General features: G+C 39.5%; 7 protein-coding genes across 16 annotated transcripts in view; 6 read left to right on the forward strand and 1 right to left on the reverse strand.

The window, feature by feature from the left end:
• Positions 1-1,571: 1,571 nt before the first annotated feature.
• adamts10 (ADAM metallopeptidase with thrombospondin type 1 motif, 10) lies at positions 1,572-38,768 on the reverse strand. The gene is made up of 26 exons (XM_026322919.1): positions 38,665-38,768; positions 33,442-33,843; positions 28,535-28,671; positions 28,199-28,408; positions 26,664-26,832; positions 26,036-26,238; positions 24,694-24,777; positions 22,684-22,829; positions 21,009-21,052; positions 20,337-20,442; positions 18,542-18,688; positions 18,165-18,306; positions 17,676-17,783; positions 17,177-17,322; positions 15,883-15,946; positions 15,608-15,710; positions 12,720-12,853; positions 10,489-10,612; positions 7,801-7,881; positions 6,342-6,505; positions 6,117-6,243; positions 4,763-4,892; positions 4,291-4,495; positions 3,354-3,530; positions 3,078-3,243; positions 1,572-2,705 (listed from the first exon to the last, which is right to left on the reverse strand). Exons 2-26 carry the CDS (start codon positions 33,542-33,544, stop codon positions 2,596-2,598), a joined length of 3,330 nt encoding a protein of 1,109 aa, XP_026178704.1. The 5' UTR covers positions 33,545-33,843; positions 38,665-38,768; the 3' UTR covers positions 1,572-2,595.
• A 1,978-nt stretch (positions 38,769-40,746) lies between these two features.
• zap70 (zeta chain of T cell receptor associated protein kinase 70) lies at positions 40,747-53,392 on the forward strand. 3 transcript variants are annotated; one of them, XM_026323614.2, is made up of 13 exons: positions 40,747-40,941; positions 46,165-46,627; positions 48,380-48,540; positions 48,685-48,823; positions 48,912-48,993; positions 49,128-49,150; positions 49,229-49,268; positions 49,565-49,769; positions 49,958-50,164; positions 50,416-50,608; positions 51,022-51,162; positions 51,291-51,403; positions 52,095-53,392. In XM_026323614.2, exons 2-13 carry the CDS (start codon positions 46,223-46,225, stop codon positions 52,210-52,212), a joined length of 1,827 nt encoding a protein of 608 aa, XP_026179399.1. In that variant the 5' UTR covers positions 40,747-40,941; positions 46,165-46,222; the 3' UTR covers positions 52,213-53,392. The 3 variants fall into 3 exon arrangements, with proteins under 3 accessions (XP_026179399.1, XP_026179396.1, XP_026179397.1); XM_026323611.1 differs by having other exon boundaries at positions 40,747-40,937; XM_026323612.2 differs by lacking the exon at positions 40,747-40,941 and adding an exon at positions 45,739-45,886.
• A 404-nt stretch (positions 53,393-53,796) lies between these two features.
• Positions 53,797-58,638, forward strand: mob3a (MOB kinase activator 3A). 2 transcript variants are annotated; one of them, XM_026323608.2, is made up of 4 exons: positions 53,797-54,028; positions 55,302-55,875; positions 57,113-57,315; positions 58,213-58,638. In XM_026323608.2, exons 2-4 carry the CDS (start codon positions 55,458-55,460, stop codon positions 58,240-58,242), a joined length of 651 nt encoding a protein of 216 aa, XP_026179393.1. In that variant the 5' UTR covers positions 53,797-54,028; positions 55,302-55,457; the 3' UTR covers positions 58,243-58,638. The 2 variants fall into 2 exon arrangements, with proteins under 2 accessions (XP_026179393.1, XP_026179394.1); XM_026323609.2 differs by having other exon boundaries at positions 53,797-53,975.
• Positions 58,639-64,557: 5,919 nt separating this feature from the next.
• mknk2b (MAPK interacting serine/threonine kinase 2b) lies at positions 64,558-75,502 on the forward strand. Its single transcript, XM_026323731.2, has 14 exons — positions 64,558-64,699; positions 65,352-65,554; positions 66,002-66,092; positions 66,245-66,346; positions 66,441-66,538; positions 68,809-68,888; positions 69,078-69,151; positions 69,319-69,423; positions 69,770-69,825; positions 70,032-70,127; positions 73,167-73,361; positions 73,500-73,664; positions 73,780-73,820; positions 73,942-75,502. Exons 2-14 carry the CDS (start codon positions 65,504-65,506, stop codon positions 74,213-74,215), a joined length of 1,428 nt encoding a protein of 475 aa, XP_026179516.1. The 5' UTR covers positions 64,558-64,699; positions 65,352-65,503; the 3' UTR covers positions 74,216-75,502.
• A 5,276-nt stretch (positions 75,503-80,778) lies between these two features.
• On the forward strand, positions 80,779-91,995 carry rexo1 (REX1, RNA exonuclease 1 homolog). 2 transcript variants are annotated; one of them, XM_026323603.1, is made up of 16 exons: positions 80,779-81,098; positions 81,979-83,825; positions 83,963-84,064; positions 84,868-85,072; positions 85,358-85,506; positions 85,689-85,826; positions 86,047-86,170; positions 86,266-86,391; positions 87,152-87,292; positions 87,428-87,541; positions 87,733-87,806; positions 88,444-88,554; positions 88,897-89,012; positions 89,196-89,334; positions 90,060-90,180; positions 90,856-91,995. In XM_026323603.1, the coding sequence occupies exons 1-16, from the start codon at positions 80,909-80,911 to the stop codon at positions 90,942-90,944; spliced, it is 3,786 nt and encodes a 1,261-aa protein (XP_026179388.1). In that variant the 5' UTR covers positions 80,779-80,908; the 3' UTR covers positions 90,945-91,995. The 2 variants fall into 2 exon arrangements, with proteins under 2 accessions (XP_026179388.1, XP_026179390.1); XM_026323605.1 differs by lacking the exon at positions 90,856-91,995 and having other exon boundaries at positions 89,204-89,334.
• Positions 91,996-98,344: 6,349 nt separating this feature from the next.
• dmbx2 (diencephalon/mesencephalon homeobox 2) lies at positions 98,345-101,199 on the forward strand. The gene is made up of 4 exons (XM_026322899.1): positions 98,345-98,372; positions 98,891-99,063; positions 99,912-100,087; positions 100,711-101,199. The coding sequence occupies exons 2-4, from the start codon at positions 98,898-98,900 to the stop codon at positions 101,197-101,199; spliced, it is 831 nt and encodes a 276-aa protein (XP_026178684.1). The 5' UTR covers positions 98,345-98,372; positions 98,891-98,897.
• Positions 101,200-103,740: 2,541 nt separating this feature from the next.
• The window catches only part of csnk1g2b (casein kinase 1, gamma 2b), a 31,211-nt gene continuing 19,750 nt past the window's right edge, over positions 103,741-115,201 (forward strand). For all 6 annotated transcript variants that reach the window (XM_026323084.1, XM_026323086.1, XM_026323085.1 and 3 more), the window contains exons 1-2: positions 103,741-103,873; positions 107,048-107,856. In XM_026323084.1, the coding sequence (XP_026178869.1) occupies positions 107,632-107,856 (225 nt within the window). In that variant the 5' untranslated portion in view covers positions 103,741-103,873; positions 107,048-107,631. The remainder of the gene's footprint in view (positions 103,874-107,047; positions 107,857-115,201) is intronic.

Genomic DNA, 115,201 nt, shown 5'->3' on the forward strand with positions numbered 1-115,201 from the left:
TATAGAACATACAGTACATCTCATGTTAAAAATAGCATAAAAAAAAAAAAAAAAAGTTTACCAATACTGTCCCGCTTATTTACTTAGAAAAAACAAGTTCAGTGCGAACCTTTATTATAAGCCCAGGCAGCAACAGAGAGAAAAAAAACCTTTGAGACACTAAAACTGGATTATCTCTGGCAATTATCCTTTGACTAGAATAGAACCAACAAATTGAATAACAAATCTGTAACATCGACATTATATTCAAAATTTAAGGCATTTAGAAAGAAATTTTGTACAATGAGCCCAAAGATTTTTTTTTTTTTTAGTGAATTTGTCATTAGATAATCCGAAAATTTGAATTGCTTTTTGGGGCACTCACCAAAGGTCTATTGACCCCGATTCATTTCATAAAAATTAACGACAGAACTGTAAAAATGATTACAATGATAACAAAAAAGGTCAATTAATAGCACCAATCCAAACCAAAGCACCACAGGAAGAAAAGGAACACTGCAGCTAATCCCCCCAATGACAACAGACCACATGCAAAGATTACAGCTTTCTTTCTTTACAGTGAAAATATGTGAGACAGAGCTTCTTTCAGCTGTGTGAGTGTGATAAGTCCATCCACAGCAGACTATAGAGCACAGTGGACGTTACAGTCATGCCATCAGACAGAGTGACCTAAGGCAGCATTTCTAAAAATATTCTCTGCAGGAAGAAGAAATAGCTGAACCCGCATCTTTAAAAATGTGTCAATAATACTCTTGAATGAAATTGGGAATGCACAAATTTAGGTGAGTTGATGTGTTTCTGATTGAGCAGTAGGGAAGTAGGCTGTGTCACATAATTATATCACTACCTTTAAAGGAAAAAAGCTGATATGGACTCAACCTTCTGCACAGACGTTTGCATTAGAAGACTGCCCTGATGAGCATTTTTAAATTCTTTTTCTGAGAATGCAGCAGCGCTATTTGTTCATTCAAGCACCTATAATCAGTATGTTTAGAATAATATAAATGACGATATGAAAACCAGATAAGCTCAGTGAGTTTCAGGCCCTGCCACTCTGTAGAAACTGTTTTCACTAAAAACAAAAACAAAAAATAAAAAAAATCAGGCAGACACAAACACAAATGCAAATAAATGCTGCTCTGCTGGACATGTAGATACGCAACTGCTTCCTAACTGGTATTAACTTAAAATCATATATGACAGTGTTTGTTCAGAACTTGTTTCTGTCGCTCCCAAAAATGAGTTCTCACTAATAGTACTACTAGAATGAATACATCAGTGTTTTTAATTCCTCAGATTAGCACTCTAACTATAAAATGCTCTTTGAATGCAGTGCGATCATCACTCCTCCTCATTGGGCCTGTTCCTGGCAGAACTGACTCATTGTCTCACACTGTGCTTTTAATTTCCACTCAGCAAAAGTTAATAGTTCTGTCAATTGAGTGGAAACATGAGGCAAAAATAGCCCCCTGCCAAAAAAAAAAAAAAAAAAAAAAAATACAGCAAGGCCCACGCTTGGATTTATAGATAATTACACTGAGCCGAGCTGTTCATGTTCCATTTTTACGCACACAAGTCTGCAGCAACAACACAAATAACATCCTATAATATCAAAATGTACTGGTGAGTCAGCGCTGGCTGCTGGTTGCTCACACTGTTAAAGGCGGTGTCCCCGTGTGTCCTGTGCAGCATGAAGCACTTTTACTGTAGAAGTGATAACGTGTAAGCAAACTAACCAAAAAAAAAAAAAAAAACAAGACTATCTGGCAAGACTATGGCAGGTTCTCTGCAGTGAGTCATTTACAGTATAGCTTTCACGGAAACATCAAGTCAAGTCACATCAAAACAACGTAAAATACACAAGACCTCCGACTGCTGACACCGTGCAAATCAATCTCTGCTCATCCTTCAGCTGAAGAACAGCAAGGACTTGATGAAAACTTTGACATGGAACAAAGCAATAGCAATAGCAGGTCAAGTAACAACTACTATCAGATAACATAGAAACAAAATCATTCATCTCACAATATAAGATATTCCTTTTCATGAACAATGATATCAAGGAAAATCATTTTCTTTACAAAGTGGGTTTAAAAAAAAAAAATAAAAAAAAACTAAACAAATACCACCTGTTAACATACAGGTCCGAGAAATTTATGTCACTGAAGCAAAGAGTACTTCGGAGTACTGCGACCAGTCCTGCGGTCAAAATGAAATAAAGTAGCACCAAAGTATAAAGTATTATGACAGAGGGAGTGTGTTGAGGGACAGAGAGAGAGAGGGTTCTACAAAAACAAGATGAAGGAAAGTCACTCGCTCCCTCTCTGTCTCTCCAGGTTTCAGCAGCCCTCCCTCCAGTGGAATGTATAAATACAACTCAGGCTGTTTTAGTCTAGCTTGGCACAGAGAGATGTCTGATCTGGATTCACGCATCCCTTATGGGCAGTTGTTTGTCTGGCAGCGTCACAGGTAGGTCTCACACTCTGACAAAGGTAAGCATGAGGGCTGCTGTTGCAGGGCTCAGTGGGAGTGTTTCAGGTTTACTGTGTGAGTGTGTACAGCACCCAAACGATAGATGCTGTGAGTTTCATGGTGTCAGTGTCCCTGGCAGGTCTTGCAACACATTTGCCTGAAATATGGCCGGCTGCAGAACTTAAACCTGAGCACCAGGGGGCAGTAGGCCACAGTGTTCACATCTTTGCACTCTGCAGGGGAGATACACATCAAACAGCTTAATTACTGCAATAAAATGACATTTGTTTTAACAGCAGATCTTTTAAAAGCAGTACAGGATTTCAATCAAAATGTTGCCAATATGTTACTATGACTGTTCATTAAAATGGAATCACACAGACTGTTTGGTTAAATAAATACATTAACTTCTTGATGCTTGAGAAAACCAGATGAACCAGATTTTGTACAAATGAACATTTTTGAATAAAAATGTTTTGACAAATCATTTAAAATCTAAATTTTAATCTGATGTGTTTTGTTGAACTGCACTTCTAAGTGAAAATTCTCCCTCTAGTACTTTCTATAAAATGTGAGACTACAAGCACTGAACTTTGACCTCTGACCTTCGGGGTTGTCTGTACTGATGGGCAGACCGAGGTCACATTTGCTCTTGCACTGCTGCATGGCTGCTGGCCGCTGATGATCCAGACACTCAGTGGACGGCTGGCCAGTGTGGGTCAGACATTGTACCGAGCGCATCTCCTGACCCAGACCACACTTGGCAGAGCACTGACACACACAGTAGTTACAAAAATTTGAAGTGGGTATTGTATTTGAGCAAAAAACAGTCTGAGGTTTTTATGAAAAAAAGTCCAAGAACAAGTCAAAAGTCGTCTTACCTCTCCCCAGGGACCCATCACCCACTGTGGGGGAGGACAGCGCTGCAGGTTACAGCGTACCCTGGAGGTAGGCCGGCCCTGTTTGGGGCACTTGGACTCTGGCAATGTGTCACCACTTTCCCCACTCTTACACAAGACCACACGGTGCCTGTAGCCAGGACCACAGCTGGGCGTGCACTGCAGACAAAGTGGGGCATGAAGAAAGAGGGAGAGAAAAGGAAACCATAAGGCAGGAAGGCAGGGAGATAAAAAGGGAAGGAAGGATGCAACACAGGGTCAATGCAGTCAGAAATATGAAAAAAGAAATCCACTCAGTAGAGGGCAGCATCAGTGTTAGAAACACAGCTAAGAGCTGCTTGATTCCTGTAAATCAGCTGGACACAAATTCCACGTGTGCTATATCTACATTTGCAGGACGTCAGAGGAAACCTAAACACTATAGCACTTCTGACACCATTTAGCTGGGTTTCAATTCATCCTGAAAACAAAGTGGGATATAAGGACAACAACTTCAGACTTGTGCAGTTTAAAACACTCACGAGAGTCAACAAGTAAAATGTAGTAGTAGTTGATGTAGTTTACAAGTTTTACAGATAAAAAAGGAAAAACCTCTCTAGACTGTCCAACTTGAGGTTCATGATTAAAAATACTATCGGTCAGGAAAATTGTAACAATATATATTTATAACTTCACTGTGATGTACTGTATTTGCCAGCTCTGTGTCTGTGTTGTGTATTCCATGGTTAAGGTGCTCTTACTTTCTCCTGGCAGACTTTTAGATTTGTAATGGTTATCTGGAAAAGAAACTATTGCTTCATCTGACAGGAATTTTGCAGAAAACTTAAGTATTGCTTAAGATTGATCCATGAGTTGACTAAAAATGTTGCGTGCGTGCAGAACACATATGCGGTGATGGGTGCCTCTGATGTCTGCCTACCTCTGACCAGTCCAAAGCCAGCCATTCAGGGGGACAGCTGTGATTGCTGCAGGGCTCAGTGAGTGAGGGGCGTGGGCCGGGGCAGGCTGAGTCATCCAGGACTTTCTCCTCTGCCACTGAGATCCTCCTTTTACATAAAACTTCCCGAGTCCGCAGTCCGCCATTACAGCTGCGGCTGCACTCGGACCAGTCTCCTGTCCGCCAGCTAAAGGCAGAGAGGAGGCCCTGGTTTATTTTTAATGCGCTGTGTTTTAAACTGTCACCACACTGTAATATAAGATTATACTATACAAGAAAAATTCACAAGTAGGAACATTGTGCATACATAAAAGCAGGCATGTTGCAAAATTTGTAAAGGTTGTGCACCTACATAGACAAAAACCCCACATAAGCAGCAGGAAACGTATGAAATCATTAAGACAGACATTTATGTCCAACATGAGGAAAATCTTGTCAACAAGAGACAACTCACGTTGGGGAGCAAGGCTCAGTATTGCAGGATCTTCTCTTCTCTTTGGGTTTGTGCTTCTTGTCACAGAAATGGTTGGAGATGACCGAATTATCGGCCAACTTCTTACACACAACCTGCTGGATCTGTATACCTGACAGGACAGACAACACACGCCAGACATAGGGAAGACCACAGAGACAAATACATTCTCCTTATTAGAAGCACTGAACCCTGTCCCATTTCAAGAAGTAAGAAGACTGTGGGAGGATTGTAGCTGCTTAACTTGCACATGAAATGAACTAGGACTTCCATTTGGTGAGTCCTTGTTTCAGTGTGATGCCAGATTATAAAACACAACAAAACACTATGTCCACTCAAAAAAATGTAAAAGTACTTAATTCTCAGAGGGGAATGAGGACTCTTATCAGGTGCAGCAACACGGATCATTAACTCACAAAGGCCATAGCAGAAAAAGGAGGTTGTGTAATATCTCCAAAGGCCCAGAGCCTGTGAACACTAGACTCAACACAGACTCCACAAACGCTCTCATGGCAGCTTCTTTGGGTCAGTGCTCATCTACAGGAGGGATTTATAACGTGTGTTTTTATGGGCCGCACTACAGGTGTTAGTGCTTCTGTGTGTTTATACATGCATAGAGAGAAAGGGCGACAAAAAAAAAGAATAGGAAAGCACTCCTCTATTGTGTTTTCTTTCATTTCATTGATAATAAATACTTAAGCCTCTTCTAATGTTGTACTTTTTCAAAAATGAAAGGATGTTATTTTGTAAAATGTAATCAAACATCTGGAGGTTGTTGCTTCAGGGAAAAATTATTGTTATAACAATGAATGAAAATAAGCTTATATTTGTTAGATGAGAAAACTGACACCGCTCTTAGGTCGGTGCAAAAAATATGAGACTGCTGTACAGCTGGCAGCCAGTGAGCTCTCCAATTAACTCTTACATCTTGTTTGTTTAAACTGTTGAAAAATAAAGTGTAACTATGACAAGCTGCCGTTTTGTAATAGACTGCTTTTATTGTCAGAACCTTTTCCATCAGCTTTCTCTGCTCTCAAAAAATACCCAAACCTGACAATCCTGAAATCTCCTTTGACCAAACTAAATAACTAATATCTAAATAAGTCTAAAACTTAAATTACTTTTTTTCTTTTTTTTTTTTAAGAAAAAAAAAAAATTTAAACCAAATCTATTTGCACAATCACACATTTTTGGAAGCAAATGCCCACGAGGTAAGCCATTCAATTTGGCACTTGGTTTTTGCTTAAAGTTAGGGTTACAGTTGTGAATAGGCATGAAGTGGGTCAGGTTAGAGTGTGACAGCATGACAGCAGTGTATTGCTTTGTGTGTGTCTACCTCCAGCACAGAGAGCTGAACAGCGAGACCAAGAGGTGTAGTGCCAGGAAAACCCACTCAGAGGATCTTTACTGAGTGGGGGGTTGAAACGATAGTGGATTCCCGGGTTCTCCTCCCTCACCAGCACCTGCACATATACATGACCAAACAATTAACAATGCACAGTGTTTGAAGACCTGTTCCTAATCTAGTTCCTAATCCTAATCTAGCACTGACCATTCTTACCATGACAACAAGAGAAATGTTCGTTGGCCCCAGGGCCTCAAGAGTTTCTGGTCCATCGGTGGGCCGCCTGTAGTGGAAGGTGGTCCCAGCAATCTCAAATCTGCGGGGTGTGTCAATGGTCAGCTTCCCATTGATAAAGTACTGGTCACTTTTACTCTTCAGAACTGGGACAAACAGAAAAGGGGGGGGAAACTTTACAGGAAGACAGTAACAGGAATAAAAAAATGTCATAATGCATCAGCAGCACCCTCGACTGTATCCTGAGAGCTGATGAATGAAGGAAAGATGCATATGGCTGGCATCTTATCTTATCAGATGCAGCAACATGGATCATTAACTCACAAAGGCGACAGAGGAACAAGGAGATTGTGTAATATCTCCAAATCCCCAGAGTGAACTGCTCAAATGCCTCCGGACTCAACATGGACTCCACAAACACTCCAGTCCCATGTTGGCCTCTCTGTAGCATCACTAACCTACAGCAGGGATTTAAACTGTGTTTTTTTTTTTTTTATACCAACATCTGGACAAATCTGCATTTTTGTCCTCATGACAGAGCTAGATGAGAGGATCAATATCAGTTTTGTTTCAGCTAGTTTGAAACAGAGATACCAGTAGGTCCACTGAGATGTTAAACATCATTTGATTTTCCTTTAAAACCTTCATCAGGAGTTGGTGCAGGCTAATGAACACCAGGTGTGCATCATTTAAGCTGGAAGCACGTGAAACGGTTATCTTACATCTGAATCAACTGGATTTTATTTGAATGTAACTGCCTGTGATGGAGGCTTCGCAGCCATATTGCCACCAGACTGTGAACATTTCTGCAGTGAGCAGGAAATATCACAGCTGTCAGAAATTCCTTACATCTCAGAGCCATAACTGCAATAAGGACAGTGAGGTAAACTGTATTCTAACTTGGCTGCTCATAATATACTTTTTTTCCCTCAGTTGACATTTTGACTTGTCATAGGCAAGAAAAGCCCAAGTGAAACAAATTTCCTTCCATCATGTGTCCCTGTGAGACAGCACGCACAACAACAGGAGTCTGAAAGTGGTTGACCTAATTGAAATGCATTGTTTTTCACGTTATTAATTTCATCTGTGCTTTTTAGTGATGACAAGCCAAAATGTCTGTTGTCATAGTAAGAAAAGCACAGGTGTTAGCAATAATAACGTCAGCATTTCGGTGAAACTGAAAACAGTGTCATGGTATTCATTTGGCATCAGTGATACCTTTACGTGCAATAAAGTCAAGGTGTGAAAAAAGGCCCATGAATGCAAACTGAAAATTTCTGTAAATGTTGGCTCATTCCTGAAGAGTGGCAGACATTTAAAGGAGCAAACTTACTGCTAAAATAAAACTCATTGTAATCTAACATAATACAATAACAGCTTTGTCGTTCCTGTCATTAGTTGCAGAAAATTATACTCAAAATTAGCTTGAATATCATCTTACCAAGATAGTTGAGGGAGATGTTTAGTTCTTGTACGTGGATGAACACTGATCCTTTAGGAATTCTGACCACCTCTTCATAACCTGCGACACACAGATCCACATAAACTCAAAAAATAAACGCAAGGTGAAAGAGGTTTATTCGGTGGGGACCAGGGGAGCAACTCATAAGTAGCGTTTAGCTCTGTGGGACGCTGATGGCCTGAGCAGAGACTTCAGATTCCAGCTGCATTCCTGGGCAGCCGGCCTCAGCTGCTCGGCTCGGCTCTTTGCTAGAGAGCAAGAGCTGTGCCAAGAGTTGGCTTCTCCTCTCCCCTTTTCCTCTTCATTCCATTTCTTTTGGTCTCATTCCCTTTCTTTTTTCTGTTCTGGTGTCCAACCACTGCAACCCTGTAAATATCATAGGCCTCACTAGAAAAAGGAGGAATAAAACATGAAGGAATAAATAATTACTTCCAGTGCTTTGACCACAAGAGGAAAGGAGAGGCTTGACCTCTCCATGCAGCTCTGAGACACAAGGCTGACCCGGCTCTGGGTTTCTAGATGGAGTTGTGGAAGAAGACAGAGTTTGAGGCTTTCATCCCCAGAGACAAACACACACATAGAGAGCAAAAGGTTCTTTTCTTGACAACCAGAGAAGGTGTGTGGTAGGCAGAAAGCTAAGCAGCTGCATACCTCTGGCTCTGGACTTCTAAGTAACCCATCATTGCCTACCAGAGCTACAGCCTAGATAGATAGAAAGAAACTCACTTCACTTTTCTCTTTCCTGGGATGGATATCCAGTTTACAGTGTATGTTCTGGGATTTGGCTTAATCATAACACACTGCATATTGTAAGAATACACTCATTATTGTGATGGTAATAGAATATCAAAGCAGATATTCTTGTTATGTGGTAGAATTTCCTGCTTTTCTTGTTCTTTTATTATAGTAAATCGAATATTAAGATATTCTGGACTGAGAGTCTGACAAACATATTTAGTGTCAGCATTTGTTTGTTTTATAGACAAAATGATTAATCAATCATGAAAATGGTCTGCCCTCACCAACGTGCTTGTGGCTAAATAGGAGAAAACCTCTGCAGTCAGGCACTAAAATCTTTTTTTAAGACTTTTTTGGCTTGCTTGCCTTTATTTGACAATACTAGAAGAGATAAAGATAAAATAAAAAAAAATAGAGACAGAAGGAGAGTTATGACATACAACAAAGGCCACCCAGTCAGGATTCAAACAGTAGTTATAGCCGTCATACCAGGGTGGCCCCAGAATCCATAATCATGTGAAAAGTCTGAGCTGTTATAACAGCATATTAACTTGCCTGGTTTTGGTGTTTGACCATCACATATGGAGTCGGTGTTTGGTGTCTCCTGACATTTGGCTACTTTTGACAATACAGTGTTCATTTTGGTAACAAAACCGAACAGAGGAATATGTCTGTTGGTATGTTTTTATAAAAAGCAGCAACTGGAGCACCACTTTAAGCATAGCACTGACCATGGATTCCATTCCTAAATCAGGAAACACATGACCAAACAACCTACACTTCAACTTCAACCTTGCTAACACATTTTTCTTGACTAGTGATGCTGTCAGATATTTTGAGGGTGTCTGAGACCTCAGCTGTGGTCGACAGACTGGCCTGGTCACTGTGGTCCGAAGCATGGCTGTCTGCTCAGGGTGTGTCTTCTCTGAGGAATCCTGAAAAGGGGTGGGTGGTGTTGACAGCTGGGTGGGAGACTCTGGAATTGGTGTTGTGGCGAGAAATGTAACCCAGAATAGCTACAACGGCAACCCGACCTCAGGCCGCACTGGTCAGACCTCACCTAAATCTGTCTGCCACGTGTCCCTGGGATGCTGGTGGATAAATATATGTAAGCATATACAGTTTGTGGTATGTACATGTATGTGTGCTTCATGATGTGCTGGGGTTTTTTCAAGGATTATTGTATGTCTTTGTCTTTTTAGAGATCTTAGGTTTGCTGTGTAACTGCAGATGTTGTGTATTTGTATGTGACATTGAGCTAACTTCTATATATATATATATATATATATATATATATATATATATATATATATATATATATATATATATATATATATATATATATATACACATATATTATGTGTGTGTGTGTGTGTGTGTGAACCATTCTGTACATCTTCCTTACAACCCTATACAGTGCAGTACACAGCCTATATTGATGGACTGATGCCTTTCCAAGGCCTTCCAAAGGGATATAAAGGTCTATCAGAGATTATGCTGAAAGTTTAACTTGTCCCTAATAGTCACGAAAAAACTGCTTGATGTAGACACAGTGATGGATAATACTAGTGACTGTTACTATCTGCAATGCCAAATTCAAATCTGGGCTGTATGAACTCTGAGCAGCTGAAAATATACACATCATTTATCTCTGGGCATTCATCAGAAAAACCCAGAGTAAAACAGGTGCAGCAATAAATGGCTGTTCTGCAGGTATGTGTTGTATTGGCTTTAGCAAATAAATAATTGGAACAGCATGCTGCCATGAAGAGACTTTGCATGTGAATGACTGCAAAATACGTTCTGAATATCTGGTATAACCCACAGTAGCGTACTTTGTGAGGCAGCTTTCCAAGAAGCATTTGCAATCCAAAGTATCAGAATCTAAAGGTTGTACAAAAAGTCTACTTGAGTGTTTTACTTCTGTACCTCCTTCGGGTAGCGAGTCATTGAAGACTCCCTCCACAGACACACAGCTGCTCCCATCACCACCGCAGATCCGGCAGCGGTCCTCGCGGACGTCCGAGCCGAGGATCCGATCACAGCCTACATGCTGAAAAAAAAAAAAAAATGGGGAAATGAGAGAGCTGCAAGGACATTCAAGGTCATGGGTGAAGGGGCACAGTCCGTAAGTCAAGAGGTGTCAGAGGCTGGGTTGAGGGATTAGTCTAATGTCTTCCAGACGACTTTTTCAAAACACAGGAACATGAAATGGTAAGTCCAGATGTGTTTTCTGGTCCTGTGCAGACCTAATGCTCTTAGGTTGCTAAACTCATAGCAGTCGACACAAATAAGCTTTGTGATGAGTGATGCAGGTGGTTTTACTCAAACACTTTAACAGTGAACCAAATCTAAACAAAAGTGTAGAAAATGGATGGCAACTGCTCTTACTCTCATATATTCACATGACAGTTGCTTATTGCAGACTGCAATAATGAGACTTAAGTTTATTATTACTTTTGCACTGATTAGATCCAATGCTGAAACTAAATCCAAAGTAGAAACTGATCCTTGCTGTGGTTATCTGGTGTTTTTATAATGTGGGTAGTGGTGAGTTATTAAGGTTTAAATTGTGAAGGTCCAAACTAGCAGGAGGCCCATTGTTTATCTTTAAAAACTCCACCCCCAATCTGTGTATCATTGATTCAGTTATTTCATCCAATCTAAACGAAAAACAAATCAACATATAATATTAATTAGTTATAATATAACAGACTGAACTGACCTTCATGTTAAAGACATTTTTAAGACACACTAGTAGATACTGAAGGCTGACAGGGAAAAAATCTACTCCTGTATTTGATTTAAAATTGGATTAATGGGTGTCCCAGGATGGGCTAAGGAAGCAGAGATTTGGGTTAATATTTGGTCCAAGAACATGGAAGACCAGACTTAAAAATCCACTGATAACTTACAAAAACATAGAGTGGGAAATCCATCAGACACACTACAAAAGACATCTATACTGACGTTTTCTTCTAAGTGTGTCCTTGACTTACTGTGCCTTAGAGAAACTTAAGCTCAACAACAAGCAAAGATGAACTAACTGCCCTAGCAGACATGCTTTTCATCTGCAGCGGCATGTTCAACTGGACCATCTGTTTCGAGGTCTCTTATTGTCAGACCCACTACTCCTGAACCAAAGCATGAAGCTGCAAACAAGCAACAGAGATTTTATCCACAGCATGTTTAAAGTTTTATGTATGAAATATGTATATGAGAGAGGAAGGGAGCTCAAAAGGGGGAGGGGACGACGACTGGATAGCAGGCAGAAAAATAGGGAAAGTAACAAGGGACAGGTTAAAAAATGTGAGGAATGGAGAGATGCACATAAGACTGCAGCGAATGTAACCCAGTCTGCAGTGAACAAAGACTAACAGATGAGCTGGAGGGTCACTGAGTTCATACACATCACAGAGCAGACTATGGTGGAAAAGACAGGGGCGTTGGAAAGAATAGACAGTGGATGTTGATAAACAAAATTCTCTTTTTGGAGCAGCCCAGGATCTTCAGGCTCCCTCAGCTCCCTAGTCCACCTAAAACAATTCAAATAAAAATTAAACTCTTATAGCGCTCTACACAATGACAGACAGCCACAGAACAAGCTGGCTGTAATGAAGTTGTCTCTCCGTTTTCTGTCCTCACCTCATTTTTGTCTTTGTACTTACTTTTTGGACTGTAAATGCATCCAAAAACAACAGATTGGGAACCAGCAGCAACCATTAAGATTTTTTTTCCTCTACATCCCTTAACAAATGAGCCATGTAGGTGTTGAAATGGGTTCCAGGGACCTGTTGGAGCACCAGGTGGTCTCCACTTCATCATAATGAATAGCAGTTAGATGATCTGCTTTCATTAGCAGTCGGGATTAAGAGAGCACAGAAGTAATGAGAATCAAAAACTGCTGCCAAATTCGAGACAGTTTTTTAGTTCAGCAGCTGATCGTGATGACCGTCAGCATTCGATGTGTAAACTAGACGATGCTGGCTGTCCAGAATCCAGAGACTGAGTGTAAACAATACTATCTTAGTTGAAGACAGACTTGTGGTGATTCTCTATTCTGCAGCTTTTGGCTTAAACTTTCTGCACAGATGTGAACATACAGGCTAACAGCATGTATTTCAACTAGATCATATACATATAAAACCGTACTATCTCACCTTACACTCTCCGTTTACACAAACATCCAGTGAATCATCTCTGCAAAGTGTGCCGTCCACCACAGCAGCAGCCCGTTCCGTGTAGAAGTTGTAGCCCTCAGCCAGACAGTTGAGAGAGCAGGGCTTCACCCCACCTGGACACACAGACGCAGTTCAGTGAAGTTGTATGTTGTACAAAACGGCATGTGTTGTAGTGTTTCTGCTCCGCTAAATGCATCACATCCTAATGATGGGTGCACATAGAGAATTCAAAGTAAGTAAGAAGAGTCAGCAGGAAAGTAGGAAAACGTGTTTCAGTGTTGACAACCATAGAACAAGAATAGATCATCACTAATCTACTGTACCTTTAAAACCTAGCTCAGTGATGTTTGCCAGTAGGTACAGGTCAAAAACCACTTTCCTGCTGCCGTCATCCAAAAAGACGACATCATGGGCGATGGAGATGTTACATGTTAGGGGAGACATTAAACCATCCATTTCTGCACAATTACACCTGCCTGACATTAGCAACAACTGATTCTAGTTATTGATCAGAGTTGATCATACCCATAATAGTCATGTATAAATATCTGCAAATGCATGACTATACTCTTTTCACCCACCACCATTTACCCCTTATTTTTGATCACATACAGCTACTAGAAGGGTTCTACAGCTGAGTGGTATATATTCTTCATTTGGCTGTGCAGCTCTCCAACAGTAACATTTCAGTGGCTGGTTACATGAGTCTGGGCTGTGTTTGTTTGTGCTGGCAGTGCTGAAGCAAGCACAGTATGTACTGGGAAGGAGAAAGAGAAACAGAAGTATGTACTGGCAGAGCCTGCAGATGATAAAGTGGTCAGACCACTGAAAACTACAATTCCCATGGTGGTTCCCATGGTAAATATGGCTTGCAGCAGGGTATGCGTGTGTGTATTCTGTCTTGCAGAGTGTGCTGTATGGAGTGTGAAGGTTGAATGTGAAGGCTGTTGGAGTGCTACAGCTAGTTTGAAAGAAAGCTGCCTAAAACACAGCCCTTTTTTAATGAACTGTCCTTGGCTCACTTCTCAGTGTCTCAGAACAGAAACGAGAAAGAGCGAGATAGCATAATGGTAAATTAAATTAAGTGAGAGATGCGTTGAGGTTCACAGGGTCTTTCAGAGCATAGAGGAAGGAGAAAAAAAAGCAAGGGAAAAAGAAGAAGCTGCTCTACCCTGAGTGAGAAATGAGAGTGAATGAGAATTTGATGAGAGTGAGAGGGCTGCAGAGGACAGAAAAGGGGCTAGGCAGTGTTATCTGGCCTTAACACAGGGCAGAGTCTGTGGCACTTTTCCATTTTTAACAGCTGCAAGGGATTTCCATTGTAAAATCAGCTGACTTGATGAAAGGAGCACTTGTTGCCTGAAGTTGGAACTGGCTGGCAGGCAATCTCTGTAAGCCATTATGTTACTGAAGGGCTAGATTAAAGGCAGTTATGTCGTTGAAACTATTTATCTTTCATGTCCAGTGTAGTGCTCATCAGAAGTGAGGAATTCTTGCAAGGCATTGTGGGATGCATGGCTCTCTGCAGCCAGCATCTGCAAACCAGACAGGAGAGACTTCACAGTTTCCATTCACTTTTTCCTCACCTCTTATGTTCACTTATAATCTTCTCATCTTTCTTCCTGCTTTCACTAATATACTCTCTTTTTCTAAATTTAACTTCTGGTCTTTTTTTTTTTTTCTTTCAAGGAAACCTTGGCAAACAAGTGGAAGAGCACTGGTATATTAAATTATCACAGTGTCACAGAGAACTTCATTTGTCTTTGTCAATACCACAGTGTTCCATTACCAGTACAAGTCCTAAGTTTCAAAAGTAAATAGGCTAAAGGGGTAAAACAAATAAAACAAGTACACATTATACAGAATGGCCTATTTTAAAAAGTTATGTTATTAATTATTATATGAATGGATTTGTATTAATTTAAGTGTAAGCAGCATTATAAAAGTGCAGCCAGTCCTGGTACAACTAATTTGAAGTAGTTTATATTTTGTATTTTTATGTAGTTAAATTAAAAGATATAATACATGCATGTAGTATATAAGATGACCAACATTCGATATTATAATTCTTTTTGTTGATTTATTGTTTTTATACCAAGGACCTAGCACAAGCTGGATGGAAACTCATTTTGATAAAATGAGCATGATAAAAATAAATAATTGTCATCCTGAGAAATTTGGGTTTAGTTTCTGTCTGTGCCAATTTGTTAATCTATACTAGCTGAACCAACATCTAGAACAGACGTTAGAGGAGGATCACATGCTCGACCATTCAGGTGAGTGTGTGGCCCGTGGAGGAACGACTGGAGCAATGGTGGAAAGGTAGCTCAGCTCGCTGGGGTTTAGGCACTTAGCATGTGCTCTGTTAATACCTGGCAATTAAATCCCTAAGATGATTTTACCAGTACTACTTTTGCTGTGACACTGCAACGTCAGGTGCTAATACAAGGTGTAAACAATCCTCCAGTTTGGAGAAACTCATAGGAAGGAGAAAACAAAGGCAAACAGTATATGTACAACCCAAAATGTCAATTGTAAATTTCCATCACAGTTGGCTGTCAGACTTCCTGTTTGAACCCCTGATTTACAGTACTTGCCATGGTTGTACACGCACACAGGTTTCCTGAGCTGTGAGTGGTAATTGGTCACACTGGGGGCGTGCTCACTTGTGGTTTTACTTCCATATAAATTGATTTTGACAAACAGGTGCAAAGCTTGTTCAAACTTGTTTATAGTAGTCCCCTGTCAGATGCATTTAGAGATCCACCAAATTAATTTCACCCTCAAGCAGCCCTTTAAAGGTGTGTCAGGAAGTGAGGACCAGCACACAGGCACACAACCCACACAGAGAAGGCTTACTCACTCACCCCCTCTGTATGGCTTCCATGTGTAAAATTTTCCCCGGAAAGGAACACTGTCAAAGTCAGAGCATTGAATCTCTCGGAAGTCCCGAGAGCCTGCAGGACACTCCTGTAACACACACACACACACACACGCACACGCACACACGCACACACACACAGTACACATATGCTTCCATGAGATCCACGCAATGTCTACACACAGAAGAAATCAAAATAATTGCCTAATATTCAATATGATTTGATTATTTATGATCATGATGAAGACCAATGACACTCACATCAATATTGCAGGATCTGAAGCGCTTTCTCTCTCCAAGACAATACTTTCCACCAATGGTCGGCCTACAAGCAAACACAAAAAGTCTGAAAGTCTGTCACATCTGATTACAATTTAATGAGGTCTGTCACGTCACCACATAGCACTGGCTGCTAATCTCAGCTTTATCTGCCTTTATCAGTGTGCTTTCAGTCTCACTGTGTGTCTCTTTTTTTATTGTCTATCAGAGATCATCATGACAACTGCTCTGTATTTTACAAAAGCAGCAGAGAAGGAAGCCAGTGTCAGATAGCTGTTTCTGCTAAACTTTCAACAAATTTATACATAAAGGAACCAAAGCACATGTGAAAAACAATGCTGAAAAATGATACAAGAGAACACCGTTGGCCTTAGATTTGGGTCAGTTCATTCTCAGTTTAACTAACTCAAGATGCAAGATCTGGTGACTGTGATTCCAAAAGTCTGCTAGTCATTTCGTGATGACTCAGACTCTAATCTGAATAATTTCATACATGATAAAAAGGCAGTATTGCTGCAAGTAGGACCTGGACATAAATGTCAGCCCTGGTACAGTCTTAGTGAAAGAGTCATAGTTGTTTATTCATGTTTATTCACTCCACAGTGGTAGAGAAGTGATACCTTGAATGGGGGACTCAGAAATCTTCTGAGCAACATGCATTCAAAAGTTCAGGTGAAGATAATACGAGGCTTCAGCAGTATGAGTTAACTACATTCTGCAAATGTTGCATTTCCTTGCTAAGCCGTGGCAAAGGAAGCTTTTTGGATGTTGGCCAGTTTCTGGCAGGAAACACTGGTAATAAACCTACACACAACTGCCAGGAATCAGAAAATTAAAAAAAAACAAAAAACACTAGATTCGATCATTCTTGAATCTCAGACCACTGAAACCTCATATAAACTCCAGCTGAATTTTGACAAGCATTGTGGCACAGAACATAGAGTTTGGTCATTGGACTGGAGGATTAATTAGAGCAACCAGTTAATTCCTTCAGTGAACCAATAGGTAGATAGCCTAATGATTCCATTAAGATAAAAAAAAAAAACCCAACCCTAATCTGAAACAATATATTATATTTGGCACACCTGTAATCAATTGCATGCACCTACATAGAAAGAAACTTGGATAACTTTATTAAATGAAAAAAACAATTCTTTGATTTCTTTCAGTCATTTTGCAGTTACCAAACTTTAGATTTTAGATGAAGTAATGTTTGTTTTGAGTAACTCCAGTTCCAGCAGTTTCCCACCACCTGAAGTTAAGCCAAAATCCGTACCTGGGGCTGTCACAGTGTCTGACCGAAGAGGAGACTCCACCTCCACACGTCCTGCTGCACTCCTCCCATGGTGACCACAACCCCCAGCCACCGTCCACGCCTTGTGGACGAGTCCCATATGCCACACACACCCTCTTGTAGCACCACTGCAGCACACACACATAGATTTGGATACTGTTGGACATGCAATTACAGTAAATCCTGCTCAGATATCTGTTTCAAGTTTCATGGCAGCCTAAGTAGTTGAATGGAGCAGAAATAGAGGTGGCCAACAGGTGTAGGAAGCACATATCATAATAACATACTGTATTCTCAAAGGGCAAACCAAACTAAGAATACAAGATAGCTCACAAGCCTGACAGCTCCTTCTTCAAACTTTGTTTCCTACTAGCATCATTTTATGCCACTATACCTTAACCCTATAGAGAATAATGCAGAATTAGGTATTGTGTAGAACTGCTGTATGTGGAATGAAGTTTGAGTGTTCATGTTTATTTACCCCTTTCTCTATGGTGTTGGTCTGACAAATGGTCCCCTCTGCAGCAGGAATACTGGTGGTGATGCAGCGGTTGCTCTTACTCATGCACCAAAGTTCACTGCAGACTTCCTGTGTGTGTGAGTAAAAATATAGAAGAGAGAGAGAGAAAATAACAAAAAAAAGAGGAAGAAAGTAATGAGTGTGACACCTGCCAGAGTGTTTTTATAAAAGGGTATTATAGATACAAGGTGGATTTGTTGACTCCTCTCGTCTCTGTCTGCAGGGCTTTTATTATGTAAATATGCCCTGACCACATAGTACTGATAGTAATTAGTCTATAAACCCGTATGCTCGTCCAGATGTCCATTCACTCTGAGCCTGGTACTGCAAGATGTTTCACATCATCACAGAGGCGCTGACTTGGAAGAACACAGTTCAAAAGCGAGCTATAAGATATTTATGTGACCAGTGATACATACCGATGAGGAAAATTGTAAAATTAAGACTTACGGCATATTTACATTGTCGAGATCTGATGCCATACTGGAAGCGGCACTGTTCGTCTGCATCATAGGCCTGACCAGGGGCCGTAGTGGGGTACACAAACTCTTGCTTGGGAGGGACGTTGTTCAGACAGGAGCCCATACCTGAGCTAAAGCACACCAATCAGTATTCAATTACTTGTTTTGATGCAAGTTAAACAGTTTTATCGAAACGGTGAACAGGTAAGAGATAAAAGTGGATTTGCCTACTCCCAAGACCCATCTGGTATGTGAATGTTTCTCTGACCATGAAAAATCTTACACCAACAACGTAAATTTTTCCTTCTGAAACCTCTAACTGCAAAATGATTTGTGGTGTAGCAGATATCTGACAGGCTGACTCACTCCAGAAAGCTGGTGATGTAATCCCGACTACAGGCGGACCAGATGAACGGGTTTGTCTTCATGGTAATATGGTCAGCCATCAGCTTGGCGGTCTCCTGGCTGCGGGGACCACAGGCATTCCCCATACCATCATGGTTCATCCCAAACCTACGGCAATGACAACACTTAAAGGCTGTGTGGATGGGTAATTGTCCAGCAGCAGGGACGTGGATATTGGAAAAAAGGTCACTGGAGAGTGAGAGAACAAGAGTTCTAAAGAACAGACATAAGACGGAGTACAACCCGCGGGCTGTTACAAGCATTGCCCTTCATAACAATATATCAGCAGATGTTTCATCATCAGACCCATAGGCCAGGGGAGAGTGGTCTGCAGTAAACTGAAATTCTATTCACTGGGACTTGGCTTTTCTATTGATAGGTTCTGATGTACACCCAGTGGTACCTTTTTAAACTGTGCAACAGCATAGGACCTCAATGTCCTGCCTCATGTTTATGTTCAAATATTATTCATGATTTTTACTATTTTAATTAATTACATAATTTTTGTAATCAAAAACAACAAATTTGAGTCTTTGCTGAATTGCATTGTATTTCATATCACTGGAAATTAAATATGTTTAAGTTTTGGACTGTTGCTGAGACAAAACATGACATTTACTCGTGTCCTCAGAGCAGAACAGAACCCCAGTGACAGTGGATGAAAACTCTAGTCCAGAGGATAATTAGCTCTTACCATATGAACCATATTCAACATGATATGATAAAACCAATACAGCAAGGACGTGACATCTTTATAGCTTACCGAACAGTGTTAAGGGCCCTTTTGGTGTTTTTTTTTAATCATTATTAAAATGCACGACAGGCACTCACAGTACTGTAGTTTAGTTTGAGCCTGAAATACAAATGCTTTAAAAGTTTTTCATCTATATATCATTTCTGTCTTGGTCTGTTGTGCGTCTTCATGACCACACACAGGCCTGCATTTAATCTAGTGTCAGAACAATTTAATTTACAATAACAATACTTGATGATTGTACTGAAGCTGGAAGAAATCTTGTATATACACACACATGCACATATCAGCACACTAAGTCCTGTCATGCTGTCATGTTGGCTAGGCAGTGGCAGAGTCTGAATACTCGAAAACTACCTGTGTTAATAATTAGGGAGGCAAGACCACATTGGATCCAGCATCTGTCATTAAACATCACAGTGCTGTGTGCTGACACAATGTAATCTGACACTCGGTCACTTTGAGCAAAAAGAATATGCCCAAAAAAATAAACCAACTAGATGTTCTTCTCAGATAAATCAGTGAATTTGTTGATTTAATGTTTTCATAACAGAAATGAGGCTGACAGGTAGATACAATTACTTCTTACTAAACGATGTAGATCAGCTATATCAGAATAATGAGTAAAACACAATTTCCAAGTCACCTGGGACATCCAGATATAAAACACAGAGACATCTCAAGGTGCTGTACCAACCTCACATGTAACTAATTCCACTTGGATATAAACAGTATGACTGAAAGAAAATATACAGCTATCAACACATTATCAAGTGATGGAAATCTCATGGTACTGAAGAATACAGCTGTCTAATACAGATTCTGTATTTTTCCTCAACACAAAACAGATGAACTTCTTGTGTTCAGCCTGGACTGGAATCACTCATGGCATTCAGAAATCAATATGATTATTTATATAGAATTATTGTATTATTTTATATATACATATATATAATACAATATATTTTATTACATGGGTGTTTGTGCATGTGTTTCACTCACGTGTGTCCTATCTCATGGGCTATAGTAAAGGCTGTTCCCAGGCCGATGTCTTCATTGATGCTGCAGCTCCTCTCTGGCTCACACATCCCTCCTACAGGAGCCAGGCCTGTTACACATACATATTTGTTTTCATTCCTTTTGGGACACAAGGGGCCACATTGACATTTATTTACTTGCTTAATCCTAACCCCCGAACTCTAACCCTCACCATGACCCCATCTTAATCTTAAACTAAGATTTTCTGAATTTCGATAATTTGCATGGTAACCAGCATCCGATCCCCTACAGAGAGAGAGTCCCCACAATGTCAGTATGTAATTAGGCGTAGGTTCCCAGTGTGACTAATACCAGGCACAGAAGCACACACATACAGTATATGTATATACTATATAAGTTGTTTGTTTATATGCACTTTTTCAATGAGAAACATTTGACAGTGATAATGATGCACCTAAATGAAAATCTAACTATGTATAATGTATGCTTGCATGTATTGCAAATTTATGGGGGAGGTCCCTATAGTTTTGTTTTGAAAGTGTGGATGTTTTGGCTGGTCCTCACATCACAGACTGAACCAAAACTTGGTTACATTTTGGGGTTATGGTTCAGGGGTAATGAGAGTTTTCATAAATAGACAAGTAGAATGTGTTGGTGTGCCTGAGCGTGTGTTACCTAAGGTTTCACATGGCTTGTTTTTTTGGATGCAGATGTCGTACCTGCAGGTGGGAAAGAACATAAAGCAAGATGTGTAAAACTAATCCTTAAAACTGCACACAAACAGAAGCAGCACCATTCAACACATGAAGTCCAGTATGATGTAATCACACTTGAATATGCTTACAGGCATATACGTACAGTGCTAGAAATGGATATGTGATTTATTCACAGATGGTAATATTCATACACTCCCAGACAGACAGTGTGGACAGAGAGTGGACAGCAGTTATGGCAGACCAATAGTTTTAAAAGAACAATAGCAGGAAATCGTGGACATTAACAGTGGTGTCATCTGTCTGGACTGCTTCCATCCTCTTCTTGATAAATGCTGTTGACAATCTAAATGTTCTCAGGAAGCTACAATCTTAGTCTATACAGTGTGTTGTAGTTTTCTTACACCTCCTCTAACCTGAGCAGAGAGCACACCCATTAGAAAGAATAGGGAAGTACTGTATTCAAAGCAGCTCTGACTAGGATCACATTTAGATGACTCTGACCTGTGGTTGTATTGTGTGCTGTTCCACATTCCTCAGACAATAGCATCAGTGTTTTATCTGTTTAACATGCGACTACGACTGTTGTCTCTGTTTTCCTCTAGCAGTAGCACCAACAGAATGGAGTCCGATAAATAAAAAGAAAATGTAGAGTTTCAGGGCAGCTTTTCTTTCATTTCTGCTCTATTTTTCCATTCTCTTTACTGTCTACCCAAAATTTCTTTAGGCTTCAATTTTCAATAACAACAACAACAACAAAAAGAATAAATCTGCCATTGTGTCTCACTCCCTCCTCATATCTCTCTGTTTTTTCCAGATGCTGAACTGGGCAGAGCAGCCCCAGCTATCGTCACACCAGACAGGACAAGATACAGCCCAACTCTCTTGGACTTGGCTTAATGAAAGCCTATGAGGACAGGGGCTGGGAATGTAAGAGTTCAGCTAAGAGGAAACACAGTTTTAACATTTAAATGTACAGGGAAAACAGACTTAACATATTCTTATTTGCAACAGCGACCTAGAGAAGTTGCCATAGGAGGTTGTAGTTGTAACCTTATTACAGGGCTACAATACCTGCCATAACCAAACTTCGATGTTTGCCACTGTCATAAATGGTAACATTTTTATTTTAAGCCTGCAATTTCCTAATAATTTCCTGGAGGGTTTGAAGGAAGGGAGTGGCTAATTTGGTGCTATTACAGAAAAAATAGAGGCAAAGTTCTGAGAGAGATTTTTTGAGTTCAGTTACTTGTGTTGAGTTTATAAGCAGATGCTGCTCCTGTTCCAGAACTGTTCCATTGAAAGCCATATATGTATAAATTCCACATTTTTTAACTGACTTTAAGTTGTGCTATAAAGTAATGGTCATGATTAACTGTAATTATACCAGTGGAGCACTATGTATATTTTATACAGCATATAATTAGTACCACATTACTTAGTTCTTGCCAAAATCCTTCCAATATAGTTACTGTCACATATGGTGAACTGTGGGGCTGGTAAGATAAATGGTTATGATATAAATGTAAAACTAAAAAAAAGACAAATCTCATTTTTGTTTTGGCCTTCAAACCAAATTTTTATTCTACAGTAACTTTTGTTCCTCTCAGAAAAGTTTACTAGTTTGGTGTCCGAACCTGGTAATGAGCACAGCAGTGTCGTGGTGAGCAATCCCATTGTCCGGTATGGCGTTCCCATAGCTGCTCCGGTGCTGGATGGTTCTCTGCCATTTACAGAAGCTGTCTAAAGACTTCCCTGCATGGTGGTTGATCTCTAGTGTTGGCTGGAAAAGAGACAAGGAAAGAAATGCAGGATGGGGATTAGAGCCACAGTAGTTTTCCTAAATTATTTCATGCAATAATAATCCAATGTCAGCACGAGGAGATTTCAATAAGCAGATGATCAACAATGCAATAACAACCAAGCCCCAATCTTCCTGTAATGCAGTGTAAATGAGTTATAACAAGTTATAAATGGCAACACTTTTGTCAGGTCATATTGGAACACTTAATTCTGTAAGCTTATCTTGAAAATGAACAATCAAAGAAATTCAAGGTTTTCATTTTCATTAGACATTATGCCATACATGATGAGACCACATTACTAGAATTTGGCATAAAAATCTAAAAAAAAAAACAAAACAAACAAACAAAAAAACTTCCATCCACTGAATCACGCAAGTTAATGTGCAGACAGGATTAAAAGGAAGGCACTTCTAGTATCATGAGAGTGCAGACAGGAGAAGGAGAGGAGGGAGTGCACCGCTGGCCACAGCTGGCGAGAACTCGTAACCCAGGAATGCATGTGGTGACATAACTAGTAATTGTCTCATCCCACAGTCCCTCATTTCTGGGCCTACTGCTGGCCTGCTTTCTCTTTCCAGGGGCAGCTTGCCGCTTTCAGACCTGGAAACCAGCAAGAGAACCACTCACTGAGACTACTTTCAATTCTGTCCCAACCTCAGCCTCCATGGTCCATGGAGTAAGAATAACAACACTAATGGTGCACACCGCTAATGATCCTAACATTTACCTCTGTATTCTGTCAGACGACGAACACATCCTAGAAATTATGGGGCTAAATTTGAGCCAGGATGAACAGTATGAATCATAAATGTTCCCTAATAAGACAGCAATGTATGAAGCCTCAAAGCCACACTGTAATGCCCCTTCAATTCAATATGAGTCATCTGTCATAACACTATATGATCAACATTACGTTGGAGCCATCCTGTATCGTCTTACCACATGCTGTTGATGGCAAACTAATAAGGTCATTTATGAGGTAGTCAGATATCTCTGTCATCTCTGAGCTGTGCGGGTAAGGTCATGAACTTTTTATGAACTGAACTCTCGCCGTGTGGTTAAGTGTGGATTCTCACTCTGTGTCCATTCATTCACTCAAGCCATCATACAAAAATAGGAATGAGACTAAGAGTATACAGTCATGCTGGTAGCTCTTGATGCTAAATTCAGCATGCTCACAGTGCTAATGTAGATATTTAAGAGGTATACTGTTCACCTCCTTAGTTTAATATATTACCATAATAATGTTTACTAATTAGCAACAAACACAAAGCACAGTTAAGAGTAATTGGACTGACAATAGTTTTGCAGGTATGAAATCATAAACTGGACAAAGACTAAAACTGAAATATTGGCCTGAAGTCAGTCCTAGATGAAAAGTTACCAGGGAACATGATGTGTTTTATGGCAATTCATTCAGTAGTTGTAGAGACATTTCACTTAGAACCATTGTTTTACCTCACTGTTGATGTAATTCTATACTGGTGCCTAAATCGAACTTTGAGATATTTTTTACATCTTAAACGTGTGTCACAGCAATGGTCAGAGAGATCCCTGTTCACAGCCACAAAGCAGCTCTGTCTGACAGGTACAAAACTCCCCTCATTCCATGACTCCTCCTCACATCCTCCCGTCCCTTTCATTACAGCTGCCATTCACAGAGTCACACTCTACTGGGAGTCTACTGGGAGGGGTGGAGGAAAAGACACTCAGGCCAATGCTGTGACACAAAGAAGGATTCTCATGTACACTCGGGTTTTGTGCAGTCTGGACCGAAACGCAATGAGGACGTGCAAAGAGGGACATACAGAGAGCAGAGCAGAGGGCTGTAACTTCATTTACCTGGTCTTCCATGAGCAGGATAAGCCGTGTCACCACAATGTTGACTGCATTCCCCAGGCTAGAATCCTGGAACAGTTTGGCAACCTGACCTCCAGAGAAACAAGAAAAAAACAGTCTTAAAAACAGCTGATAGACCAGTGAAACATATCACACTAGAGCTGAGACATGAAAAGAAAGAAAAAAAAAAAAGAAAAAAAAAAAAAACACAGGGTCATAGAAAAGAAAAGCCCTCTGCTCAGTTAAGAGACCAGCACTAATGCATACTTTAATCACCCTTGTCAACCCAATTATGAGCTTCCAAAAAGTCTGGATTAATTTGTCTAACAATGGATAGCAAGGGCAAATGAAAGTGAACTAAGAGGGAATCCCAGCTTGTTCTGTTTCAGCATTTGCTGTAGTTAAGCCATAAGCGAACACTGTATGAGACAGAGAGTCTTAAACAAGCTGTAAAGTCACTGCAATGATTGTGGCCATGGTTATTAAAAGGGTTAAAGCACCAACAGTAATAAAAAAGATCAGAGCTAAAACCACTACTACCACTAAAGCTGCACTGAGACACTTGTCATTACTGGTGTCTCGTGTAATTCGGCCCACTTTGTTTCACTAACACTAAAGAGACACAGTTGATTTCTGGGATTTTGCAACTCTCTGGATGTAGCCTGCTTGCAGCAATTCCAGCTGACTAACCTTTTATAAAACACATTCCTAACCTATATGAAGGTTTAAACTCATTAGCTCTGTGTGTAGAGATCCCCACTAACAGAACAAGGGCAGATGGTGTCGTACAACATAAGCTTGGGTGACTGAAACATATGGCATTCACAAGGAGAAATAAAAAAGTCTACACATTTGTTTTTCTTTCTGTTTCTAAATGTTATTCTTTTCATGCAAATAAATAGCCCTAAATCTAATTCAATTTGGGTTTTTTGCCACATAAATGTATAAATGAGTTTATGTCTGACTAATCCTTGGCATTAGAGACCCACTAAAAATGTATTTCTGTCACTGCAGACATTTGTTTTTTCCATCTGTCTTCTCTCTTCAAAAATGTTTCTTAGTTGACTCCAAGCTGTTTGTTTTGCACAGTGCCAAGTAACCAAACCATCACTGGCTGATGGATTGCTGCTGAAAGCTTAAAAAAAAAAACTAAATGGTACAAAAACAAAACATCCTCACCACATTTTCTCGGTCTGATTCTGTTTCAGTGGAAAATTTGGCATGACTTTTCTAATAATTCTGCCATACTTGAATAATGAAACAAAGAATAAATGATTCCAATGGCACTGGGAAAGAGACTTTTAAAGTCAGTATTTATGTAAATGCTTTGCGTTGTGAAACTTACAATATTCATGACAGCCAGGATATACTGCTCGATGTCCCTGCGGCCATGGTAACCCACCATCATCTTGTCGGCTACCACCAGCGTCTCCACGTAGCGCTCCCGACTAACTGATCGCTTCAGAGGTAGCTGCCCGCGACCCACATGATGAGGAGGCGTCTTCAGTGTCCGCTGCCACCATGACATGCCCTTCATCGGCTTCTCATCTGAGGAAGATCACACACATTGACATTTCAAACACATGCAGTAAGAAAAAAAAAAAAAAAAAAAAAAACTAAATCATCTATACACTTTACATTTGCTGTTCCTTGCCAAGAAATTGATGATGATCATCTGGAAGACTTTACTGAGCAACCAGAAGAATGCCTGGATGCACTTCACTATGCTTCACATAACTGAAGTGCAACATTACAAAGTTGTTTTTTTTTTTTTTACTTTTATTTGTCAAATGATTCCTGAGCATGCTTTTGCTTTTTCAGCAACGCCCTACAACACAGACTCTGTCACACCCAACTGGAAGGTCAGACACAACCACAAGCTGGCTGCCACAAAAATCAGCCTGGGACAGTTTACTACTCCAGCCTGGACATTACTGCTGCTACTAAAAAGACCAGAATATCTCCCCTCTCACCAATGACTCCACAGGTCTGGCCCTTGTACTGATGATGGAGTGATGACCGTTTGTAAACCACATGAGGGCGCCCCTCTGCTCTCTCCCCCCTCTCTGTTCTGGTCTGGTTTTCTGGTGAGACAAGGGGTTCAATCAAGTACTCCTCTCCCCCAGCAACAATCACCCCCTGCTGCAGAGAGACAGACAGGAGAATACAATGGAACAGATTAACCCAGCATAGAATAAAACAGACATCATGACACAAATATTATAAACCTATACTGTCCATGACAGTTCAATCTTACCATACAAGTTCTAAATGTGGATTATAAAACACAGAGTTAAGAACCATTACTTACAGATCAACCCGTCAATGAAAGCACTAGAACTAATTTTCAATCACATATGCTCTTAATACTGACAGAGAAGAACAAACAAATGTACGATCACATGATATTTGGAGAGGCAGCACTTGTCAGTCTTGATCAGAGTGCAGAGCATGTTCCCACTGTCCCACTACAATGACTGACCCTCTTATAGGGTTCTCTGACGATGAACTGTAGACCCATCTGAGAAAAGCCTCAGGAACAAACCGAACAAACACACATACAGACGTGAGAGCATGAAAGAGTGAATGAGAGCGAGAAAAATCAGAGAGTGAGCGATATACTAACACATCCTTTGATCTAGTTCAGATGTGTTGGCCCCAGTCAGAGCAACTCACGGCGGCAGCTTTCAAAGTGCCTTTAATCCCGTAATAAGGTTAGTGATGCTCCTCTGGACATACAGCCCACTTACTGGCAAATGTGCTCATGCTGGTTTGACCAACAGTAATTACGTGTGCTGCTTATTAACACTTTGTGAACACATCTAATCCGAGCTGTGTACACAAATGTTACTGTTGGGCTGGCTTTTTGCAGTGTGAGGATAAACGGGAGCAAGAAAATGATGTGTCCATGAAACGATGCATCAGAATTCAGAAGACCCAGTCAAGCCACTTCTCTGTTGTGCTGTGCTGTGATGACTTCATGAGAATGCAAAGTAAATTAAAGAAATAAACAAGCTGAGTCTGAAGAGCTGTTAATATTTCCAGAAGGTTATAACCAGATCCTCAGTTCATACTGGTCTTATTAATCACGGCTCCTACATTTCCCCAGAGGGCCCTTGGACCCACCTCAAGACAACATGCAGGAACATGATTGCACTGTGTGTTATAGGCACGCCAAAGGAAGTGATTGTTGGGTTTCCTAAGAGTGCCTGGATCACCCCATCCACCCACACCTTTATGTCAGGTCACTGGCCCATACATCATGCCTTTCACCCCCAGACCAATAACTACTGATAGAAATAACCATGAGAGGAGAAATAAAGTGCCACTTTCAGGGTGAATCCTTCCTTTGAGATTAGGTAGAAGCATCCTTGAAATGTCATTCATTTGATTTTGAGAGGAACATGCTGGTTGGTTTGGCCCAAGATTAAGACTGGCTTTAGGACATGCTTTGTTGTTGACCTCGGCCATTTCACTAACTGCTGAGACAGAGAGGTTTTAGTCTTACCAGGCCATTACAGTTGCTCAGGGCCACTTTGCTAGAGTATGGCTGGTCTTGGAGGTGTCCTATGTAGTGGCAATGGGGAGAGTAAGGGTGACTCCAGGCTAACCGGCCCCTCTTCCAGTACTCCACCCTGAACTGTCGAGATAGCAAGCCTTCCTGCAGCGTCAGGTTCAGCAGGAAGTTGTTACGTGGCGTGGACAGCTGGTAGAAGAGCTTAGAGAGGAAAAGAGACTGGTTTGAAATGCTACGTATATCAAATATTTAAAGCTGTGGATAAATCTAAGACAAACAGAAAGAAGAATGAAAAATAAAGGCAAATAATGTCAAAAAGAATAATACAGAGTCTGGCAGCGTGTCTTCAGTGCTACGTCTTCTTCGGTGCTGTTGAGGTGTCTCTATGTCCAGTGTCTCTCCATTAGGTCCTACACGTACTGGGAATGCAATCTCATAATGGCCTAGACTGGACAGGAAGGCAGCTAGAGGCAGAGGGAAATAAAGAAAGCATAATAAAACCACAACTAGAGTTAGTCTTAATAAAACCAATATTCATCTTAATTTAACCGACTAATTAACAACAGACAAGGATTTATGAGAAGCTTATTTTGAATAATTCTATAAGCCCTATTAATGAGAGTAACCCAGTTGGCAAAAAACATCTGCAGACATCTTGGCCCATTGCTGACAAGGCCCCTCCACTCCAAGTACACCCCCCTGCCCCCCAATACAAACACACACACCTTCATGAGGCCAGTGGGATGTTGCCATGGTTACCTTGAAACACTATACTTCCTGTCTGTGCCAGTGCCTGGTGGAGATTTATTGTCCAAACACACAGCTCCAGCCATCATCAGCTAACTAGCTCACAAGAAAACGAGCCCAGTTTTCATCACACCTGAAGCCTCAGTTGGTGGAAAACAAGCCCATTCCCAGCCCGAGTAAAGATCAGAGTTCCCTGGCAGTGCAGGCCTACAGACAGCAAGCATAACTCTACATAAGGAATGATGTGCTGTATTTTTCATATGGGAAGTTCAGTGTAAAATATTGAAGTGGTTTATGTCATGAGAACATAAATGGACTGTGTTCCCGTTTCAAAAATGGTGTAGGAGTCAGCATTTATTGCATTTTAATTTCATGCTTAATTTTCTTTTCTCGCTATGTGCACTGCCATGCACCGAGCTAAACACACTTCCCGTAAGGGTGCAAGAAGGTGGGAAAGCCTGTGTAATTTTTATTGGAAGAAACACAGTTTTTCCAAACTGTGAAAACAGTACTGGATAAACTTTTCTAATTCTACAATAAAAAGGAATACATTTAAACAAGCATTTCATAGCATCATTTAGGAACCTTCCTTTCCCTCATTGTCCAGCAGCATGTTCCCATTGGCCTGCAGCAATAATTATTGTTAATTACCATTTAATCAAGTAACAACAGTTCAAAAATAAGATAAACTTTTTTAATCCCTAAAGGGGAATTGAAAAAAAAAAACTTATGTTTGATTAATAAAGTCTTTTCTTATCTTAAAATCCCAAAGTATTCAATACACTATAATGCAGGACAAGAAAAAGCAAGAATTTGCCATTATTAGAGAAGCAAATGTTGGACATGTTTCCTTAAGCAATTGATTGACTGATTATGAAAATAACTATTCATTTTCTGTTATCTATTCATCACCGCTGCCCTAGTTCCCACTTTTCATGGTCACTTGCTTCTTACACAATTGTTCAAATTCCTAAGTCGAAGAGCTGTGGCACAATCTGTGAACCGTAGCCATAAGAAAAAAAAAAAAGGGAAAATCAATTTGAAAAATAAATGCAAATACACACTCGAAGGCGCTGAAGCACCATCGGCTCTATTCGTCAAATTTCCTCAAAAGCATATGACCTTCCCAAGAGCTCTGAGCTGTTCCCACAACACAGCCATCCTGCTCTCACAAACCACAGCAAGTAATCAGGCAGGTGGTATTACCATTACCTTTGAAGCACAGCAAAAGCCCCTGGAGTGAAAATGAAGGGAGGGTGTTAATAAAGTAGATATAACTCACCTCCATGGAGGAAATGAATGAGACCTCACACAGAATACACTGTACACTAATGAAAACCAGCAAAACTAATTAGTCTCCTGTTGGAACAAAAGCCTTGACAGGAAGTGCTTTTTAAAAAGCCACTAAAGACTCCTCACCGCAGGATTTCCAACCAGATCCTTTCGCTCCCACAGAAAATCTGGCTGTTAGAGCAGCAGCATTAATGCCGTTGCTTACAGAATGAAACTTTGTTAGTATATAAACTGGTGTGTAATTCAGATTTGGATGTAATGGAAGACATGATACATACATACATGGACAGTGAAGTTATAATAGGGTCTCATGTTATTTTCACAAGTTAAATCTAATCAGACTAAACTCATAACACTTTTGCAGCCATATAGTTACATGACTCTTAGTCAGACAAATAAGGAATATGTTTAGAGTTTTACATCTGCTTTCTATCAAAATACCTGTTTCTTGCAATTATGTCTAGGAGTATTCCTGTTCGTGTACATGTAAATAAATTACTGTCTACTACTCTGCTTGGGGCCACCTGATAAAACTGCTGTACTGCTTTACAGGAAAAAACTAATCATGACATATCACAACATCACATGCTTTACATATCACCTCCTGCAGGCAATTATTCCTGCCCTCTCTTAGCTACTCATCCCTGACAGTATAAACTAGTACACATATCAGATTTGACCTCAAACTGAAACCACAGCAACACTGCAGAAGTGAGCAATGCAGTAAACATGTTCATCAGCTGATTCAACATTTTACAAATGTTGAGCAGACTTGAAAGTAAAAGGAAACACAGACTGAGAATGGAAACACATTTGTTAAATTTAACAGAAGCCCCTCCCTAGACAACATGGTCACATACAGAAGCTGCCAAATACACCCATGCAACAATGAGCAGGGCATCACCCTTGTTCTCTTATCATCAAATAAAAATAATGGAGGGAAATACTCTGAATGGAAAAGTGGTCCTCCCTCCATCCTAGACACACCTCCATGGTACCATAAGCAATCAGCTACCAAGCTGAGGACTCAGCTACACAAAATCTAAATAATGGAAATCTTAGCACTGCATCATAGAATGAGATTTTAAACAATAGTGTACTTCCAGCTTTGTGGCAGCAGTTTGGGTAAGGCCCTTTCCTGTTTAAAAACATGTAAAAGCCAGGTCCATCCTCTGGGTTTGAGTTTAACTGGCCTGTGACCTCAATCACATTACCTTTTAGATGGACCAAATCCAGGCCTTATTTCCCAAATCTGTAGCCAAACTCAATTGTTTTGTGGCAGAATGGGAACAAATCCCTGCAGACATGTGCCAAAATCTTGTTCAAAGCCTTTCAAAGCCTTGGTTTTATCATAGTGTTAAGCTTTAGCCAAAATTTGAGCAAGAGTCAAATCCATATGGGAGAGAAAGCAGAAGGAAAAATATCAAAAATAAAACAATTCATTCCTATGATTTTCCTTGTGTTGTAAATACTGCATTATGGGTATGTTGTTCACAGCAGTGACACGTAAAAAAGCTTGATATACAGTACACAATACATCCTCTGGGTTTGACCAGTCTATTTGACCTTTAATGGCACATCTTGTAAATCCTGTGTGAAAACAAGGACGATCTATCTCAGTGTGATGACCTTTTTTATGGCCACTTGTGGACTGAGATAACATTTAAATATTACCCCCTTATGCAATGAACTTATTAGAAAGCAGGTGCCTATTTACACACACTAACATTAGTTTTAACTTGAAGTAGTGTCTCATTCCACCTTGTTGACCTTAGTGTGCTTTCAGCTCTGATTTTGGCCTCCATCAACTCTGGAAAAACATATCTGGCTCTTTAGTTGCTGTACTATGTTTATCAGCTAGTTACTAACTGTGTCTGTCATTTGCTGCTTGGCAGGTAATGCACGAGGGGTTTTTAGATCCTTTTCACTGGAAAAAGCTGCTGCTGCTGCTGGAAATAAGGTTGATGAGAGCAGAGTTGGGGGCCAGAAAATCAAAACAATGACCTAAAAATGCTAAAATGCACTGCAGATCTGAGATGAACTGCAAAGTTAAGTGATAATTCTGTGTAGCATCATCACTATGAGCAACCTCTTTACACTACATGGAATATTTCTATCCAGTTTTATTATAAAAATATTGCATTAAACACCAAAATGCCTGTGAGGCATTTCACAGTTTGAGGGTTATGTTATTTAAAGGAAGCAGTGTGGCGGACTATTGGAGACAGATAGCTGTGAGGGGTCAGAGTTTAACTTTAGGAAATACACAATCACAGCCTTGTTCTGGGTGATGAGACACGGACACTCTGGGAAATTATGTCTTTGCCTTCAGGGGATTTCAGTTGTTTCTGCTACAGTGTGTACGTGAAAGAATGAGACACTGTGTGGTGAGAGGTGAGGGGGGCAGGCACGTGGCCGTGCCACAGCAGCATGTTTTCTGGAAGCGCAGCTGAACTCCAGCAGCCCAGACCTGGAGGCCTGGAGTGTGTTTCAGTCAATAAGACATCCAGACCAGATCTGAAACATTTCGACAACTCATTTCACCAAACTTTTTCTCATCTGAGCACTTTGCATGTGACTGAAAAACAAAAACAATTACAGTAACTATGGAACACACTGTGGCCTGTAAAATAAAATTAAACCATAACCCCCATGTCCAAATTAAATATAAATTTAAAAGGGTATTTATTTGAATTTCTAAACATGGGTAGTATGGTTAGAAGCTTTTTTTCTTAGCAAATAAAAAGCAGATTTCAGCCTGGGCACCTCAACCATAAAATACATTAAAGTACTCTTTCTTGCAACAACGGAAAATAATTAAAGCAACCCACATTATAAAGCCACTCTTTATACAGACCTGAAAGAATAAGGGCTGTGCTGGTAATACAGAGTTTAATTCAAATCTGGAAATTAGAAACTCTTGTCATAATGATTGTGTTGACTGGTTGGAAAAGTTAAACCTGCGTTATGCAACGATATTATTCCAATAAAGCCTGTTGATTGATTGATTGATCAGCAACCATTTAATAACCTAATAATAGTTTGAATAACTTTTCAAAGAAATGCAAAATGTTGATTCAAAGCTCTCAAATATGCGACTTTCTGGGTCTTATATTTCTATACATTGAATATTTGGGGGTTCTCGACTGTCAACTGGACAAAATATATTTCAGGACCCAATTGTCACCTCTCACCTTGTGATTGAACAAACTCAGCTCTCTGACCTCCTGCGACCTCGGTGGCAACCATGACGACAATGACAGTGCAGACCAGACCAGTCCTCCGTAGCGTTTCCATGGTTACTACAGTAGTTGCTATAGTAACAGATTTCAGTGCAGTTATCCTCGGGCCTCTGTCCCAACATGTCTCCTGCCCTCTCAGATGCCCTGTCGCCTAGCAGTGGGACAGCTCAGCGCTCTGCTGGGCCATGGCTGCAGGAAGAGCTGAGGGATCAGACACACATAGCAGACTCTACAGTGCCTCGGTCAGCAAGTGGCGACGAAACCCAGAGAAGTCCTCATAGAGGTAGGAAAAGCCTGGATGGATTTCCTAACAGGCTCAGCAGCAATGGCAGGTTTAGACTCCTCTCTGCGGCCCTGTAGAAGAGAGACTGCTCAGTGACCACAAGAGGAAGGCCAGGAAAGGGAGTGAAAGGGAGGGGAGAGACAGATTTAGGCTCAAAGAGGAGGGAAGAACAAGGGAGACATAGTGAAACACAGACAGCAAGAGAGCATGAGATCCCACTGACCCATGCAGTTCCCAGTCTAACAAGACAAATCTATCCAGTTCATATTCAGCATCCAGTGAAGGACCGCCCCAGTCCTTCATTGTTCACTCAGCTAATCAATCTTTGCTTTGGCAAAGGGCAAACACTCTTGTCTTTCACTCTGATAACCAGAGACAACAGCGGGTCCCAACCTGGGGGCCCTGAGGCCCCATTCTTTAAGGTGCTTGCCCACCGGAAAGGGTTCAAACACAACACAAAGGAAGCCATTTATCTGGTGAAAGGCTGCGCTTGCCCAAACAGGGCATGAAGTGGGTATTATGTCAGAGGCTCTGGGGACAGAATGAGCCAATTTAAGAAGAGCAGCAGGTTGCCATCACTGCTACGCTGCCTGACTGTGGTGGCTGGTTGTATGGCTGAGTGATTTGCTGGCTGGCTGCCTAACTGTACAGCTTACTAATTGGCTGGTGCTCTGGCTGACTGGTGCTATGTGGGCCTATAAGATGACTGTTTACATCTGAGACAAAGGCAAAAGCAGTAATGGGTTTTTGAGTACAGTTTTTGGAAACAACCAAGATATAATATAGTTATAATAACCCTTTCACGGCCAAGATTATCTTCAAATCTTGAAATTAGACTTTTGAACATTTAAATTCCTAATTTCTTCAAGGCAAGACATAATACAGGATGATATTAGGACAGACATTGGTGGTACCCAGTTTTTTTGGGATGAACAGTTGCATATTGTCTATATTATCAGCACTGAACAATGCCAGTGCAGTTAAAAGATTTCTCTGTCAGCAGACGTTAATTACTAACCCAGGGCCAGAAATAACAGAGAAAATGTTTTACTTGTTTTTTTAAAGGCTGAACAGAAAGTGAATTTGTGTGACAGCACCCAGATGATAATTTAGAGGTAACAGCTCAGCCAGCCAGAAATCACAGAATTCAATCTTGGGAGTCTTGTTCATTTTCCACATCACTAATTGAACTATCCTGGGCTGTAAATAACCCCAAGTTTCTTTTTAATTGAGCATATTCAACTTTGAGTTCATTTTTTCACTTAGAGGCCAACGTAGAGCAAGTCTGCTGTGTAATAGCAATGGAAAATGACTTCCTCAGACCAGCTTATCCATTATAAAAACAGACCAGAGCCAGGATCAGGAGTCACATTTTCATGGGTGCTCTTCTCTTTGACTTGAGTTCTCTGGCTTTGAATTGCAGTGTCAGCTAAAACCCAACCTTTGCTATCCTGCCCACCCAGTTCACTCATGTCCTTGCCTCCCCTCCATCCCTCCCTCAGAGGTGTCTGGGGAGAGAAGAGCGAACGGAGACGCCACACTGGCCCAGATGGCTGGCGGCTAACCAACTGCAGCCAAAGGTAATCGGAAGCAGATGGGAAACCTTTTGGTGACGAGAGCAAGGGGAACAAGTTGCCTCCTGAAGAGAAGAGGGGGAAAAAAAGTGAGTGCAAAACCCAAGGGGAATGAAAGAGAGACAGCAAGAGTCTAAGCTGTTTGAGCCAGCTGGGAGAGCCATTCCTGAGTGTTAATACCCTGAACTGAGTGTGTAGGAAAGAGCCTTAATGTACCTTTCATTTACTTTCAAACAGCAAAGAGTAGGTACAGTACAGGGCGAACACGCTTAAAGACACTGAGGGGTCTTTGTCGTGTTGCAGTTTCCCTCATATGTGGAACAACTGAAAGTCTTTCTCTCTTCCCCTCCCTTAGGGTTTCTCCCAGTCATTTCCTGCACAAGCCAAACTCCCCTACATTTTCATTACTTCTTCTGCTCCCGCTCTCAATTTATTGTGGGGTTCCTAAACTTGCAGCTTCTTATCAAGTGCTTTTCATTACCACTAACTCTCTCCTTGTTTATTTAAACAAGAAAACAAGAGAAAGACTGCACCCCCCACGCACCCTCACCCCCCACAACGCTGTCCCTTGGCACTTTTTAAGAAAAGCTGCTTAAAAAGATTTGTGGACAGCCTTCAAAAGATCCCCACAACAACATGCATGCACTGCCTTGCTCGTAAATTATTGCTCCATTATAAACCACACAGAAATGCAGCTAAATTAAGAGTAAGCTGTCTCGCAGAGGTGACGGTGTCGTACATCTTCCTCGGTCTGTTGTGCAAAACTTTCCCTCTGGGCTCTATCACTTTTGTAAAATTAAAAACACATGTCTGTCAAGAGGCCAAGTGAGAACATATACCGACCTCTAGTGAGTATTTTGTTTGGATGAACTAGGAATATCGAGCTTATAGCTGGCAATCGCAGCCAGAAAGTGGTCTGAGCTGAAGATAATCCACACAATTTCCAAAGCAATCACAATTAGCGAAAGAGAAAAGGAGAGAAGAAGAAAGGGGCGGTTGTTATAAAAAGAGAGGAAAAACTGGAAAGCTCACTTAGGTGGGAATATGAGAGTGGGTCAAATTTGCAATGTAATCGAGCATTTTGACACGTAGTTTTTTGTTTTGTTTTTTTTTAAATCTTGTCATATACTAGTGAGCACATGTGGTGTAGATGATGTACAGTAAGTTTCTCTTAAGACTGGAGCTAACTATGCTGTCCTTGTCTTTAACTGTTGCCAGGGAGAGTGGAGTTATCCGAAAACTAGCACACTAATCAAAGCCATATGACCGGCTCAAAGTAAAGTCTGTGTGGAGCGAACAGATGCAAAGTGTCCCTCAGCTTAGCTTCAAGTGCTGCACTTCCCCAATGTCTCTCTCTCTCGCTCTCTCTCTCTCTCACACACACACACACACACTCCCTCGCTCTCTCTCTCTCTCTCTCTCACACACACACACACACACACACACACACTCCCTCGCTCTCTCTCTCTCTCTCTCTCACACACACACACACACACACACACACACACACACACACACACACACACACACACACACACACACACACACACACACACACACACAGAGTCCCACTTTGATCAGGGACTAGCTTATGAATCAGCTTTAGGTTTGGTTTAATATTTCATTAAACCAACATCTCCTTTTCTCCTTTCTAATAAGGCCATGAGTCAGAGGCAGGATTTCAGTTTGCCTCTGCAGCAGTTGCTCCATCACTGGAAAATAATTGAGTCACACAGATATCTACATGAAACCCCGAACAGGTGATAGATATAATATTTTTAAAAAACTGGTGAATATATCTCAGACTGAACTCTGTGAGAAAGGCAGACATTCCTTTCTCAATTATTCCCCAAATAAACAATGTGCAGATGAAAAGTGGGAACATAAACAGGCCAGAGAACCTCGGATGTACTCCCCTGACTTTGAAAATGTGCCTCTCAAGTCTGAAACAATATTTAGCGAGAGAGAGCGCTGACTCGACACAAAGTGAGTTAGGCAGCAGCACAGGGAACAGAGCACAGATGGTAATGGAAGATTTTCTCTTTCTGTCTTTTATGATATCCATTTCTGCACAGTTTTATCTCCTACACTGCTGCCAACAAAACAAAACACTAAAAATACCCCTTTTTATTATCACAGCACTCAAAGAAAAGTAGCAAATACTTTTCAAGATAGTTGCCAATTAACATTCTGTCAGCTTTAATGATCTTAATCTATCCATCCTTTTCTTTATAGCTGACCTGCAACTGCAAAGGAACAAGCTAAATGAGTGTAGGATGGGAAAAAGTGCAACGATGGAGCTGATTTAGTGAAAACAGTATCAACCTGGTTACTGGCCTTATTAGGGTACCTAATAAAAATGATCTCAATGAGCTCCACATGGTGAGGAGTTCACTGGTATCTGCAGATACATTGGATCTAAGTATAAGAGTCAACATTGGTAAAGAAAAGTGTTTTTTTTGAGTGTGTGTGCTTTAATTGACAGTTAAAATCCAAATGCATGAGAAACTAAACTAATGATACCAGCAGTATGCAAACTACAAATACATTACACAAATATTGTATTGTCAAATGATGAGGTGATGTAATTATATGGAATTAGGTCTTCCCCAAACATAGACAGAATGAAGAATGACACTGCACAAACACCAGAAGTCCAAGACATAAACCTGCAGACTTCTTCCTGCAAATGAAATGACTCATCTATCATTTCTGCTGTGCAGTGAGGGACCACAGGCTTGCATTCATGTGCATACAGGTCATACAGCAAATTACAGCACACGAGTGTGTGAGTCTAAAAAGTGGGATTTAACATTTGCTATGTATCATTTATCCTGATCCCTTATCTCTGGCATCTCATGGGTACCTAAGGTGTTTCTGCATTACAAATTAGAGATTTGTTCACACAGTGACAACCCGTAATTATGCATCTGATGTCTGCACGCGCGCGCGCACACACACGCACACACACACACACACACACACACACACACACACACACTGACTGCCCTGTCATCAGACAGTGTGGAGATCCCAGCCATAAGAGGAGAATGGAGTAGTAGAATAACGTCAGATTGTAGAAGGAAATACCAAAACTATAACAATACAACTTTAAGTGCATGTCATGACTCAGTGATATCACAGTGAAGAACCTAGTACACTGAACATGGGCGACACTCAAAGTCTCTGCAGGAATATTTCTGGAGAAATGAGCATACAAGCGTTGAGAACAGCGTCTTGCCAGCATCACGTCAGGACCGTTTTCTTCCAGAGCTGTGCATGTGAAAGCGGAGTGTGCAGCCGGGCTCGGTGACCTACCGTCCCGTGTCCCCTTGCAGAAGTTTCCGCTGTGAGTCTGTCCCGAGTCCTCAGCGGCGGAGCGGAGAGGAGGAGGCACCGGTTGGTGACTGAAGAAACTTTACTTCTTCCACTTCCAGAAGCAAAAGCAAAGCCTGGAGTCAAGTTACCTAAACTACAGACATGAGACCTCCGGTCACAGCTTTCAAAATAAAAGTCGCACAAGAGAAGAAAATGGCTAGAGCTCTTTACTTATTACATTGAACATCATTCGCGTTTTCATTATTGTTTATAGAGTATTGATGTTTTTCCAAATATTTTTACTAAATAAGTGAAACTGCCAGACAGTAATACTGATTTGTCGTTTCATATCAGAAATCCCATTTCTACAAATGGAGTTAAGACAATGGGCATTAGGCAAATGGACTTTTCTTACTGTGCATTTAAAGTTTTACTAACTAAAAAGCCCTTCTGTGAATTTGTGAACAGTGAGGTTTAGATGGAAAAGGAAGCTGTTTTGCTGTTTGAGCTGGCAATATTATTTAAGCCAATCAAGATCACTAAGGACTTGACTAAACCTTTGAAAACCCCCAGTAATGTTAGAAATGTGTGTTTATTTTGAAGGCACACATCTTCCGCTGTGATTTTGTTTTGTCTGACTTCATTCACCAGGATCCTGCTGATTGGCTGCCTGATTTTGACTCCTAGGAAGCAGCTGCAGCTGATGAGGTGGGGGTAGTGTGTGTGTGTGTGTGTGTGTGTGTGTGTGTGTGTGTGTGTGTGTGTGTGTGTGTGTGTGTGTGTGTGTGTGTGTGTGTGTGTGTGTGAGAAAGAGAGAGAGAGACAGTTGTGGGTTTGGGGGAATGGAGGGGATGTCACCGGTTTGATGCTTGGATATTGCACATTTGTATGGAATATGTCTGTACTGTGGTTGTTCTACACATTCATGAGCTAAAATGTATTTTTATATCACTGTAAGTTTCTATAGCAAGTCTATGAGTTAGTAAACAATATACCAAGACATATCTATCTGGATCTTGTCTTTTATCAAATTTTCACAGTTTTCTGATGTTTTACAGACCAAACAACAAATGATCAAATGACAAATGAATCAAGAAACAAAATAATCATTAGCTCGGCCCCCCTTGTACCTTTAATGTACATAAATATCCTAAGTCATAGTATTAAAGAATAAATCATAAAAGCTTAGTAAAGGCAAATACTGTAAACTACTGGATCTTGATATGTAATCAAAAGATATTTTGAGATTCATTCATTTTCTTACTGAAGGTCATATGAGAAGGTTGTTGCCATGCTCATAAAAAGCTACAGCTGATTATTTTAGCTTTGCTCAAAGTCTGGAAAGAGCTCACCTGGCTCTGTCCAAAGGAACAAAAAACCCACCTACTGGCAGCGTCTCCAAGAAATACCACAGCGTATCTCACACATAACTCCCCGTAAAACCACATCATGTCATTTTAGATTTCTCTCATTTTGCCGTTTCCAGTTTAATCAGCTGCTGGCTCCAACCACATATTTAACTGACAGCTATGACAGTGGTATCAGTTAGATCTCCCGATCAAACTACCAAAAAGTGAATAAACGTATTTCCTTAAATGTCAAACAATCTCTTTAAATATGAAGCTACAGTCAGGAGACAGCTTAGCTTTGAACAAACACTGGAAATAGAGAGAAACAGCTAGACTAGTCTTGTCCAAAGGTAAGAAAGTCCACCTGTCAGCACTTTTAGCTCACTAATTAACACTTTACATATGTGTAATCCATACAAAACCATCTGTAGAGATGATGGACCTTTTTTGATGTGCATTTAAGTTAATTTGATTTACCTTTGGATAGAGTTAGACTAGCTGTTTGTCTGAGTTACTCTGTGTCTTTATGCTAACCTAAGCCGACCTGCTGTTAACTTCAGCTTTCATGCATAACATGCAGACCTCGTGTACGGAGTGGAACCTTTTTTCTCATCAAACTCAGAGAAAAACACACAAGGGTATTTCCCAAAATGTTGAACTGCTCCTTTAATGTTGAGTCAATCATTGTTATGTTGCAGTTTGCAACAGGCTTTGGAAGGATTTAAAGAACGTGACAGGTGGCAGTGAAGTTCGATTCATGGTATTTCCCTTTGTACATGTGAAGGTGGCTTTGTCTGTTCGTACGCATGTTTTGTTGTCTCTGACACCCACTTGTTCACAACACCCTACACTGCTGTCAGATCAACAGATAGATCTTTTCCCCCCACAGCAACATCGCTCTACTTGACAGTGAAGAAGAGGAACGTAAGTACGTTTTCTAATTATATCTGATGTAGCAGTTTTTTATTAGTAATTGTGGGTGTTAATAATAAGATGAGAAAAGGTTGCATAGATCACAAAAATACATTGTAATACCATACTAGTTAATAATCGGTTTTCTCCTCTTAAAGGCTGCAGTCCAGGAGTTAGTGTACATTAGTTTAATAGCAGTAGTTGACCATCAAAAAATGTTTTCGTTCAAATTTAATAAATTTACACACACAACCTTTAGATGAAAACTAAAACTCTATCACAGTTTTAAAATGATTCAGATATTAACTGACTTAACTGTAAAATGTTTTGCAACCGCCCAAAACTTTTCAGTTTTTATTTCCACAGCCTCGTCTGAGCTGTAAAAGCGTTGTCACCATAGCTGGGTGCTGCCTCACAGAGGTCGAGATTACATGCACAAAATAAAAATAGCTGTTTTATTGTGCGTTTGAATAGAAATCCAAAGATGGGGAGGTTTTTACCACACCCAGGAGGTCAGTGCATGTGTGCCTTCTATCGCTCGTAATGTTTCTTTAAATTACTTAATGTGTTTTTGGGAGTGAAGCATATCTGCAAAATGTTCCTGCCACGGTCTGAGGATATCAGTTGAGACGAAAGAGAGAGAGTTTTAATTCATAAAATGTGCTGGTTCATTTATAGTGTAATATTCAGAGTGTTTACTGACAATTTGAACATTACATCTGATACAAAAACCTTCATATTGTTGAGGTTTCACTAACATGTTGTGGTGTTTTAACACAGAGCTGCTTGTGTTATTTTGAGGTCGGTATGCTACTGTATTTAGGCCTTAAAATGTTTATGAAAATAACACTTCATTTTTTTCAAGTGCAGATTTAAATCTCTACAGATTCACACAGCGTGAATAGAGATAATAGAGATAAACCGGCAAACTGTTTGTTTGAATGTCAGTTGTTTCCATCAATGCAGGAAATTATGGCCCAGTTTGGTGCGTTCAGGGCCCTGATCTGATATGCAGATCAGTCACTTATCCAAGTCCTCCTACATCTTTTGTTGCTTTCAAATCACAGTTAAAACAAAAGACAGTTTGGGGAAAAGTCATTTCATGAATGAGGATTAAAGGACATAATCTGTTGGTGGATGTCTACACAGATTCAAATGTTGATGTATGTATGGAGGAATGCTTTGAGTTACATAACCTTGAGCTAGCTCCATACCACAACTAAAATAATCATGACCTAAAATAACTCTAATAGCTGGATAGATATCGCTGGAATGTTCTTTCTTTAATCTACAGAAATCTACAGAAAACACAGCTTGTATTCATCAGAGAAACGAGTGAAATCAGTGACCTCAAGCTGGCATTTAGTTGCATGATTCTAAAAGTAAAGCAGCTGAAACATGTCTGTGTGAATGAGGTGTTTAATCTAAAAGATGCTGAACACATTTTCATTTTAATGATTTTTACTCTGTCAAAGTAAATCTAGTGTTTACATGACACCTACTACTAGAGTCTCCCTGGTCAGGGGCAGATTGACCTTTTTTGGGAGCCAGAGGGCAAAGTTTGTTTTTAGGCACCTTTTGACCCCTAATATTTATGACAGCTTCTCAGAAACTGACCAGTGCTGGACAGCAGAAATAATGAATCAATTACTTTGTTGAACGATTGCCAAATACAAAGTGGCTGGTTAATTTTGACTGATCATGTCATTTTTAAGTAAAAATGCTAAATGCTAAGAATTCACTGGCATTGGCTTCTCAAATGTGGACATTTCTTAGAACAAAAAAATGTTTGTTTTCTGATATTTTCTACACTGAAGAATTAATCCATTATCATAGAAAAGTATTGTCAGATGTACTGATTAACCCTTTTAAACCGATGTCTATGTTTAAATGCCTGTAGAATTGCAACAAAATAAGATAGAGCAATAAATCTCTGCGCATATAAAAACAGAGGAGTTACATTTTCATATTATATATTCAACATGTCCCAGAGTACTATTTCCTACTGCAAATGAGTTTGCACACATCTGTGCACAGCACTTCCTACGTTCCATATACGTCATCACGTTACCAAAAAATGGCACTACAGCATGTAAAAATGGAAAATATGCTCTGGCGGACTTGTTCTATGGTGGGTCATAAACGTTTAATGAAAAGTCTAGTCATACACATGTCTGACACTGACATACAATTAAAAAAATTGCACATGTTGGTTTCGTTGGCAGCCTCTGACACTTTTAACCACACAAGCCAGGTGGCTGTAGGGGGTACCACTTTCAGACTTCAGCTCAAAAATTCTTTACCATTTTTTAGTGTGATGTTTCATCAGCTACTGGATAGGTTACTATTCAAGCAACAAACATGTTCCTCTCGGAGTGAATTCTAAAGACTTTAGAGTTGTTTCATCTTAAAATGTGGCAGCCTTTAAACTGAATCATCTTAAGCATATGAAGAAAGAGTTTACAGAAAATTTAAGTTATTAAATGAAGAAATACAGCGAAGACTCGGGCAGCGGTGATGGTTTCACTCAGTTCATCCTGCTTGACAAATCCTTTTCATCATTTGATAACCAAGAACATTTGTCTCCCCAGTAGAAAAGTCTGACCAGATGACAGATGCAATCAAGTTTTTGGATGCCCAGAAGCCCTAAAACATGACAGAAAAAAAAAAAAAACACGCACTTGGCCTGTAGAGTTTGGTATTTGTCACGAATGTACTCCTCCACTTGTTGAAAACAGTGACTCAGAGGACTTTTTCCACTCTTCACTGGGTCAATATCTGCTTCCTTTGCAACACATTTGCAAAGGAAAGTTTTCATACACATATCAAGGATTTATACACTGCATTAAGACAGTTTCTTCTCATATTCAGTGTGAAAGATACCACACAACATTGTGGGTTCAAAGCTGGCTCAGGAACTGTGTCATGTGTCACCTCATCTCTCCTCACTCTTTGCATTTGGGGCCCATGATATACAAGCAAAGCAGCACTGCCATAAAAATCATATTTTGAAAAGAACACAAGCACAACACAACACAAGTCAGACTTGGCTGCTGTTATAACTGGAGATCTGTCAGTATTTTGGTTAGTTTGGCTATGTCGTAAATTACAGCAGCATGATTACTATTCAGCCATTCGTGCGTTAGGAAGGTTTGGTAATTAGAGTCAGTTTCTCTTTCAGCACAAGCCTCTTTTTAAGCAACATCACAGACCGTGGTGATAAATTTAGCATCAATAGTGCTATAGCGTTTACGTGTATGTTATCTCAACTGAAGAGTTGCCATCTCAACAGAAAAGCTGTGGTTAGGAAAAAAAAAGGAGGGTGGCAACTCAAGATCATTTTCATTATGTATTTATCTGTTGATATTCTTTTCGATCGACGAATTACTTTCCCTGTAACATAGTTAAACGACCTATCACTGTGTGTGAGGGGTCAATTCTTCAAATGACAGTCTCAAATTCTGAGATAGAGACGATTCAAACTGATAATCCCATAAAAGAGAAATTCCAATTTTTATGTTTCAGAACACAGAACAAGCAAGTATTGATCACATAAATGACCGTAAACCACACGAATGAAGAAAATAGTTTCCAGTAAAAACAGTCACTGACTGGAAGTCAATAAAAAAACACACACACAAGCATTTGAACTAACTAACATTAATCTTATTGAGAAGCTACATGCTTCTTTCCAGGTTTCATGAAGAAATGAATAGCAAATAACCTGTCAACTAAAGCTTTACTGACATAAGTTGCATTTATGTCTCCAGCGGTAACTGTGCACTGCATCAACAGGCTCTTTGTTAGGTCAGATGACTTCAGGCTTGATTAAGAAACAATCTCAGTCTGTGGAAACAGAAAACAGTAAAGTTAAGTGCATCACTAAATAGTCAAACATTTATAAAATATAATAGGATGGCAGTCTAACATGTGACATAACTGACATGACATGTCATACTGACAAAAACCCAAGAAGAGTCAATTGGGATATGCAGTTTATGAAGCACTCATGCAGCAGAGATCAACACTTGTGCTTGGATATGTGGATATGTCCACGCCGTATGGCCTGGAGGTCTCTGTTGTGGTGTTAAGGGGTCAGGCCACAGTGGAAATCTTATTTTTTGTGGCAACTGTGTGTCTTTTCTTGGTTGTCCACTGTGGATGTGGGCAACAACACATATATGTAGCCAGGAAACTGAGGTTTTACACTTTGCACTTTGATTTTACATTAAGGGAGAAGCTAAGGAGAGAAAATAAAAACACATATGAAACCTTGACTGTCAAAACGTCATAATGTTGGAAGTAAAAATGATTTTCAAAATGCTGTGGTTGAAATTATTATGGTTTTCCTTTGTTATGAATTTGATTCTTCATATTCAGATGATTCTCTTTGTTGTGAGTTGACATGAGGTTGTCATTTAGTGAACACTGCCAATTTCTGTTTTTATCTCCAACAGAAATGTTCCACCTACTATCACCTAATCATTTCACACTGCAGTCACAACCTGCATGATATTATCTTGATGTCTTTACTTAGCACAGACCACTCTACCGAAGTCTTAGGTTCGTAATAGGTAATAAAAGGTTCGTCCCGTTGTGCATAGTAGTAACAGTTGTTTTAACGTTGTAGCTGGTTAAATTCTCCACAAAGGATTTTTGTCCTTTAAAGGAAAAATTCACAAACTCTGTTTCAGTAGCAGAGGGAATGATCTAAAATCAAAAAGCACCTGTTTAACGGAAGAGCAAGATGCTGGAGAAAGGAGGCTGTGAGGGCGGACTGTAACTTCCTGTTGTGGCTTTTGTCACCAGTTTGTTCATCTGCAAACTTGATGCAGTCTCAAAGCGTGAGTGTTTCTTGCTAAATATCTTATCCAGACTTATGGAAAGTCACAGCTTGTCTGTGTAGAGCTGACAGTCCTGGTCGTGGTCACTTTGTCCTGGCGTAACATAGAAGAACAGAGGTGAGGTCATGATATGACTTTTTTTTGTTGTTGTTATTGTTTAGGAAAGATTTAAGACTGAATAACGTGTTGTCCATTTTGAAACCAGATTTCTCTAATGATATTTTAATTTCGTAAATGAGAAATTAATATTTAATAAACACGAGGGCTAGAATGATGAAAGGTCAGAGGTCACAGACTGAATTTGACACACTGGCCTGCTGAATCAGCTTTTTCTTAAAACCGTCACCCATTTTCAAACGCTGATGGTTTCCATCTTTCACTTTCTCTTTCTCTAGTTCCTGTCCACAATCTACATCCAGGACACCAAGCCAAAGTGCAGCTTGCGGTCTCACCATGTCCACTGACCCTGCGATCGAGCTGCCTTTTTTCTACGGCAGCATCAGTCGCTCTGAGGCCGAGCAGCACCTGAAGCTGGCCGGGATGGCCGATGGCCTGTTCTTGTTGCGACAGTGTCTCCGCAGTCTGGGAGGCTACGTCCTCTCTGTTGTGTGGAACCTAGAGTTTCACCATTACTCCATAGAGAAACAGCTTAACGGGACTTACTGTATCACAGGAGGGAAGCCTCACTGTGGGCCTGCAGAGCTCTGTGAGTTTTACAGCAAAGATGCTGATGGGCTAGTGTGCACCCTAAGGAAACCCTGTCTGCGTTCCCCGGATACACCAATACGGCCCGGCGTGTTTGACAGCCTGAGAGAAAACATGCTGAGGGAGTACGTGAAGCAGACCTGGAACCTGGAGGTGAGCCTGTTGGACACTGTCCAGCATTTTTTTTTTACAGGTCACAGCTTTTAAGACCAGTGAATTCCTATTTTTCAACAGTGGTGGAAAGTAATTTTACTAAAGTACTGTAGTTAAGTACAAATTTGGCCTACTTATGCTTTACTTGTATGTTTAATTTATGGTTAAGCTATTTATTCTCTATTCACATCACAGAGAGAAAGGTGTGCATTTCTTTTAGAGCTATAGTTATTTTTTAAATTTAAACAATCATATAAAAAAGATATCAGCATTTGAAAAATGAAACAACCCAACAGTATAAGAAGTAGTTAAAATCTTCACCGTCTCCACCCACTACAACAATAAAGTGTCACATATTAATATATCAGTAATAATATAATAATGTGACACTAGCAAAAGGAAGTGAGGATAATGGATACTTTAACTTGTAAGGGAATGTTTTAATAATGCAGTATGCAAATTATTTAAATACTTACCACCATTACACTCTATGTCTTCAGTGCAGGTGCAGTGTGTTTTACTAAAAACACATAAAGGTCCATACAGGTCCAGTGCAACAGGTTCAACCACCCAAATGACAGAAACGATTATTTTCTCATTACCCTGTAGTGGTATCTACACATGTATATGTTTTTAGTTCATACATGTATGAATTCTGCCTCCTTCCCGACACAATAAGTGTGAACTGAGTTCAGTTTTGTTTATAGTGCTCACAGGCTTAAAACAAATATTTAAGAAGTAGCAACTTCTCTTTTCAGAATAAGTGTCCATATCTTTCTGGATAACCCACAATACAAACTGGCACTAAGAAAAAAGAAAAATACATTTGCTGAAAGCTGCTGTCAAAAACACTAACAGTCTTACACCTGAGATCAATGAACGAGTATAAACACACACACACACAAATAAAAACACACCATACAGAAAAAGCAGAATATCCAGGTGCATTTGAATGTATTGAATGTGATCTAGTAAATATTTTATTTGTCTAGTGTCTTAGTAGTCACCAAAAATACAAACCTACTGTAATTCATTTTTTCTGACGTTCCCTTTCAGTGTAGAATCCCATCTGTTTCCTGCTGCATACAGCAACCCACTGAGACCAGTAACCTTTTCATCACTGGTGGGCTTGAGTTAAACATCCAAACTAGCTCCAGGTGTATGTGGCCTAAAGTTCACAGCAGGCGCCCCCTAAACTTCTCAGACTATTTCACTGAAGTGAAAAGATGCAAAGAGAGGTTAAATTGTCCAATTTTCACAAAATACCAAATATTAAGGGAATGTTTTTGTAGCAGAACTTTGTTTTTCCTTCGTTTCATTAATCATCCAACTCTCTTAGATTTAGATTGTGACCCAGTGGAGGGGACTAAACTACCAAACTGTATGAAGTACTGCATGCTGTGATGCTGCTTGGCGTATCAGTATTAGTAGTCTAATGATTTAATTTAACATGATATCTTATTCAAAGTGGCCATTCTTCTCAGAACGTTTGCTTCTGATAGATACATTTAAGTATATTTCGCTAATTGTTTTATGTTTTTTTTTTCACCAAAACAAAAGAACAAGTATAATTTTCAATGAATGGCTTTTGCAATTTTAAGGCACTTTAAACAATTGGAGTGTTTGGAGTGAATCTTCCTCTCGGCTCCACTGCTCTTTGTGCAGACAGACAGCTTTGCTAAATTAATATATTTGTATGGAGGTAAAACTGCACCTGCAATGATTTGTTTCTTTGTCCTGGCTATTTTTCAGGGAGAAGCCATGGAGCAGGCCATCATCAGCCAAGCACCTCAGCTCGAGAAGCTGATCGCTACTACAGCCCATGAGAAGATGTCTTGGTATCATGGTAAAATCAGCCGGCAGGAAGGTGAGAGGCGGCTTTATTCTGGAGCCCAACCAGACGGAAAGTTCCTGTAAGTTGCTCGAGGTGATGGTTTTTGCTTCTGCACCTACTTGTATGCGATTTTGTTAACTGAAAAGCTAAAATGGAATGCCACACTGTATCACAGGTCTTAATGTAGTGGGGGCTTTTTTTGCTTTTTGCTATTGTTGCCCAGAGTGAGAGACAGAGATGAGTCGGGTACTTTTGCTCTCTCGATAATTTATGGAAAAACAGTGTACCACTATCAGATCCTCCAAGACAAATCAGGGAAATACTCCATGCCCGAGGGAACAAAGTTTGACACAGTCTGGCAGGTAGGCCTTCAAACACACTTTCTTCTCTGCTGCATGTAGGCTGATGGTCTTTCTGAGTTAAATTTGAACTTTTTTTCAATGTCACCAGCTGGTTGAGTACCTGAAGATGAAACCTGACGGCCTGGTGTCTGTTCTTGGGGAAGCATGTGTTAATGGCAAAGCTGTTGAAAGTAATGCACATCATCCTTTAATATTTTGTTACTGTTGCCTAAAAATATCACTAACTTTCTACTTTGGTTTATTTCTAATCATTATATTGGTTGAAATTTTCAATATAAATCTAATTTATCTTAATACTTTTCAGAAACGCCCAGTCTTCCTGCAACAGTAAGTATATACATCTTGCACTACTTCAGTCAGCAAATGTTTCATTGTCTGAGATTCATTTAACTGTGAAACTTTCAGAGGCGGCCAGTTGGAAATGGATACACACCGCCCCCTCGAGGTCAGTCACCTGAAGTACAGCATTTAAAAACTTTAATGTTTATTTTATAGGGACGAACCGGCACAGCATACACACACTTTTAAACTAAGCTAGTTTGCAAATGCAATTAAATACTTAAAATAATTAAATATTTTAAAATTTCATTTTATACATCAAGAATTTCATAAAAAATAGAATAGAAAAAAATAAAAATAGTCTTGAAACACGCAAAACAACATGTCAACAAATGAATTTCAACACAGCCAACAGTGCTTATTTCCCATGTACCTCGTGTGGTCTGTATCTTCACTTTCCAGCTGTTGCAGGAGCCTCCAAACCAGATACCATTGCGCCTGCAGGCCGTGACCTTCTGCCCATGGACAGCGATGTATTCAACCCATACCACAACCCGAATGATGTGAAGAGGTTCAACATCAAGAGGAGTCAGCTGCTGATGGATGAGGTGGAGCTCGGCTCTGGGAACTTTGGCTGTGTCAAGAAGGGTGTCCTCAAGACTGAATCGTAAGGGCTGAAATATTATAAATTATAAAAGTGTTTAGATGGAATCTGCAGCATAAACAACAGCTTTCTTAAAGACAAGAGGTATGGTAGGCCTGCTAATGCTGTATGTACATTGTATAATAGCTGAAACCCAAGTTTTACTTGTGTTGTACTGTTTCAAAATTGTTTTTGTTTTTTTTTTCTTTTAGGGGTCAGATAGATGTGGCTATCAAACTGCTGAAGAATGATAATGAGAAATTGGTGAAGGAGGAGATGATGAGGGAGGCAGAGATCATGCACCAGCTGGACAACCCCTTCATCGTTCGCATGCTTGGCCTCTGCAGTGCTGACAACCTGATGCTGGTCATGGAGATGGCCTCTGCCGGACCACTAAACAAATTCCTCTCTGCCAACAAGTGAGTTCAAGTTGTTAAAAAAACATCTACAAATTATCAGGGAAGGGCTGGAGAAGGCGAATCTAAACTGTAGACAAGGATTAATACAAACCTGTTGGGTGACTATATTTAACTTTGTGTGATTCCACAGGTGGGAACCAATGATAGCATTGCTTTGACAAAGGAGAAATTAAATCAATATAAGGGAAAAAATAGGCGTATTTTCATCTTGTCTTGAGATGTTTGTGATCGTGAGTGTTTTTTCCCCACAGAGATACTGTCACAGTGGAGAACATTGTCAACCTGATGCACCAGGTGTCAATGGGGATGAAGTATCTGGAGGAGAAAAACTTTGTGCACAGAGACTTGGCAGCTCGAAATGTCCTTCTGGTCAACCAACAGTTCGCCAAAATCAGTGATTTTGGACTCTCCAAGGCCCTGGGAGCAGATGACAACTACTACAAGGTATTTATGATGTGGCTTTATTTTCTTAAAGTTGTTGCACTGGAAGACAACACGGCACAAATGTAGAATCTCTGAAGAGTCCTGCTATAGGGGCTGTCAGCATTGCAGCTAACACAGATAGAGAATGTGTCTTAAATTGACTGTTTTTATGTGAATTATTGCGCTCACACTACACAAATACTAATACACCATTATCATCTGGAACTGTGTGCAAACTAAATAAACCCTTGATTTCCTTTTTACTGGTTTATTGACCTACATCTGCTTGTTATGTAGGTCTCAGAAAGTACCAGTACAGGAATTCCTGTGTGTGTTTTGTCACCCACTTTAAAAACCAATGGTGCTTCAAGTTATTAATACCAATGTAGGCTCGCTCAGTGAAGTGCTGCTTATTGTCAATGTGTGTTGTTCAGGCTCGGACTGCAGGTAAATGGCCACTGAAGTGGTACGCCCCAGAATGTATAAACTTCCACAAATTCTCCAGTAAAAGTGATGTGTGGAGTTACGGTATCACCATGTGGGAGGCTTTTTCCTATGGAGGGAAACCTTACAAGGTACTTGTGTTTCTGCAAAACACTATGAAAGTTATCTATTAATTGTGTATTTTAAGTTGATCACAGAATTCACAATAATTTAGGAACAAGATTAAATTACAGTATGTGTCTTTTTCAACTTTGTCCAGAAAATGAAAGGGCCAGAGGTGATACGGTTCATTGAAAGTGAGAACCGCATGGAGTGTCCAGCAGCATGTCCAGAGCGAATGTACGCACTGATGAAAGAGTGCTGGACGTACAAGTGAGAACCTGATTTTTTTTTTACATAATACACGTTTGAATACTGAAGCCTTCATCCACACAAAAATGTGTCTTTCTTATTGTTACTTCACTTGGATGTTTGCGCTTCACTGTGCAGGATTGTGTGTGAAGAGAGGTTTCTCTGTGCCCACCTTTAATCTGAGCCCAACGTGTTGTGATGTCTCACATCACAACAAATTTTTAAAATAATCCTAATCTCATATTCAGTTTACGAAAGTTCGATATGGAAACACAAACTGACCATTTGTACAGTATATAGAAAATATTTTTATACTTATAGATTCCTGGATTTAATTGACAGAGAAAGAGTATAAAGTATGTAGTTTTACTTTTATCAAGGTAATAACAATTTAGACACATGTTAATATTCAAAGTAGAATATTTTTGCTATAACATTCAGTTTTATATTGGTTTTGATGATCGCACATAAGGAAGGATCTAAATGCTATGGCAAAATCACCAAAACAGAAAAACAGTAAAGTCTGCCTTAAATGGCTTAATTAACTTGGAGGAAATAGAAAACTAAACATAAAAATAATGATAAACTTCTCTAGAGCTTGTAACTTTTGTTATCACACGTCTGTAACTTATAAGACGTCTGTTGCTCTTTATCTCTAAAAGGTTTTGGGACATTACCTTCCATTAATCACAACTCTCTCCTCTCTCGCCAGACATGAGGACCGTCCAGACTTCAAGAAGGTTGAGGAGGCCATGAGGTCTTACCATTACGCCACATCCAAAAAGGCCAAGCCTGAGGAAGCTGCAGCTGCTGCTGAGCCTGTCAAGTAGAGGGGAACAAGGCGCATTCTGTCCCCGCACTGCACAAAGCATCCTTTCAGCTTGGCCATTAAACAAGCAAAACAAAGAGCTTTTAATGAACGGTACACACTGACCAGATTCAACTGCAGTACCGATAAACAGGCCTCAGTGACAATAAATGTGCATTTGTAAATTGGACTTCAGTGTGTCAGCCATCTAAGGAGGATCGTTTTCTGTTCGGCTGTCTGTCGTTTGAATGTTAAGGCTCAACATTTCACATTGATGAACAAACTAGTTTTATATTCTCTTATTTTGAAGCATAATACATGTAACAGTTGTTTTTTTTTTCACCGTAGTCTGCTACATCTGGTAGTTTATTATTTTTATGCCAAATAAAGTAGAATAAAACTGATAAAACTGTAAACTTTAATGTTGTGATCTCAACATTCCTAAAAAGTCAGTAATTTACTGAAAGATTTTGGTTTTCTTCTGCACAGAAAGTCTGGGAAAGTAAATAATTTCTATTAAACAGTTTTACATTTGTTGTCATCTGAAAATAACATGTTATTTGTAGGGTTCATACCATATGGACATACAATGGAAGATGCTTGTTTTGAGAGTGTAGAAATGACAGAGAATGCTATGCTTTTGTCAATGCTTTGTCCACGGTAACAAGAAAGAAATCTACAGTGTATACTTGTTTAGAGCGATGCACTTTTGATAAACTTGTGTTTCACTGAAAAAGCCTGAAAAAGCCCAGAAAAACTCCAGCTGTTGTATTTTACGAGGCCTTGCCTGTAATATTGTGGAAACATTAGCAGCATTCTCAAAGTTTTAGAGGAGATATCCGACATTTATGATGTTTTGTAATGTAAGTAATAATCTGTATACTATAACAAGTAGTTTACACAGGCATTATGTGTTAAAATTCAAATCATGTGAAGGGTTGTACATATATTTATGGGCTGAAATCATGAATTATTTATTCTCCTTAAAGACAGATGCTGCCTTTACTTTTTCTGTCAGTAATTCAAAAATTAGATATTGTGGGGGTTTTTTGACTGTGTTATAAAATAACTGGTAATCAGGCTGCCCCCTGCCAAAGGAAGTACTTCTGAGCTGCAAAACAGGCAACACTGAACCGGAAGTTGATGAATGTCTCCAAAATAATGGCATACATTTTTTCACAAAATAAAGCAAATTTAGTCCATAACTTGTCAAAGTAATTTAGTTATTATGGTTATTATGAAAAATGGACAGCCGGTTTTAGTATGGAATTAAAATAGGTCACAAGAAAGTGAAGAAAAAAATAAATAACTGAAATGCATTTTGGACATACAAGCTTAAATGGTCTCACTGTAAAAATGTGTAAAGCAAAGCTCTTATTTAAACCTGACTGTCAGAAAATTATGGAAAAGGTGTCATATTGAAATATAGTGGAGGGAACGCCTCAGAAAAGAATACTCAAGTCAAGGACCAATACTACCAATAAACTGTAGTTACTCAGAGTTGTTGAGCTATTACATTTGTCACCTTTCAGTATGGTTACAAATAGGCCGTAGCCGCAAAGAGGGTGGTCCTTTAGTTTGAAGGCTCACTCCGGAAGTCCTCGTTAATGCCTCTAACCTGACTGTGGTATACTTTTCGTTTCGCAGGGCGGAGACAGGCGTTAGTTTCTTTATTTAAGTGACACAGTTATTGATTTATCAGTAATTCTACAGCATCTATCGCACCATGTGTCCATAATGTAGTCTTCGCATGTCCCGGATGTAAAGCTATCGATCATTAACCAGGTAATTGTCGTTAAAAGATCGAAGGAAATTGACGGAACAGGAAGGCGGAACAAGTAAGTTCGGGAAAGTGGCTTTGAACTGTGCGATTTCGTCACCGTTTGATCCCCAGTCTCCAGAAATGTGTGTTTTCTCACGGTTTTGTCTGCGGTGTTAGTTACCAAGTGTGGATTACGTGGATTTGTTTGGTTTTGTTTGGGCCTTTTTTATTTGCTGTTTTAGGAAGCAACAAGTCGGACCGAGTTAGCGAGTCACGTCACGAATAAACTTCGTACAGTCGTCATGTGTCCCGCTGTTTAATCTCCGGTTTTATCGCTGCTAAAAATGCTATTAGATTTCAGTTAGGCCAAGATGGGGGTGCAGATATTTAAATGTAGGTCGTAATAAGTCAAACCGGCTGCTGCTGCGTTGATAACAGGCGGGTTCACTTGGTTTTATTGTCATTCCGCAGATTCTTGGTTTCACGGCTGAATTAATGCATGAAATCGGAAATGACTGAGACACGATGTTTCGTCTTTCAAACAAACCCTCGTGTTGTCACTGATCAGGCTCGTCCTTTTACCTGAGCTGACGAGGCCACACCTGAGCTCAGGTGCTGGGCTGTGGTATTTAAGCAGGGACATAAAGTAAATGTTAAGCTGTCCTCGGATTAAATGATTCAAACACCTTTTCCCACGTTGAGCTTTTTTTTTTTTTGTTAGGCCAAAGAGTAATCTTGACTCAGATCTGTTATGTCATTTCCCATAACAAAAATTATGAATGTAAGATCTGATTATAAGAAGGTGGGTCAATGGCCTTATGCTGTACTGCAACACAAATATGCCATTGCTGTGCAGTTTCTATTTTGCAACTGTTATTTTCATTATGTGCGAACCATTATCTAAATCTATTAACCCCAACTGTCAAAATTAATTAATTTATTTGGTTCATTCCACCATCTAATAACACGAAAAGTTCCATTTGCCAGTGTATCACAGAGAGAAAATGAAATGAATGAGACCAGTGATTAATAGATTATTATTTGCAGTCATTTTCTGCTGACTCACTGATGCATTATTTATTAGCTTTCAGCTTCATATACTTTCTCTGGTGTATCTAATGTTAAATAACATGAAAATAGTAAGTCCCTTAAGTAATTAATTATTTTCTAAGCTTAAATGTGAAACCTCATTTATTAACGATGACAATAACTCTAGATTATAATACTTGATCAAGTGTGAGGACATAGTAGTACCTCAAAATTATGTTAAACAGAAAGTGTGCATTTCAGTGTAAATGTGCTTTTATTAACAAAACTTTTTTTCTGTCCTCTCTTTTTATCCTGCATAGGATCACAGACTGAGTTGAAACAAATACTAAAGAAGGTCTGCTACAAAAACTCTGCACTAGTTGTTTGCATGACCTTTTGACTCCTTCCATTTCAACAGTAAATAATTCACCAGAAACTTTCAAAGAAATCGGCAGCCTCCTTCACCACATGCAACCATGTCCCTGGCCCTGAAACAAGTCTTCAACAAAGACAGGACATTCCGGCCCAAGCGCAAGTTTGAGCCCGGGACTCAGCGCTTCGAGCTGCACAAGAAGGCTCAGGCATCTCTGAACGCTGGCCTGGACCTGAAGCAGGCCGTGCAGCTGCCCCACGGTGAGGACCTCAATGACTGGGTCGCTGTCCATGTGGTCGACTTCTTCAACCGCATCAACCTCATCTACGGCACCATCAGCGACTCCTGCACCGATCAAACCTGCCCCGTCATGTCTGGCGGACCCAAGTACGAATACCGTTGGCAGGACGAGCACAAGTACAAGAGGCCAACTGCGCTGTCAGCCCCCAAATACATGAGTCTGCTCATGGATTGGATTGAGGTACAGATCAACAATGAGAACATCTTCCCAACCAATGTCGGTAAGTGTTAGCCACAGATTGTGTGTGAAGACTTCGGTTCGCTGAGATTAAGTCATAAACATTTTGGTGTTATGTGTTTCTTAGCTTGCTAAACATTCAAGAAATCCCACAGTAAAGGATGATGGCTTTGAAAATGAATCAGGCAGTGAAATCCATTTATGTGCATACCAAGCAGTTCATTAATTGTCACGATCCTCAGCACTCATCCCAGGCCACAAGAGCTCAAATTTGAGAATTAAAGTTGCTTATGTTGTCTAGACAATCAAAATATTTCCAACAGTATTTAACTATTATTGAAAAAGAACAAAGAATGAGACCCATAGGTAGGAAGTTGTAACTCAGTAATTCTAAAACAATTCTTCCAGTAATACAGTGGAAGTCATTTGTCATGCATAAATAAAAAATCAAAAATCAAACATGATGAACAGGTTGGGAAGCACTGCTGTAATGTGCAAGTGTTTGATATTTATGCATGATAAATGATTTAAATGAGTAGTCTTTCCGTCCATTCAAAATGAAAGTTTAAAAAAAAGCCACTTAAATGATGAGTCTGCACTAAATACAGAGGAATGTTAACCTGAAACACTAATCATTTCTGCACAGTAAAGTCATTTAAAATCCAAGGCCATCTGTTTTCAGATAATGGATAGAGAAAAAAGATTAAGTCTGCAAGGACACATTTATTAAATAATCTTCAGTGATGCACATTGTCAACATTATCCATCATTATCCATCATCCATTGGTGTGGCATTTTAAGTTTTTTGTTATCTCAGTGTGCAGCGCTGTGCATGTGTGCACTCTGTGCCCTCTGCTGTGGCTTGACATCTGAGTAACTACAGAAACATCCAAGCAATGGATTTAAAAATGGGTCACACGACGGAAAGTAGGCCACAAATAGAAACACCTCTGACGTGTCTGTCGTCAGAATGGAACCTTGAAATATTATTAAATTACAAAGTACAACAACATACTAAATGAATCACTTGGTAGGAGCTGGTGGTTATCCCCCAGACCAGGATGTGGTGGTTTTAGTTTCATGTATGAATTATAACTGACTGGGTCCTTCACCATCCTGTTGTCCAGCCTGCTCCAGAGGGCCAGAAATGAAATCATGAAATAGTCATAAAATAAATACATATTTCAAATGTGTTCTGTTTTTTCCTGTGGGACATATAGTAAAAAGGTCATCATGGATTGACTGCAGTGTTTTCCTGTCTGTCTCTGTCTGACTCTCAGGTACTCCTTTCCCTAAGACCTTCATGCAGGTGGCTAAGAAGATTTTGTCTCGTCTGTTCCGGGTGTTTGTCCACGTCTACATCCACCACTTTGACCGTGTAAGCCAGATGGGGGCCGAGGCTCACGTCAATACCTGCTACAAGCATTTCTATTACTTTGTCACCGAGTTCAACCTGACGGACCACAAAGAGCTGGAGCCTCTGGTGAGTTGAGAAGAAGCTGAATAGGAAACATGCATGACATTATAGTTGATAACAGTGAGTAAAAGAAAAAAACTAAACTAGTTAAAGCAGTGTTGCAATTATCTGTCCTGTATTTAATGATTGCTAATAAAATATAATCATGATGCACCCTGATGACCTAATATTCAACCACAGAACCTACACCTCAATGAAGTTTGCAACACGCAAGCTGTAGTTTCCAAGATGAGATCATTTCCTCTTGCAGTAAAATTTAGACTATAAAACTAATAAACACTGTAGGACTCACATGATCCATGATCTATGATCCACATAGAAACAGCCATCACAGTCCCATTTTGTGCAAATATACATTGATATGAATTTTGCAAACTAATTTTCATTTCATGAACAGTGTAAATCAAACTCAGCTTTTAATTATTCTTTGAGGTTACTTAAATTACATAATATTTCTGTGATGTCTAGGACTCATTAGTTTGTAGTTATGTTCTAATGAAAGACAGAAAGGGAGGAAAAAAGGATATTGAATGACTGCACAGTCCAGGCTGATTGGTACATTACATTGATTGTGAGCTGATTGTTAATTGATCAGTGACCCCTCCACCCTCAGTGGGAGGCTGTATGTTGTCAGATCAAATTATCTAAATTAGGTCTGTGTGACAAAAAGCTCAGCCAGCGTTTTGTTTTTTGTTTTGTTCAGCTCCTCCTTCTCTTAAAATTTGTGAACAACCTCAGCTAAGCTTTGCTTGCAAAAATGTATGTTGCTGTTTTCTAGTATCATGTTTTCCAAATATATTTAAAGCTTACTTACTGCTTTATTGCTGTTACTGATGCACAAGTCCAAGTATTTCCTTCACTGCTTTAGTCACAGTGCTGTGTGATGGTTTGTGTCTGCTACAGAAAGAGATGACCTCTCGAATGTGCCACTGAAGGAGCACAGAAGACCTGTGGACACACGGACGAACACATCCGTCCATTTAGAAGATTGCAGCGGAGAACTAAAAGAACAAAGAAATTGAGAAAAGAGTCTATTTTTATATTTAAGTACTGTAATCTATTTTAGCCACATACTGTAGGCTTTAACTAAGAACCTTGTCATGTGAGGCATTCTCTTCTTTTAAAAGTTTTCAAACATTTTATCAGTGCACAGTATTAAGAGGTGTTTGTGTTGATGTTTTTGTTTTTCTATTTTATTTGAATCTCAATCATTCCAGGATGCATTTCTTTCCTTCTGTTAAAATGATCTAAAATTAGTACGATTTCTTACTGTAAATCTATAAATGTACTATGTTGTTACATTAAAACGATCCTCTGTCATCAATGGAATTTGGTAACGTATTTAAAATAGTAATTGATTTTCCTCTTTGAAGTTTAAGTACTTAAACTGATTTTTGCTTTCTAGGTAGGAAGGACAAACCTGTTAACACTTTAGCCAATTTTGAACATTTAATCCAGCAATTTACTTTTTTTTTTTTTAAGAGAATACCACATTTTTAATACAGTTATAGGTGTTTCACGTAAGTTGGATTAAGAGCAAAAATGACCGGCTGTGAGTCAGACTTTATCAAGTCTGCGTCATTGTACACTTTGGGCCTTGGCCACCTGGTAGTTTCTCAGATATCAAACCTGCAGGTGTTTGTTGCAGCTGAAGGTCACGAGACTCGAGCCTCACGTGACAAAACTCTGTTGGCAAAACATGTTCAAATTCCTGTGTTAAACCGTCCACTGGGGGGCACCAGACACCAAAACCTGTCTAGGCTGAGGAAATACTGCACTACACTTGATGTTGTAGTCCTTATAAAATCTTCCCAGTGTCCCAGTTGCAGTCGTGAAGAGGGAGAGCACAGACCTGATTTGGGTTAATGAATCGACTGAGCTGCTTACGTAAGAAACAGGCCAGGCTGTACTGTGATGAATACAGAGAGTTTTTGTTTTGAATGAACCCAGCTTTGCACGATTATATCAGCAACAGTCATGAACAGGCTTGAGAACAACATTGTTGATCAGATTTAGAGGAAGTTATCAATGCAAATGGATTGAATTATGTAAATAGAAGTCTTGCGCACATGAATCATTCCTAGGTAAATACAAGATAATTTGTAACGCCTGCAACTTTAGTGTGTGACAATCATAAGACTCAAGGTTGGGCATTTTTTTTGGGACATGTTTCCTTATTCTCCCTGCAGGAGCATCATTATCTGCAGTGATGAAAGAAGTATTCATATTGCAATAAACATAACTGAATGTCCCACTTCACAAAAAGATGTTATGTCAGGGTTGTTTATTATATTAGATTGTACAAGTGTATCTAATAAAATAGCCACTAAATATATGGCATTGTGAGAAAATAAATATGTTATTGTTGCAGAATTGAGTTGATAATTCTGAGCAGATGTCAGATACAAACATCCACAATGGGTTTTTGGTTTAGGTGTGGAGAGTTTTGACTGATGTAATGCATACATTAGCATTATATGTTTTTATTGAAAACACTGCAGATATGTTTCGGATGTAAAAGGGAAAAGCTGAAAAAGTAACAAGAAACTACAGCCGGTGAAGTGGAGTAAGATTTTCTATATTTCCCCATGAAATCTCTTGGAGTGGAACTATGAATTAGAAGAAAATCTCATGTAAAGTACAAAAGGCTCAACTTTATATTTAAAAACTATATCTGCGGTCTTTTAATAGTAATTGTACTTAGTTTCTTTCTACCTCGGATCATCTCTTCGTCAGTCGTCTCCAGCCAAATGTTTATGCATCAAACTGGTGGAAGATGAATTCAGATCTTTTACTTTCACCGTGGAACTGTTTCATTTCATTATTTGTCAAAGATCGTCATCTTCACCAGATGTTTTTGTATTAAAGGGATATGTATCCATTTATTCAGAACTACAATATATTGTTCCAAGTTTCCTTCCTCCATTCAGCTGGATATTTTCACACACATTTAAATGAACAAACATGATGTAATTGTCTACCCTACTAACATCAACCTCTGCAATGATCTCACTGCCTGCTGCAACCTGATCCTCTTAGAGGATTGTCACTCCTCTCTTTCTCTCTGGCTCAGTGGAGTCACTTCCCCTAAACACTGTATTCTGGCAACATGCACTATGACTGTTACGTGTGAGATGAGCTGCGCCTGCCCTGCTCTTTCCCGCCCTCTGGTCTGTTTTTCTCTTTTGGAATGTACCAGACAGCCCCGAAGGGCTCAGCAGTTGCATGAAGGGAAATACTGGAAAGATACCAAAAAGAAGGGGAAGAGTTTCAGGCTGCAATAAGGCAGACTGAAACCTGTCCAACTCTGTCACACTTTACACAGCAGTATTTGCCTTTTTTGTTGATGAGGCAGTGTCTTTGTTTACAGGCAGAAATAATGGTCTGGGAGATAATGTGACTCAGCAAACACTGGAATAAGCACACGCCCTTAACGGTTTTGTGGCTTGCAAGCCTCATGCAGTGGCAAGTTGGGTTGAAACATGATCATGATTTTAGACGCCCACAGCTGGAGAAGATCCACAAGGATTTCAGGAAGAAAATGAATGATTTAGATGGGGCACAGAGAAACGTCAGTTAGTTCAACCTGAGGCTATGCTTCTTCTGACAATGAATGAATAGGTTATGTAAGCAGAAATGCCAAACATCCACAGACTACAGCTTCTGCGCTCTTAAGAATTTACCACTTCATTTTGTCTTAAACAATAATTCATTTGAAAATCTGTGGGTAGTCACTGTTCTTTGGACAAAACAAGCAATTTAAGCAGGTCACCTTATTTAGGGGCAAATTAATCAGGTAACATTAATTTAGAAAATGGTCTGATTGTTACAAAACTTTGTGACTAAGAAAATAATATCAAAGTTAAACACAATGTCTCTCTGTCTTCTGATATAAAGATAGTCTGACTTCAGCTGATATGAAAACTACATTATGCACAGAAACATTTCCTATGTCCATGTTCACTTGGTGTTTACCATTCACAGCAGTTTCCCTCTCTATTATAGACACGTAAATGTTCCTTTGTGCACTGTAATTTTGCCTGAACTTTGAATAGCAGTACAACAAAGACTGCTTATGTAATAAGTCATTAAAAATGGAAAGTGACTTTTCTAACATATCTTACACTTCCCATTCATTTCTAAAAAGTAACACACAACATAATTTGTTACATCTAAACAATAAAACTTTGTGTTACAGCTGGTTATTCAGAAGGTCTGTGTCTGGAAGGTCAATGCTTCAGCTGCAAGCTAAGTAGTAACAAATTCCAGTTGTTGGTGTGTTGCCTAATATAGAAGGAGGTTCTAAGAATTTAGAAACATAATTAATTTCAAAATGATTTGGAATACATGGTTATGTAACTAGAGCAAAGTGCAGAAAAAGAATACAAAAGGTTTTCCAGAGTACAAATGGAACAAAGTTGGAACAAAACAAAGTCGGTTGCAAAATCCTTGGTAACTCTTTCCATGTTAAACAAGTTTTGCTGGATATTATACGTCTTTCAGTAGCGGAAGAACTATTCAGCCCATTTACGTAAGTAAAAGTAGCAAAACCAGTCCTGCATTTAAATCATATTTAAGATGAAGTGTGGTAGGGAAGGGTATGAAAAATTGTAATTTGAAAAGTAACTTGTAACTACAGCAGCAGTCAGTTGAAATCATTTCAGAGATCCAGTATGACTGCCCCTCTCCTGGCATAGCTAAAGCAGATGGATATTAGCCAGAGGTTACATTTCAGTCTTTCTCAAGTGGAGGTCACTTCTAACAAGTTCTAGCTCCTCTCTGGGACAGTCTGGTCTGCGGGATCCTATCCCAGCTCTCTTCAGGCAAAAGGCAGGAGTACACCCTGGACAGGTCGCCAATCAGATGCAAAGATACTGATGCAAATTCTGGAACACAATGCTGTGGTTGATATGTGTACAGGTATGTACACATATACATACAGCCACAATATATTGTAGAGGACTAGCCTCTGTAGTACAGTCACAAAGAACAACAACAACAACATGGACACACGTCTGTTCTATCATATTTCAGGCTGGAACAACCTCAGCTGAAAAAGAGAATCCCTCTCCTAAGAGTATCTCCTGATTGAGTGTCATTTATGTCAGAAATGTGGTTGGTGCTGCCTAGAGTTATTTGTGCTGGCCTATCCCTCTTCCTCTTGACCTGTAGTAACACAGACCCACTCTCCCACCCTTCGACGTGTGATCGTATGTTCCTACTAAAACATGTCGCTTCGCCATGTGCTTCTAACTGGGGATAGTCTACCAACAGCTTGCGTAATGTTTGGTACTACTGGACTAATGTTTGTGGGGTGGAAGGTGAGTGGAGGAGGAGAAGTATAAAACCTCTGGTCACAAGATAGCTGGCTCCTGAAAACAAACCTTACATGGTTGAAAGTAAGACACCTTTGATAAACAGTACATTAATGCTGTGCAGTGCAGGTCTGTGGACTAGGCATCACATGCAGTGATATAGAACAAATTGCAGAACAAACAATGTACACTTTGCATTTCCTGCTACACAATTATTAATATCATGCCTAAATAGTAAAAATAATAATAACATAAGGAAACAATGTATCTCTGGCACAAATACGTTCTTTAATTTCTGATAATATCTTCTCTGTGGCATCTCACAATCATTCGACAGGATGTATGAGAGCACACACTTCTACATCATCAGTGTTCTTAAATTTCTCTCATTATCACAACCATGACACAGTCTCCACCCTTTTCTGAATAGCATCTTCATCAGGCTGCAAAACGTGATGTCTGACTTGTCACACATCACAAAAGGTGGGGGGCTGCAGCTGGGCATTTCACACACACTCCTTTCCAATTGTAATACCTAAAAGCCATTATCCATGATCCATGCATGTATATGTTTTTTTTGTATGATTTGGGTATATTTTACATGCATGTAATTTAAGTCCAGAAATATATTGTAACTGTCTTAAAAGGTAATCGTAAATGTATCAAAATTGTTTACTTCCTCAACACAATTAGCAGTTAGAATGTGCTAGTGTTTGTTTAAGTGAGGTGTTTGCAGAATATTGCAGTCCATTGGGTTTTGGAGTCAAATATACTTCTTACTAAATGTGTATTTGATTTATTTGTTGTAATTGCTGGTTGTTTATACAAACAAAGTTTTTGAAGAAAAAACAACTGATAATCTTACAAAGATTGGGCTATTAAACTACAGCAGTAGCCTATATAAATTACTAGTTTAGCTTTACTTCAGCCAGCCATAACATAAAGCTGCATACACATTAATCTATACATGGTTGTTAGATATTGATACACATAGTTTTACTATGTTGTAGTTAAATAAACTTTTGAGTGCAGAACTTAAGTAGTGAAGTATTTTTTCCTATTTTTGTTACTTTTACTAGTAAAAGCAGCAACTGTCTCAGATTGCATGTGAGTATGTGTGTGACTGGCTGTGTTTGGGTATGTGACAATGAAATGCCACAACAGCTGAAGTAATGTCAGTGCAAAGCCGCATGCAGTGACTCAGAAGGGGATTTCTTTGAACACCCATCTGGCCAGGGCCATTCATTGCTGGACGTGAGAGTAAACTTCAGGGCATTATAATTGTAAAAAAAATCCGTTTGTGAAAAACACATAAAGAAATAAGGTTGGCGTATTTGCTTGCACTCTTTGTTTATATACCTCGCACAACACAATGCTGACAAACTCCTTAAAAAGCTGAAATAAATGGGTGTCCATGGAGAGCTGTAAAACAGCAACATAAGCAGATAATGTGGTTTTCTATGCCGTCATAGTGCACACTGGTCGATCTGATATGTTTTGTGTGTTGCACCAGCCTCGTCTCCCTCCGCCTATATTCTCTCGTCTCCTCACGTCTTTCATCAGAACAGCCTCGGTTACTGATTGTGCGGATGTGCACGTACTCTCCATATCACTCCCGCATGGGGCCTCAGAAACAAAACAGAGCTCACTGGCCACGTACCGTTTCGCAATCATTACACATTTACTTTGTGGCGTTTTCTATAAAATATTTTCTGAATTTCGTATTTTAACTATTTAAAATACACACTCCATTATGTTAAGCTATAGTCCACGGATTGGGCACTACGTTTAACCGCTGTTTTCGTTTTTCATCCACCGTGAAACCAAATGGTACCCCTCCGCCATGTCCTTTTCTAGAAAGCACATGATCTATCCGGTTTGTTGATGCGGTCCTGGGGAGGGCGGGGACAAGGAGGAGTCCGCCGGGAGGTTATAAAAGCACCCACGCTGCTGGCTCTTTACCACCTTCCACGCACTTACAATCTGGCGTCTCCCCCTGTGACCGTCCTCTGCGGCTGTACGAGCAGTGGGCCAAACAACAACGCTAACACTGGAGCTGTAAAACTAACAACGGGGTGAGTAAAAACGAAAAGTAGATTTAAATTGCATTTAGACCTTTTATTATTATTATTTTTAATCTGTGTCGCATAGGTGAATGTAAGGTCAGTTGTGTTTTCCTGCAACACTGTCGTAATGTCACAGTTTTAACGTTAGCTAACGTTAACCGTTCTTGTCTGACGTTAAAGTCATAACGGCTAACTCTCGAGCTCTATCCGCGAGTTGGCCGCTGAGACTCGCGAGCATGTTAATGTTAGCTAAACTAACGTTAGCTTCCCTGCAGCGTCTGCGGTCTTTGTGGCTTTTCGACAATTTTTCTTATCTTTACGCAGACTCTAGGTTAGTGTTCTGAATAGTTTTTACATGAAGCATTGTCTTATCTTGACTTATTTTACCGACTTACCACGGAAGCTGAACGTGGATGGTGTATTGTCTAACCGTGCATTAAATAGCTGTATTTGCAGTGTTTTTCACCATGAGCAGGTGACCAAAATGAGCTAACGTTAATCTGCTTTAGGGTGTTTGTTTAGCTAATTATTCATTTTAACTTGGCTCTACTAAAATTTTTGAGGTGTTAGCTAGTTCCCATCTGTGAAGATTAGCTAGCTCATTAATTTGTTGTGGTAGTGTGGATTGTAACGCTGCGGATTGTTTTTGTGTGGTTCACAGGGCTCCCGTTTAAAGCGTCGCAGCTACAAGACCAGCCAGCGCAGTGTGATCACTTGCGACTCTGAAACGACTGTTTCGGGGAAGTACAAATTGATATCCCAAAATACACTGCCGCCGCACATCCGCCAAAAACCACCCCAAATCGAAGCAAAATGGTGCAAAATAAGATCACCGAAGTCACTGGATTCCATCGCTCTTTCAAGGTGAGATTGTTTGATTTCATGATTTTTTGAGAAGGTTATAACCAGAGCACGTTGGTCAGCATATTAGAGACGACTTCATCTTGCTAAATATAACACATCTGTCACTCTCCAATACTTAATGCGTGACAAACATACCATGTGCCCTGTTAACACGTGTTTGTGCAGCTGTGACTTGAATATAAATGTTAAATGTCTGCTGCATTCACCTCGATGCGTATTTGAGAATGGACTCACTAATGTGACTCAAGAGTATTTAGGTGACTTTGTTGCTGGGCATCAGTGTTTTTTAAAAGTTCATGTCCATGAGTTGTTTCACTTTATGGTTGCAGGCTGTGAGATAAGGCTCTTATCTTAAAAAAAAACAAAAAAAAAACTGATGCTTTCAGCTAATCAGTTTATTAGTAAGATTGCATACCATAACAAGCATATTTTTGTTGTTACCCCTAGGGACAAAATCCCTTTGAATCAGAGGACTTTACTAAAAATGGATCCCATCTTATCGATTCGTCATTTAATTTTGATTCCTCCCCAAGACATGGTGAGTATTAAGTTTTAAAACTGTAGCTTTTCTTTGAATGCTGCCAGTCCAATCCATATTGCTTTAATTGCGCCAAGCTTTTAATGCTTTCTTTTAGTTTGTTTGGATTCCTTGCTCACTAGCACACAATAATGTGGTGTTTGTTTTGACAGACATGCCTTCCAGCAAACCTATTGATATCCCAGATGCCAAGAAGAGAAACAAAAAGAAAAAGCGTTGCCGGGCAACTGACAGTTTCTCTGGACGTTTTGAGGGTAAAGGCTTTTATTTGTGGAGTAATTGTTGTTATAAAAAAAATAAAATATATGTAAAATAATAGAAAAAAAATCGTGTTAAACATTTTCACAGATGTCTATAGACTGCAGGAAGAGGTACTAGGAGAGGGTGCTTATGCCAGGGTGCAAACATGCATCAACCTCATCACCAACAAAGAATATGCTGTCAAGGTAAGACATTTTACAGTTAATGACTAGCTGTTATGTCCTTTTTATTTAAAGACCCATACCATAATACAGTGGGGTTTGCTTTCTGCCACACTCTTCTCGTACAATTGTGTGAATGTCACCTGCTGGCTGTGGTTAGGTATGTGAATTGCTTAATGAAATGGTTGATGTTGTTGAAGAGTTAAATGCTACTGAGTGTGCATCAGTCTGTTTTAATGACTTTTCACAGATCATTTGTTACAGTTTAGGGAAAGTTTGGTTCCTTGGTCAGTTAAGTTTTTTTTTTTTTTTTTTTAAGATCCCTTTGTTCAGCTCTCTGTAAAGTATGTCTGCAGGGCCCCTTCTGTCCCCCCCAGTGTGCAACACTAGCTGCTGTTAGCAGAGGTTTCCCCTTGCTGTTTTTTTTTTAAATATATAAATAGTTCAGCCTATCAGGGAGCTGGGATGGATACGCCCACCCCCTTTCTTCCTTACTCCTATTGCCTACAGAGGGCGCTGGCAGTGAGAACATTGTGTACTGGTAACTGTGCCAAAACAAAACCCACACAGAGGAAGGAGGGGCATTGCATGAGGGTTGTGACCTAGTATGTTTACATTGCTTTGTTCTCCTTCTCACTCAGTACAGTTGTACTGTTTTCTTGCTGTGCAAAGTGTGGTATGGACTTGTGAATACATGTCTTGATGTCTTGCCTCCTGGGGGAATTCCTGTTTTGTTTTGATGTATAAGGTTTGTTTCCTTTTTTTTTTTTTTTTTTTTTTTTTTTTTTAAAAGCAAACATTGTTTTTGTTTTTTTGTTTGTTTTTTTTTTTCTTGTGGAAAAGTAGAATTAGATTTTTATAAATTCTTGGACTGGTAATCACACTAGACATAAACACTAAGCCATTTTGTTTTACTTATAATAAAGCATGTTTGCAAATATAATAGGAAGCAAAATGGTGACATTTAACAGCTGGTTTTCCACAGACCAATTGTCCACATTGTCTGTTAATACTTCAGGAGAACCAGAGTACAGATTTTGTCTGAATTGGTCTTAGTATTATTTACCCAAGGTTGTTTTGGTAGATCCTTTGGGAATTTTCAGTTTAGTGGGAGGGAGGCACAAAGGTCTGCAGTTACTGGAGGTCATTTAGGAGTCTGAGTGGGCTCAGACTGTTCCTGCCAGATGTCCTGTCTCCCCTCCCCCTCCAGACAGAGGATGAGTTGCGTATGTAGGCTCCTTGTATTGGCAATAAAAGCGTGAACACTGAGGACAGACGTATCTGAAGGTTCCCCAGCAAATTCTCTTAAGTATTAGTTTGTTTGAACCTGCAAAGGCATTTTTGGAAGCAGCAGCTTGCTCTGATGCAGATCTGGAGCTTGCATGAACAACCATATATGTTCTGCTGTTTTCTTTTTTTTCCCCTTTAAATCTATGCATGTTATCAAGCTCTGAGGTTTGTGTTATGATCTGGAGAAAGTGAGCTGATTGGGGGCTGTTAAGCTGCTGACTCAGACTGGAACAGTGCAGAGAGGCTTTGGATGGTCACAGGCCTCTTGTCTGTGCATTAATCCTAGACACACACAGCAACACTGGCCCCACTGGCCTTCAATAGCAGCTGTAATCCAGCTACCAGGAAGAGAAGTATGCACAGCCTCCCAAGCAGACAATAACCAACAGGGCTGGAAAATTCAGGCCTTTTGCTCTGGTGTCAGCAGTCTATTTTTCTGTCTCTCTTGGCATGATATCAGGCAGCTGGTGCCCCCTCTGATTTAGTTCCAGGCAGCACAAAGTTATATTTAGACTGCATTTTTTTGTCATTGTAAACAGTTTTGGATTAGCTCATGGAACATTTAAAAGGAATTCTTATGGCTCCTTAGGACCACAAGATTTAAATATGGGTCACACATGAAGACTAAGTATAGAGATGCCGTGTCTTGTTTCATTGTGTGTTCTATCTCTGCTTAACAGGCAACATTAAAAGTAGGTTGAGCTATCTTTGCAACTGGCAAGTGTTATAAAGCGGTCAAAATGCAGGTCTGCTCTGAAAGTTACCATGCAATGTACATAATATAGGTTACCTATGCTATACTGCCCACTTTATAGTAAACAAGGCCATGGCTGGGGGTTGTGGTGCAGTGAGAGTGGGTGGCCTTCACCCAGTCTTTAGCCATCATTGCACTTAAATAATTGTTCTCCAGTCTCCTTGTGTGGAAAACTTGAAAGTCATAGGCTCATTTTAGTGGGATATTTTTTTAGATTGTGTGGCTCACCACTTATGATGTTCTGTTTTAGATTATTGAGAAAAGACCAGGTCACAGTCGCAGTCGTGTCTTCCGTGAGGTTGAAATGCTCTACCAGTGCCAGGGTCACAGGTAATGTTCCTCTGTCCTGACCAATTAAACATAATATAGCCTGGTAAATTATGGAGACAGTATCACAGACCATTTTATTCAGATGGAAGTCCCTTAGTTTTACTACACCATGGGGCAGAAAAGAAATATATTCAGTCATCAGGTACTAGACCATTTGCTCATAGAGCTGTGTTTTTTCTCCCCCTGAAGGAACATCCTGGAGCTGGTGGAGTTCTTTGAGGAGGAAGACAAATTCTACCTGGTGTTTGAAAAGCTCAGAGGAGGTTAGTGAATCATAGTGGCTACAGGATGCCTGCATCAAATCCTTTTAATTCTGTCATATGTGTACCCTGTTTCTAGTCTCTTGCCAATTATTTGTGTGTGTGAAATGATTTTCTCTGCTTTTGCTTGTAAATAGAATTGATGTACTCTTTAATTTCCCCCCAACTAGGGTCAATTCTGGCACACATTCATAAGAGACTGCACTTCAGTGAGCAGGAAGCCAGAGTAGTTGTGCAGGACATTGCCAGTGCTCTAGATTTCCTGCATAACAAGGGTAAGACCACTTGTACAAAATCTAGATATTACTTATTTTATTTTATTTATACTGGTCACGATCAACAATAGTATTATAACGCAAAGGGTGTATGTGCACTATAAAATGGGTTTCAATACAGTACTTGGGAATTGGTCTGCACTTTACAGTAGCTAAAACTGATAGTTTTACTTATTCTCTTTATCAGTTTAGTCAAGGGCACACATTTTCATGTTGTTTAACAGGGAAATTACCTGTTTTATTTGTTTTAAATATATAATATAAAAAGAAAAATATTTTCCTTCATCCCAACATGTTGGCCAAGACCTTACTAACAGAAGTGGTGGATTGCTTTTTTCCCCCTCAGGAATGGCACATAGAGACCTGAAACCTGAAAACATTCTCTGTGAGAGTGCAGACAAGGTGAGTTTACTGCAAACATGTTTGAGCTCAATTAGTTCAAAGGGCAGCTAATGTAGTGATTCAGTCCAAGTTGCTCTTAGATTATGATTAACTATTGTTGATTGATAGTGAAAGTCTCATTAACCTAAGTAGTTAGCAGAGAACAAATGGATAAGAATACAATGTAGATGAATGTGATCAATTCTAAACTTGTATCACTTTGTTAGATTTCCCCGATCAAGATCTGTGACTTTGACTTGGGGAGTGGAATCAAGTTAAACAGTGACAGCTCACCCATCTCCACCCCTGAGCTCCTCACTCCTGTAAGTCCTTCTGCTTGTTCTTAATTTTTCTAAACAATTTTTAACATCTTTTATAAAAAGGAGAAATTTGCACAAGGGAAATGTCTAAGTGTAGCTTTTCAAAGCTTTAAAGAGACACTAAGATGCAATGTTTTTTTGTTTTGTTTTGTCCCCCCCCCCCCCCACATAGTGTTATGGATAAGACACTGTTTCCAGATCATAAAACAATGGGTTTTATCAAGTCCAACTGGCTAGCTGCCTATTGGATAGTGCTAAATGGTGTTAGTGGCAAAACAGCTGATTGGAAAGGAGGATAAGCTTTATTTGAGGATTAGGTAGTTCCCTATTGGACAGTTTCTCTGAAATTGACATGGATTGCTTCCTACCTGGCACCATCCCTTGTCATGCAGAAGTATCAGCAACACTTTGATTTATATCCCTCAGGTTAATGTCCATGACCTGTTACTTATCAGTTGTAAATATGTTTCTACATTTGTAACTTCATCTCTCTGGCAGAATTAATGGGGAGTCAGTTTTGGGGATATACGGCACACGTGTAGTCTACAGACTTTGCTGGTGGGCTTGAATGGTTGTGTATTTTGCACATTTAATTTGCGTGATCTTTTCGAATGTACTATAGTATAGAGAGTATTTGGACTGGATAAAGTCTTGTAGTTGTGCTCAAAGATCTTTCAGAAGGGAAAGTTGGTGCCCATGGACAGGATGGTATGATAGCCTTGGGATGTAATAAGGCTGCAGGGAACACAATGAATTTTCCAAGGCCATAAAGAAGTTGTATTGAAACTAAAACACACAAACTCTTGCTCATTTCCCTTTTTCTGTGGCATGAGAAAAACATCAGTTTTTCTTAGTCTCCACCCACTGACCTCAACTGCTTGCACTGTTATGCACTTTCTTTATGTTCTCTATACAAAGGCTGTGCAGAAGGCTTATTCTAGAAATTTTAGTCTCCCCAACCCCCTCTACCCAGCAACTGTGCTGTGATTGGCTACACCAGTGGGAGGAGGAGGGTAACTGGGAGGGACAAATACCTAGCCTATGCATGTGCCCTGGCTTTTTTTTTTTTTTTTTTTTTAAACCATGTTAGCAAGAATAATGTTATCTGACTTTCATTTCAGTATTGACACTCTGGCCTCTCCTAACATGTTGTTGCATTTGCCAATACATAATCCCACTTAATGTGTTTAATCAACTTTATCCAAGTACTGTTAAAGTATGCAGTTACTGCAAAGGTCTCTGTTCTAGTATAAATGTTATGAACATGCTCAGGAGGACAGAGACCTTTCTAGGAAAAGGTTAATTTTACTTTACCAAGTACTCTGCCCATGTGACTGCATGCCTAGCTGTTTGACATTAAATAAATCTTACAGATCACAAATTGGTGCTCATGAAAATGCAAGACAAGCAGCTTAGCTGGTTTTTTAAAAAAAAAAAAATCAGGGAACTGTCTGTGTTGCATAACAACAGAACAGGTCGTTTTCCTGTAAGCCTCTTCAGATCACCCTGTTGTTTCCAAACAGTAGAGCTGTGTGTCATCAGTGCTGTCAATATGGTCTGACTAGTCACATGGTTTCAGGAAAGCCCCAGGTTGCAATACCAAACAGTTCTGACAGCAGCTGATTAGCAGCTTTTTGCAGCCTACAGGAAGGTTTGAGGAGGATGTAACTGCAAAGTGCACAAGGTGTTTCTAACAGCAGGAATAAAAAAAGAATAAATGTTTGAGTTTGTCTTTGAGCCTGTACCACAGATCCCTGATTGCTGCCTTTTCTCTGCCTCACCCTTCAGCTTTTATCAGGGACACTTGCATGTAGTCCCAGACTGGGTATCTTTATCCTGACCTGTCCTTGGTTTGCACTGTGCTTGGGTGGCTTTGAAACAAGATTAGGCTGATAGCTGATTTTGATAGTACAGTTGCATTGAAGTTTAAGGGCACTTTGATAAGCAAAACTGTTTGTCCGTGTATGTCAGCTTTGATTTTTACCTGAATTGTGGGGGCTTGAGAAGGGTAGGCAGTTGCCCCATACGTTGGTAGAAAAGGTTGGGGTTTCACTCTGATAGAAGCTGTCTGAGATGAAATTCCTGTGCTTTAAATTTCATTACATAAGAGTACACCAGGGTGGAGTTGAGACAGCTAGAATATGGTACTGGGAGACAAAAGATGCCTGCTCATTGTAAACATGCACCTCGACAGATGGAAGGAAGGGTACAGGCCAAACTGATAAGCCGGTGTGTAGATTTTTAGTGGGGCACTTAAAAACCGTAACGCATGTCTGTTGTGCTACAAAAACACCTGATCAGTTCAATGATGGATTAACCAGTGTTCTCAGAACATGTTCTTGGAATTTATCGGTATTCTATTTTTAGAAATCTTCAGAGAACTAGAATCTCAACATGGAACTATTTTAATTTGTTGGTACAAAGTTCTTGTTCAAGTTAATAAAATAAGGGCAACAATGGAATATCCCATCCACAAAATCTCTGTCCTGCTGAACTTGTGACCTGCTCCTCTTTTCTGTTTTTTGTATTAAAACAGCATTTGGTGTTTGTTTCCAAGTTATGTAACTGGCTAAGGCTCAGCCCCATCTCTGGCTCTGCAGGACAGCCAATCCTCTTTTCCCTGCTCAGTGTTTGGCCTAATTTTTCTGAACTACATAACAAGGCACTGTCAGGGCTGAGCCTATACTTGCCCTCAGCCTATTCAGCCTGGATTGTGTACAGCTGGATGGTCAAAGCAGTGACTCACTGCTTCTGTCTACCCACACTAACTTGCCTTATTAGCCCAGCTCCCCCTTCCTCTATCCTTAATATATAGATGTACACAATGTTCAGAAAAGCTGTATGGTTCATTTTAATGAACCCATTGCTGCACATAAACATGTGACTGTCACATAAGTTGCCCTCCCCACAAACAGCCCAAGAGTACGCCCCAAGCTTTAACAATTGTAACCACGAGTTGTCAGCTGAATGAAGTAATGTGTGCAGTAAAAAGAAAAGCTTGTCTTTCTGTTTATTCAGTCTTGTTTTTCCATTGTCTTTCAGTGTGGCTCAGCAGAGTACATGGCACCTGAAGTGGTTGAGGCCTTCAGTGAGGAGGCCACAATTTACGACAAGCGCTGTGACCTGTGGAGCCTTGGGGTCATCCTCTACATCATGCTCAGTGGCTACCCACCCTTTGTAGGCCGCTGCGGTGGTGACTGTGGCTGGGAATTGGGGGAGCCCTGCCACACCTGCCAGGTAAGAATTTACCATATTTAGCCTTTCAGCATCTGTATATCCTGTTTCATTTGTGAAACTTGAATGTGTCAAGCTTCTCCATCCAGTTATCTAATAGTAAAGTTTGTTTTTTGTTTTTTTTTTTATGTCAATTTACAGAACACTTTATTTGAGAGTATTCAGGAAGGAAAGTATGAGTTTCCGGAGAAAGACTGGGCTCACATCTCCTCAAGTGCCAAAGACCTAATATCTAAACTTTTGGTCCGGGATGCCAAAAGCCGCCTGAGTGCCAGCCAAGTGCTGCAGCACCCTTGGGTGCAGGGGGTAAGTCTGAATACACCTAGTTGTTTCTGCATATCTTTTGGCTAAGAGTTTTTTTTTTTCTAACAGTTGTCTTTGCTTTTTTTTTTTTTTTTTTTTTTTTTTTTTTTTTTTTAAGGATGCATGTGACACTTTGCCAACACCCATCTTGCATCAAAGGTGAGAGGACAATAAAAATTAATCTACAAGACTATTCTTGTGGCACTACATAGATCTATATATCTATAGATGTACATGTCCATAGGCTGTGTTCACAATTTGACTGTTTCTGTTATCTTAGAACCAGCAGTGCCAGGGACCTGACATTATTTGCTGACAAGGCCATGGCTGTAAACCGACAGCTGGCTGAACAGGATGGCATGGAAGAACAGCAGCAGCAGGATATCCCATTTGTCATTACCACTACTGGCTCTTCCATTCACCTCTCTCCTCCTTCCAACTCTAAGCTGGCAAGGCGTAGGCAGCGAAGCAGCCAGCCCAAGGGAGGACCGGTCTCTGCTGCAGAGCTCCGTCAGCTCTTGGCCCCTCTGGTTATTGTGGGAGACTGTGCCTGAACTTTGTCAACTCTGACCTCTGAACTTCCGTTTAAGATTCAAGACCAGATCTAAGACTGCCCTGAGACTCTACCTCCCCAACTCTGGCCCCTCTCTCTGACTCTAGCTGGCCTTGGTTCCTTTGCCATTCAGGCTTTCTTGCCTCGCTGTAAAAGGAGATGCTGCTTGCAGCCCTTCCTCTGAATGCCTTCTGCCCTTTTGCAGCACTTTTGAAGCACATCAGCACAGGGCCTGCATATAACAAACATGCAAATATGTGCACGTCCAAGTTGGGGAGGAGGGCCAGTTAATGGTTTGGGAAAGAGCGAGAAGTATTTTCTAAGTTATGCTTTTTTTTTTTTTTTTTTTTCTTTTCTTCATACAACTCAGTTCAGAAGAAATTAGAACACTTCATAACTAAGCTCAGACACCAAAGGACAACCTGTTGTGCTGCTCCCATATTACAACTGGATCCACTGTGAATTAAGTTATCTGGAATGTTCTCTTTGCCTGTATGTATGTGCATGAATGGCATCTGCAGATACATACAAGCTTATGCAATATGCCAAGATGAAGGCTGTTCCTCTCTTGAAGGGATTCAGTGTAAGGGGTTGGAAGGGCTGTAAGCCAATGCTGCCCATGCTTGGTGCAGTACATTAAGTGGCTTGGGCCTTTTCAGATTTTTTTTTTTTTTTTTTTCTTCCCCTCATTAATTTTAAGATACATTTCTCAGAACTGAACCCCTTCTGTAAATGTCTGAGCTGACACGCACTCGTTAAGCTTTGGTGGCCATGCACTTAATGCTCTGAAAGAAAAGAATGTTGGTCTGTACCCAGCCAGCCCTAACTTATTACACCAGTTTTGTACAGTTTGTTATACAAATATAAGCCAAATTGTTAGTGGCCGCACTTTTTAGTGACCATGAAGACAAGTCTAATAGTATTGAATTAGACCATTTTATTGGGCATGGCCATCCTAAAATGAGACTTCTGAGCTTGATCTGAAGTATACCTGGTATGTTGGTACAGCCTAATTTACAGTATATTAAATGGTGGGGAAATGACATGTGAAACTGGGTCAGTTTCATTGTATATAATTCATGTGTTCCCTTGACACCCTTTTTTTTTTTTTTTTTTTTTTTTAAAGAATTTTTTTTTTTTCTACAAGTTTCCAAATTTATGCATTAGTTAACCTTAAATATTTTGGTAGTAAAGGTTGAACTCCTTTAAGGGGTTTGTTTGAAAAGCACACTTTGGCCAAGGTCACCTGAGTCGTTTGATCAGTCATTCGTTTTTTTTTTTGTTTTTTTTTTTTTTGGACCATCTATTTTTTTTTTTTTCCTAAGGGTTCACCAGGATGAGACATACCCCTTTGAAAATAATGACACAGAAAATTGTCATTTCAAAATAAGGGGCAGGATTTTTCAAAAACAAAAAAGGAAACCTTTAAAAAAGAAAAAAAAAAGGAAACCTTCTCAAAAAAAAAGGAAAAAAAAAAAAACATTCCACAAAAAGAAACAAAAAAAAAAGTCTTCCACAGACATGTAGCTGTATTAAGTTTACCTTTTTTATGTTTGAGAACTCCATGTCAATGTGCCACACTGATCTTTTTTCTTTTTTTTTTTTTTGTATGGCTGTTAATAAGCTTTTATTTTCTATATCGTAATTTTCATGCAGGTGCTGTTCAGTTCAGGTGAAACACCGGATGTTTTCCTTTTTTATGTTTTGTGTTTTTAAAAGTTACGTGGTGTATAAGGTGAGAAGATGGAGTGTTTTTGTTGACCTGGAGCGTTCGGGCCCAGCGAAGGTGAGGTTTTAAGTTTTATTTTGTGTAAGTGGTTGTTTTTTTTCTTTTTTTTTTTTAAAGCTCATTCTGAAACTGACAGGTAATGATCTGGTGATGAGGTGGTCTCACAACACTGCAGTCATTTCACCAAAGAGGGTTCAGGTCATGACATTGAACATGTGATCCATCGCCTAGCAGTCGGAAATGGGGAACTTCTGATTGTCCATGTCCTCTTGCCAGCACTGCAGCGACAGTACTCTGGAAATAGTGTCAAATGACCCATTATGCTGTTAATAGGACACTGTAATAGTTCTAAAAATACCTTTCTACAGATGCATCGTTATGGGGTTTTATGTCTTACAATAAGACTTACTTGAATTTGCGTATGCAGCTGTTTCTTCTCCATTTCGGAAACTACTTTGCTATCTGTAATCTCGAAGCATTAAGCTTAGGATCAAGGCAATCTTGTGGTTTACCTATACAGTTCAGTATTCTGCCTTTTCTCACATTTGAGCACCAGACAAGTTAGTCCCTACTTTTTCCTGATAGGGTTGGATACTCAGACGCACAATGCAGACTTTGACCATACTCTGGAATATCCTGAACAGTATACCAAGAGTTTTCTTGGTCATTGTAGTTTCTACTTTTTGTCAGATGGCAGTAGTTTTGGGACTGCCTTTTATTTGGGGAAAGGGGACACTAATACCCTTAAGACTTGCAATTTTATATTGTATGTCATTATGAAGTAAAGTATTAAAATTTAGTCATTCATTCAAATGGACAGACCATCAACCCCTCTCAATTTGAATGTAGCCCAGTGGCAAAAGTATTTGCAATCCAGAAACATTGATCAAAATGGTTCATTTCATGGACATGGTATCGGATTATTGTCTGTTGTTACAGTCCTCAAACATTTTTTTTTTTTTCCTAACACCTCAATCACCCCAAACCCAGTGTTCATGGGAAGAAATTTATCATGAATACATCCTTTTAAGCATAAAAATATTTCTGATTTAAAATAAGCACTTTACTGTACCATGTGAATGATTGCAATTCAGTCAGAGCAACATTTGACAGTTGCTACAGATTTTTGTATTGTTTTTCTAAAAAAAAAATGCAATAAAATGCTTTGAACTTGACTGTCTAGTTTCTTTCTTGCTTCGCTTGAACTCTACAAGGGTTCAAGTGGAACCTGCTTTCTGATACGTGTTCTCCTGTATCACAAGTTTCATATTAACTAGCAGACATATCTCTTGGCCAAGGCTGAGGACATTTCATCTGATTGGGTGCTGTAAATCCCTATTACCAGTAACAGTTCCTGATGTCTAAACTGACTAATATGTCCTTGGCTTAGGTAAATATGATCTCAATTATCTCCTCTAACACAGACAATTGTGCCAGTGGTTTCACTTTGCATTAGTCATGAGAGTGACCGAGGGGGCGCTCTACACACCAAGACAGGCCCAAACGGAGACTGATGCAACCTGCTGCAAGAGCTGCAGCTCCATGTACCATTTCTTAATCTCCCTGGAGATTCAAAATGACTTCTGCTGAATTAACAAAATGCCAGTATATCATTTCAACCCAGCTACAGGTTGGGATTTGTCATCCAGTTTAAAATCAGCTGCGTCAACTGAAATAGTGTGTGAAGTAGGTGAACTATACAAACAGAAGATGTTTCACCAGTAGTAATCTGCAAATAATTATTTTCATCATTAGTTAAATTTCAGATCATTTACTTGATTTGCTCCCATCAATATTTAGTCTTTAAAAGGCCAAAAATAGTGAAAAATGTCTTAGAGTCCAGGCCAATACTGTGTAGTTACAAATAACGGTACAATAAAACATTACATCTCCGTACCAAATTACATCTCTGACATGTTGATGCCATATGAACCATCTTGAACTCTGAGAACATCAGGGACAGGCCTTCTGCTCGTGCCCAGAGTCAGAACAAAACAGGGAGAAGCAGCATTTCAGTTATATTCCGCTAAAACCTGGAATAGTCTTCCTGATGATGTTAGACAAGCCTCATCTCTGGCAATGTTTAGGTGCAAGTTAAAAACCTTTCTTTTTAGTGTGGCATATAACATATGACAACTGACAGTGTTTTATCCAAAGTGATTTATCTGCACTCAGTTTCCTTTAATATTAATTTCACTATTTTTGATTCTTGCTTATGTATTTTTAACTTACCTTTTATTTCTGTAAAGCACTTTGAATTCTGTGTATGAATTGTGCTATATAAATAAACTTGACTTGCCTAGTTTATAATAACAAATTTGAAATATTGCACTGTATGTAAATGTTTTGTATTGCATAGTAACCAGCAATATTTGTCATGGTGATTATGAATTAAAATAATTTTCAAAAGTTTCTATAGATTGATTGTTTTAGCTCCATCCATGTAACATGTTTTCAGTGATTTTGAGTCAAGATGATTCCCCTTAAATGTGAATTTGTACAGACAAAAAGTACTCAAAGCTAAAAACACACACAAAGCCTTTGTATTGCATAACTTCTTTTTCAGCACTGCAAACACCATAAGGCAGCAAGAAATGAAATGATGCAACAGCAGTGTGTTTTCTGTACATCCCCTTAAAGAGAACAAGTTTGACAACTCAGTAAATTTGCAGGCATTTATCTCCCTCTGGTGGAGAGTTACCACTGGTGCATGTGGAATCACAGCCAGTGTGAAATCACTATGTCCTTGATCAGTAAATTATATATATATATATATATATATATATATATATATATATATATATATATATATATACACACACACACACACATCGGGGTAATAAATCAAACTTGTGTGACCCATGGGACTTAATATTTTGAGATTCAAATGTCTTTATGCAGAATTCTGTTTCTACATAAAGCTGATTATTTATAAAATAATCATCCTCTCTGACATACTGAAATAAAAATCTCTTAGTTTTGTTGGATAAAATTAAAACTACTTACAACTGTCATGTCAATGAGGCAAGTGGCAAGCATCCATGCACTGACATTATGTTAAATAAAGATTGTAAAATATAAACTTCACTTTAAGATACTCACAACAGACCATTTTCACAGCACTTTGACTTTTTGTAGTAGGATTAGCACAGGTGATACCGATCGTTGTCTACTCAAGTGCCCCAGTAAATCCTGACAGTGAGTCAAAATGCATAGCAGTAGGACCCAGAAACTGAAGCAGCTAAATTCAAATCACTCATTTACGTTATTCTTTAATGTGCAGGTATAGTTAAGGATCTGAATGCTCTTCAGGCTATTTTTGTCCCTATGAGACTGTTACCAGATGCACATTTTTATAAAGATAATAGTTATAGGATTACGTATCTGTAAACATATACAAAACTATATTAGTAAAATCTATAAAACATTTAGTGTACAAAATGGATAGTATTTGGAAATGTTCATCATAGTAAATGGAAATAAAACTAGGAAAAAATGATTGCAAATACTAATAACAGCAGCTGAGAAAAAGTAAAGGTAAAATTTTCCTGTTTTTAAGGTAAATTAGGAATATTTTGCATTATACCAAAAAACAAATTACCTGTATAGTAGTGTATTCAAGTGGACAGTCATCCTGTGTAGAAAAACAAACTGTAAACCAAAGGAGCAGTTCACTTGTAAAAAAAAAAACAAAACAACAAAAAACCGTTTATCTGCTGAAACAGTTGCAATTACTGTCAGTGACTACCTGCAAAACACACCTGAGAATCATCAGGACTGGGATTAGCTCTAATTGGTGCAGGTGTCTCTGTAGAGTGCACAAAAAGCCTGAACACCTTAGCCTCAAGTTTACAAGTTGAGATGGAGGTAGGTCGGTATGACAGGGTGTCTTAGAGTTTAGGAAGCTTTTGTGATGTTTTATTTAACTGTTTGTGCAAGATAAATATATATATATATATATATTTTTTTTTTTTCAAAGAATGAAACTAGGTTACTGTCATTTGGAAAAGCATTTGCAGTGCACTGGGGGTCAATATGGGTTCTGTATGTTTCAGTATGTATTGTGAGCTGCTTTTCTACCTCTATATGCTGTCTATCATTTACCTAACCTTGCCTTGAGGTGGTAGTAGTAGTAGGTTAAAATACAGTGTTGATGTTAGATGTCTGGCTGTTTCAGGATAAGGTTGTTTATTTAAAAAAAAATCTAGAGTTCTTAAGTCCTAGACAGGAAATGAAACAGCCAGTTTAGCATGTGTTCAGGCAAACGCGACAAATTGCGTTACCTGTTTTGACTTTTAAAAGCGTAGCTTCCGCATTTTTGGGAACCGTGTATTTCATGCTGTGGTAAGTGTTTCTGCTTTGGTAAGAAGGCAACTGAAAAGTGAATGCTATTAGTTTTGAGCCGCCATTGCCTCGTTTTCCAGGCCATTTAGTAAACGACAAAAAAAGCCGACTCTGGATTCCTGTGAAATAAAATGTTGAAACCCTTGTCATTGTTTTTATAAGCGACCTGCACTTTGTGAAAAACAAAACAACCAAAATAAAACACATTTGTTCAACTTAAAACATGAGCAACACAGCCAGGAGTTTATATTAACCTAATGAAGGCTCGCTCTGCGCCTGGGGAACATTAAAGCTCTGAGTGGGAGGAAAATAACCTTGAAAGAAGAGCAACATAACACATTAGCGTTACTTGAAATACACACATCATATTTTCCAGTAAACGGTAACTTTCTTCACGGACAGTTAGCTGACCGTCGACTTAGTGACGTCAGAGAGAGCGACACGTACAACTCCACGCGATATTTCACCCTCCCCCTCCCCCTCCACACACCATCCAACATGGCGACGTAGAACCCTTGTTATTGTTCCGTCGCTCCCACAGGCTTTAGCATTACGCTGAAAAACAACGCAGTGAAACAGCCAAGTGGGTTCATGCGGGCATGAGAGCAGCGTCTGGAGATAATGCTCAGATCCACCGGCTTCTTCCGAGGGATTGACTGTCCGTTTTACACGGAGCACAAGGAAAGCAAAAGCAGCAGAAATGGGTGTAGCAGACCGTACTGTCACTTCAGGCACAGCCAGCAGAGACGGCCGTCCTACGGAGCACCGGCTGATGTTAAAAAACAGAGAGACATCCACTCAGCACAGAAAGGTGCTTAAGACTTTACGAAACGCGGCGTTGTCCTGAACAAATAACGTCTGTGCTGACAGAGTAGGTTTGTAGTGACGCGTGTGAACTGGACCTCAGCGTAGAAACTGTCGAAAAAGGGCAAACGAAACCAAAAACTGGGTGAACTGAGTCTCTGTTGTCGTTAGCAGTTAACGAATAATAGTCATTAATGCACATCCAAAGTTTTATTAAAATAAAATGGGGTACTAATACTATACACCGTGATCATATGGTCTATACAGAACCATGATACATAATATACACTAACATCAATGGCAGCTCTAAAGTGTACTGAAACCAAATGACAAAGGATTAACTGAAATATTAAAGTTTCATGTAACACATAGAAGTGTTAGCATGACATTTTAGTCTTGTAGAAGGAAGACAAAGTGTTTAAAGTTTGTTTTACATGAACCCACACAATATTGTACAAGGTAAACAGAATAATTGACTTGATAATCAAGTAACTACTTGTTTTGGTTTGCTCAGTGTACAACCCTTATTGAATGTTACTCTTAACTTACCCATCTTTTTAAAAATAGCTCTTGATTATATTCATTACCCCCCCCCCCCCCAAAGGCACGACCAACTTTAATAAGTGGTAGACCTTAGAAAACTATTACCCAGACCATTTGAGATTGTTATTGTTGAATAATTATATACAAATTTGAGCTATTTTAGTAAGACTGAGCGAAGTGCTTGAAGTCGCTTGGTCACATCATACCTGTTCAGCTTAATAAGGTAGGATTTGGTATTGGTCAGTTTGGTATACTAAGTTCAAAGATCCATTAAAGCTAGTAAAGAAACTTTAGAGTTTTTTTGGTCACATTTATACAGATTTTGTTGTCCTGCAATTTTACAGAACAAGGTTATGATCCCTTCAATCCAGAAGTCGTAAGGCCCGAGGACCAGCAGAATGGAACTTCGGCCACCTCAGGAGATATCAGTGGTGCTCTGGAGCTGGTCAACCGGGCCATCGAGGAGGTCCGCAGTGAGGTGGAGTGGGAAAAGAGGAAACTCTCTCAGATTGGGGAGGAGCTGTATGATCCCAGTGACAATGCCAGTTTGTGTTCATCTGATACTGCTAAAAGTAAACCAGCAGCATCGCATTTGGCCTATGATCCTGGGAGTTATCAGATGACATCAGGAGATTATAATCCTACCCCTGGTTGCAGCAAGTATACATTGGATTTGGATGACCATGGGAACAAAAGTAACTCCATGGAATATGTTCCTACTTCACTGAAAAAGTCTGCTACTCAGACACCGATTCACCAGCTTCCCTCTCCTCCTCCCAGTCCAAATTATTCAAACAGCACATCCTCCTCTAAGTGTAAATACACTGTGGACAATACTAGACCACCTACGGATATGGAGTATGACCCACTGTCTAACTACTCAGCAGGAATTGCAGTGAAAAGCAAAAGGGATGAGGGTACAAATCCTTTGAAGATGGTGGGGAGCAAGACCCACAAACTACCAGCATCTGATTTGTCAGATGAGGAGTATAGTGTGGCTGTGAAAAAGCCACGGCGACAGAGTGTAGACACAAATAAATATACTTTTTCTGACTCTGATGGGGACAGCTCTGGAACAGAGTACCGACCCACCTCTCTTAGCAATCTCCAACAGAGAAAAGGTACCACTGGGTTAGGGGGAGAGAATTTGGGCAAAGAGAGAAAGTTACATGCACTGGCACAGGGGAATAAAGAGGACTTGGCACAGGATTTGGACGTCCAGGAACATATCAAACAAAAGCGCAACTTAGAGAAAAAGAAGTTTCCTAATCAGACCGGTAATGAGAAAAGTGGCAAATCTGAGAAATTACGTAAATTTAACAAGGAACTTCAAAAAATATATGGCATTAAGAGTAGCAGCAGCAGCAGTAAGGACAAAGGTTCAATAAAGACCTCATACCAGGATTCTGCAAAGAAGGAAAACAAGAGTCATGGGAAGAGAGATGAAAGAAAAAGCACAGATAAGGTCAAGACATCTGATGAAGTTCACAGAGAAGAGAAGAGAGGTGATGGTAAGATTAAAGCTGTAGAAAAAGTCAAAACAGACTCGAGCAGTCGAGATAAAGATACAGAAAATGGTACAAAGGAAAGCAAGAAACCTAATACATCAGACAGAGAAAAAGAGCACAGCAAGTATAGAGACCACCAACACAAAAATGGCAAACTTGACAGCAAAAGAGAAAAAGATATAAAGAAAATGAGTAAAAGCAGTTTTAGTGGAGGGGGCAGTAACAGTAAAGGGAATTCTGCAAACCGCACAGATAAAGTGAAACATAACCTTAAGTCAACAAAAAGGAAAAGACTTGAGGACAAACGGCAAAGTCTGAATTTGAGCCATGCCGATCTGTTTGGAGATGAGAGCCCAGAGGAGGCTGAACCAATGGAGGTGGACGACGATGACGATGATGAAGCAGAGGACTTGCTGGTGAGGAAATCAGCTGATGCTTTAAAGAGGGGACAACTGAACAAGAGGAAAGCATCAGAACTGATTTCATCATGTTCTCAAAATGAGCGCAACCGTGGTGTGGAGGGCAGCCGGGCAGGCAAGGATGAAGTTGATGATGTTGAAATAAACTTCTTCAGTTTCCAGGATGATCTGGACTTTGACTCAGATCCCATGGAGGAGTGTTTGAGGATCTTCAATGAGTCCAATGATGTGAAGAGGGAAGACAAGGGAAGGCAAACTAAACAGGTATTAGCTGTGGTTTACCTTACTGCTGTACCATAGTTGTCTTTTTCATTTACCTCATGCTACTTCTCTTATTAGTTGAACTTTTCAAGTGCCAGTTAATGCTGTTTGAATAAACATGCTATGTTGCGCCCTCTCAGCCCTCTAGAGATTCAGAGACAGAGAAAATCACAGAGAGCACTTTAACCACTCTCTTCCCTGGACAAAAGAAGAGAGTATCCCATTTCGTTGCCAAAGGAAATGTAAGTTTGGAAACTTAATTTTATTATCTCTCTCTACTGCACAATGCTGACATTAAGCAAGAGGAACTGTATCACAGGGTACAACAATTCAGAACATCCTTTTATACAAACCAAACATGCCTATTATATAAGATAGCAAATCATGTTTGTTCATTATGAAAAAGAGAAATTTTGTCCATATTTACGACAGCATGAACCCCAGTGCTAATATACTAACCTATCTCTGTATCAGTAATACTTCCTTAGAAGCAAAATATGCCTATCACTTAACCACACAGCCACTACCACACAACCTTAATTAAACATATAATTTATAATAATACATTAAAAACCTTTATTGTGAATTATTGACATGTACATAAATCCAATGGGATAAGAAAAGACTTTTAGCCTTAGGTTGAATAAATAATATTTACATTTGTTTATAAAGTAAGTATACAGCCTGTCCTTGTAAGTGTGTATATGGGAGCCAAAGGTAGGGGTCTGCTTGTTTTGACATTGTGGGCTTTCATTACAGTAATATATTACTTACCCAACACTGTTCAGCATAAGTTGTTGAACTACTGTCTAGTTACAGCATGTAAGATTAAATACATACAATTACATTATCATTTGCATTTCCGGACTATGAGTCGGATGCCACCTGATAGCTTATACCGTATGTATAGTTACAACATGCTCCCATCCATAACATTTTTACAGTTGTCTTCATTTTTACATTGTCACCTAATTCTTCCCCATCAACTTTCTGTATTTCGAACACAGTGATCAGTGTGTAACAAAAGTGGTTCCTGTTTTTTCAGACTGATGCACCTTCTAAGAGTGTGGTACGGCCGTACAAGAGACCCACAGCCCAGGAGGTCTGCTACCAGCGTATGCAGATGGCACAGCAGCAAGCTGCTCAGCTTTCAGCTACAGTCAAAGCTCCCTCACAGAGCTCCAGCCCCAGCTACTCTGGAGAGAAGAAGAGAATAGCCCACCGTCCCAACCCAGCAGCCTCCAAAACAAGTATGAGTGTTACAACTACTCAATATGGTAGACGAATTCACCTTTCTGTTTTTGAAAAAACAAATAGGAAAAAATGTTCGCTGCTTTCTTTTTTGTTGTTTCTTGCTGCTGTGTTAACATGATTAAATTCACTGAGATCTAAAAAGTGAAAGGCTCCAGCAGATCCCCGTAAACCTTTATAGTAGTAAGTGGGTACAGATGATGGCTGGATTGAGGGTAAAAACTGAACAATTTTGATTTTTATAGGCTAAAGTCACATGTATAATTGTGTGCTTGACTCTGTAGGTCCTGCAGATGCTAAATCAGCAGTCAGTCGAGTTTTATCCAGCAGCCAGACTCATCAGACTGTCAAGGCTCAAACCACAGCTGGTATTTTGTCAAAGACCGTGTCCACTGTCATTCAGAAGAGGGTGGCACACACACCCACCATGAAGGTATCCAGAGTTCTCTATAACCCAATCTGTCAGTTAGTTAGGACAGTTTTTTTCTCAAAGTTGTTTTGTGTCTCTGACCATTAGCCTGCACGGTTGCTGGGCCACCTCTCTAGTGACAAATGTTTGCTTTATCTGTGAAATGTGATTTATTGGCACTGATATCTCTGTTTCGACTTTTTCAGAGTACTTCAATGAAACGCCCTGTCATCCCAACTGAATTTGGGGCAAAAGTTCCTACAAACATCCGTCAGCGCTACCTCACCACTTTCATAGATGAATGTGTTAAATTTTGTCCATCAGAGGAAACTGCCTTCCAGATGGTATGAATAACAACCACCTTGCAGTGTGACTTAACAGAGCGATACAATGCTACGTTCTGATCAATTTTTTCTTACCTGTTGAAATTAGGAACATGAACATGAATCATGAACATTTGATGAACAAAATTTAAATACAGTTCTTCTTTTATGCCTAGGGACTCTCAGACATCCAGTAGAAGCTGTGGTTTTGACAGAGACTGAAGTATAATTCTTGTTTCAGGCCCTTGATGAGGAGAAGCTGGTGTATGAGCGCAGTAGCAGTAAGAACATCTACCTCAATGTAGCTGTCAACACGTTGAAAAAGCTGCGCAGCAAGGGTAGCTCCTGTTCGTCGCCTGTCACCAGTATGTCACCTCATCTCCTGTGCAGTAAGAAGAAAGAAATGTAATAGTTTTGTTAGGCTAAATTGCAGTAGTAACTGTATATGTGTTGTTTACAGAGGAGCCGCGCTTAGCTGCTAAGAGGAGGTCCCAGTCCCATGAGGACGTTCTAGGGGGTCGTCTTGCTGCTACAACCAGCTTCACTGTCAACAGGATGGGTAAACAGCAGGAAGAGAAGCTCAGCGGTGAGGGACAAGTTAGATTTTTCTATTGTTCTGATTCTGAGCTAACTACCACAGATGGCCGTAGTCACCATGCGTTTAGACTAAAAGTGAAACTGTGAAAATAGCCATGTGACTACCCCTTGATTACAGCAACGCACAGCCCCAAAGGCCTGATGGCAAAGAGAAGATGTTTGCAAGACTTGAATATAGTTGAAAGCTGATTTGCCTGTTTAGCAGGAATCTTTTTTAATTACATGCTGCGTCAAGAAAATGTATGTGAACCCTAAGTTGCAATTACCGTCAATAACAGCATAAGAACACACCCATTCAAACATCCAGCAGTAACCTTAAATAACTGTGGTTGCTGTGGATCAGACCTGTACAACCTTGAGGAGGAATTTTTGTTAGTCTGTTTTTGTTTTGTTCATTACAAAATTACCAAAGTGTGTAGTGTATATTTGTAACACCTGTGTAAAAAAGACTAGAAATCCAGCCAGCTTTCTGTCTCACCCCTTCACAGCTGGGGTGTGTCACAACCTGAAGTGGGTATAAATGTTCAAATGCCAGTTTTAGAAAGTTACAGTAATGGTCAGACAGACCTGCCTAATCTGACATCCCAAATATTTAATGCATACCATTGTGTTTGGCAGCCAAAACAGTAAAAATCCACTACTACAGCTGTTATCATCCAGCATTTCTGTCTCTTCATGTTTTCAGTGTACAGTTGGTTATATTATTGCATAAAGACATTTGTTTGACTTGTCGCTCTGTCTCTGTGTAGGCGCCACGCTGTACGAGAAGCTGAAGGGATACCTGATGACTGAGGAGGAGCTTCAGGAGCACGGCTACCCAAGAACAAACCCAAAGGCTCCTGGCAAAGCCATTATCTACAACCTTCCAGAGAAGAAGGCCATCATAGACCGTAAGTATCGACATGACCTCACAGCTCTCTCATCTCTAATTATCTGCTTCTGAAGACTAATTCTGAATTGTTGTAACATGGAAATATAGCATGTGATCAATTATTTGCCTTTGACCTCCTCTAACATTTTTCCAGCATTCACCAAAATATGCTGTCGATGTGGAGCAGAGTATAAGATCAATGTCAATGGCAACTGTATACGGCAAGAGGAGTGTAGTTATCACTGGGGACGTGTACGCAGACATAAAGGTAAGTTTGTGTACATTTATTTAGCATTAATGGCCAATAAACATCAGCATTATAATGGTGCATTTGTTCTTTTTTGGCTTGTTGTTCACACTGACAAAGTCTTCCTCCCCCAGCCTTCTTTGATCATCTTTCCCAAAGTTTGATTTACTATACATTTTACTTTTCTGCTTTTTGTTTTGTCTGTCTGTTAGTCGCTGGAGGCTGGGAGACTAACTACAGCTGCTGTGCTGCAGCTGTGGGCTCTACAGGTTGCCAAGCTGCCAAGGTACCATGAGAACATGGAAAAGCATAAAATGACATAATAGCATGCTGCTGCTAAAAGGATGTTTGTCTTTAAATAGCATATATTTGAGATTGTTGAGGTTTTATAAAACTTTGTTTAAAAAGATGTTGAAACAAAACCCCATCATTTCTTTTCCTTGTTTTCTTTCCCATTCTGTAATGTTGTTTCTGGTTCGTGTGTCAAAATCAGAATAACATTCAAGTCCTCTGTATAACATTTAGCATAGCATTTTAACCAATACTATACAATAACAATGGACACTGGACAATACAAACAGTTGTATTTTCTTTATCTAAGAATGAGCCTTTTAAACCTACATAGAGAGCTTCTTTCAAGGACTAACTGCCAGATGTGTAAATAAGCACCACTTTGCTAACAAATGACTAATTTCCTGTCAGCGTTCACCACTTGTTTCCGCTGCCCTCAGTTGGCCAAAAAATCTGTTATTTCAGGTTTAAGTGCTTGACCTTGAATTAAAGACAACTGGCTATTTGACCAGAAGGCATTACTCTGTTTTCTTTATCTGCCTTCCAGTTCCCAGAAAAAAAAAACTTCTTTCCACATATAAAAAACCCCAGTGTGAAAGTTTTGATCATGAAACTTTTTCGTATTCCTACAGCAACATGTTCAGGATGGGCGTAAAGAGTCATTAGAAGGCTATGTCTCAACGTTCAGTAAACCTCTACCACCAGATGGCAATGGAGGGGTGTTTGCATTGGACTGTGAGATGGTGAGTGAGTCATTTTTACCAAATGAAAAGCTCTAGTGTAAATGCACAACATGCACTTTTTCATGTTTGTTTGATTTTTAGATTTGCTTTATTGCAGGTCATTTTAGTATCAGCGGGACAGGAAGAGTCACACCGTGTTTGTTATTTTCATACTATTTCGTATGCAGTCACATTTAAATTTATTCACATTACCTTATTAACTACTATTTATTAATATAATTTAAATAATCTCAAATTTAATAACTTTGAATAACTGCTCTAACAATTGAATTTCCCCTTGGGGATTAATAAAGTACTTCTTCTTCTTCTTCTTAATTGTTTTTTCCCTTTCCTTGGAAATAGTGTTATACAAAGCAGGGCTTGGAACTGACGAGGGTGACCGTCATTGACTCTGAAATCAAAGTTATCTATGACACATTTGTCAAACCTGAAAGCAAAGTAGTCGACTACAACACACGGTGAGTTTGTCCCCTGCAACTGGACAATGTGTGTGTCATGTCTCTTAATTAATTTAATTGGTAACTACTGTTGGTTGATGCCCTGGCTCAAATTATTTTAGATGACGCTGCATAGTCTGTGAAACAGGATGGTATAATAATATAAATAGCATTTAAAGATGGCATATTTCTCATACCTGGCAGATTTTCAGGTGTGACGAAGGAGGACTTGGAGAACACCACCATCACTCTGAGAGACGTTCAGGCCGTGCTGCTCAGTATGTTCAGTGCTGAATCCATCCTCATAGGACACAGTCTGGAGAGCGACCTCCTTGCTCTGAAGGTATGCTTCAAGTGACAAATGTTTCAGAGAATCTTTTCCTCACTAAATAGTTTAAATTACGCCTTGTTTTCCCTTTGCCTTTGCTCAAGAAATCATAAAGGATTTCTTTAAGTATGAAGTACAATTCGTAGTTAAACAGAAACTAGACATAGGTTTTATGGTAAAATATCAGTGTGTAGCTGCAACATGGAGTTTTATTGTGCTATTCCTATATAGTTTTAGCCCAATAAAATATTAATAATTATAGAGTTTGGTAAATGTATGGAATAAACTCACAATAAGATTTTATTTTGTAGATCACAAAATGGTTGTTGCCTTTTACTCAAGTGACGATGCCAGTTGTACATAAAACTATAATGTGAAAAATAAATCAGACTTTTCAGTGAAACTGCTAAACTTTGAAATTATGTGTAATAGAAATTTGTAGGCTTTTTTATTTATTAAAAGAGCCAAAGTGGTTGAGAATGTTTGATTTTAATAATCATCATCCAGTAACCTGTAGACAGATTTGAATGTCTGCAAACTAAAACACATGAAGTTTGAGGAGGACTCTCCCAGGCCATTTCTCTGGTACAATACAAACAGTTTTAAGTATTGGAGAAACACTTTGAAGTCTGACTCATATTCATTTTAATAAGATGGTATCTCCAGGCGATCTTTGAGAGGCACAGTCAGTGGGTTCAATGGCTAAAATAAAAGAAAAACCTTCTGTCCCTCATTTCCAGCTAATCCACAGTTCAGTTGTAGACACAGCCATTGTGTTCCCTCATCGCCTTGGCTTGCCCTACAAAGGTGCCTTGAAGAATTTAATGGCCGACCACCTCAAACGCATCATCCAGGACAATGGTGAGAAAATCACAGAATGTGGAACAATTATACTGCTATGTTTTATAAGCTTTAGAATAAGAGCTGGTTTAATGATCTATTAGTATCCATTTTGTGTTGCAATATTAAGTAATTAATTATTATTAATATATATGATATAGTATTATTAATTATTAGTAATTATCATAAAGCTTTACTAGTTGATTGTCAAAAAACTAATTGTAGGAACATTTTAAGAACAAATGTCAACCTGATTCTAGCTTTCTATATAATTTCCTATATTTAGCATATATAATCACAATATTCCACTGCATTCTAACATTTTGTAGACAAGACATTTCATTGATTGGCAGCAGAAAGGATTTTCCAGTAGTGACCATTAGTTGCAGTCCTGTTTGTAACAGTAGAAATGGAAAAACAAAAAGTGGTTCCGGGTCAATAATGGCTGTGTAGTAAATCCAGTGTAGACATGTCCAATAAAGAGATGCTGCTAAAATTTAAGCCTGAAAATTGGTTTGCACCTGGTGCATCACATCATGTCCAGAGCAGGCCATGTATTATAAATGAGGTTGTATGCTGTATGTTCTGATATTAATGTAGCATATTGCTTTATTTGATTGCAATGTGGCTGCATCACCAGCAGATGTCATTAATGTGTACTGTGTTAATTGAAGTCATTTGTTCATGTCTTTCCAGTGGAGGGCCATGACTCGAGCGAAGATGCAGCTGCCTGCATGGAGCTGATGATTTGGAAGATCAAGGAAGATGCAAAGGTCAAAAGATGACCACTGATCACTCTGCTCCACTTTCTTCAGTTGGACCTTCTGACAGGTGTTCAGGAGGCCTGCACCTGCCCTCACTGACTTTCAGAGGAAGGGATGGTTCAGCATGGTGGAAAGTTTTCTGCAGAAAAAGCCTGAGAAGAATTCAGATTTTACTACCTACCTACTGACAGCCCATTCAAAGCAATAGGTCTCCAAGTTAATAGTGTTTTCATTTGCTTATTGGTATTTCGGCTGGAAAATCTGTTAATTTAAATGTATTTCTGTTTATTTCAGCTGTGTTTTTAAGGCCTCAAATGATTTATAGCTAAACCTTTCTATAGAAAAATTACTTAAAGTGACAGGGCATTGTCTGTTGACTGATGATGACTAATATGATATACTTGGCAGGCTGTCTTCAGCCTAAATTGCACTATAGAGATGCTTTTGTTGTATAGGGCCCAAGTCTGAGTACCTCATCTGTGTTCTAATGCTTTCACTTCTAACACATTACTTGTTCTTAGTTACACTTAAGTGCATTAATGCAGAACATTAATATGTAAATGCACTTGTGGTTTTCACATTGCACCTTGCCTCTTCTTGGCGGATGTTATTGATTTCATTTTGTTGGTTGGCTCTGAAACCCGACTAATCCTATAATACTTGATCATTTCAGAGCCCCTCGGCAGAAATGTGAATCTCTGCTGCTATCTATTTGGTAAAGTTAATGAATATATCACTGTATTGTATAGTTCAAACACAATACTGACTAGATCCACCACTGTCTCTGCATCATGTGCACTGCATAAATGAAATTACAGGAATTGTTGAGATAGCAAGTATGACTGTTTTTCTTCCATTGAGACAAAAAGGGGGTTCAGTATTATCGCCTTAGGCCTGGGTTATTAAATTCAGACAATTATTGGTTAGTGCATACCAGCTAACTTGTGCTGTTTTATGTTGAAGATGACTGAAAGAAGTACTTGAGTGCTGTAAATGTGCTGTAAGCAGTTTCATTTTGTATGTGTTCATTTTTGGTTATCTTTTTCTATTAAAAGGTTATTAGTTAAAAGAAGCTGTTGCTTTGTCTTTACCTCCAAGATGCCCCAAGCAGGCCTGGACTGGGACAGAACATTGGCTCAGTTACTACATGAACACATGTACCAGTGTCTGTGGACCAGTGTAATCCCTCACTCTTGACTAACTTCCAGTATAGAAAATAAACCAGTGGGCTGCTACCATAGCTTTATGGGGCAGTTGTTGGCTAAAGTACATTTATTCAAGTATAACTTGAACACATCTTCATTTTACTTCTACTCTTCTACATTTAAGTCAAGTATAGTATAGTACTTTATTCTAAATTTATCTGGCATCTGTATTTACTACTTTGCTCATTAAAATGCTTTATATAAATACATGAGTAGTGTATGAGATACAATACCTTATCACAGATTAAACCACCCAAAATTATAAGCACACACACACACATACTATAAATCATTTATATATTTAAATGTTTTCTTGCTGCCTTAAAAACATGTGTTCTCTAAACTTGAATATTTATGTATTATTACATGTATTATGTATTATATATTTAAGTATTATAAATTAAAATAATATTAAACTGATTCAGAAAATTAAGAAAATAAGTTCAGTAAACTTAAATTGATTGACAGTTTTGTTTCCATTTTCTTAGGTTGAAGAGTCAGTTATTCCTTTGACATGAACAACTTTGAAGTGTAGTTGGTGCACAGACATAAGAGGCAATCTCCACTAAAGTTTTGGAATTATATGTGCTTTAATTTTTCTTTTAATTTTATTGATTTTTACTTCAGTGCAAGGTCTGAATACTTCTTCCACCTTTGCTGCACAAATAGTTTTTGACAGTGTGACAGCTTTCTCTCGGTACAGTGTTTGGCCTCACTCTATGTCCATTTAACAGCAGGTGCAGTGGCCGTAATTCTCCTTTCTCCAGCAGATGTGTAAATTGGAAAAAAATGGGAGAGAAATGCTAAACGAAGAGGCCCATCCTTTCTTTGGTGTTTTTGCCTATTAAGCTCCTCTAGTCACATGTCAGTATGCATTTCCCCAGGCTGGGCCACAGACCCCAGGTATTAAAAGAGCCAGTTAGCAAGGATCAATACCTACACAATGTTGCAGTGACAGGGAGGGGGCTTCCTAGTGTTTATTGAGTGTTGCGGAGATTTTGAACATGTGGAGCAAAGCAGCTTAGAGAGGTTGTCTTCATTATCAAATTCGATCAGTGCCTCTCTTTCTCTCTCCCTGTGATCACCTTTGACTAGTGGGAGTCATGAGGGGGAAGCTCCAGGCCAGCGCTCAGAAACTGACCCCATGCTGGGAGATGGAGGGCTGCATTATCTCTGTAAGAGGCTGAGCAAAGAAACACTTCACTGACTTGATCCTGATCCAACTGTTTTAGTAATGATGAAGTGTGATTATACACTCAGTCATTAAAAATTTACTGACTATAGTGTCTATTCTCATTCCAGGAAACAATCTGTTACATCTGTTTGATCTGTTACATGCCTAAGTCACCCCAGAATATGAGTGAACACAAATTTAATCAACATACTTCAGGCAGAGAGCTAATAGACAATGTTCATGACTAACTTCATTCCTTATAGACAGTAGAAAGTAAAAGCCAAAACAGCTCAGTGATATGATTTAATGTTCACAAATACAGGCACTTAACAGCTCGATGCTTGTTGCTTTTTCTGGAGCAATATTAATCTTCATGTCACAGCCTGCATTTCTGCATATTTGTTGATTTTCTCACTTTTCTGCATTTGATCCCCCCCTTCCCTTTTTCTTCTTGTGTATCTTCACTTCTTCTCAGTTTGAACTCAGCCTTGCACGCAAGAGGTCCAATGTCTTTGTGTACACAGTTAATATTTTGTTTGGCTTTAAAATACCATGATGAGAAGATAATGGCTAGAAAAAGCCTAAAGTGTGTTCTCTCTCTATTTGTCTGAATTTATGCCTGCACCCTCCAGCCCACTGTGGGTGCCCTTGACCCCCAGCTGTCTGTCTGTCTCTCTCCCAATTCATTTTTAATATATTGTGCTCTTGCCCAATTAAGAGACTGATGTTTACTCAGTCCCTTGTATTGATCTGCCGGCGTAGCTACTTAATGCCATGCTCCCAGGGGCTGCACAGGACATCATAAAAGCTAATTGGAAGCTGATAAGACTCCAGGTCGCTAATCAGACGTCCGGCACATCACTTTAAATTAATAAACTCAGACATAAAATTATCTTTTGATTTCAATTCCACTCTCTCCATCAGACACATCTGTGTGTGTGTGCGTACGTGTATGTATGTGTGTTTAAGTGTGTGTGTATGAGTTTTTTGTGGGTGCACTTTGTGTACTTTGTGTGTTTGCAGCCAGGTCAATGTCAATCTAAGCCCTGACTGTGTCATAGCCAGTGTCAGGCTTCACAGCGTGATCCTGGCACTCAGAGGGGCTTAAGGCTGACCCATCGCCCGCCGACCTGTCTCCCTCAGGTCAAAGGCCACCCAGTCCTATCGATTCCCCCAATGAAGAAGTCTTTAGCTCCTCCGCCTGCTCTCTCCTCTTCAACCCACATGCTCCTGAACTAACACAGCAGCCCCCAAAAGGCATTTCAATTGTGTTTTGCATGCCAATCGATTCGGATTGGTGTCCATGGGGGCCTTACTTTGAGATAACTGACAACTACAAAGGTCCCCTCCTGACAGGCCCTTGTCAATACAAATTTCCACTATTGATAAGTAATTAAAGAAAGCCTGAACACAAGGGGGTTTGCTTTATAAAACATCTGTTAAACAGGAGACAGTGACAACGACTTCTTAGTGAAAGCAGAGGAGACAATAGCAAAAAAAAAAAAAAAACGTTACCACCCCCTTTGCTTTCACTTTCATCAACTGCCTCCTATTTCCCACTAATATTAAATTTAATTTCTAAATGATTAAACACCTTTTGTCAAGAAACACCAGGTATATTAACTGTTGAAGCAAACTGACAACAAGCTGAATTCATTAGTTGATCCACAGTTGGTAACAGCCTTAAAATCTATTCGGTCATTTTTAATCAGATATGCCAAATATTTGAAACTTCCAGCTTTTCTGCTGAGAACAACTTTTGTTTGTTTCATGTGATCATGAACTAGATCAGGTTGGTTTCTGGAGTGTTTGGAGCCAAACATGTTGTCACGCCCACACACTGTATATAAAGAGTCTCTGCGCCAGGATCCAAAGCTGAAATCCTGATTTATTCTTTTTTTAAATTTAGATCTATCATCCTACAAAACAATTTTCTTTAATGCTTTCAATACCTTTCTCCAATAAATTACTTTTATTATTAACTCTTCATTATCTGGCAACCCAAAACTCATTCTAAGTTTGACTAAAGCATAAAACACATTAGTTAAATTATCCAAAAGCTTCCAAAAACTAAAATGAAATGAAAAAAAAAAAAAAAAATCTGATTCTCAATGTGAACTAAACATGAAACTCTAATAACTTAATGTTATTTGACATAGAGCAGGGTAAGGACTGGGTGTTTTGACAGTGATAATTCGTGTTGTAATTTTCTTATAGCATCATACCAGAGCAGCACGGTCTTGTTAATTCCCTCTGCTATGTGACAACCCTTTTTAAGCCTGCGTGAGTTTTCACCTGCTCAGTGGTGAGACTGTTGTCAGTGATGTGACTCAGCCTTTTGTCTTTTATTCACTATAATCCATGCATGTGTAAGTGGATCCTCTAAGAGCAGGATAACTCCTTTTAAGCACTTTTAAACACAACAGGAGGGACCACAATCCAGCACCTTCTCATTTACCTCAGCACTTCAGTCTGCAAATGTAAGATACCTACAGAGAGTGTCGTCTAATCCTGCTGATTAGACCTGACACACTTAGACCTAATTCTTGCTCCACAAACTGCTGATTAACTTGAGGACTGATAGAATTTGTTGAATGTCTGTGGGAATTTGGAGATGAAGCAAGTCAGTCAGGAAGTTTTTGCATGACTGAGAAGTGAGGACCTAACCGGAGAGGCCATTACTCATTTCGACTGAACCCTGATCGCCTTCATGGGTAGGAGGTGAACCTGGACGAGCCCTCCTGGCCTGCAGAAGGAGAAATGATCCGGGGGTGGTGGGGGCATTGAATGAGTCAGTGGTGGCAGCTTTGGGATGGGGACGGTCACACACAACCACACTCTTTGTGTTCCTCTAATCCCCCCAGCCAACACAGCTTTGGCCAGGTTTCATCATGAAAGTGCCATGAAATAACTACTTTTTTTCTCTCCTCGCAGTAAATCTCCTCTAATCCTGCAGGCTGCGGAGACAAAGGCCTCTGGGACCTAATCCTAGAGCTTTTAGTGGGGCTGAGGGGCTGGCCGATGGAGCCTCTTCTAAATGACTTATTTCTATCGGACACTAATATAGCTTGACAGCCAAGAACAGCAAAAGGAGAAGGAAAAAAGCCAGGGGAAAAAAGAACACAAACATTTTCACATATTTTGGAAGTCTGAGCTGTTGATTGTGTGTGGGTGTGAGACGAAGAAGTGAACCATGGTTATTTGGCTACACCCTCAAAGTACACAACACTGAAGACATCTCACATATTTATCTGTGAATACTAACAGGCAATTTCTTCATATGCACTTCATTTTGGTGTAGGAATGTACCTGTAGAATATTGTTTTGTTTCTTAGATGAGAATGCAAACTAAAATTGAACACAATGAGACGTGTTTGCAATACAATAAAAAAGACATGCAACAAGTTTACCCACTGCAACGCGTTGTTTTGGAGAACTTCACACGTTTAATTGTCGTTTTTAAGTTACTTCTAAGAAATTCAGCACTTCTAAATGCAATTACATTTAAAGTACATTTAAAAAAAAATACTTTACCTATTAGGAAACACAATTTATTTGGGTAGTTTATTTAGGTATTGTGATTTTTCCTTCACATCAGCCTGAATGAGGCTACTCAGGGCTTCAGAGAAGGATACTGACAGCACTTAAACTGCACATAAAGTAGATAGTTTCAACAACATGGCAACGGTTGAAGCACTCCTTCAGTTTTACACACAAGTTCAGTTTATTCATCATAAATATGACTTATCCTGTAAAAGACATTGTTTCATGTTTTCTGTGGCTCTTCAGGTAGTTTCTCAATGTTTAAACAAACAACCCCAATGACGTATCCTGGCTTACTTCAGCTGCAGCTTCAGACTTTAAATTGAAATTCTGCATTACAATCTGGAAAAATACGGAGAAAGCGGTGTGATTGTCCTATATAAGTAATATGTGATACTATGTTGCATTATGGGAAATGTAGGATCCGGGAATTTTGTAGCTTTATCCATTCTAGCAACTAAAAGTCAGGATGTTTCTTATCCTGCTGCTCTGATTTGGACTGTTCTTAACATTTGGATTTTTACTCAACAAACATACAAAAATATTATCAGCAAAATGTAGTCAGATATCAACAGTACAGGTACTCAGTGTGGACAATGACCACTTGACATATTGTTTGACCATTATTAGTGGGTAAAACATGAATCTGTGAAGTTGTAGCTGTCAGATCACTGCAATCAACGGCTTTTGCATGGGAGCAAAAAGTACCATCAAATATAATATTCATGTAAATACTCTCCAAACTGCACCTGTGTGTACACAGCTACTTTTCTGTAAGTTTATAAAGTGCAAAGAAAATAATAATGATGATGAAATTGTTGGTGCCTGAAGAATTAATAACTTGGCATTAGAGGATGACGTTTTTGGTGATAATTTGATGTTTTCCCTCTTCCTGGGAAGACTTCTAATTTGGCTTAGCTGGATCTGAGGAAATTGTTCTCATTGAGCAAGGTTCAGATTAACTTCACATGGTGACAGTTTATAGGCAAAATATGGTCCCTGTTAGTAAAACAAACCCTCAGAGAACCCCCCCCCCCCAGGGGGAGACTGTCAGAGCCAGCGGTATGGGAGAAAGGGGACTGAGAAGGAGAGGACAATCAAAGGCTGTTATTTTAATCTGTCCTGCCTCGGAGATTAGCCGACCACATTGTTTTAATTGTTTTAACGGGAGGGAATGAAACGCTCGCTTATGGGGGGATCCTTGGCATAAATCTCTCAAGTTCAATAGTTTCAAAAACTTGAGCCCCTTGCAACCCCCCTCTCTTCCCTCATCCCACCTAATCCCGGCTAATACCTTTCTTTCTATTGGCTAATGGCTGAGGGGAGCCTGGGTAAATGCTTCTTAAATAGTCGTGGGTGAGAATGGTTTCGGGAGATTTAGGTCCGTGGAACGACCAAAAGCGCTGGTGTGCGAGGATATAAACCCCAAACTGGACTAGAAAATACCGGAATACAACTCGCCAGGTCGAACTCCGTGCGTAAAAACGCACCTGAACCCACGCACCAACTCGGGATTTTGGATCACAGGTAATCAGCTAAGGAAAGTAAAATCCTGCGCGGACAGAAAAAAGCTTAAAGAATATTTTCACCACGGAAACAATGTAGAATGAGTGGACTATTCTTCTATGTTACTTGTAAGATGGCTACCAAAGAAATCAGGATTTTGAGCTGTAATATTTGAGTTCAAACTGTTGCTTTTCCGGGTGTTAAATGCAAAAGTGGGCACCCGTGTTTTAACTGGGCCCTGTGTCAGAGCAGATATTTCTTCCCAAATTCACCAGAATATTTTAAAGCTTGAATTCACATTTGCAAGAAACAAAGGGACAGTAACCTAATAAACACCATCAGACCTAATGTTGCTGCCTCTGATAGCCAATTCTCTCTCAGATAGGCGTTTAGTTTCTAATACTAACAACTAAAAAATGTGCATTTGAAAGTTTTAGAGGTTAATTACGCAGATGTGGAGACTTTGCCAGGGGGTTTTGAGCGTGAATCCTGCATTTCTCCATATTTAAAACTACATCTGACATAAATCTGTCTCTTAGACTCACAATGAACCCCCTGAATTTCTGCGGGTCAGCCAGCGGTGTGGTGTATCCCCTCCACGGTGTCAACTCCATGCTGTTCGACCTGCCCCACCAGATGGCGGAGCAGTACCACGTTTACTCCGCAGCAGGGCCCACGGTGCACAGCCTGTCTGTGGCTGAGAGACTGGCCGGTAGGTGATCACAGTCCCGGTCAGATCGAACAGTGGCAATGTAGGAGCTGACAGTTTGATTTCAGGTTGGAGGTTTTTTCACTTGTTTAAAATTATTATGGTTTATAAGTATTCATTATATGGTACATGCAAATATGTGCCATGGTGCAAGTAACAAACTAAATATGTTCAAGTCCTGTACTTGATTACTTATTTCTTTACTTTTCTTCATGCTTATACTTCACTATACTGTTCTTATTAAAGTATACAGTAAACATATATATACATATTTCAAAACTTTAGACACTAGTATCTCACATTTTATTTATGTTTTTCGACATGTTTTTCGAAAATGAACAGTGTATAAAACAATTAAAGCTAAACAATAAGATGCTGCTACAGTAAACAATCAGATAATTTATTACATAATTGTAAAGCATTTAAACTACTTTTTCTGCATCATTCCTTCTATTTTGCTACTTATGTTTACTTTTATTTCAAGTCCAATTTTCAATGAAAACATTTTATTTATAATAATATAGCATAGTATTGCTTTTCTTAAGAAAGGATCTGAATACTTTCTCTACAATAACATGAAAGAGGTAAACAATCTTTTTATTGCTAGTTTAAACTACAATATAAAATTAGAAAATCTTAATCTCAATTTATCAATTTTTACCAAGACCAATTTACTAAGATTTATCTCAGCCTCTAACAGGGATAAACTTGAAGCTTACTCTAAAATTGGTGCAAACTGGGTCTAGTTAGACCAAACCTCCAGTACATCCTTGAAGACAGTTAAGGCAGTCCTGTTGCATACTCAGAATATATTTTGGTAATTTATTCTTTGTTTATTTCCAACCCACCAGAGCTGATTTTGGAGGCTCGCTATGGAAACCAGCAGAAGCAGCGCCGCAGCCGCACAGCGTTCACAGTGTCCCAGCTGCAGGCTCTGGAGAAAGCCTTCCAGCAGACGCAGTACCCAGACGTCGGCATGAGAGAACGGTTAGCCATCTGCATTAACCTGCCTGAGGCTCGGATTCAGGTGAGAGCACACCCCACCCAACGCCAGACTGTTGGCCTGAAACAATTGCCACATGTCTGTTGTTGCTAATTTATGGTGAACATTTAACTGGAAAGCATGAATGAAACCCTGCTATAATTACCTTTTGGTACATGTATTAATTCCTAGACATGCAACTTCTCAGTATTATGACTTTACTTTATGTGTGTGTTCTTACTCCTGTGATTTTCACTTTTTGTTGCATTAACATTATTTTTGATCAGTTTGCTTTCATGCTGACAATATTTTTAAGCCTATTCTTTTTTATGTAGCATCATTTCACTTATCTTCACATCCTTGTTACTTCGGTTGTTTTGCCTTTTCTCATTTTAGTGATCAGTGTGATTTTAAGTTGTTGTTTTATTGTTCTTGATTTTGTGTGAACACCAGGTTGTGACCTCATGTCATAGATTTTTGTCTTTTAAAACAAGATTTTATATTAATAAATAATTTATATCTCCACATTGTTTTTTATTCAGTAATTTGAAGTTGGTTTCCTATTCCAATTAAAGTTAAATGTTGATAAAGTACTTTAAGTCTACTTTGTGCATGAACCGTACTAAATAAATAAATAATACCTTTGCCATTTACGTTTTCTTTTCCAGGTGTGGTTTAAGAACAGGAGGGCAAAGTTTCGTAAAGGTCAGAGGTGCTCACCGCTCTCCAGAGACCACAGCCTGGAGGAAGCACCACATCACAGCAAGGCAGGACAGGAGGAAGTGAGAAGTGAAGACAAACAGAACCCCATTACATCACGCATTGACAGACACGTCCCTCCTCCTGCTGTGGATAAAAGCAGGGATGTTTGCACCACTCTCACCCCAGCAGACTCTGATATGTCACACTACCCCATCCGGCTACACTCCCCTCCACTTTTCCCTTTCGTGACAGGGGATTGCTACAGCCACCCATCTCACCAGCCTGTCAGAGGAGCACTGTCCACCAAGCTCGCCTTCCCACCAGTTTTCTGGCCCATCATACAGCATCACAGCTCCACTCTGGGGGTTCCTCCATCATCGGTTACTAAAAACTGTAGCCTTTCCCTTCAGACTTGTTCCAGTAAAGCTGTTTCTCTCCCTCACCTGGGGCTTTAACTGATGTGGACTTATACGTCTGACAAATACAGCCCAAGATCTCTGCTCCATGTAGAGTGGCCTCAAGCAGTACTGTGTAGGAGAAGACAGGAAAACAAGGTAGAGAAGCACCTACTGTATTGTGTTGTTGCTTTATTTAGTGAGTTTTATTGAATGCATGTTTTACTAAAGGGATATAAAGCTGTACTGTCACATGCATTCAGATATTTTTAATAGACCGTCTATTTTGGGTCTGATTTAACATCTACAAGTTGGTTTTAGGCTGCCAGCATGGGTTTTGTTCACACTGCGGTTCCAGATAACAACCAGCATAAACATCAATTTTAAGATCATTGTTGTATCCTTCAACATTATTTAGGTGGCTACACTGCCAAGGCAGTGTTTCAGAGCAGCCCGTTACTGTAACAAAGCACTACAACATAGAAATATGAAATAAAACTATTTGTACCCGAGTTCTCAGTTTGTTATTTCTTTTGGTTTTCACTTAAATGGATTCTCAGACACATATTTACAGAAATGCTGTGCAGTTATTCAGCTGTATAACAGTAGCAATGAATTACAATTATATATATGCATAACATGTTGTTTTCTAAAGTCTGGTTTATTTTAGATTTTCTATGTGACTTAACATGCTTGCAATAGCATTTCAGTTTTGGGGAAATACAGACTATGTGACGCTAACAGGGCTATACAGTCTCATGTGGAGCTATAGTCTTCAGCTCCTGACTTAACCAGTACCCGCTGAACAATTCTGGTGTAACATCCACTTTAGGATTAAACATGTGAGAAGTGTATAGAGAAAACTATGTGTGATCTGACAGAAGTTGAGTACTGACACAGATATTGATTGTGGTCATGTTTGGGGGGGCACCGGTAGCATGGGCTGATTATGACACAATCTGCAGCTGAACACAGACATATAAAAGGCTCCCTCATCTCTCATACATAGGACCAAGACACCCAGATTAAAAGAGACACAGCCACCAACCCTGAATCCTATGAACAACATTTATACACACCTAAACTGCAACAGCAAATGCATGTTGTAAGAAATAGAATCCCTGCACACCTGTTTTACATTTTGCAAAGACGTGGGTGGGGAGGATGTACAAAGCACACAATTTGGCACACCACACTGAGGTTCACATCCAAAGTCCTATCTGTGGTTATGTTTAGGCAACAAATGCACTTTGGTTAAAGTTAGGGAAAGGTTGTGGTTTTGGTTAAATGTAAATAAACATGTCGTTTCTGAAGTCACTGTTACATATTTAAATCAGACCACAATCTTTCCCTAACCTCAACCAAATGCTGTGAGTGGCTAAACATAACCATGATAAAGTTGACTAATGTTGTAGTCACTAAAGTTAATGTTGTACTGCAGGAGTAGATGTTTTGGAAGAAAAGAAATATATTGTCTGTGAATCTTTTACTTATGCAATATGTTTGAAACTTGCCAAATACGTAAACTAATGCTATACCTTCATTACACCCACACACACCAACTCAAACCAACCAACAAGTAATTTCAGGAGACAAGGTTGCGTCCTCAAACAACATTTTCTCATGGTTTGTGGACATTTTGCATTTGTGTTGGTGTAAATATATCCTCCTGGTCATATTGTGTCTCTTTGTATTTATGTTGCTTGTCCTTGTGATCATTTTGTCTCAATGTGTAAAGTTTATGCATCTTTATATACTTGTTTTCTTTCTCTTCCAGGTATTTTACATAAAATGACTATTTTATGTGTTTTGTTTTGTCTTTTTGTGGACATTTTTCATCTCTGTAGATGTTTTATTTCTCTTTGTTGTGGTTTTGCATTTTGTAGGAATTCTTTTATGTCTCTGATTTTTTTTGTGTGTCTTTGTGGTTGTTTGTTTGGTCATGTTGTATGTCTGTCTGGGCCACAAGCCTACAGCCTGCAACCTATGCTGTAGGAATTCATGTTAGAGAGGCTCATATTTAACACAGTAATCACCTAGGTTGTGTGAAATAATGTTAAAATGTCAAGAATGTGATTGCATTACACATGCTGAAGAGGTTGTAGTTGTCTAAAATGTATTTATACCATATTAGCAGGGGTGGAAGAAGTACCTCATAGTTCAGTAAATGATCTGCTGGAGCCTATCCCAGGTCTCTTTGAGTAAAAGGCAGGGGTACAGCCTGGACAGGTCACCAGTCCATCACAGGGCCATACAGAGACAAACAGCCACAGATACTCACACTCACACTCTCTCCTATGGGCAATTTAGAGTAACCAATCAACCTGACATACATGTTTTTGGCTGTGAGGAAACCAAAATACTGACGCAAAAAAAATGCCTCTGAAATGTAGTGAAGTCTAATTACCAAAAAATAGAAGTAGTCATATCAAAACTGTGCTTTATTTAGTTACTTCCCTCCACTGTGTTTTTGGCCTCACTTGTACCAAAACTGTCCATTTGTCAACCACATCGAGCAGCCCACTACGTAAACCTGCTGTTTTGCTCAATTCACCAAACCAGTTGCGCCAGTTTTCCGGCGGAGTGAGGCGCTGTGTGCGCCAGAATGACGCGGTGCCTGGGCATCGGCAGCTGAGGGAGGCTTAAAGAGACAACAGCAAAATCATAGCAACTTGAAGACAAGAGCAACGAAATGAGAAAGGACCATGACTTCGACGATAGCTAACATTTAAAGGTAACACGCTTTAATTTGGCGGCAGATATTTTTTGTTAAGTGTTGTTTTTTAAAAAAAATACCGTCTCGCTTGTTGTAGTTTGTGTTTCGTGTGCTAGCTTGTTAAATGGCTAACGTTAGCTACGGAGCTAAGCGCTAAGAGGTCCAGACTGCAGTTGGTGTGTTTAGGATTAAGGAGTTGCCCGGCAGAGTCCAGGGTAATCGCTGTAACATCAGCTGCAATCTGAATTTAAAAACCAAAAACCTAAGGAAACAAAAACTAAACCTTTTTAACGCAGCTGAAAGTGTTAGTAACAACATCGCTTGGGACGTCTCAGTTATTAAGCGTTTACGAACTAGCGTTAGCTAAGCGGGTTAACGTTGTAATGTTTTATACTCTGTCCTGTTGTGACTCGATGAATGTGCATCGGTTCGGTCCACTATGTTGTTGTGGACTCACGATACCGTGCTGTTAGCAGATTGTCTACTGTTACATCACTGGTGTTTATTGTCAGGCGTTGGGCCAAAAGAGAGCCTTGTTTTTTTTGTCGGCGCTAGCTACGTTAGCTTAATTCGGCTGTGAGAAATTTCAACTTTGCTACAACGTGAAGGTAAACGCCCGTTTAAGTTAATTTGTCGCTAATACTGTATTTATATAGTACCGGATAGTCTAATGGAAATATATTGGCAACGATTGGACGAAACCATGCTAACCGGAGCTTGCTAACAGCCGCCAGGTTAGCCTGAGAGTGTTTGGCCCTGTCCGCCGAACCATTAGTCAATAATGCCGCTAGTTTTTCAGAAGATACTTATCGACGGGTTTTGCTAATAAGATTTTATTTTTTGTTATCGGGAAACAATCTTCGTCCTAATAAAGAAATAAAGCTATAACTATATATATCTCGAAACTGACAGCTGCCAGACACTGTTCGGTAGCCAGTTACTAGTTAGCTGTTAGCAATCGTTACGTTAAACTAAGCTAAAAAAGGCAGCTATTGTTTTTCCATGAAAGAAGAAAATGCGGTTTATGGTTTATTGTCAAATGAAGAAACTCTAGTATTTAGATTCTGTACGGTTGGATATCGTCTTGCGGTGTAGTATTGCTAGTTAGCAGTATTGACCATATCGGTAATTGTAGAAAGCTGACGAGCCACTGTCTGCCTCAAGATTTGGGTTTGGCGAGATATTCATAGTTTTTTTTTTTTTTTTTTGTTTTTGCTTTTTTTAAGTCTACATATTTAGGAGTGCTATTTATAAACTTGGATTATAGGGCTACTAAACAGCTTTGTAGCCATACCAAACAGCTGGCATCAAAAACGAACGACTTTCAGAAATGAAACTGTCTAGACATATGGCCAAGATTGCCAAAACGTTACCTGAGACAGTAAGTTATTAAGCTAAGTTAAGTTTGTGTCGTTTTACCACAAACATCCTTATGCTTTCTTATATGATTATTTTAAATGTGTAAACTAGTATTGTTTTGTTTCCTCTTCTTGAGAAAAGAAATGCTTGGGATAGTGCATTTTAAGTAGTTGGGCATGAGGGCTCTATTAGATTGTCTGTTGTATTTCTAATCTTATGACCAGGTAGGCTAGTCTGCTCTCACTTCCTACATTAGGTATCGCCTTGTGTCATGCTACAAGGAAGGCACTATAGTGTAATGACTGACTGCATACCTGGCTTTCAAATGTCATTACTCTCAGGCGTTCCAACGCAGCAGTCAAATACAGATATGCTCAAGATTTTCAGTTTTTTTTTTTTTTTTTTTTGTGTGGACTGAGTCATGGTTTATTTACTCGCAAATGCACCTAAAAACATTTCAGGCATCAGTAGATAATATAAGTTTAATACAGGTTTTCCTTTGCAAGAAAATACCGCCTTGTCCAATACTTGTGGAATGAACTTGGGTAATGTGAGATGTGAGAATAATTTGTATAAATATCTTACAAACAATAATGCTCACTCATCAGTGGTGTTCATAATCTTATGGTGCTTGTCTTGTCATGGTGAGTGTAGTTCTTTGTCAGATGCAGCTGAGCTTTCTGTAGGCTAGACTGTATCCAAATCCTTCCAATAATATGCTTCCCAATGATGCAGATGTTATGATGAGATGAAGCATTACAGCAGTCATTGATCCATATAAGTGCCTTTCCATAGGAAAGAGTAGCTGTCCATTGCTTAGTGCCTGCATTACCTGCTCCCCTCAGCACTGCCAGCATCTTAGATCATGGACATGGGGGAGTTAGGAGAGGTGCACTGGATGGATACATTCTGCATGTTAGTGTTTGCCAAAAGCTGCCCAGAGATGATCAAATTACAATGCCAGAGAAAACTGAAATTATGGTTTTCATTGATATTGTTTGTACATACCAGTGCTTCAGTAATGGTGTACACTGATATCTTGTCACTTAGATTTTGTAGCACTTTTTGCATCATGTAAATAACTTTACATACATAAAGAAATGTACAGTTGGTGTATTCCTGGCCTGTGCTGTTACAAGTTTCTGTTATCCCAGGATCTACACACCTGCACAAGCAGCTGAAGAATGAGCCTGAAATTTAGCTCATAAGTGTAATTTATAAATAAGGTAGCTTTGTAATCTACAAAATCACTAAGGCACTTTGCTTTTGGCGTTTGCAAAATATAAGTTTTATTGTAAAGGTGATATTTACTCCCCATGTCTGAATTTCTCACACACACACACACACACACACACACACACACACACACACATACATACATACATACATACACACATATATATATATATATATATATATATATATATGTATGTATTGATTGTTTTATTGAATTTGCTTTCCACTAGTCTGGAGCAAGATCTCATTTCAGCTATAGTAGGGAGCAGTCATAGTAGACATAATTTGATCTTCAAGTAAAAGGTTGGAGCTTTTTCTGAAAATATTAATCTCCTAATGGTCATGAACTGTTATGAGAACAGATAGTAATTGATTTGCTAGCTTTTTCTGTATTTTGGCCAGTATTGATTGTTTCACACATTATGCATATATAGTACTTGACAGTGCATTTCAAATAAATGTAGAATGGGATAACCACCGATGAGATAGTTAACCTGCCAAGTTTAATGTGATGGACAATGCTCGTTCTATATACCATATCGAAACTAGACATCATAATTTATGGACTGATTTGTTGGCTTTTTCTGTTTTTTGCAGATATCCAGTACATCTGACCCATCCTTTGCCTGTCTCTTCCATTGCTGTTTCCTTTACCTCTGGGTTGCCTCGCCTGCTGTGGCCCTGCAAGATGGAGAGTGTTCACTGTGCCACTGAGCGCTGACCAGGAAAATGAAGCACTCCAGGAGATGTTCCCAAGTGACCTCGTGGATGCTGTAGCTGTGTTTCGGAGTGCTTTTTGTATGACTAGTATTGTATGAGTGTCTGAGGGCACATCCTAGCACAGCCTGCCTACTTCTCAGGCAGGGACATGCTACTCTGAAACTGGACCTGCAGAAGAGCATAAGAAAGGTGCCCCTCTGTTAAAGAAGGAACAAGAAGAACAAAAGGGAAGCACTCAGTAAAAGCGCTGTATGATTGATACACGGGGCGTTTAAGCTGTACTTCCAGTTCATTTAGCGTCTTCTGACTTTCTGCACATTTCAGCAGCAGCACCTTTCCTCTGCCCTGTTAAATTTGTTTCCCTCCCCCTCCTTAAAGCATCATCCTGTTGTTGTCATTGGAGTTTCTGTGGTTTGCATGGCTGGAGAATAACCGTGGAGAGGCCAGGGTATCACAAGCTTATGGATTTTGACAAGAGAGGGGGCAAGGGAGAGACAGAGGAAGGGAAAAAGATGTCTAAGACAACAAGCAGGACTGCACATGGGGGCCGGAGTTCAGGGACCAATTCTGGAGTTCTTATGGTTGGCCCAAACTTCCGTGTGGGTAAAAAAATCGGCTGTGGGAACTTTGGAGAGCTGCGGCTGGGAAAAAATCTCTATACTAACGAATATGTGGCCATCAAATTGGTAAGTGCATCCTGAGGTTTCGTTTATGAACTCACAATTCCACGTATGCACCACACCACTCTTCTGGTACATCTTCAGTAACATTCAACATTGTATTTGAAGGTTCCAGCAGTTAATTATGTTAAAATTATTTTAATGTGCAGCAGACTCTCTTAGTGAAACAGGCTCTTTGATCAAAGTGTGGCAGACACAGGAAGTAAATAGGAACTGTCCTCCACCCACTCATTCTCCCACAGCTTGGTCTCATGTACTGTTAATGAGTAAACCATGCTGTGCTTGTGTTTATCATGAAGCTGAAGAAGAGTAAGCTTACGCTCACTGGATAGTATTTTAAACCATATCTTGACTGCTGTTTTTCCATAGGAGTGCAAGCATTTTTTTCTATTACAGCATGTGAAAGTGAGAGCAAACAAAGTAAACTGTCTTTTTCCAGCAATAACATTTTTAGTTCTTTGAAGTGATTCTAAATGAGTTTGGTAAGATGTACTTAATGTGCTTTTGAGTGAAACTGATGACTTTAAAATGTTTTTCGCAAAACCATATTCTTTGTAAAACCTGACTTTTCTTCATGAACATCTTGTCTTTCTATTCCACATTTTCCTTTGGCAGGAAGTAAATGTCAAAGTGGAAGCTTATCCTCTAATAAGCTCACACCAGGCCTTACAAACAAAATCAATAATTTGCTCTGTCTTTTTGTTTTGTGTCAGCATGAACACCCTTTTTCAGTGCCACTTGTTTAGTAGCATTTAGACAGTCTGTGAAAAACCACATGAAATGTCAAGGCCTCCTTGCTTACTGATTAGATTCTAGGGCAGCCAGTGTCAGCTCAGCCATTTCCTCTGCACGTACTTTAAGCCTTTCTCTTCACTTCTTTCTTTACTATAAATGTCTTGCCGCCTATATGTGTTCGCTGACAGATATTGTTTTTCTGTGTACACAAGACCTAATTCAGACTCTAGTTTTGTAGTCATACTGAAATTGATGGAGCTTAGGCGTCATCTCTACCACAGCTACACTGGTCTGTGTGTGATTATCCTTACATTTGTATCTCCCAGGGAGGTCATTATCTCTGAACGGGCATCCACTGAAGGCTTTGCTAACCACACTGAAGGCAGAGGTTAGCAAACAGCTGTAATTGCAGTTCTGCTCTCCTCTGAAATCTTTAGTTGTGCTTGCTGAATCTACCCCCTTTGCCTGTGAACCCTCCCATCTGTTTGGGTATTTTTATCCCCATGGTGTCCAGCTATATCTGGATCTGGCATTAGGGCCATAACACTGCTCCACAGCTCTCGTAGGCTGCTGGACACAGTATTTATCTGAATGTTTAATGTTGTGAAGAGGAGGTGTATAATGTGTCAACAAGCTCACTGAGGCCCTGGCTAATAGCGGGGCTGTGACAAATCAGATTTTTTTTTTTTTTTAGGATTTCATTTTGATAACTTATTTTAGATGGAGAATCATATTTTCTTGTTCTTTGTATTTTTACAGCAACAGTAATCACTCTACTCGCTTCCTTTGATATTGCCCTATATGTGATGCCTATATTTTCAACATGAATCAGATATATTGGACTCTTATGTTTAAGTAGTTTTGGCCAGATTGCTGGCATTGCTAGGCCTGACATGGAGTAATGCCTTCTCCCTTATCTTATAAGCCTTCTTGGTCTAACCCATGTTTCTGCACAGTTATTTGTCTATGTTTATGTCTGTTCCTAATCTCACAGCTCCTGGGGTAGCCCCGTAGATGTCACAAGTTAAGGAAGAGGTTTTTCTTCCTTAAGGTCTAAAACAAATAATAATCCCACTATGTAGAACCAGCTGCTGGACATAGTAACGCCTCATCAATGTCTGTCACTCACCTTAGTGGTTAGCTTCTCATTTGTAGTTATATAAAATTTAAAATATCTCTAAATGTTAGCAAGTAGTAAAAAATACCTGTCATAATTTCCCACATTATTTTTACCTGACTGGTTAGTAAAAAAGAGAAAAGCAACAAATGCTTACATTTCACAAGCTTGATCTAAAGAATGTTTGGCATTTGTGCTTGACATAATTTGATTTTCTGTTAGTGGACTAATCAACCAAACAGAAAATAATTTCAGCTTTAATACAGGCTGCACTCTTTCAATACTTCTTTAGTCATTAAAGTCAAGTGGGACCAATATTTTTGAACTGATCAACTGTTGATTTCAGTGAAACTCTATAGCAGTGGGTCTATTATTACTCTTTGACTGGTTGAATGAAGGTTGTTAATCTACCAAGAAAACAATAAGGAACCTTTGTTGAGACTGTAGAGAGTCGTTTGTTATCTGGCTGGTTGAAACTGGTTTAGTCTGTCTGCTGTGTGGTAATGAATTGTTGAGTCCAGGTTGTGAAGGGCAACATAGTGATTAGTTAGGGTTGAGCTGGTGAGTTATGTGTTAAGTGCTTTGTATACTGAGTTAGTGAGTTAGACATTTGGGTGGTGTCTGACTGCACCTGAGACAAAGGTGAATGCCAGTGTCACCCTGCACCACCACGTGATAACACAGAGTGAGAGAGCAAGAGAGATGTATGGCAGGCCAGTGCACTAGATTCTCTGTGAGTGGATTTTGAATTGTTGTAAATGTTGCTGCAAAAAGCAAGAGAGAAAGGGGAAACTGCTAAGTGCTGAAAGGTCGTCTTTGTTAGTGGTCCTTGTCGACACACAGTGGTTCAGTCTTTGGTTCAACTGGGTGCTTTCTCACACTGACAAATGCCTGTGTGGTGGAGGCAGGACCATATAGCCACTGCTGTAAGTACACTGCAGGCTTTGCTCCCAAGGGGAGATCCCTGTGTCTTAAAGAAACAGTAGCATTTGATGTCTGCTTGCTCTTGAGGCTGACTGGAGACTAGAAAAGGAACACCACCATCTCTGTCAATACATTCTCTAGCATAGTGACGTAACTGTCCGTTGAGAAAATGAACATCTGCTCCTCCTTTTCTCACCAATAAAGTTCGAACATTTGGTTTTATCTTGTCAAGCTCATCAGCCTACTTTTAACACCACTGTTTTGTGCCTTAGTTGCAAGACATTCAGACACACATATAACCCATTCTTTTGGCTCAGTAATCCAGTTTATTCAGTATTCACTGAATTTGTTAACAGATGCAGTTATAGACTTTCTAGCTTGTAATTGATTATTGACCCTTTTCATGTAGTTAGTCATTCACTGACAGATAAAAGGTAAGCTGTACCGCCAAAAGTAATAAATCTGTTGCAGGCTCCTCTTTGTAGGGTAAACTACCGTTGGCTATGATGAGTGGTTGTAATATCTACCCAACACGTGAAGAGAGCAATAAGTTGAGACTTATTGTACGGTACAGTGCAGAGAGGGGGCTGGTATTGAAGTGGCCAGCCCAAGAGATGAGCACAGTAAACACAGAGACCTTCTGTGCATTGTGTGCCAGTAATGTACATTCATTGCAGTAATTTTACCATATGTATGTCACTTTAAAGTAAGGGAAGGTTTTAAATCTGAAAATTGCCAAATAGTACAATGGTAGTCCAAGTATATTAGCTGCCACCTTGACTGCACTGGCTGAAATGACGTTTCAGTTGTGGACTATAAGTTGAAGCTAATTAAAGTTAATTCCATGAGTTGGCCAAACTACAGATTTTAAGTCCTGGTTGTTGTCTATCTGGTAAATGTGCCCTGCTAATGTCAGTACTATTTACGGGTTAGCAAAGTTATTTGTATTCAAAGATACAGGAATGTCTTTTTGTTTGTTTGTTTTTGAGACAGAGTAGCATTTAGTCCTCAGTAAATTTGCTGAATTTGTAGTGAAGTGCGAATGAAAACTGGTGGATATTAAAAGAATAAGCACAATCTCAGTTATGCCTTTAAAAGCTGCACTGTTTGATCATCTTGCAGCTCATTGTTTTTTTTGTTTTGTTTTTTTTCCCTGCACTATTACTATTTTCACTTCTGTGAAAATTGTGCTTACAGTATACTCATCAGGTGTCTGTCAGATGTGTAGGTAGGCAAATAGCATTTTTAATTGTTTACCATGATAGCTTTTTAAGGCAGTCATCGGGCTGCAGCTATTGATTATTTTTGGAGTCGAATATTCTACTGAACATTTCAGTGATTAATCGAGTAATCAGATAAAGTAGACTTTGTATTTGCATAATTCATGACAGAAATGACAGGTCTGTTATACTATGTTCTACTTTACATTGCACCATTGTCATCTTTTTTTAAGTTTGAAATGATCCCAAACTTTGGACATTTTCTGCCTTTTACAGACAGTTTCACTCTGTCATAGCGCCAAGTTTTGATACTGAAATGCGACAGTGATTATGGTCCACGTGGAACAATGATCCATAGGCAGAGCAGATCCGATAATGCAAGTGATGGTAATTAAACAACTCTTCGAGGCAAAGAATTTGCTTCGAGCATTTTTTTGTAATTGAATTCCTCGATTTTCTCGAGGATGCACTACAGCTCCAGGCAGTAATATGTTAAATGTGGCAGACATCGCTTTGTTGTGACCTTTGGCACCTGAGTGTGCAGAAAAGATTAGTATAACAAATTATGGTGTTAAGTATTTTATATGATATTTTATTCTGCTTCCAAAGAGCGAGTTTGTCATGTAACTATACTCTTTGTAGGGTGAAAGTTGGATCTTCTCTGGTGGACTTTCTCTTTCTGAGTCACTGATGCAGAGGCATAAGAGTAAGGGAGTTCGTATGAGTGAAGCCACTTGGTGCTGGTTAGTCGTGATAGAAGGAAATCTGAGGTGTTGCATCCAACTCTGTCAGCCTCCCACTTAAGCATGATAAGCAGCTCTTGTTGCAGTCTAGCTCAGCAGCTTACACCAGCTCACCATGAGGCAGTTGTCAAAGAGGCACAAAAGCTCTATCAGCATGTTTGGCAGGAATTAAAGTGACATTTTGACGATTTAAGTTCTTCCCTACCCTGCTTGGGCTCTCCAGAGAGCATGCTGGGCAGGCTGAATGAATAAATCCTTGGATATCAACAGCATGTAAAAGCATACCTTCAGCCATCTAGCTAATTCTCTAATGAATCTGTAGCCAGCAGCCACACAGTACATTCACACAGACATTGTTGCTTTGAGGAAAATTTAGTAGCGGTCATAAAATCTGCACAGGGCAGTCTAAATGTTAGTGACTTCAGAATGGCAATGTCAGAAGAAGTGAATTGTCACTGCACAAAATAGGTTTGAATACGATGTAGGGCAATGGTTTTGAAGCCTTTTCTGTCATTGCCCAGTGCTCAGTGATTGTGTGTTGTTCTTTGCACTGGGCAGTTCTGTATGCAACTTTAAAGTCATTTGTCTTTGCTGTTTACTGATACAGATTTTACCTGCTGACATTATTCTGCCAGTTTCATTTGAAAAAAAGTTGTGTGGCTTATTGATGTAACTGAAGTATGTTGTCTCTTAAGTGTCTTAATTGGTTGGTTCTCATGCTGTCCACTCCAGCTGTTTAAGACACAAAACAAACGTGGGTCTCTCCTGTCCTCCTGTCCTGTTCCTCTTGTATATTCTAGGTAATATTTATGGCTATAGCAATTTGTCACATGTTCTCTCTTTTGTGAGTGGCTTCCATGACTTCCATGGCTTCCTCTATTACATATGCTTTGCATGCTGTAATATGTCACAAATGTAATAAAGCTCCACGAATTTACAGAAATTCAGTTTTCATCTGAGGGTATTAGCCAATATATCAATGTGTGGTAAGATTTATATACACAACTGTTGAAAATCAGTGCTTTAAAGTGAAACTTTGCTGATTTTCAAATGTAACCATAGTGAATGTGAAATTCGGATGCATTGGGTAAAATTAATTCTGGGTGTTGTGGGATTTTGCATTTTAGGATCTTTTGGAAACAAGATGTCAGTTTTTTCTGTTTTCTCCAGTCATACGACATTAATAAAAATATATTTTTGCTGGTTGACCATACAAAATGCCTAGTAGTTTTAAATGTTTATTTGTTTAGTGGTGAATTATTCCTGTTTCATTTCAAACCTGTTATTATAGTGGTAGCTTACACTGTACAAATAACTCCCTCTCCTACTATTTAGAGACTGTACTTTGTCATTTCTTCCCGCTATATCATGACCCCTAAAAAACTATATTGCATACGCATATTGAAGTTAAATCAGCAAGGGACTGCACACTATGATGTACTAATGGAACACCACACCTCACAAAGTTGGGTTCATGTGAATGGGACTTCCCATAAATGTGTTGGTCACTTACGTTTTGTGTTGTTTGCAGTGCTCGATCTGCAGCAGCTGAGTTCAGCATGTTTTTCACAGAAAGAAGGGGGAGGATGTGGGGGTGCGGGAGATTGAAAGCTGATATGTTACACAGTCCGACCTTTCCAACTTCCTGAGTCAGTGTAAATGTCAATTAACATCAAAATAAAATGTGAAGAAAGGCAGTTTTTATTTAATATTTTTATATCATTTTGTGGCAGCTTTTTTCAGTCTACCTGATAATGATACCAGACATTGTATTCTAACTGCTGTAAAAGCCATCTTGAATTTTAACACAATACCATGATACATCACTAATTGTACTGATACTATCTCTTATACCACATCTCTCCCACAGTCTTTCAGAGATGGAACATTTTTAAAATCAATAATAATCGTAGCCTCAAGTATGACAGTAACTCTGAATCAACATATGAAGTAAATGTAAATCCAAGGCCACAGTTACAGCACCTCTCTCCACTCATCTGCACAATATCTCCAGAAATCTGACTGATTTCAAGCAGTATCTCATTATCACACTGAGTTTTGGAAGGCAGCTGGTGGCTCCATCTGCATGCGTTAAATCTGAGTTGAAACAGGAGAAGTGCTGGACATTGGCCAGCTGTTGCTCTCTGACACTACTCACTCCTTAACGCCACCTCCCAACTGTAGACACCTCTGATCATAAAGACAGCATGAAGAGAGAAGCACACCCACACCTCAGTCCTCTCAATTTGCTTTAGCCTTACAGTTCACATCATTAATATGAATATGAAAGCTTCCTAGTAGAGATGCACTATGACATTTAAGTTGCTCTTTCTAAGATGAGTCACATTGCCAGTTGCATATTGCGAAATGGTTTACTAGGAGTCAGGCAAAGGTTAGGATCTATTCTGGTCTTTATGCATAATGCTGGGTCTATTCCTCAGGACACACATGAGCATACATACTGTATCCACACTGTAAATGTCCAGATAACAAACAACTAAAATGATTATTTAGTGTGTTACCTTATGTCACCACAGTTGATTTTTGTAATGTACCATGCGGTTTTAAAAAACAGGTTCTTGTTCTTGGGATTGAACAGCACTGTCTAGTGT

The sequence above is a fragment of the Mastacembelus armatus genome, chromosome 4 (assembly GCF_900324485.2).
Source record: "Mastacembelus armatus chromosome 4, fMasArm1.2, whole genome shotgun sequence".
Lineage (NCBI taxonomy): Eukaryota > Metazoa > Chordata > Actinopteri > Synbranchiformes > Mastacembelidae > Mastacembelus > Mastacembelus armatus.

Excerpts from the sequence above, each read along its gene's own strand:
- adamts10 (XM_026322919.1), bottom strand. The coding sequence starts at position 33,544 with ATGGAAACGCTACGGAGGACTGGTCTGGTCTGCACTGTCATTGTCGTC. Across the intron at positions 26,833-28,198 it reads TGAGCAACTGTAATGGCCTG|CAGGGGGTGATTGTTGCTGG; the intron begins GTAAGACTAAAA and ends GTCTCTCTGCAG. Across the intron at positions 21,053-22,683 it reads ACTGCTGTGCTCATTACCAG|GTACGACATCTGCATCCAAA; the intron begins GTTCGGACACCA and ends TCCCACCTGCAG.
- zap70 (XM_026323614.2), top strand. The coding sequence starts at position 46,223 with ATGTCCACTGACCCTGCGATCGAGCTGCCTTTTTTCTACGGCAGCATC. Across the intron at positions 49,151-49,228 it reads CGCCCAGTCTTCCTGCAACA|AGGCGGCCAGTTGGAAATGG; the intron begins GTAAGTATATAC and ends TGAAACTTTCAG. Across the intron at positions 49,269-49,564 it reads ATACACACCGCCCCCTCGAG|CTGTTGCAGGAGCCTCCAAA; the intron begins GTCAGTCACCTG and ends TTCACTTTCCAG.
- mob3a (XM_026323608.2), top strand. The coding sequence starts at position 55,458 with ATGTCCCTGGCCCTGAAACAAGTCTTCAACAAAGACAGGACATTCCGG. Across the intron at positions 55,876-57,112 it reads CATCTTCCCAACCAATGTCG|GTACTCCTTTCCCTAAGACC; the intron begins GTAAGTGTTAGC and ends TCTGACTCTCAG. Across the intron at positions 57,316-58,212 it reads ACAAAGAGCTGGAGCCTCTG|AAAGAGATGACCTCTCGAAT; the intron begins GTGAGTTGAGAA and ends TGTCTGCTACAG.
- mknk2b (XM_026323731.2), top strand. The coding sequence starts at position 65,504 with ATGGTGCAAAATAAGATCACCGAAGTCACTGGATTCCATCGCTCTTTC. Across the intron at positions 66,347-66,440 it reads TTTCTCTGGACGTTTTGAGG|ATGTCTATAGACTGCAGGAA; the intron begins GTAAAGGCTTTT and ends ACATTTTCACAG. Across the intron at positions 73,665-73,779 it reads AGCACCCTTGGGTGCAGGGG|GATGCATGTGACACTTTGCC; the intron begins GTAAGTCTGAAT and ends TTTTTTTTTAAG.
- rexo1 (XM_026323603.1), top strand. The coding sequence starts at position 80,909 with ATGCTCAGATCCACCGGCTTCTTCCGAGGGATTGACTGTCCGTTTTAC. Across the intron at positions 85,507-85,688 it reads CACACACACCCACCATGAAG|AGTACTTCAATGAAACGCCC; the intron begins GTATCCAGAGTT and ends CGACTTTTTCAG. Across the intron at positions 86,392-87,151 it reads GCAGGAAGAGAAGCTCAGCG|GCGCCACGCTGTACGAGAAG; the intron begins GTGAGGGACAAG and ends GTCTCTGTGTAG.
- dmbx2 (XM_026322899.1), top strand. The coding sequence starts at position 98,898 with ATGAACCCCCTGAATTTCTGCGGGTCAGCCAGCGGTGTGGTGTATCCC. Across the intron at positions 99,064-99,911 it reads TGTGGCTGAGAGACTGGCCG|AGCTGATTTTGGAGGCTCGC; the intron begins GTAGGTGATCAC and ends CCAACCCACCAG. Across the intron at positions 100,088-100,710 it reads TGCCTGAGGCTCGGATTCAG|GTGTGGTTTAAGAACAGGAG; the intron begins GTGAGAGCACAC and ends TTTCTTTTCCAG.